Source organism: Echeneis naucrates, chromosome 19 (genome assembly GCF_900963305.1).
Source record: "Echeneis naucrates chromosome 19, fEcheNa1.1, whole genome shotgun sequence".
Classification (NCBI taxonomy): Eukaryota; Metazoa; Chordata; class Actinopteri; order Carangiformes; family Echeneidae; genus Echeneis; species Echeneis naucrates.
In genome coordinates, this window is record NC_042529.1 from 11,742,223 (window position 1) to 11,875,393 (window position 133,171).

A 133,171-nucleotide genomic window follows, 5' to 3' on the forward strand; every position below is an offset into this window, starting at 1 on the left:
GGATGTTGACATTGTAGCTGAAAACTCATTTCCTAATATAAAACACTTAAGCTTGTTACCTATCTAGGCAAACAATACAGGCGCATCAAGCACAACTTCTCCTAAATAACTGTCAGGATTTCTGGTAATCAGAGCTGAAATAGTGATTCAATTGTATCTTTGATGAATGAGGTTTATGTAAGCACTGACAAGACTAAAACTCTTCACAGGCAGGCTCTGTGAGACTGCATTTTATTTCAGGGGTGCTTTGAGCAACAGCATTCTATTTAAAGTTTACCATGTTCAAAGTTTTAGTTTAGCATTTTAGCATGCTTACATCCGCCACTCAGCACTACAAGAAGTACATTCGAGGCTGATGGGAGTGCAAGTTTTCAAATCCAAAACCAAATTTGACTTGACTCGATGATGGCGCTGGAGACAAAAGTCATTTATCTTTCTAAGAGTAGTTGGGTTTCATCCCCTGGGGAATGCGAAAGTGTTCACTAGCTCACCTTGACCAACATAGATGGGAAATAACCAAAATAGTCTGACGTTGGCCGACTGACTGACTGACACAGATTAATGTTTCCATCCTTGGATTTACACTAGCAGTGTATTTTGTTACAAAAGTAGCCAGAATATTAATATAATGATAAAATAATGATAAAGATATGTTAACCTAATAGAATATAATCAATATTTCAATGGAGACTTATATTTCAAGCTTGAAAGTAGTTTTTTTTTTTTTTTTTTTTTTTTTACAGTGTCCAAGCTTGTAATAGTGGAACAGGAGCGTTTGGAACTATGAACAAGGCAAACAAACATTGTTTATGTTAATTCAAATACTGCGACGTGTGATAATGCTGACATCATTAACAAGACTCCAACGGCTCCTCGATAACTGTCCTGGCAAATGAACTAATGTTAACATATAAGTGTTGTGTTATGATCACAGGAATCGCGGGGGATTGTGTCAATTTTTCACATCAGATGGACACAAACGACGCAAACTGTTGTGTTTTGGCGCAGCATTTGTGTTGAGGAGCCAACAATATTTTTTGTATATCCAAACTTTGACTACAAGGTGTTTATTTCTGGTGTTCACTTAAAAATGTTTGAGAATAGCAAGCATCTCGGTTTAGGGACTCGCCCTTCATACTACTCTACTATTCTCCTGAGAACTTTCGCACCACACACAAAAATGTAGTGAAACGCACAACATAGTGTGTAGCTGGATGGGCGCAGGTGCCCCTTGTTGCCTTGATGAACCCCTCCTGTCTCACTCCGCCTCTCAGCCACTACATTCACATCCTGCATGCTGGTGAATAACGGTGTTCGGCCATTTTTAGACAGCAGGTGGCCGGTTGTTGGGGAGGTTGTGTTCTAGCGTTCAAACAAACTGTGGAAACAATCTCCCATCTTCACTTTGAGAGAGTGGGAGTCCGGTTGGTGGCGGTGTGAAGAAGAGTATTATGGGTAAATGTCACAGAGAGCCTTCTGTTCCACATGTGACTAAGTGAATAATAATTGAAAAAAAAAAAAAAGTCTTCAGCTACATGCACCACTTCTGTCTGGTCTAACAAGACTCAAAAGCAGGAGTATTGTGTCTGGGGACTGTCAGCGCCATCTTTTAGTATGCAGACGCACAAACTGTGCAGTGTTGCTACATGTTTTATGCAGACATTTTTCTGAAAATGAACTTGGCATACAAGGCACAGTATCTCTTCCTGTCTTATTGGCCTGTACACACGGCACATCGAGGACTCATCTAACCACTGACCGCTGCAGACATCTCTCACTTCCTGTGGTCGTCGCATCACCGGAAGCCAGCGCGCGCTTCAGTGAGGTCAAAGGCCCGGCAACACAAGAGAAAGTTATTAGACCAAAATCTTTTAGCTTCTAGCCGTCATCTGGATCGTCACAAAAGATGCGACAAATAACTGTCGAGCATGACAGACAAACAGAAAAATCACCATCATATTTAACGGCCATGTCCTAAAACGTGTCCGTATGATGTGTCTCTGAGTTGTAAACGCACATGTCCACTGCTGCTAACACTGCTAACACACTGTAAGTAGGACATGGACTGCACTGGTCGTTTCACCCCTCAAAACACTTAACATAGTAACAAGCTCACAACAACAATGGTAATGCTGTAACAGTAAAACTCCCATTATCCTAAGAGGGAAATGCCCAAATTATTCCAAAATGGTTACTCCCAGTGAATACATTTGTGATGACACCAGTTTAAATGCCTTAAACTGTCACCTTGGCTGTGATATCTAAATCAGCTCAAAAGGGTTTGTAACTAAACGTTTGGCAGCCATGTTAACAGTAGGATGCTCTCTAACCTAACCAATTAAAAACAACAAAGTTTTTTTTTTCTCCAGACTTGAAAAAATAAAAAGGAAGCTTTTAGTTCAAGCAGAAAGACCATTATCATTTTAATAATCTCATCGTGCCCTGTTTCCACCTCCTAATTATTACCAGTGAAGCCACTAAGTTATGTGCACACACCTCTCTGTCAACCGTGATTAACCTTGCCTAAGGATTTTTTAAACGCTCTTCCATTTTTATTTATTTTTTTTTTTCTATTAGAACAGCTTAAGCCCAGCAGTGTCTCCTCCAGAGTTTTATCTCTGGGATTGTTGTTTGCAACGGAAAATAGTGGGAGGTCAAATTTGTGTGAATCCATCGATGGTGTCAATTTTAGAGCACCAAGACAAATTGCTCCTATTTCATGAAAAAAAAAAAAAAAAAAACCCAAAAAAACCAAGGTATTATTTATGGTCTTAACGCAACAGTTGGATACATCTGTGACCAGTCAGACTTGGAGGCTGAAACCAAAAAGCTGCATTAAATAAAGTGAATCATGGATATTTTTGACCCCAATGAATACTAGCATCATCAAAACCTGCTCCAGTTTGGCAAGAGAGCGGGTCCACCCCTGCCAGCTCTCCCAGTCTGTCTCGCTGGCTGCGGGCCCAGAGGGCAGGGCACAGGAATGGATGGGCCTGTCGCTCGCTTTCTGCTGCCCAGATGGCTCGCTCCGTCAGCGGGCCCGCCGCCAAGACGGGTGGCAGGCCACGATTGGATACGCAGACTTTCAATTGCCCCCCCCCCAACCCCCAACACCTGTGGACTGCGTAGAGAAATGAAGAGATGGCGGTACTGGAGCCAGGCCGAATGGGCGTGTGCGGACTGTATTCTTCCATTTGTACAGTTCCACACTTGGAGCAGCTGACAGAGTTTGACTGTCATGAAACTGTTGATGTAAAAATTTCCAATTCTCTTTAAAGCTGCCGTCATCAACTTCCTCTGTCAAATCAAATCCAATTTGTGTGATGTGAGTTTGTAGGAGGAAATCATCACTGGGCAGTTCCCCTCATCTCTGCAGAGCATTCCAGTGCCTTTCCACCCATTGTTTTGGTTCTCTGGTCAGTTATTTTGCTCAACAGTATTGCTCTCTAATGCAGCTGTTCTCATTGGAAAGCTGAAAAGGAAAATGTTTTCCTGTTTGTCCATCACCAAACAGCAACAAGAGCTGCATGAAATAATGGCAGTATTTGCGCCAACAACTGGTCATTTACCGGTCTAAAAGAAGGAACAGTTGCGACGATGCGACATACACAACTCCAACGGGGCGCTCATCATATCGTGACTTGAATTATGGAAACCATTTCAAGTCAAGTCAAGTACAGTCGTGGTTTGGTGTTTTGGACCACTTACACATGAATGTTATAGGGTTCGTACATAAAGTAACATCTTAGGAATAGAGCAGTTGCAACCACACTTTTGATTCAATGCCTCGTACATAAGCTGATAATCATACCACAGAATTATGGCATAACTACACAAATCCGTTTAGAAAGCAATTCTCAGTTTGGGTATAATTTTTGATAAAGCTCTCAGTAGCGTCATTGTTTACTGCATAAATCTCTCATTTACTGCGAGTCCTTCCAGGCTCCTGCGTGAAGTAATTTGAGTCAGCCAAACAAAAGTGGATTTAAGTCCTCGGGCATTACACTGCAGAAGATTTGTGTTGTTAAATTACTTTCTCCATTCCAACAATAGGAATGAGAGTCCCGGCTTGTGGAGCATGTAATTTAACTGCCTTCTCTGTCAGTACTATGAGTTTTCAAACTTTGATGAATATTATCCTTCTTTAATTTTTGAGCTAGTCACTTTACCTCTAGGATGCCTGAAATAGCAGCTCGCAGTATGGAACTGAGAATATTGGCCTTCCCGTGGTGTAATGAGAACTTCTTTGACTCCATTAGAAGCTTACATAAAATAAGCTCTTTTTGGAGCCCTGGTTATTTACCCGTCTCACTTCTGAAATGTGAACATTCCCTTCGTGGTGCCAGACTGAACGACAGGCTTCTCGTGTGTTCGGAAGCTGCTGACCTATGACCTGAGGCCCCCACATGCACTTGAAATGTGCTCTTATATGAGGAAAAAAGCATCAGTGTGGATTTCACACCCTGGTGGTAGATGAAAGCGTTATGGAGAGACTCGTGTGTCTTTGCAGTCCGACTGTGTGCACGTGTACATCTGTGCATGTATGTGCACGAGCATCAGAGGACACTGCGACAGCACTCTGGATCGATAAACAGGAACTAGCTTTCATCTGTCACAGGAACCAATCAGAGAGCAAAGGCCACATCGCTGACCTCAAGTCTCCTCAACAAAGCTGCCGTCTTTTTTAAAAAATGCCTTCATGTTCTTTTCGTGACGATTCTTACAAATCATCACAATCTTTCGGCAATGAAGTACAAGGCGAGACTTCCACTTCAGCGCAGAGCAGCCGTGAATTAATTTTGAATGACTTTATGAGTCCAGTAAGCAGAAAGACCTGCCTTTCTCTGTAGTGTCCAACAACAGCCGTTTGTTTGACTGCAGTGTCCATCAGCGGGCTGTGCTGCACTCAGCTAGGCTCTAATATAACATAGAGCAGAGAAAATATGAATACAATAAGCAGCAGGGGTGAGCTGGATTCAGCTGAAGGTGAGGGTGTCGAAATGTTTATTTTAAAATGCCACATCTTATCAGCAGTTTCTGTGCGTCTAGCAGAATGAGTTTCTGCTGTCTGTCATACAGCTGATATATCCATTTTACGATGGACAAAGGTTTAAAAAGGATGCACTTTGAATTGACAGATACATGTCACTGTTAATTTAGCCAACAGAACTGAGGAGGCAGAACCGAGGGGAGGGGTAGAGTAGTATGGGGGGGCGTGCTTCTCCTTTCTGAAGAGGCTAAACATGAACTGCGCTGCTTGAATATACAAACTGAGAAGGAAAGGAGCCAAAAACAGGCTTATTGTTAAAAGCCTGGCTTTAATGATCCTGACAAGAAATAATTCAACTGAATCGTGTATGGCTTAAGTAACACCAGATCACATTCATTCTCATTTTGATAAAATGCTGCCCTTCAACATGAACAGTTAACAAATGTCAGTTTTTGGCCGCAGTGAGCTCAGATTTTGAACACAGAACTGAACTTGTTGCTCTGTTGACTCTACTATCAAAAGTCCAGCTTCCAGGACTAAGATCCTCTCAGTCTGAATCATAATTGCTGGAAATGAACGTATAATTGTATGATTGTATGTATGATTATGATATCTATAAAATTATGTCATAAAACTTAAGTCATAAATACTTTTCTATCTGAGTTATAACTCAGCTAAGACAGGAGGCACATCTTTTTAGAGCCGGTGTGAGTTAGATATCATTGTGTCCGATGTCCATCAGGTTCAGATTCTGAATATCAGTTCCAGAGAGAGATGACTTTCCACGCTGGATGCCATGCATGTAAAATAAAATAAATAAAAGTACATTAACAGCAGCAATTGAGCCTCAACACTCACAGCAGCATACTGGTGAGAAGCACACAGATCAAAAGAAACCATGACTTAACTTTTTTTTTTTCCTTTTTCAGAAAAAGAACGAGACAGAGCAGAGGAAAAAAGAAAATGGATGATTCTGCAGAATATAAGTTTGGGTATGCAAGTTGGCTATGATTAGCATTTAGGAGGCTAATACGAGAAGAAATAGATTCATGTACATGTACGTTTTTTGCGCCAATTTTAGGGAATAACGGAGAATTCCGTGAAAAAGTACATGAGTTATTCCTCCAACTTGTACAACTCGCTTGTTCCAGATGCATTACGGGGCATTTAGGTGGACTATGGTGATCCTGGAGCAGACTTCAACAATGATATTGAGACAATTTTTGTCCTCCACAGACAACCCACTGAACTCATACCACAATAACCTGTCTGAGAATGGTCTTACTTCCAAGCTTCCTTCTGTATGAAATAACGCAGGAAAAGATGTCTATAAACTTGAACACATTGCAAAGCACTGATCGCTGACAGTTAATACTCCATAAGCTCCAAAATACTCCACCATTTGCAGCGTAAATTCACCCATATTCTGAGTCATGAAGGCCAACATGTTTCGCTTTCAGAAACCTGTGCGCAAAAACTTGTGTTTGTTAGTTTTTGGACTGGACTGGCACTGACAACGACGCACAAGAATCATTAGATAAAATCAACATTTATTAGAAAAATGTTAGCAGTTATGTCACAGTCAGTGTTTAGTATGGTCATTCATTACAACTCAACAAATAAGTCAACATGTGGGATGTTCCTCTAATTTCAGAGTGCTCACATGGATTCTCTCTCACACACACACACACAAAAAGATAAAGAACAATGTGATTGGGCTCGGCTACCATGAGGATATAAAAATAGATAAGGACATAAGGTTCCTTCTCAGACAGGAAATGAAGGAGATGGACTGAGTCGTCGTTCACACATCACACTCATTATCCATTCCTCTCGCCCCCTCCTCCCTCCATCACATGCAGACTTTTTGGAAAAGAGACAGAATCCGTCAGTGTGAAACGAGGTCAGCTGATGGAAAATCACCTACAGTACCCACCAGACCATGGATGGACAGACACACACACATACACAGGAGATATACTTGCAGTCTCTCCAAGAGAAACACGGATGTGTTGCTAAAGGGTTGCCATGACAACTCTCGTACGTTCCCAGTCGGTCAGAGAGACTGAGTCTGTGTGTGCGTGTGGTGTAATCGAGTAGAGTCATTCTGGGCTCACAAAGAAAGTCATTTTGTTGCAGAAATGTTTATTTCTGAGCTCTGAGCTCCCGAATGAGCCTGTGGCCTGTGACACTGTTCGGCTGTTTCAGCTCTGAGAAGACAGGAAATACTGCCCCCCCCCCACCATCAATCACCAGCACATCACATCTCCATCACTACTTTATCTGCCTGACACCACTTCTTTAATCTGACATTTAACACGGCAAGCACACTTCAATCTTATCTACTGAGCACCTCTGTGTGTGCAGTTCACAGTGAAGATCTCAAACTGATTAGGTGTGATTTTAATGCGAAGTGTTGCATCACAAGTTTTGAATCAAACTATAGTCTGATGATGAAATATTTTCATCACAAAAACATCCCATCTGTGATAAAAAAACAAAAAAACAAAGCCTGTTCCACACATTTTTAATGTGATGAGGAGAAACCAAAAGGAGTCTGCAACATCGGTCCTAAAGAGTGATTTATTGGTAATGTAGTAAAGTCTGACTTGAAGGACTTCCTAGTTTAGTGATCAACTGGACACAAATTAGCTGTGCTCTTCTGCCCGACGACAGAGAAAAGACATTAAGATGTTACCTTTTTTAAGTTTTTCCTTGTTAGCAGCCGTCAGATTCTCACGCCAACTTTAAATGGCTGCCACTCACATGAAACAAATTTCTCCGCAATTTTACTTGTTCTCAGCTAAAACGATGTGCCAGAGGTGTATTAGGTTTCCTGCCGCTGCTGCTTCCTCCCCTTAAAGAACCTATTTGTAAGTTTTCTCTACCAATGAAGGTGTTTTTGCCAGGAACGGGAAGGAAGTTGCATTTTTCACATGTGTAGCACTGATGTTTCGTCCCACCAAGCATCAAAATAAGACAAATTATAATTAATACATTGATTCCCTTTTTATGATCAATCAATTTGAAAAAAGTGACTCAAGTCTTGAGAGTTCAGAAATCAGTTAAAATCTACCGAATTAACATGACAGCCACAGTTATCAAGGCTTAGCTGTAAAGAGAAAAAACAAAAACAAGACAAAACACAGACACACCAGGCGCGGACACACACACACAGTGGTGATGTGACTGGCTTGCATAGGATGGCCTAAAAGACATGATATTTTAGAATCATTAAAGAAAAAAAAGAGTCCAACCTTCAACACTGAGACCCTGAGCTGAAACTGTCTTTCCATTGTCCAAACCTTCCGGTTGCTGCTCTTATCGAACTGTCAGGATCTCGGGGAGGAAACTTCCTTCAAGCGTGAAGCAGTCTGGATACATTTAAAGTTACACCGGTAACGTTTGACAGCATCAGAGTTAATCATCTTGAGCTTCAAACATTTGACGCTGCACGGACAGACAGAGTGGGTGTAGGAGCAGCTAATGCCACTTCAGATATAGGAGCACCGTTTGGAAAGGTAGCGCTGCTCCACAGAGGAACCACCAGCACACAGCACACATTCACTGCGTGGCCCTGTCAGGCCCGCAGTATCAGAGATAATAACATCCATTCAGCTGCCAGTTAATCCGAACACCACAACCTCAATTTCATTTCATCACTCTGTATAATTTATAAGGTTTAGTTGGCATGTGGTCCTGTTTTGATCGATTTAAATTCACTGCTGAATTCAAGTCAAATATAAAGTGTGTATATATATATATATATATATATATATATATATGGAAAATCATATTATCACATATTTTCCAGGTCCATTGATAAACTCAAGTTCAAATTATTACTGCAATCTCATGTGCTTATCTGCTGACATGAGTTGACCACACCAATCTCCACAATCCTTCTTCTATGACCCTAATATAACGAGGGCTCAAACTCTGAAATCCAAACAGTTTTGTGTCCAAACTGTGGGCCCCTCAGGCCTGCAGGAGCTTCCTGAGATCCTCATCCATGCCTTTTGCTCTTAGCTGCTCCAGGCTGTGGTAGCGATGGATAATGCTGTCAGCAGTCACTACCACCACCCTGACACCGTGGGTGTCGTCGCCGAGCTGGCAGCCGATGGCCGAGCTCACGACCATGTCAAGGCCGTCGTGGCAACCGCCGGCATTCCGGTGGTAATGTCCGGAGAAGACCGCCTTCACCCCTGCGACGGAGAGAGAGAGAGGTGACAGTGCAAATTTCGTCAGAATGCGGAAATGATGGCGGGGGGGAATTTACTTTCCACATCACTGCCCTGAGCTGGGAGCTAATGCACACCACGTCTGATCCTCTGTCCCCTATGTTTCCCAAATAGCTACACAAGACATAAATATTAACAGCTCAAAATACAAAATGACCAAAATACATCCACAAGGAGGTGACTGGGTTAGTGATCAAGACCAGTGAGTCAGTGCTGAGTACACCAGAAGATTTCTGTAAATAACTACAGACTCTGGCTCACTTTGAAACAGAAACCTGCTGCTCAGCTCCTTTATACTTGACAGACACACACATTTGGCTCTTACTCACTTATATATATATATATAAAACCATTATTGGCAGCATCTCATTATTATGCACTCTATGCAATGGGACTGCGCTCAACCAGTCTAGCAAAGGAAAGAAAGAAAAAACCTTCTCTGGAGCCCTTTACTTGTAGAATATTTTGAAAACCCAGGAAGTTTCATTAAGGAGCCACAATTTCCAATTTATTTTCAATTACCGACGACATGGTTAATAGAATGGTGCGGGTCTGGCTCGGCCCTGCGGCACTGATGCTGTGTCACTACGGTTAATATGACTCCCCACTTAAAAATGGCCATACAAGACATGCCTTACTTTGATTGAGGAGCCGCAAAATGAGCTGTTTCGCTGTGATTGAAGGCTGTATTTGAGTCTGTAAATTTGTTTCCCTGCTTTGAGAACAAACGATTTGACAGTCTGACAACTTGGCATCATTTCTAGATGGCTTTCACCTGAACAACAACATTATGGTGGGATTTGAAGGAAAAGATCTGAATTGAAGTTATGTTAGGATGAGGTAAAGGCGGGCATGGGTTTCGTGTTTTTTATAATGTGATTGGGACGCAGTGTGTGTACAGTATGATTCCATGTGTGCTTTCTAATGTACATATGGCTGTGCCTGCATTATCAACTATGCATGGATACATAAGGGAAAGAGGATCTTTAAAATGAGTTCATTGGAGAAATCCTGGCAGAGAAAATGAGCTGTTCTATTTTCTAACAGCAAGTGTTTCAATGGAGGGGAGTCTGGCTGCGAGCTGCCTTGTCTCCAGAGAGACACCCAGCCCAAAAAAAATAATGAAAACTGGCAACTAAAGAGGACAAATTGGAGTGTGGTGCACGAGAAAGACATTGGTCTGTCCCAGAAATCTACACAGCAAAAACAAGGAAGCTCACCGCCCCTCCACAAAAAAAAAAAAAAAAACTCTTTTCTTTTCTTACTCCTTGCACTGCTGATACTACTTTGGCTTCACTTTCCATGAAATTGCCCTGAATCATCAAGTCCGCCACTCCGCATAATCAAACAGCAGCAGAAGACGAATGTGACCTACATTTATATTAATATTCTGAGTTACGTGAGGACAACAGTTACACATGCCGGACCATTAAATTATTCATCTTCCATTGATGGAAATTGATGATTTAGTCCTGTATGTGTCTTGACGAAATGAATTTTAAATAAAAACCTGTGGTGCCACTTGTGGCTGGGCCGGCAGCTACATTATTACAGACCATACATCTCATTAATCTGTATAAACTTGTGTGCATGTGACTGAGAACAACAGCAATTCATATAACCTTGCCACTGCTGTAGGTGACTGAATAACAGGCTTTATTCAACACTTGTACATGTGTGTTTGTGCTGTTTCTAAATGAGAGCTGAAAGGCCACAAATGCCCTTTTTTCCCCTCGAGGCCAAAGCAAGTATTCATTACTTTGTGCGGCTGCATGTATTTGCGGTGTAGTTCTTCAGTGCTGACACTTTTTTTTTTTGTCCTATGAGGAATTAAACAACTCATCTACAACTGTTCATACACTGTAAATGGAAATAAAGCCAAGCAGCAATAGTATATGTGAGTGAGTGAGCCAGGGAAAATATTTGACAGGAATCACCTGATGACTCACTTAATGACATTGATTGTGGAAACATTGGCTTTGTTACATTATCCTCAAGAGTGTTGTGATTTTTTTGTCAACTCAGAGACATGAGGAAATGCAAGGAAAATGCCAGGCAAAGGATAGTAAAGAAGTGATATATGAGAATGAAAGACAGGATGAAGGGATATCACTGAGCCTCCTCTAAAACTCCCAATGATGCTGTGATTAATCATGCCACCAATTACAGTGTGTGGGAATGTGTAAGTGTGCAAATGTATACATGTGTCAGTGGGTCTGAGTCCTTTTGCCATGTTTTTGATGCTCCACATCCCACACATACGCGGCACGACGCTACCACACGGCAGCACTGAGCGCCCTTCATATGTGTGTGACATATTTGTGATGCATCAATGTCGGACGAGTGGTGCTGTTGGTCATAGCTTTAAAAATAAAGGAAGGAGTCACAGAGGGCTATGCTGGAAAATGATTTTAGTTGATCTAGGGCCGTTAGATTCACAATGTTCACCATGAATACAGGGCTTTAATTACCCACTAGTCTATTCATTATTTAACATATGAACAGCTTTCTGAATGAACTAATTAATCTTTAAGATCATATTGTATCAGAAAATGTTTAAAAACAACCAAGGTGGCATCATCACATCTTATCTTGCCCATTCTACAGTCTAAAACCCAAAGAAGAGAGAAAGAATTTGGGAAAAGGATCAGTGATAGCAAACCAATTTTTTTTTTTGCTGAGTGTTTCAACAACCTGGAGTTGATTAACTTAGCTTAGCCACTCGTCCAGGTGCCTGGCTAAACTCAGGTGGAGTGAAATCTGCTTCCTGACACACTACATGCTTCCTAACCATGTCTAAAGTGAAATCAACGGACAGTTTTTATGTTGGGGAAATGAATTGTCTCGCTCCTCTGGCTCTTACGGAGCCAAACCGATTTCATAGAAACAATTTAGAACAGACCCGGAGACATCACCCTGACCTGAATTCATTTAAGCATGTCCCTTTCAGAGCAGCATCATTACGCAGGATTTAGAAGTCAAAACACTCCACCTGGGTCCTTGTCTGCTCAAAAAACAAACACTGTCTGATAGAGGAGCTGTTCTGCTTTCAGAAGAAAGGTATTTCCAAACCCAAAAACATTGTCTGTATGAATAAAAGATAGACAAAAACAAAAAAAAACAAAACAAAAAACAGAAAAAGAATAAAGAAAGAAAACTGCCCCCTTCACAGTGCATTTATAAGATGAAGTGGACCCCCTTGAAATTGCCAGAGGATAAATGAGTCTGAGATTGTGTGCGTAGACCAGGAATATAGACAAAATAAAAAAAAAAACACATAAAAATAAAAAAACCTCAACAAATTAAAACATACAAATGACCTTGCATGGCCTCGACGATTTTCTAGAACATAAAACTACTGATTTTTGACCAACACTCAATTGTGGTAATTATCTTTAGAAAAAGAAAGTTGAGAAGAAGATGGTAGTCTTGCTCTGGTGCGATGTGACCACTGGCAGAACCCACGGGGGGTATTTTACATCCATATTTAGCAGCAACAGCAACAGAAGAGACACACAAAATGGGAAATGCAAACACACACACTCAAAAGCTGGAGTAGAGGCTGTTATTTATTGTGATAGGGATCTTGTGTTCCTGAGCTTGGGGGAGAAAAAGGCACACAGTGGCACTGTGGGGGAATTTAAGGAACTTTGTGCAAAATGTCCTGTAGACATGTTACTGCCATGGCTCCTGCTACTGAGCTACATCCAGAGTAAAATCCTTATCTCTCCACCAACAACATCATACTAAAGCCGTTCAGTGTGTATATAATGGAACATATACTGTAACTATATAACCATCCCAAAAACCGCTGAGAGGTACTTGAGGCACCAGATAAGTTCACAGTATTGGTTTCAGTATCAGTGTGGGTCTTTGAAGTCCAGTTTTGTCTCCTTTCTGTGCTTTGTTGCCTTCTTTCTCTTCCCCTCTTCTGCTGAATGGGTGCCATCGTGAAAAACATGCTGTGCTGATAATTCCACGTCTTGACTCTGTCTCTGCGGAAATCCCATTTACCTATCAGCCTTGAAACACTGCTGCTTCTTTTGTGCTTTTCTTTGTGATAAAGACTCCCATCTGGGGACTGGCCTTTGCTTGACAGACAAAGGTGGGGAGGGTGGAAAGGGATAGGAGGAGGGAGGAGGAGGAGGGAGAGAAAGGGTGTCAGAGTGCTCAGAAAATACCCGGAGTAAGCAGTCAGAGTGATGAAAACATATTGAATGCAAACGGAGGAAAATTACCCCAAGTCAAATTGAATTCTGGTCATGGGTTGAGGAAAACTGCACATAGAAGAGAGGGGAGTCTTTTCCTATATGTGCCTGGATTCTGTGCCTAATATAATTTTTATTCTTGTGTTAATTGTTGGATCTCTATGGAAGATCTTTTGCTTTTAAAATGCAAATAGTCTACGCCGATGTAGTCTTCAAAATAAAGGAATAAAAGAAGTAAAGAAATGGTTGTCCACATCAAATAATGTTTGATGTTTGTGCCCCTTCCTTCGCTCTGCCCTCTCCGTCATTCCCTTCCCACTCCCCATCATCTCCCTTTCATCTCTTGGTCACAGATTTGCAGGCTACAAGATTGGATTTGCTAATTGCTAGCTACGTTCTATCACCGAACCTCCTCTTATCGTTGATTACCTCTAGGAGAAGCCATTTTCCCTCAGACCTTTCCTTCTTCTCTTCTACTTTTTCTTTGACACAAACTCCTAATGGAGTTTTGAACAAAGCTGTCATCTGCACATCTGTGAGAATGGGCTGCGTGGGAGTGAACATACAATGTCTGAGCCTGTATTGAAGGGCGGTTGTCATTAAAGCGCAGGTCTGGGAAATAATTCATCATGAAATGGGAGCTGTTGACAATTTGCATGACAGAGGGACACAAAATGAGGTAGCGTGGTGAGGCATGTTGCAGCCCTGGCTTCCCATAAATCACACTCAGCCATCAGTCACTGTGCAGCATCTCCATCCTGTGTCCTCTGGTCTCATGCAGACACATTCACTCAATCACAAAGGAAGGTGGGAAAATGAAAGTAGTCACCACGTCATCTATCCTGCTGTGAGCATGCTTTTTTACCTGATTGGTAACCAACATGGTACAGGAGCTAATCACCCTGAATGAACCGAGCTGTGTTTCTGTGTTTCTCTCAGAGCAACAAGCTTTCTAACAGTTAAGCTATAAAGACTATATTATGAATACTGATTAATCATCAAATAAAAAAGTCACGTTTATTGAGCTTATGTGGAAAAACAAAAATTGTATCACAATTCTTTTTAAGCCTGGGCATTGGTTATAATGTCATGATGCTAGTTGGATACAACATCTGCATTTCACTACCAGGTCCAGAACCATTTTCATATACAGATTTTTCAAGTTAATGTGTAAATACAAGGACTTTACCTGAATGAAATAGTTTAAAATAAGCAAATAAGCAAAGGTTTGATAAATGAACTAGAAACTGTCTGACAGAAAAATTAGTTAACAAGATCAGCTGTCTGAACAGACCAGGCTCTCATCAAACCACAAGAAGAGACAAAAAAGCTAAATCGATGAAATGGATGAAATTAAATGAAGGGGAAGTGTTGATGATTACTTCATGGGTAGCGTCCACCTTAATGACTCTGATTCTTTCAAGCATGAAAAGTCGATGGCTGAATACAAAGGGGCCCACACGTCACTCATGGTTAGGGTTACAACAGCCGACTGTTTTCAGACTTGATGTTCTCTAAGTCATCCCCACCAAACTTTGACAACGACAGAATCAGAGAATGCAATACACAAAAAGCAAAAGCATTATTCAGCCTCATTATTAAAACAATGGGGTTAAAGTCTTAACTGTGGCCTCTTATCAAATCCCCAGCGGGTGATAAATGCATCTTCGCTTTTGAACAGATCATCACTGATAAAAACAACCGGCAGCAAGAGAGCGAGGAAGAGTGAGAGACAGCAAGGGAAAGATGGAGAGACTACTGTATGTAGGAGCAGCGCACTCCTTATCTTTACCACTAATTAGCTACTGTATGTACAACTCAATGGCCGTGAGCAATGTTGGGAATCCCAATGAATTTCTCAGCTGTGCTGTTTTTTTTTTTTTTTCTTTCTTTTATTCTTTCTCCACATAAACAGGGTTTGGAGGCGAACAGAGGCAGCAGGGAAGTGTGCATCAGTCTGTCTATCTGTGCATTTGTTCATCCTTGTTTGTATACGTGCTGAAGGTATCCTGAAAGCAGGATGTAAAGTGCAGAGGAGGATGAGGAATGAGGCTAAGAAATGTAATTACAGTACTCCATCTATGAGGAGAGGAGAGGCTTAGAGCACTGCTGGGATTTCAGCTACTCCACTTGCCTCTCAGAAAGGACACGCTGGTCCCTCACTATGGGAATTCAATCCTCTCTGAAGAGACTCAAGAATGAGCACAAGACCTGTTCTCTCTAAATTTCAACATCGTCAATAAGCAACCTACAAATTTTCCCCCATCTTTCTTCCTTTGCTTGGAGTATCTACACACTGGCTGAGTCGCAGTCATACATATTAGCAGAGGTAGGGGCAAAAAAAGCCCAAAGACAGCATTATTTACTATGATTATAAGTATGACAGTGACAAGCCAACACAGGAGTACACATAATAAGAGTATAAAATTCCTCCAGGGTGTTTGGGGCTCTGTGTGATTGTTACCAACAAACTGGCAGTACTGTACTTAATGAACTCCCTCCTACCAAGTAGTAAATACAACAGTAGACATTAAAAGATCTGACTTCTCAGTTGAAAATGTCCTTTTTCAGTTAAGTTCTTGGTTTAAACTCAAAAAACTCAAAAGACAGAGCAGGTGCATAATTAAAGACTGTGATCAACCAAATCACTGTCATGTCACAAACCATAGCAATTGGTTATGCAGTTAAAAAAAAAAAAAAAGGATTGTGTGGTACCTGACTAACCCTAAGGAGGAGGTCATCATACAGATACAGTGTATCATTAATATGAGCTGGGTTGCTGTCGACACTTCTCGGAGTGGAACTGCTCGCTCTGATGAGCCGGGGATGACTAACTGGTGTTACACCTTTCCCTCGTGCGGCTGGGTCGCTGAGATAACATACAGATACTTGCTGCAGAATACATCATGCATAGAAAATGCACCACTGCATAGCGATTTATCTCCAAACTGCATAAACAGACAAAACATGTACAAAAAAACCAGGCATGCACATGCAATTATTCAGATGTCTCCTGACACCTATATCCTATGACGGATGAAGAACTAGGGAGGGAAATAAAAAATACTTTAGTCACAAAAAAAAAATCAATTAAATTTCTTTTGTCTGAAGGGGACAATATTCTATATTTCCATCATATAACAGTGGACTGGTGGGGAAGCTGCAAGAAGCCAGCAGTGGCAATAACAACCTCACAAATGCTGAGCCAAATCCCTCAGCTGCTGCAAGTTAACTAGCAGCATAAAAAAGACACTTCTGGAGGGGTTGGAGAAAGTCGGTTACATGTGCATACTGTCAAAGTATGAGTAACATCCAGCAATCACATTACAATGCTGCATTCTGTAGAATTTGAATTACTAGACAAAGAATGAGGAAAGTCATCCAGTTTTTACTTCTTTGTTCTTGCCAGGCGGCTGTTTTGCTTTGCTCAAGTAAGAACATTAGGGCAGCTAACAAAGAAGAATAATCTTGAAGGGTTTTTTAACAACATCCCTGTGTTATTGGTACAAAGAAACATTGTTAAAGTGTCATGACGCATTTTCCAGTGTTCCAATAAAGGATCTGGAAGCTCTGTACTTTTTACACCATAAAATGTGTAATCCTTCAGCTGCTGATATAGCTACATTTGTCTTCCAGGCCAGAATTATATGAGCGTTAGCTGCACAAACCTAGGCTGAGACTTATCCTTGTCAGCTGCTCCCTTTAATGAAAATCTCAATAGAAAAATGGCATTCATGCTCCTTCCATACCAAAGCCTTACTGCTCTGGCGTGGACTTGAATCTGTCTGAGAATAGGACTGGATACAGAAGATTGTGTGTGTGTGTGTGAGGTTAATGATGCTGCCCTTTTCTGTAATGACAGTAATGATCACCAGGGTACAAGAGCAAATCTTGAGGATCGAGGATCATAGGGCGTTGAGGACAAACCAACAGTGGAGAGAGGTGATGCATGAATAAAACAGGACCAAGAGGGGGAAAATATACCATAGATAGCCAATGTGTGTCCAGAAGAGACATTACCATTGATGAGAGGGGGACGTACAGCCCCTCACTAAACAGACAGGAAGATAAACAACACACAGACTTGTTTTAGCTCTCCCTTTTTTCCCCAATATGCAGAAAATCGCATGATGATTTTGTGTAATTTCTCACTGCTTTTGATTGTATTCTCCTCCAAAGATGCTTGCTTGCCTTGCAGGCAACACCGGTTTCACACAAATGCAAACTGTCTAATTTTGCAGTTAACATAAATAAAAAATGCACAAGCATGCACCTTGCACATAGAGCTAATAGAATAATGGTATCGGTCTATGTTTATCTAATTTTAGCATGTTAGCGTTCGTATATATACAAATTAACAGTAAAGAAATTACAACTAAGAATCTGGGGAGCGTCTTTAGTCTTGTGGGTGTACTGCAATACGGCAACTTTGCCAGTTTGAAATATCAGGCAACTTGTCAGAGAATCACCAAAGTGATCAGGGAACATCCTATTCGGACAATGACTGTCGCTACATGAATGTTATTGCAATCGATCCCATTGTGGCTGAGATACATTTATATATATAAAAAAAAAAGAGTTGTCTGTGTGGAGACACGAGACTGCAGCAGAGTAGTGGACCAAACCCCAGCCAGCTGGCCAATCATTTAGACTCCATAATGTTTGTTCAAAAGCAAAATTTGAATACACACATTTGACCAACACATCTAGGAAATGCAGCTTTCTCTTGTTAAATACCCATGTTTCTAATTGTTTCATTTTGCACACTGACTTGCACACAGAGCTGATAGCTTATATGTCAGCTTCTATTTTATCTATTTCACTCTATTTTCTAAAATTCCATTAAAAATAGAGTTCTATAGAGCACAAAGATCACAGGCAGTCTCTCTTCCGAGCATGCGTGCAGGAAGGACTCCAGAAGATTCAGTGTGCAGATGTTACAGTGGTAGTCATCAACGTGATACTCCTGAGTTGGTGATGAACAAGGGAGCAGAGGAAGCGAAGCCTGTGCTACTCAACAATAACTGGGTTGATTCTCTTTATGCAAACATATTTTTGTCAAGTCATCGGAGTTAAGTTTTAGATGATATATTTTTAACTGTCTTATCAAAAGCTACTAAGCTACTAAGCTACCAACAGTGCTGATACATGACGAAGAACTTCTATCTATCAGGTCCATTGTTCTCTATGGGATAGATAGAGAAAGCATATGAACATGATAAAGAAAATATGACTACTCATAAAAATCACAAAAATCACTTAACATTTCATAATGTGCACTCACAGACACAAAGATGAACATGAGAAAATCATGTAGTGTACGCGGTTTTCCAGTCAGCAGCAGCATGTTTGTCATCCATTATTAAAATGCATGCTGCACATAGTATATGCCAAGTGTGCACTCTGAATTTGTAGTTGCAGGCAGAACATGTGTGAACAATTGTGTAGATGAGAAAGGACACTTGTCCCTACAGTAGCATGTTCTCCCTGTACAGAACAGTGATGCCCTCTGTACACACTACCCTTTAAATGTTTAACCAGTGTTCCCTGAAAGGAACAATCGATTATGAGAGAAAGAAGGGTCATCAGACCGAAACAGGCCAACAAGATTAAATACATGCTAAAACAACGGCTAGATAATGAAATTGATACCCACAACAGTCACCTTGCTAAATGTATGTAAGGTCCCATCAGTTGGACGGAGGGATGTGTACATGTTTCAGTGTTTTTAAGTATTCAGCAAGCACCCACTTGAAAACTTATTGTCCTTCTAAGAGCTTTCCTGCATGGTAACTTGTACCACACTGTTATAAGCCGACAACAACAGCTTTCAATAATGGAATTATTCTTCTCGTTGGAAGTCAACTCATTAATTAATTCAATTATGCCTGCGTTGTTTGTGTGTGTGTGCTTGGCTAATGGCATATTAATCCTCAGGGTTAGCATTTCAACTGTGCTTCAGTTAGATATGCAGGAAATTAACAGATTGAACAGGAATATTAGCGAATAATTATTAAGATAAGAAAAATAAGACCACTTCACAGTGGATTGAATCCATAACTGGAAAAAAATGCTGCTGATATTTCAGGGTCATTGATCAGGCTGCTTGACTTTTAAAACAATAAAACTGATTTATCTGTTTGGTGGCTTCATAGGCAAAAGGACATGTCATGTTGAAGGCGAAGTAAGCAGAGAAAGACATATGGTATGAAGCGTACAATTTTTGTCTGGCTTTCCTCCTACCTGCTTTCTTGAACATGCCCAACAGGTTTTGTCTGACTCCCTTCTGCAGGTTGAAGTAGTCGTCTTCTTCGTCAGGACTCTTCAGGTACAGAGGAATGTGCTGGAACACCAGGATGTGTTTGGGTTTGGGCTGCTGAGCAGACATGGATGGGAGGGAGAAGAACATTACATATACTACATTACTAACATTACTATACTATGTGATATAGCTGCAGATGGAAACAATTGTTTGAACTGTGTTGCTCAGACATTATCTACCTCAGTGTCCTCATCATTCAAATGAGAATAAAAACCTACTCTAGAAGAGGAAGAAGCTTTGCTCAGTTGCTCCTCCAGCCACTTCTCCTGGGCCTCCTTGAGCTGAGGGCAGGCTGAGGAATCATAGAACAACTGGGAGTTCAGAACCAGGCAGAGGACTCCACCCACCTGAGACCACAGGATAGAGAAACATATTAAACATCAGTTACCTCCACCTCTGTGATTGTATGGTTGTAAGAAAGGGTTATTTATTACGGTGCCTTTAGCAACTACACATTTCTAATACTGCTATCTTTTAAATCCCCTGAACAAATTCCTATAATCTGCCTGCTGCAAAAACCTAAAAAAGAAGATCAATGACAATCACCCTGCTTTAAAACTTTGACTGCTACCAGGTAGTTACATGAGCAAAGTGAGCAGGACTCTGGATTCAAAAGTGTGTGTGTGTGTGCACATGCTTTTCAGGTGTGCAGAAATGGGTGGAGGGAGCTATAACTAGTCTGTCAAGATATTCCAAAAAAGATGCTACAGTTGAGAGTTAGAAATAGAATCAGACAGAAACTGACATCCATCTGATTTAGACAAGTGTCTCTCTGATGAATTGATGCACTTCAGACCTTTGATTAGAGCCTCCACAGATTTCACACATGAAAACCATTAACTGGACATGATTGGCCCTGCTCGGGCTCTAAAATACTTGTATTAAATGTACCGGTCTCAGTGACGTCACCTGGGTTGATGCAGACTTCAAATTAATAACGGACTGTATTACACATCAATGACACAGAGACTGAAAAAAATTGTACACTTTGAAGATATATATTGGGAAATGTAAGTAAGTTGGTCTACATACTGAAGTATGTGCCATTAAATATATAATAAATATCAATTATATGGTATGCACAGAGCAAAGGACAACCAAAATAATTCTACAACTACTAAATGTCTTAGGTGTCTGCTTACCCAAAAGCTGAAATAGTCATCCCCCCATGCGCTGCAGTACTGCTGCACTGTACCCGGGGTGGGTGTGTTGCCCAGGTCATGGTTCCCACTGACAAACACCAGTGGGATGGAAGGACTGGTGCCCTTCAAGGCTGCCTTCAGGTCTCTCTCCTGGCCTTCTCTAAATGGTGTGTCTGTATGGAAAAAAAGGAGGAACTCAGTCTGTGTTCTTGTGAAAAAAATGAGACAGAGGATACAGGCCACAGAAAACGCTTACTTTGTAAGAACAATGAAACCTAAAATATAAAAGATAAAAATAAAACAGAGAGGGAGAGACAAAGAAAGAGAGAAATGTACGTGAACGTTGATGAAAGGTGTCAGAATGAGAGTGTAAAGGGTACTATAAGTCGCCAAAGGGAAGGATTATTTGGATGATAATGATGACAGTTCAGAGAATGATCAACGATCTGTATAGCTCGACTTTATATCACCATGGTTACTGATGTGATGAGTAGTGTTCTGGTGAAAGTATCCCTGGTCGGCGCAGCAGCGCCGACCCCTTCTGAGCCGAGCTGCAGCTCCGCAAGGTGTTTGTCAGATTCATCGGTTGAAGATGCACGAGGCTACTTGTCTTACAAGATCGCTACAATGTGTTCAGTTGTTTACTGTGTGAGAAACCAGCCATTTCACTCTAATAGGCCTGGAGAGAAGTAGTACAAGGGCAGGAAAGTCTTTTGAGTGAAATTAATAAATGAATTCAATCCAAGCATGGGTAAAGGCTAGAAAACGGTTGAGACCGAAACCTATTTATAATTTAGAATGTGTATCAAACAGACCTATCAGCCACCGCTCTCAGGTTATTCCTTCCTCTCCTCTCCCTTATTCCATTCCCTTTTTATCAACTGAGTAATTATTTTCCTGGCCTACTTTTGGAGCGAGCGTTTCCTTGGATGTTTGGATAGGACTCATTACATAAGAGCCTTTTTCCGACAGAACATCGTGTGCATGACAGAGTGAGAGAATGCAGAGTTTAAAACGTATCCCGGTGATGAGCTAAAACATCCCTTTTACCCATCTCCTTTTTTATAATTAAACCACTGTCAGCTTTTAAATTGTCAACACAACACACAAACATGCACACAACTGCAAAGAGAGACAAAGGCCCTCTTGTTATGTAAAACTGACTGTCATACTTTAATACTGCATTTCTATTCAGGTTTGGGAATAAGTGCTTCTTTGTCAGTGCACACAGTAAATGAATTCCCTCATGTGTAACAGGTATTACTAGTAACTAGCACAATTAGATTAGCTGGAACATGCTCATAGCTCATAGCATCACAAGCAGTCAGACTGGGATGAAACGTGGGTGATAACCTGCAGTGTTTACTAATAAAAAATAATATTTGTACATCGGGGGTAGGTTGTCATGATGTATAATATGTATAATTTAATGTGGACTAACGATTAATCAATTACTAAATCAAAATGCCAAAAAGAAAACTTTTAAAGTTGCTGGTGTCAAACCTTGGAAACTGTCCTTGTCAGCCTCCTTTCAGCAAATGGCTCTTATGGCAACAGCACTTTCCAGTTACTAACAAAAAGTCAGCAGTTTTTTGTTTTGTTTTTTTTTTTGAAAATTTTTAATTTTCATTAATGTTACACTAAGTAAATTGGTGTAAACATTTTATAATATAGATGCATTTCCAGTTACATTTGGCACAAGATACTGAATTAAATCACAGTCGGCTGCCCCAGTGGCTCACCTGGTAGAGTGTGTATGATTTAGACTGCAGCTCAGTTACAAGCCTGACCCTTTGCTGAGTGCAATCTCCTCTCTCTCTCTCTCTCTCTCATTGTCTTCCCTATGTCAATATGGTTATCAAATGAAGACAAAATCACCTCTGAGAAATTATTAAAAAAAAAAAAAAAAACAACAACAACCAATAATCTGACAAGTGAGTTATCAATAGATTACTTGATTAAAAATAAACTCTTTTAAATATGTATCCAGTGGATGAAGACTTGGAACAAACTTATATCGTTGTTGGTTGTTCTCTTGGGAACTGCGTGGTGAAAGTGATGACAGCTGAGGCCACAACACCGTGGACTCTTGTGGATTATTCAACAATTACAAACTACTACTGGCTCAATTACACTCAAACAAAGGCAGCCACGTTAACGAAGCTGGGATGGAGAATGGGGAACAGAAAGGTGGTCGCCTGAAAAAATTTATCCATTGTCACAGCTGGTAGTTATGCACTAATCCGGCTATTACAAAAAAGTGCATTTGAACAGATTTCATCCATTCAATCACACTGAGAAAAATGTATCATGCTCTATTTCCACCAGGTATTCAACAACCTTAGACAATCTCGAAGGGAATATGAATGAGCAGAACTTTACCTTCATTGAACTTGTCCTTTACCCTTTATTTGGAGCTGTTTGGTGGCTAAGAAAACATTTTTTGGCACCACCCAAGTGCAAATGTGTTTATTTACATAAGTGTGAAGCCTGGTGACGCTCATCAGGAGAATCAAACTAGATTTTCTTATCTGTAGATGAATAAATGTGAACAAATGGCACTCTGCTGCCTTCTGCTTCCTTGAACCTCCAGCTGCCTGCCCTAAACTGAAGCCATCAGCTAACACAGCATGTCCATGAATCATTCCTCCACCACTGCATGGTTAAAGCCAATGCTAAACCATCGAGGAGTGGTTCAGTGCATTTGCAACACTATGGTATGCTCCAGATTACTGAAATGTGGAAAACACACACACACACACACACATATATATATATATGTGTGTGTTTTCCACATTTCAGTAATCTGGAGCATACCATATATATATATATATATATATATATATATATATATATATATATATGTATACGTCTTAGTATTTAAAAATACAAAGAAAAAAAATACAAAGAAAAAACACAGATGGAAGTAATGAAATAATGCAAAACATTAACCTAAAAAATAAAATTCCTTGTGCTGAGGAAACAAAATGAAAAATTAATTTTAAACATCCATTGTGTCACACCGTTTCCCTTTTTCGGAATAAAGAATATATGTACAGAGTGCCACACACACACACACAAAATAAACAAACAAAACAACAACAGTGTGCTCTGCTGTCTCTGGAGCTCTGACTGAAAGGCCTTGTTCAGTAATGAGATTGCAACACTGTCGTTCTCAAACCCTCTCATTTTCCTCGAAAGACTTGCAGTTGACATTGAACATATTTCTCAGTGTGCGGGGTCTTGCTGTCACAAACCATTTCTACACTAACAACTGTCTTCTCGATATGTGTGGACTTCTCTATCTGTGACTAACTCAAGCAGGTACTCACACTGACAGGCTGTGCTGATATGGCACTAGTTTACAGTTTATGACAAGGTGGTAGCTGAGATGCAGTAACTCTTCTTCACAAACCTAACCTTAAACAACATCTAGTGAAATTAGAGTATACTTAGATCACTGCTGTATGAAACAAGATTCATGGCTGACACTTAGGTCATGTGAGCTGGGACTGTTAACCACAACGTGGTGGATTAAATTATATTTCCGACATCAACTGATCCATTGAACGTTTAGATCTATATCCATCCAAAAATGAAGGTATTTTGTTATCAACTGACAGTTCCTGTCCCCTGTCAAAAGAGAAGTAAACCAATGTCAGTTCCTTATTCAAATGGAAGATATCAGCAGCTTTGAAAATTTCACATCACAGGAAATTTATCTGATCTTGCTTGCTAATATAACTCTAATATGATGTGCCATAAACAGGGGCAGATCAAACTGAATCGAGTTTATTTAATGTGTTTTGGGCTCAAGCTTGGCTGAAAGGCATGAGATCGACGGGCAAATGCAGCATCAGTAGCAAGGCGGGCGTTTTATTGGACTGTCGTGGAGAAGAAGGAGCTGAGCGTTAAAACAAAGTTCTTGATTTAGCAGTCAATCTATGTGCCCGTCTGCATATGGTTACAACTCTGAGTATTCACAACAGCAATGACAACACTCATATTGATAACTGAACTGAACTGAATGATGAGAGGTGGAGTTGGCAACAGAATATCTACTTTTTTGTGACATGTATAAAAACCCAAGCTGTCCCAAACAACCATAGGTGACAGATTAATAATAGAGCAAAGGGATAATGAACTCAGATAGTCAGTTCTTGGCTGTAAATCCAATATGATTTCCAATACTCTCACTCTCTCACAGCAGGACTTTACCTGTGTGATGCTAACATGAATATCCTTTCTTTGGATTTGCAAAATTTTAGAAATTGTCAGATGCTCAACGTCTCAAGGATGCCTCCTTGACAGGAAGACTCCCTGACAAGCACAGAGCGTGCTGGGAGGACTGGATATCCTTTCTAGCCAGGGAGAGCCTTGGGCGGGTACTGGAGGACCTGAAGGATGTGGCTTGGGAGAAGAATGCCTTGGCTACTCTCCTAAGCCTGCTGCCACTATAACTTGGGCTTGTAAAATCCTGTCGAAAATTGATGCATGAATGGATTCACCCTGACATTTACCAGGCTTGTCTTATGGAGCCTAAGAAGATCTTTTCACACTGACATTTGAACTGTGTATCTCATGGGCCTGAATAAAAGTGTGAAAGTGGTGTCAGAAACATTTCTAAACTTAAATGCTACCGGCAGTTCCGAACCCCCAAAAAAACCTATTACTTTCCACAATAGATCACACCGAGCATCCGCACTCACTCAACCCCCCTACAAATAAATAATAAATGCATTCTACCATGTCACACAAAAACAAATTCTGCCTAAGCAGTCAACCTTCACATTCTCCTCTGCTTCAGGAGCCCTCAAAGGGAACCATTTTATCTGCCTTCACTGGCAATTAAACAGGTACCCAGTTATGAGAGGACAGGGAAGTCCCAAGGTAACCTTCACTCCATCTTTGTGAGTTTCACACAAGTGTGCGCACATGCAGATGTGCATGCATACTTCAACACTTTTCCATACTGTATCATGTGTAACATCCCTCGTGAACCTCCAGAGACACAGCTTGAATCCTTTGTAGTGCTCATTAAGAGAGTGTTAAGTCCAGCATGTTTCTCTAATCTAATCAGGTCTCTATCGCGCTCCTCCCTCCCTGCTCTTTATCCCCTTCATTTGTCAGCTTTGAAAATAAGTGAGAGAAAGACACAAGAGAGTGTAAGTGAGGAGGGGAGAGGACGAGTGGCAAGATTGAAGGAAGTCCTTGAGATGAGTAAGCCTCTCCAGGGGGTTAGCGTGGATTGGTGAGGAGACAGGGAATTGGGATCAAGGAACTCTTTGTCAGTGAAGGTCTGGATGATATGATGTTTTGGGATGAAATGCTGTCCAGTCTTTCTTTTAGGAAGCTTGACCTGTTTAGTTTTGAGGAATGGGATTGTTCCCTGTGGACCCCTGAGACGGGATGCAAATTAGGTCCATCAGAGTTCTTCACCATCTTGTGCATATGAGTCCTTCTGATCAATGCCTCACCGATTACGCTTTGATAAGAACGTGGATTTATTAGATGGCAACATCAATATTCTGCCTCCAGTTTTCATGCCTTTTAATCAAGATCTGAGATTAAAAAAACAAAACAAAACAACACAATAGCGATGAAACACGCAGACTTTGTTTTTTCAAGTTCACTCTTGATCTGTTACAATAGCAAGACTTTTGATTCCTCAGGACCAGATTTCATTCATACTGATGCTTCAAACTAAGTAATCACAGGAAAAGTGTGAGTGTGTTTGCGTACTGTGTCAGACCGTACAGTCTATAGTAATAAAGGCTGTCAAAATTAGGTATGAGGCATGAGACTTCAGCTGTTTACAGAAGAGAACAGATAGAGGATAGAGAAAAGGGACAGGAAGGAAAAGAGAATGTGTGAGCAAAAGAGAGGAGAGACAGTGAGTGAAATCTGAGGGAACAGAAACACAGTTGCCAATTTCCCTCTGCCAACAGGCAACAGTGTTGACAATGCCGGTTGACAGCCAGCTTCCTCTGGCCACCTCCCATTCATTCTGTATTGTAAATAAACAGTTTAAGGGGAAATGTCAGCCAAGAGATGGAAGGGGCAGTCCTAATATCTCTTCACTCCTTCTTACTGATGCAGCAGTCCAGTTGCCAGGAATGTGATAGACATGGCAAGTAATGAGGATGGCACACACAACCTGTTCAGCTGGGCTAACAGTAACGAGGGCTGACGCCGTGGTGTTCACAGGTGCCCAAGGCCTTGCAGTTTAAACCCCAGGCACAATCACTACTGTCCCACTGTGCATATGAAATAGATCTTGCTGTGACCTATAAAAGCGACTGAGAGAGATGGGCAGAGTTGATGGCGGCCATGTTTCGGTCTAAGTGGTGCAGTCATTGAGATGATAAGGAAACTTGGATGCCTAAAGCAGTACTTTTGGATGATACGGTGAGACAGCTCCTGGAGTGTTCATGACCGACCCTCTGCAACTAAAATTTGTGGTCATTATGACCCAAAAAGGAGTGGAGGAAAGAGCAGCTCTGTGACTAAGCACAACCAAATTTGTGTTGCATACGAATAGCTTGCCTTGAGTCAGAGTTTAAGAACAGCAGCCAAGGATATTCTACACTTGACACACTGCACTAAATATCACAAAATATTTTACCCCTGCATGATAATCTTACAATTTCTTCAAATCAGGATCAAATTCAGTGATGCTTTCATCATGATCAAATCAAACATGGAAACAGATGCATTGAGTGAGAAAGACAAGCATATCAGACTAAGAGACAGGTTCGCCTGCTGGCTCTGTTTCTCTCTGCGAGCCCATTCCTTGAGGCCAGGCAGCAAAGCAGGCTCATCATGCTAGCTCCCTAATTGTCATGCAAAGATAGTTTGCATTTGCTGGCAGCTTGCGGCTCTTTTTGCTCAACATTAACTCTGCAGTGGGTCCTGCCAGCCCATTTTGCTTACCTTCATCAAATCAGGTAGCTGGACATCAGGAAAAATGCATGCCACACCACAGTCACTCATTTCATTGACTTGAATAAAGGTGTTTGTTTGCCTCTAATGGCGGAAAAGCTATACAGTGAAGATCCTCTATTGGGAGGATTGCCTAGTTGACTTATACAAGTTAGAATTAATCATCATATCTCCGGCCAAAACAGAAACAGAGGCATAGTCAGACGGTCAGAAGTCAGAAGGGAACACAACTGAACACAGCATGAGCCAAGCAGAGAATGTCAGCCTTAAACAAGGTAGGATATGAGCAGCAAAATGATTATTTTGTTCATTTGGCCACACATTTCTGGAGGTATCCCACTGTTTTCAAACTAATCTATTCTGAGAATCTATTCGTCTTGCCAGACAGTGAATGCATCTGGTGAAGTGGGGAAACCAGCTGTCACAACATAAGTCCGGATTCAAAGACATACAACATATGTAACTTAGAGCAAGACTGATTAGGAAAAAACATTGTATACCACAGTCAGATATTATTTACAAACTAAATGAGTTAATGCAAAGACTCCATATTCTCCATCTGTAACAGTGTCTATCTGCAAAACAAACAAAGAAAAAATCCTGCTCTCATTTTAAAATCTTAAAGATAACTTGATGGATTTTTTATACAGAAATATTTCGTGAAGGAGCTTGAAGTTACAAAACTTGACTTTATCTACAGAGCATAGAACTGTCTTTTCCTCATTCCAGCTGCAGCAGGTTCACAGTAGCCACAGTTACCTTGCATATTTTTTAGAATCTTAAGTCTGACTGGAATCTTCACCAGCCTGTGACTAGCCAGACAGCTTGTGCCTTCATTGACCAATATCAACTACATTCATTGGGACTTTTTACAGTAACAGAGGGCTCTCAGAGTCACCATAGACTCTGGCTTGGAAACATAAGAAAAATGCTCAAACTGACCTCAATGAGGAATATTCTGCAACTGGACTATCGCTCGGCTGATGTTCGCAAGGACTGCATTATTTAGATTACTATTATCTCAGGGGGAAGCTGTGAACACATGAATAATTATATATATCAGACTTATTACATTCTCTTTAAAGACTGAAAAATGCCAGAAAAACTCATTTGGCTTCGGCTAACAATATATCTTTTCAATTGACACAGTATTAGAATGCTTTGGAAACTGAAGGTGTTCATGTATATTGAGTCATTCATTCAGTCTATACTTTGGATGTGAAATAATTCTGAATATAAGACTCTCTATTACAGCTGTCCCTAATGGGTTTCACTGCATATTTTGGTCAAGAGACCATTTCCAAACAAACATACATTGATTTAATATGGGTCATCACAAACCCACCTGCTCTACTGTGACCTCAAATAATCAATTGTGCCCTGGGTTGTAAAATGACAAATTTTGAAATGGAATTCTATAGGACAGCAAAAGCATGAAAGTAATGGTGTCAGTCAGAAACATTCATTTCACATTTTTGTGTTATGACAAAACAGATATAGCTGAATTTGCTATAATAGTTCCTTTTAAATCAGTAAGTCATCATACACTGGGCAGGTCAGAACACAGTGAGCTGATCAGCCTAACCTCCATACCTCGCAAAATAATAAAGGGTTGAAATCTCAGAGCAAATCTCTGATGTATCACAGATATGTGGTTGGATTGGGCAGCAATACCATCATTCCCTCAGAGTGAAATTCTAACAATGAAGTGCATCAAAATAAGAAAATCAGCAAATAAAAACAAAGATTGCATCAAACATTGTCAAATGTGGTGTAATTGGTGGTGCATTTCTAGCTTGCAGTGAGGTAACAGTTTGAAAGCGGTGTGTCCTCAGGTACAACACAAATTTTTCACATTTCTTTTAGGTCAAGTGGAATAGATTAGTCCATTGTCTCTGGAAATGAATAGAATTTTGTTTGCATTTCACACAATGAAATAATACCAGGCTCAATAAAGTAATAATCTGACTGAACGTGTCATTTACTGACTCAAAGAAGTGGACTTGCAAAGTTCCCCAATAAGCATCAGATTTAGCATTTTAAAACATTAGGATGATTTTTTTTTTAACTAGAACTCTGTAATGTAATGGATGTGTAGTCTTCTGAGACCACACAGGAACTGTGCTCCTGTCTAAGCATACAATAAAAGTTCCCCATGCTGTCAGCTTCAAACATCAGATCCATTCTCAGTCATAACAGAAATACTACTTAGCACCGAATCTGATGTCCCTCATTAAAAAGCTGTATCATGAGTGTAGTTAGTAGCATCATGATTTCAGTAAAAGATTTATTGACTCTCAAGTTATGGTTCACTGAACAGGGCATCATTGCATCAAGCAAAAAACATGTTAACTGGTGAAGCGGCATCGAGTGTGTGAACTCAAAGGTTGTGTTTCTCAATAGTTTGTTGTTGTCAGTCATTTGGCAGTAATTTCAAACACTTTAAAATAAGTGCAGCATGCGCATTTGCCTGCCTGAGGTACCAGATGCCATAAGATAACACTCACCATGCCGCTGCTTCATCATCTGTTTCAACTAAAAGAGCTTGAGCAGAGTTAAAGCTCACACAACTGGCATCTGTGTGTTCACATTAAGTCCTCCAACATTAGGTGGATAATTGGCAGCTTCTGAGGTTGATGCCAATATTTTGTTTTTACTGTCCATACGGCTGTATGCCCGAAGGGCACCTCTCCTCACTGCTGTGGTTTGTTTTCAATAGCAAGCATGTGCTGCTGTACAGACCTCAGAGCTCAGCATGCATTAATCATTCAGAGAAGGATTTTAATGTTTAGCAAAAAAGATGTGTTTTTCAAACAGCACTTCATCACATTCCAACAGCAGGACTAACACTATACGCCCCCCTTAACACCTGTTGAGAGCCAGTAGTTAAAAGATTCTTGAGGATTGACAAACATAAAAAAAACAACAACTTGGGTTTCAGCTTGCTTTAACATGCTCTCTCCATACCTGGCATGGCGTGGACCAGGTCCCCGCACAGCACCATGAACCTCGGCCTCGGTCTGAGCTGGTTGACGGCCTCCACAGTCTGCTTGGTGAGCTCGACCTCCTCAGCCCATTCGTCTCCACCTCCATCGCAGTCACCGTCCCTCCAGGCCTTCATCAGCCCAAGCTGCGGGTCTGCAGCCTGGATGAAGCAAAATGGTCCCGTCCATTCATGCTCTGCATCTAGAATTAATGAGACACCAATAAAATGTATAGCTTTGTTGTCAGAGATGTGCACTCAGGTCCAAGCCAAAATAATGGTATAAAAACTGTATAAGGCTGCCCCAGATAATTTATACTGTATTGTCATATTTTTTATATAAACACAGGATCAATTCCCCACATAATAAAAAAATACGTTTCTCATTAGGTAAAACTCACTAAGCTTTAACCACACGACTATACTGTCAGGGCATTTTAACATAATTTATTGTTATTTTGATTTTAGCCAATTTTACAATCTTGCACCCTCATCTGTTTGCTCCCAGTGAGAGCAAGTGGCTTTTTTTAAGCAATAAAGCTTATCACCACATCTTTATGTGGTGATTAAGCATTTCTTGCACAGCCCTCTTGTGGCCAAAGAAATGAATGAATGCAGGTTCATAAACACTGAGATGCCAGAATTAATACCGGTATAACTTCCACAGCATTTACCAAAGACTGAAAAAACACATTTGTATTTTACATCACTTCATTGTGACAAATGCTTCATATTAATGCAGACTTATCTGAAGCTGTGTCCCTTCCTTGAGAAAAGGGAAGAACAGCAAGCGTCAGAGTTAGAACTGCTGCAACCATTTGCTTTAATAATTGATTCATTGGGAAATTACTTTTTCAACTAATCATTTGGTCTATCAAATATCTGAGTAGTGAAATTCTCCTTCAAATTCACAGTTACATAATGATATATTCAAATGTCTTTTTTCATGTATTAACCCAAAATCTGTTGATTTACTGTCATGTGAGACAAAAAAAAAAAAAAAACAACCAAAAGATTGAAGCCTCACATTTAAAACACAAACAGAAACATTCTTCATTTGTGGTTTAATAACCTAACTGGCTCTAGTCTATTCATGGAAAATGCATACAAGCGGGTACACACATATTTAATGGACACAACTTTCACCAGAGCCATCTTCTGATTCATCTAACTGGTATTCTCATCCGTGCAACATCTGAACATTTTGTGTTCAAAAGTTTTAGATAACAGATAACTAAACTAAATGCTTTAAGAAATAGGTCTTATCACACATTAGTCATTCAGTAGTATCAGATCTGCTGGGAAACCATATGGAAACCTCATTCTCCTTATTCTTGGAATTAACACTACACCTTATTTGTTGAAAGCACTGTAATCAGGATTTAGAGCTGAGAATTGAGGGGGGGTTACGTGCTCACTCCATGACTAACCAATGCCAAAAAAAAATAAAAAAACAACTACATGTTAGAAAATGAATTGTAAAGAACAAGAATTTTACATAATCCTGATATTACACAACAGAAGGGCCCTACACTCTAATCACTTTCAAACATTCATTAACAAGGCCTGCTTCTCCATGTAAGGAACGGAAACAAGCACTCAGGCTGATGGTAATGACAAGGTATGACATGAAGGGCACGAGAGACAACCCAGCAAAGTGATATGGAAATGGAGAGATGCTAAGAGCAGATGCGAAGAGCAGGTGTAAACAACAGTGTTGTGCTCCACTCATTTCATTTCCGGAGGATGTGGAAGTGGAGTTGCGCGCTTTTGTCACTGTGGAGGGTCTGCATCTGCATTCTGCACCGACCCCCTCACTCACACTCAGCAGGGGCTAGTAGCTGTTTGTCATCTTCTATGTTTAACATGCGCTCCATGTATCCCTCTCCCAAATGAGTTTATGATAATTCTGTCCTCTAGATAAAACTTGAGCAAAGATAGGAAAAGAAAGAGAAACAAAGAATCAAATGCTCCTGGGATCGAAGAGAATGACAGATTAACAATGATCACATTAGTGTACATGATACTGATGAAACCACGAGGGTAAACAAACTTTTCTTCTTTGATTATCACCATCATCTCTCTGACCAATTTACTTAAGAATGCCTTTAACCCAAACTTTCCTGGCCTTGATGTTAATTTATGAATACAGAATGAGGACTGCTGATGAAATGTGAAATCATACCAGCTGTCATCACCATTGTAGTATAAAGTGCAGTTTCCTGATTTTTTTCCTAAGGAGTCTTTCACAGTCTTCTGACAGTTACTCCTAGAGAGAAAGCACAGATGTCTGTCTTTCAAACAGATTGCAAACTTTCATCCTGATCTCCTGCAGCTCAGCAGAATACCTTTTAAACTCAGCTCGCCTCAACTTTCGAGTGTTTGTATATGGAAATCTCTGCCTAACAATGCAAACCTCAGTAAGCAGATAAAACCTGCTCTTCGCTCCAGAAGAATGGATAGAAACCACATAGGAATGCAAGTGAACACATAAACATTTCCAAGTGCCCCTAAGCCACATGCCTGTTGGTTCTGCTCCTCAGTTATCTTAATAATGAACAATCCTCTTTGTCAGTGCTCATGTGGAGTGAAGACAAAATTTAACGTACTTTTATAGTATCTCTCTCTCTGGAGTCAGATGTGTGAACATTTCACAGATGAATAAAGAGAAGAAGAAGAAGAAAAAAAAAACACAAGGACTTGGAGGAGTCAACAAAGCTCCCATGATAGGAGATAAGAGGCAGCAGCTTTGTGTGTCTGCGCTGCTGGAGCACAACTTCAGACATAAATCTTAGCTATTTCTCAGGTGGTAGATGGCAAGCTCCAAAGCTAATCATCATTTGAGATGAAAGTGCATTGGGGGGTTTGCATTTGCAGCACAAAATAAAATACTGAACATTTCAACTCCCTCCCTTTGGTTCCATTACACTCACAGTTTTCTTGCAAGAAGCTCTCAGATAACCGATGAAAGCGTCACCGGTCGTGTCACTGTGATTGTTTTTTACCCTTAAACATATTGATAGGAAAAGCCTGAACCACAGCTTCATAGTGAAACCCCTGAGGCTTATTCCATGTCAACTGCAGAGACAATAACTAGTTTAGCTTCAGCTCCTGTCTCCATCGCTGAATGTTGTTTTCACGAATCCACTTTAAAATTAACAACAAATTCTAGCTTTCACAGACACGCACACATATAAGTTTTAGTGATGTCATTTTTTTTTACCCAAATCTCCAACACATCGCCAATAAACAACTCAAAACTATCGCCTGTATTTGTTTAGAGAAGTCAGCACGGTGTCGGGTTGAAGGCGAACTGAAACGAAGCACAAGCCAGCAGTGTATCCTGGCTTTGTCTGCTTATTTCAGGTTATTTCAGAGGCTGAACATCTTCTCCCGGTCGGACGGCTGACCTGTTGCCAGCGGCAACAACTTGTAGGCTAACAGGCTAACAGCGGCTAAGTTAGCCTGAGAGGCGGCTAACGCCTTAGCTAACACAGTCGACTACCTTCAGTCAGTCCGCTGAAAGTCCGATGTTTAGCCTTGAGAAAGATATCCATAAGACCCGCTGCTGAACGAGCTGTCCGAGTAAAACTATTCTGGCTACTTCTAAACTCGTCTTCGACTCAAGATACACTTTTGTTTCCTAGTTTTCGTTGTTGTTGTTGTTGTTGTTGTTGTTGTTGTTGTTATCTTGCTCCGGCTGTCTCCGTAGGTAGCTAACGCTGGTGGCTATCGTTGATCGATTGGTATGCCTGTTAGTGGATGTGTGAGTTTCTCAGCAGCGGCCCCCAGTGTAGCAGCAACACGCATCCAACTAACAGACCAACACTCTGCATGACTGGCCCTTGCCCCGATTGTGTTTCACTGTACTGTGTGTTAACAGTTTGTTTACTATGCACTTCGGGGAGATTGCAATTTTCGTTGTTCGCTTGCTATACAATGACAAACAAAGTTTCATTCATCCATGCATTCAGTATTAGGCTGCAGGTTTAGATCCAACAAACCAGATGGACTCTAACTGTTAGTGTCTTGTTTGATTAACTATAACCTCCAAAGTCGCTTTCTCCCCCTTTTTTATGAATGTCTCGAGTTATTTTACGCAGAGGGAAGGCTGGAGGTGCAACAGGGTATGACAAATGAAATAAAAACGGATCATGTTATGATTTTATCCAAACCTTCCTTCAATGGTGATCTGCAATCCTAATTATTATATATATATTTAAAACTGTAGGAAGTCTAATGAGCTCCCACAGCTTATTTTTCACTCAAAAATTTGGAACCTTGGAGGGAGTCTGGACAGAAGTCGCTGCAAACTGGGCTTCGCTCATTTTGCTAGTTTTAGATTAGAATAACATGTTTCAAGATGCTTCAGGGTTAGGGTTAGGCATTATGTTCAGCACAGAGCAATTTACTTTCAGCTTCAGGCTATATATGTGATCTGCGCTTGCACTTAAGAAATGTGAGCTACACACTATATAAAAATTCCATCGATGCATTGCGTTTAGGCCTAATGTGTTTGCTAAACGCCAGCAATGCTTTTTCGATTCATTATAAGGGAGGATTATACACGCCCTTCACTTTTTCATCTTAGAAATCCACGCTGGGCATCGTGGCAGTTAATTTAGTGAATAAAAGGGGGAAACATATACATCGAATGACTTATGTTATCATTTGGCCCTGTGTTTGGTTAGGTCTAGATGTGCTTTAATGCGAAAATAGAAAATGTTTGGAGAAAGCCTCCAATGGATCTAACACAAAATGTCCTCAGGCAATATTTTTGGTGAAACAGCCTTTTGTCAATATACCCTGTTTTTAGAAGCTGCCCATTGTAACACTTGTGATTTAGAACAATTGCAACCTACGACTGAAAATGCGTAAAGTGGGAAAAAAGGAGGAGGGGGTCTCCCACGCCTTTCCTCGATGGCAAAACAGAATAGTGATGTGCGTATACCAGGGCTTTTCTCATAACATTTCACAATAAAGGCTCCCTCTTCCTTTCTCTTCTTTTCTTTCTCTCTCGCTGTCTCCAACGCTCACAGTCTCCCTCCCTCCCTCTGGTTTCCTCCTCCTCTCCTTTTTGCGCACCAAGCTCCCTCAGCCTCGGTTCCTCACTTGGCTCACTGCGCTCCCATCCTCCGTGCGGTTTGTGTCTCTGCCTACTCCTGTGCGTAAGAGCGCGCCGATGGATGTGTGGAGTGATGCCCTCCTGAAAATCAAAATCCAGATGCATCTTTGGTCAGACGTGCAGGTGAGCAGTTAGAGGTGAGAGCGCGCGTTGAGGAGCACTTAGACTAAGCCAAGTTCATTCCACGGAGGTTGCTTTTATTCTGCACCCCCTCCTTCTTTCTTTGCTTTTTTTTTTGATGATGATATGTTAGTGAAGATGCTCATCGGGGTGGATGACGGTGCGTTGCTGTTTGGATGTATGTTTCTGGACTTTTCAGCCTATCATGACCGCGCGCCTTTCCTCCTCTCCCCGAGTCTTTTCGTTTCTGCGTGAAGTTGAACGGAGGAGAGCGCACAATGAGAGGGAAGTACTTTCTCCTCGGCTTTTTGTTGCTCAAACTTATGGCCCTGGTGTGCAAGGCTGACGGGGAGCCCGGGCTGCTCGGAGGATTCGTGATGATCTCCACCTCCAACGGCTCCAGGGAGGATGAGAGCGTGTCCGAGGAGACCCCGCACACGGAGGACAAATGCCGGGGTTACTACGACGTGATGGGTCAGTGGGATCCGCCGTTCATCTGCAAAACGGGCAACTATCTGTACTGCTGCGGCACCTGTGGCTTCCGCTTCTGCTGCTCCTTCAAGCACTCCCGGCTGGACCAGAGCACCTGCAAAAATTATGACACCCCGATGTGGATGAAGACCGGGCAGACCCCCTACAACAAAATGAACAAGATGCACGACAGCACCAAAGACAAGACGAACTTAATCGTTTACATCATATGTGGAGTAGTGGCCATAATGGCTCTCGTGGGGATTTTCACCAAACTGGGTCTGGAAAAGGCGCACCGGCCCCAGAGAGAAAACATGTCCAGGTAAGTCTGTCTCTGGCTCCCCCCCTTCTCCCTTCCACCCTCTCTTCCTCTCTTCCTGCCTTTCCCTGCCTCTCTCAGTGCGCTTGTTTACAAAGACACTTGCAGTAGTAGCCTGCGCACGCACGGACCTGGAGCGCGCAGCGTTTAGTAGATATGTAGAAGTGCGTCGGGATCGTTGGGCTATATTTCTCACTCGGGCTGTGGTTTCTGAGCAGCTCTTCCATGCGTCCACTCCAGTCTCTCCTGTCCGCTGTGATATAACATTATGTGAGCTGCTCCCATCAGGCGGGGGCGGCTTCTTTCACAAGAGTAAGGCGGCATTGCGCTCCATTGTGTAGCCTGTGTCTGATTTGAGATCGGGGAGAAGGCTTTCATACACCTCCACAGTGTAATGCAATAGTCGAGAGTGCATGTGCAATAACTGCAGGGAAAAGAAGAAGAAAAGAAATCAAATCTTTCCCGATTCCCTAGAGAGTCACACTTACAGTTTGATGAAATGCTGCAGCCCAACTGAATAATTCAATTAACCGTGACATGCACAGCTCCTCGTGTCTGCACCCCTCATTCATCAGCCCTCCCTGTCTCCCTCTGTGTCTCCCTCTGTCTCTCTCTGTCTCTCTCTGTTGACTGTCTGTCTGACAGGGCCGTGGCCAGCGTGTTACAGGGCGGGTGTCCAGGTGAGCAGTTCCGGGGGGAGGAGGCCCTGGGGATGCACTCGCAGCACTATGTTTCCAGACCCACAAACCTCCGTGAGTCTTTTAAATGTTTCGTGTGTGTGTGTGTGTACAGCTCATTACTGGCTGTTGTGACCTGAGAGTGTGTCAGACAGAGAAAAAAAAGGGACTTGGCTGTTGGATATGTCCAGGTTGGTGTCAGATTCCTGAAAAAGATGGAAGGATGTGAGCGGTTGGGATTAAGTGGGTCAGCTCAGCTGGACTCACCAAACACCGACTGTATGTGGTGTGTAGTTGGAGGAACAACAAACACATCCCTGCTGGCATTTTCCTGTTTTCTTTCAAATGAGAGCATTTGGTTTTTGTTTTATTGCACACTGGCTAGATTTCATAACGCACTCGAAAGAGAATATCTGCATGCCTTTTCTGCTGCCTCTCAAATCCAGCCCTTATTCACTGTTTTATTTTGGTTCATGCCCACATGATATAATGAGAGAGGGAAGTGGGAGTGTGTGCGAGTCGGTGAGGAAGTGGTGGTAATGTGTGTGTAGGGGGATTGGGAAGGGATGGGGGGACTGACTGGGAGTTTGGAGGGTGGTGGTTGGTGGTAGGGGTAGAACACAGAGCACATGAATGCCATCTATTTCTGTTGCGTCCCGTGGGCTGCTACAGTACCAAGCTCCTTTGTGTTTTTGAACACCGAAGATCAAACAGATGAATGTGCGCACACACACACACACACACAAACTGAGGCCAGTACACACACAGCACATCATGGTGAACAGTCTGTACACAGCCTTCAGATTCCCTCAGAGTTGCATCTCAGGCCCATCTGGCTTTTGTGCCAAAACAACAACAAAAAAGAAATCTGAGATGAAATTCAACGTAAACGACATATTTGAGACATTCAGACTGAACTCACTTTTGTCTTGTCAGAGGACAGTTGTCCTCTCAATTCTCAGGTTATTATTAAGCTCTACATGAATGGCACCTTGTTCAATTCCATTTGACTGTAGCTGAAATCCTCCCACATTTTTTGACTGCACTTCTTCACTTTGGTAAAAAAAAAAAAAAAAGACAAACAAAAAGCCCAACCTAATCGCACAATGTTTTTTCGTGTTTGATTATTTTTCTGTTGCAGCTAAACTGGCAACTAGCACATTGACCAAAATTCAACTTGTTTTCACAGGTTTTTTTTTTTTTCCAAACACACGATGAAGAGGATATTTTCTCATTTATGTTTGGAAAACATCAACAGAGATCTGGCTGGAATTTTGAATTTCTGTTGAGTGAGGAAAATGCACATGTAAGGAAGTGAGTGTGTGTTTGTGTGTGTGGGGGGGCGATAAGTACTTCTATTTGTGAGAATGAGATAAATATGTAATCCTACAACACTTCCCCCAACTAATGACAAGGTGACATAACCCTACTCGGCTTGAAGCACTACGCCCACAGATACCATCAACATCATGATGAGAGCACAGCTCGTGGATTGTGGGGTGTCGGGGGGGGGGGGGGGCATTGAATTTATTTAAAAGGTTTGCTTTCAGAGAAGAGGGGGCCAAGTCTCAAATAACAAAATAAATTCTACCATGAAAAGAAAGAAATGTTGCTAAGAGTCAGTGACTTTTTTTTTCACCACCTCCCTGTGGAAGAGATGAGATGGCCTCTCACCTGAGTGGCCAATAGGACGCCACTGTGAAACTGTCATCATTATTTGCGATGTGGAACCTGCTTCTCTGGACCCTTTAATCCCGGGGCTTGTGGGTATTCACGTGGAATGTTATTAACCTCTGCGATCTGGCGGGATCCTCCTCAACATGCACCTAATTGGCGTATGGGCGTGCTCTCAGATGGTGAGGGAGGGAATCGGTCAGGTAGGGGGGCAGCGCAGGGAGGGGTCGCAGAGATGAGAGGAACTGCATATGGATTTTGCTGGATAACATGTCTGTACATGTTATTCTTGTTTTAAGCGATTAACGGAAGATGAGTAGACTGAAAAGGCCAAGGTCATTTTTCAGTGGGACAGTGGCTCTGAATGTAAAGGACAAACGAGGGAAGTGGGGCTGAAGAATGAAGAAAGCGGTAACCGCAATGTAAACATTAGTGTTGGAGCGAAAAAGGCCACCTGCGTTTGCACAGTTTGCTCACCTATAGTGCAAAATTGTGCTGGAAAATCTATTTTTAGTGCAAACCACATATTGATTATAGCTTATGGCCAGATTGCCCTATTACTGGCATCAATGAATCTGGTCTGGCAGGCTTCTGTGCCTCTATAGGAGAAACGTCCTTTGGGCATCACGTTTTATTGTTCTCGTGCAGCATTGTCTTTGGTTTATTTGTCTGCAGATGTTTTATCATTATCACATACAAGTGAAACATGCGCAGTGTTAATTATCAATAGGAAAGGCACAAGAGTGTGGGTGGATGAATCGAACGGGGGCCCTACATATTAAAAATGGACACTTTAGTTGCTTTGTGAACCAGAACCAGCCAAGCACCACCTATTCCCCCGACTGGGCCAGCTGGCAGACTTTCATGTCATCTCAAAACCCAGAGACTTTGTTTGAATCCTTAAAAGGCTGGAAATCCTCGGTCTCCTCACTTTCAGCATGAAAGAGCCAACGAGACAAAGATGGAAGGGACGGAGAAAGACGGGAGAATGAGATTGGGGGAGGAGAGCGAAAGGCTGTTTTTGTCATGTTTTATATTAACACTACGCTTGTGTTTGGATTGCCATTGTTAAGTGAAAACATCTTGAGTCATTTCCATTTCATCCAGGGTGACTTCAAGAATTGAGTGATTGAGTCTAATTTACGAAGCAGCAGTGAATCTCACTGTTAGCACTATTATTGTATAATCTAATGAGGAAGTTGTGTTTTAATTGGAAAACTGCAGTTATTCTGCTGAATTATTACATCGACATCAAGCAGGCCGATATCACACTTTTTAGTTCTCTAATTGTCATTTGGCTATCACATTTAAGAGCTTTAGGTGGGCAGCGCTATTAGTTTTATTAAGACAAATCGCACACAGCTACATGTGCAAACACACACACGCACAACACTGTATTCACAACTCAATTCACCATTTGCAGGCTTAATTACCTCCCCAGCAGTTATAATCTTTTCCTAAACATTCGGAGAACGATGAAATTTTAATAGGTAATTGCTTCTGAGATTGCAAAGGCACGAGAAAAGGCCCCGTCTGCAAAATACTCCGCCTCCTGACTGCGCGCGTGTGTGCAAATGCGTGTGCGTGTCGGTGTACTCACTGTGTGCGTGCACGCATGTTTTTGGCCTGTCAGAATGAGCCGTGCATACCTCAGATTAGAAGTAGGCAGCCGTGTGACCTTGTCCTCTTGGCTGTCATCTGAGCCTTCGGTGTGTCACATCTGATTGCTGTCAGAGCGGAAAGAGGAGCTCCAGCTAGCGAACCTACAGACGGCCATGGAAGCAAGAAGGGGGAGGCTGTGGGGGAGAAAATGACAGAGCTGGAGGTAGTTATCTGTGAGACGCCACTCCAGCTCCAGCTCCGTTTGAAACTCAGCTTCTGTCCTTGTGTTCAAACGGGCAATAAAACAGGTGCAGTTGAAGTTCCATCCCTGAGTTTGTGTTTCAGGCTCATAGCCAGATGTGGTGACAGTAAAGCTTCCACTGTAGCTACAGCGAGTTTCCTTTGATCCATACCGGTGAGGAGAATGTTTGCTTGCTCCAGTAGCTCTCCTCCTTCTCACTGGCTGTTTATGAGAAAGCAAGGCTTGTCGCACATTATGTTCCTCAGACACAGTATTTTCTTCTTTCTTTCTTTTTTTTTAGACCCTTTTTAGGCCTTTTTAGGGAACCAAAAATGGAACGACTAATATGTCACCCTGGATTTGTGAGCCGTTAAATTCTAATTTGAGAAACAACTTATAAACCTGCAATTGTAATTGTAAATATTTATACATTAACTTGCTGACGCCTTCGGTCAAATGCCACACATTTTGCACTTACTCAGTGTTTCATTTGACATTCTGATATGAAAAGATTTATTTGTGGCATGACCTACCAAAAACCGCTTCATTGTACTTTTCTGTCTTTTTGTGGAGCTCTAGCAAGATCGGGTTGCTTGATGCCATTGCTGGTCTCTGAGTCTCTCCTCTGACTGGCTGACTGTGGTTTGGTAAAAGCCGCTGTCAATGCAAATGGCGATGGTCAGTCAGCACAGCAACACAGCTTAGCAGCAGTGCTTCATACCAGCACCCAGCAGCCACTTGTTGAGCAACAACTCTTTAGGATTTAATCAACTATAACTGATGTGATTTTATTCTAAGCCTGGTGTGTTTATTCTTCCTTACATGCCTCAGTTATGTTTCTCATCAACAGCTGCATTTAGACCACGCTGCTTTTCAAGCTCCTAAAACTGTGACATTTTGAAAGCAGTTTTAATTTGAGAACCGGGAATGACTGGTGGTGACGACGACAAAAATGGTTGCTCCCTGATTGGTTCCTGTTAACCTGGACTACCAGTGGTGAATGCAACATAAATAACAAATCACCTTGTTGTCTTTGCCAGCAGCAACAACATTTTGTATTTTAACCTAACATCTACCAACTGTAGAGGAGCTAACCTGCTTCCTGTATACGCCAGCTCATGCATGCCTAATTTATGTGACTGGTCACATTTACATATTTCAGCTCAGAGGGTATAGATGGAGCTGGTCTCTGACATCTAAAACAGTTATCTGGATAGAGATACCTTGTGCTTTCACATGCTTGTTCAAAATGAAAACAGATGACTGCACCTTCACTTGGATTGAAAACCTCCCGCTGTGAATAAAGTAAAGAAATGATTTGGGCTACAGTGACATGGCAGATAAACAGAAAGTTGCAGGCCCAGATTTAGAGAAGCATCAGTAGTGTCTCCTCCTCCTCTCCAGAGCCTCATTCCCGCACCTTCTCTCTGCCTAATTATCTTAATGTGAGTCCCCCTCAGCAGCAGGGGGACGCCATTAGACTCCTATTTGTTAGGGCTCTGGGGCGACACAGCCAGAAAGTATCGACCCACAGCAGACATGCACTCAGTTTAGGCACAGAAGGAGGCCTGGGCCAGGGATGTGTCCACACGGCCCGGGGAGGGAGCAACACTGTGTGAATGTAGGCAAAAGGATTTTAGAAATTATGAGCAACAGAAAACATTTTTGTTTTTTTTTTTTCCCCCCTTAGCTTCCTTTCCAAAATCCTAACGAAGCAGCAACGACCCTGAGCTGCATCACACTCCTGTTACTGAGCATTAGCTTCTTCCTGCAAAGGCAATGTAAATTAGAACAAGCACTCATTCTGTAGACATTTCAAGAAATCAAACAGCGTATCTGGGAGCGAGGAAAGTGGTGTCGTGCCCGCTGCTCATACTTTCTAGTCCTCAGCATTCTGCACATCCCAGTACACAGTTTCCTACCTTGTCACTTTGGCGTCATAGTAAAAAAAAAAAAGAAAGAAAGAAAGAAAAAAAAAAAAAGCAATATGGACAGTGAATATCTTAACTTCTAATCAGCTGAACACCCAGCCCACCCTCCTCACGAATATTAATCAGTTCATTTACTCCCAGGAAGGCACGTCTTGCATATGACAGGTAATTATGTCTGTGTCTTGGTGCTGGTGTGCCTGTGTGTGCCTGTGTGTGTGTGTGTGTGTGTGCGCACAAGTCTGTCAAGTCCGGGTCTGCGTTCGTTGATGCGCTTGTGACTGCTCGTACAGTCAAAAGCATGACAAGTCAGCTGCAAAACGACGACAACAAGGACAACAAAAATACAAGAAACCTATGGCGCTCTTTATTCAGCTCCTGAGAGAAGCATTACATCCGTATATCTTCATCTATTTCACTCTCATTTAGGTTTGACTATCTTTAATGAAACAGCACTCGCAGGCAGTCATGGGATAAGGAGACAGACTTCCCATCTGTAGGTTTGAACAGGTGGTTATCACCACTGGTTTCTAATTAACTGCTACACCAGCTCTTCTTAATCAACTGTTAAAATGAACGAGTCGAGCCTTTTACAAATACTAGGATTATTTTCCTTCAAATGAGTTCAGGCAAAAAAAAAAAAAAAAAAAAGAAGAAGAAAAAAAATTTATACAAAAAAATTAATTTGTTAAGGAACAACTCTGTCAGTCCTGTTCAAGTTGGGGATTTTTTCCCCCCCTGGTAATTCAGGCTGTGTTTAAGTTTCAAGAGGCCCTTGGCTCGATGCATGCATCCTTGCATTTTCCACTGCAGCGGAGAGAGCAGCTATTATCCTTTTAACAATAACATGCTCACTGTAAGACAGAGAGTGAAGCAGGCAGAATTACATCGTGGCATTACACGTCTATTTATGCCCTCTAACATGTGAAATCCTCTCTAATCTGCAGCTATTGTAACATTTGTCCTTTTTACACTGATTCTAACGGAGCAATGGAGCTCTAATCTCCTGCGTTGTACACGATACAGTAACACGGTGTACATTATGTATATATATGTTTATATATGTATATGTGCAGTAAATAATTTCCAACAGCGCCCCAACTGTGGATAATGTGCCGATAAATAATAATAATTAAAAAAAAAAAAAAAATGTAGCACCAGGAGGATGAGAAATCTTTAAAGCAGGTTAGTGAGGGCAAACCGAGAAGCTTAACAGTTTGGTGAAAGTGAAGGATAAACAAGCGAAATAGTAAGCACAAGGGCGGGAGCCACTGCAGTACATTTCAGTGCACTTAGAGTATTATGGGAACGAAGTGCTGCCACTCACTCACTTCTCTCTGCGTGTGTGTGTGTGTGTGTGCGCGTCTTGAACTGCTTGGCTTTGAAAAAGAACAGTCTGTTTTGGGTGAACCTGCCAAAGAAACAGATCACTTCCCATGTCCCTAAAGTGCTGAAGTCCTTTTTTTTTTTTGCTTCCCCTTCTCTTCTTCTTGTGCGCACACATACATTTGGACACCACAAAGAGCCCACACATGTACAGCCTCCACATACACACATATATTCTGTTCCAGGCTTCTGTTTCGCTCGCGGCCTGGGGGCAGGTAGCAGATTTGGTTGGTGCCATCAGCAATATTAAGTCACAGGCAGGGAAGGCTAATGCTGGAAGCACACTTGTGACCAAACTGAGGATTTAGTTCTTGGGAGAAAGAACTCCACCTCCTTCTCTCCCTTGCCTCCGGGCTTCAGTATGGCCTGGCTCTCTCACCACCCTGCCCTGAGGAGGTAGGGACACATTGGCAGCCTTCCCGCTGCTCACCCTCCTGCCCTCATACATGCATATGGACACACACAGCCCCCACTCCCCATCATCCTGCTGGGCGCTGGCCCATGGATAGGGGACATGTGGCGAGGCAAAATGCGTCACAATGCTGGGCTCTCACTCCGACAGATCTTCTGCCTGTCTGCCTGCCTACAAACTACCAGCCTGGAACGACTCACAAAAACAGAGAAGGGGTTTTGTTTTTCACCCTTCTGATTCGCAGCAATCGCCCTGCTCTCAGCTCCCCTCAGCTTCTGGCTACTGTTACCCCCTCTTTTGGCATTTCTTCTTTCTCATGGCAGTCGCTGGTTACAGAATCTGGTGTTTTTGTTACAATTTCTAGAAAGATATGATTCTCTCATTTTCCCCAGAGCATCAAGCTGTGTCAGAGTGTGTAACCTTTTACGCTATATGTATGAAACATGCCTCGAAGGCAGTCATAAATATGTTCCAATTGGTAGATTGCCTAGCATATTTATGGTGTGAGACTTGAAACCAGTCGAGGCTACAACTGAACAACAAATCCTTGGAGGATTTGGACTGTGAGTTCAAACTGCTTTCTTTTTTCTTTAGTTATGTTTGTTTTGGGAGCTTTTCTTTCAGGATAGGTCAGATGTTGCCTTTCTTTATCTCATCCCCCTATAACCTGACGCTGGTAGTGAGAATATCACACAGTGGCAAAGAAGCCAAGGAGAACCCCCCCCACAACGAATACTTTACTTTATCAGGGAGATTTTAGTTCGTCTTGCCTCAAACATTTTTAAGGGTGGATCCATTGAAAACATATGTTTAAGGTTTAAAGGGGAACATGGAGTTCGCTTCCTTCAAAAAGAATGGAAAAGAGCTGTGCAAACGGTTTTAACCGCAGCTACAGTGGATTGGAATGGTGACCCGGTTTCACTGCTACCAAGCACACCTATAATTTGTTTCCTCGCCAAGAGTTAAATGAAAAAACTTATGCTACTGTGAAGCCTGATGTTAAATATAAAACAGCCAGCAGTCAGCTAGATTAGCTTAGCACAACGCCTGGAAACATGGGGAAGCAGCAGCTGGTTGCTTAGCAACCTGATGGCGAAGACAAGATTTAAGGAAGTCTTTGCTCCAAGCCAAGAACTAATCCAGCACAATGTGTTGTTTTTAAACTTTGTAAAAATTCAGGAAGTCAGATATGAAATGTTAGTTATGGAGCTTTACGCTTCATAAATGCAAGCTTGTTTTAAACTCTATGCATTCCATTAAGCCCTTCATATGAATAAATAATATTTATGTGTATTACCAGTTTCAAAGCCAAAGATTTAGATCCTTTCTTGCCGCTCATGTTGATTTAATATGGAAATTTGGGTTGTTTCCCTGCCCTTTCATTGGCCACCATGTTTTGTCTCATGCCTGCTGCATATGCAAATGCACCATTTCAGTATCTTCTCATCAGATCACAGGCAGCAGCATGGCCCCATCTCTGCACACAAAGCTTCTAAATAAGCTTCACAATCCCACTGGGACTTACCTTATTGGACACATTAATTTCATTGGCTGCCCAGTGAAGTATGATATACAGTACTGTGCCTGTGGGGATGCATTCGTCTTATTTCGCTCTACGACCATGAGTAGAGCCCTTCCCATAAGTGTCTCACAAACAGCCTATAATCATACAAATTTATACATTGTTGTGCACAAGATAAGCATCCCAGATCTCACAATGGCAACTGTGAGTTCTAGAGAAGCATAAGACAGACAGACATCCAGAGGGAGAGGTACCTTTAGATGTCACTGTCAACCTAACCAGCAGGCAGCGATTGAATCAATACCCCCTCAGGAATTTTGGGGAAATGGAAGCAGAGGGGATCTGAAAGTGCCTTTCTCTACGCTCCCCTCCTCTATCTGATGGAGAGGACTTGTACGTGCTGAGTCTGAATGATAGAGCCAGAGAAAGACAGAAATAAAAGCAGGGAACCAAAAATGAGATAGGAAGAGTGCAAGTGGAAGAGGGGAGATGAGAAAAGAAATATTGGGAGAGAGAGAGAAAGAAGAGTGGAGCCAACAGCGGGGAGGCTGAGAGTGTTTGACGAAAGATAGAGTGAGGAAATCTTTACGGAGACACATCGATCTTTCAGGCCTCTCCTGAAATGAATGTGGGAAGACACAGAGCAGATTAGGTCCAGACAAAGCTCCCTGTTGCGCTTTGCCTTCATGCACACAAAGGCTCCATTCCGCTGTTGTGGCAATGTGGCTTTGACAGTAATATAATCATGAATTGATCATTGCACAAAGTTCCCGTTGGCCGTGGCATCAGCGAGTTCACCGTTTATCATGCAGGAACAAACAGCATTGACATGAATGCGGCAGGTGCGTCCACCTTACACAGCGGCATACAGGTCGAAGAGAGACGTGGATTTCATGTCTATGCTGGCAGACAATGAGAAATAAGATAGATGGAGAATGGAGCTTTGAGTGTGTTCACACGGGATCAATTTTACCAGCATGGTTTATGTACAGTGTTCACACAGTTAACATTTTGTTTTGTTTGTTTTCCTTTCACATAGGTGTAGTTACAGCCTAGGGCCTTCGAGCCTCTGATTGGTTTTTTTTGGCAACATATGATTTAGGGACATGAAGTTTGGCAGATTTAAGTCAACTGCAGCTTAAAACGTTAATCCACATCCACCCAGCTGTTTCTTTTATCGAGACCTTTCACTTCACAATGGTAATATTCAAATTGGAAATATGGCAAACAAACTCAAGCAGGCACCAGAAACCCAGGGTGGCTAATATTATCTGGAAGAGAGGACTAAAGGGGAAATTGTTGCCTGCACAGTTTAAAACGGGCAGCAGCTGTTAACTGAAAGAATCCTAAAACTTAGTGTGTAATACACACTTGCTTTTTCAATATGCTGCTGATGTATAGCCCAGTTATGAGCCTGTGTACTAAAGGTGTGCATACAGTTTTCCAGTGCAAGTGTGTTCCCTAAATCGATTTTACCTCAAAATAATAGTTTGGGTGGTCTAACCAAAGCTGTGACTCGCTCAGTGGGCCCGTTGGAATAACTTAGAGGTCACCAGAACCTGACTATCCGACAAATTTCACCGCAGGAAATATCTTGTTTGACGTCTGTCTGAAGCCAGACAGGTGTGGTTTCAAAAGAAAGCCAACTTATTGGTTGTAAATTATATGATTAAAAAAATGGAAGCATTGGTGGAGAGGTTCGTTAGTAAAAGCAGAAAACTTAGGCGAATCAAATAATGAAAAACGAAGCAGTAATTTATTTTCAAAATTAAAGATTATTTTGTAAATGACGTTAAAGATGTAAAATGATTTAAAGAAATTATCAAGAGGAAAAAGAATGGAAAAGTTGACAGAGGCCAGCAGCAGGGAGGCAGCACAGTTAAGTGTGTGTTACAGTAGTGCAACAACTTCCCCACCACATGCGCTCACAGCAATCAGCAATCACTGCAAATGGTGTCCCTGTGTGCTTTAACACTACAATCAGTGAGGGGAGACACTCTAGCATGCCGAACTTCCACTGTAAGCCAGGTGCAGACTCCACTAAAGGGGAAGAGGCTCAAGTGAAAACAAGTCAAAACGGCAGCTGACAACCTCCTACAACTAAAGACAGATTGATAGTTAATATTTTGTCATAAAAACAGGGGTGGTTTTCAGTTCACAATGAAAATGACATACCTTAATGAAAAGGTGCACAGGTTAGCCCAGCCCAACAGGTCGATCATCCACAATATCCGAGATTGACTTCAATTCACCAGCAGCAGAATCAGACACCAACGCGACCAGCCAAAGGAGAAAGGAAAGCTACAGCAAACGATTGCACATGCCATCATGACGTCACCAAACATGCCAGAATTGGAGAAACCTTCAAACTAGTGGCTGTATTTCCTCGCCCGTGTGGCAACCAGGCAGAGACGAAAAGGTAGAAAAGGTAGCCACGATGCCACAGGTGCTTCAAATGCCCTCGGGTTAATCAGGGAGGGGTTGGCCTGAACCTGAGATGCTGTGCTCAAGAACCACCGATCCACTAGGCATTTACACGACTACTGCTCTTCCCATTATATAAGCACAATCCTCCAGGTCTCTAAATGGTTATCATTAAGTTCAAATGGCATCTTGAGAATCTCCTGTAGCTGTGAGGGTTGGTTTACACATAGCTGTGTAAAGTCTGCCTGATGCTGTTTTATTCACTTCTCTGGGATTTCAAAATGTCAGAACTTGATTCAAGTTAAGTCTTTAAAAACAAGCATGTAGTCCACCAGCTCCATTTTCTGTACGTCCCATTATGCACAAGCTTCTCTTAGCAATTTGAAAATATGCCATCACCCACAAATGGTATGCATTCACCTATATTCTACACCGGGAGGTAGACACATAAGATCCATTCAATACACTTATGTATGATGAACAGTCGTCACGTTGCCTGCATCGCCAAAACTCTGAGTTTTAAAAATAAGTCAGCTGGAAAAAGGAGAAACAACTCATGGAGCTAATGTTAGCTTAGCTGGCTACACCTGGCAAACTCTGCAGCAACAGCCTTCGCTCAGTTTCAGTCCACTTTTGTCTGCCTCTGACCAGCAGAGACCACCAGTCCTCTGTGTTTGTTTGGGCCTTTTTTGCCTTAATGGTTCATTGATGCTAAAATGCAGCACCTTTAACAGCCTCTTTATTTGCCAGCAATTGCGGTTGGCAGTTCTCATAAACCGCATTGTTCGGAAAGAGGATTATCGGCACTATCTTCAGCATTGTATTGATATCAGTTCTGAGAAGGAAATCAAACACATGCTGAAGGAACCTTCACTGGCTCCAAGCCTGCGGGTGCAGCCTGTGAGTGTTTCAGTCCCGAACTGATTGATTTCAGATTGAAATTGTAACACGTTGAAAATGTTTTATTGAATACTATTTGTTTGAATATGAAAATGCAGCTGTTAAACTGCAGCAGAAGCGGCATTGTCAGCACTCTCTCCAAAACCACCTTCACCATCCCGGCAGCAGCTCAGTCTCCGACCGTTCACTGTTTCCTTATTGTACTTGCCAGCAGACGTCTCATGTTCCTCCATCACCACGTCCACACTCCTACACTGTCTTCCCATCTGTGGCTGAAGGGATTCCACAACTGCTTTTTTAGCGTGGAGATTGCTGCAACATTTGTTTATGTTCACACCTATTTATTTCCTGGGATGATTTGCTAACAGCAGGCACAGGTCACACAGGTTGATGAAGGTAATGAGTGAGGGAAGAAGTAAGGAGGGAGGAAAAAAACGAGAGCAGAAGCAAGCAGCAGAGTGATGGTAGCGAAAGCATGTTTTTATGGAGGATAATTTTCCTCCCCAGAAGGCAGTGATTGGCATTAATTACCTAACAGGTGCTAACAGCGATGAATCTCATAATTAACCAGTTTAGATTGAGCTCATTTGGGAAGACATGAGTATGAAGCAGTGGGTGCAACAGTGTTATGTGCCTGAGCATTTGTTTAGAGTGTGAGTACACATACACAGGGGGAAAAAAAAAAGCCAGTAAGTAAGATAAAGTGAAAGACATATGGACTACAACATGTACTGTATCTACACTTAGAATACATCCAAATGTGTGCGAGTCTTTCCGTCCTAGTGTTTGTTCCAGGTGTGAAAGTCAAGATTTCGAATTTCCAGAGTGTGGGTTTCAATATGCTGTTATCCAAATACACTGTGGGAAAACCCCCATCTGCCTGCAGATCCGGCTAGCGTTTTTGGAACTACACCGAGATGCTGATTTATTAAGTGTGTGTGTATTTAGGGGTTCGTCTTAAAGCAGGGCGGAGAGAACGTGCTTGTTTCAGATTGGTTGCTTGTACAAATATTACACTGTACCATATAAAAATGAACCTTTCCCTACCTTCCCAAAGATGTTGGAGTAGGTAGAATTTGTTATCATGATTTATTTATTACTGTGTAAAGCGGATGAGAGAAGGTATTTGAACATCTCATGCTTGGTATAATCCTGAAACATGAGTCATGATCCAGGTTCCTTTTTCCATCAGCATCAAGGAGAACATGTTGAAGGAAAGAGCAACCTGGACTTTTTTTTTTTTTTTTTTGGACAAAAAATTGATTTCATTGTGGAGGTATATGACAAAACGTATTTCATTTTAACCATGTAATAGTTTAGTCCATAAAATGAAATCAATCAATAAATAAATCCCCGTCCTACGTTCTCAGAGTGCCTTGTGAATTCTACAGACTGTTAATTTTAACTGAATAGTAAAAACCCAAATAGATATTTGTTTGAAAAATGATTGAACTAATGAAACAAAATCTCTTTTGTTTTGTTTTTTTTTTTTGGTTTTGTCTGGTCGTGGTGGTCTGTTGCTCTGCAGGATTCATTGCTCCACAGGTCGTACTGTAGAATCTCAGTACTCTTGGCGGGCGCCCACCATGTTTAACCAGCACGCCTTTCGCCAACTGTCATGAAACATTTGAATGCACTGAGGTAATTCATTTGCCCTTTCCAACATTTTGAACAGTCACACTTGCTGGTAGGATTACAGCGACTAACACCAACTGATGTCTCGCATGTGGTGACGTGACCTGTATAACTTGTAACTTGTACTATCTGTGTCGAAGCAGAGATGGGCCCAAACAAACTGGCAGCTCAGGATAAACGCAGCCAAGCGTTTGTCCCCCTCTGTGCTTCTCACTTGGGGCTCTGGGTTAGTTTTGGAAGGCTACTGGCAGTAGAGGCAATGCCCAGTGGGATGAGGTGGCGGTGGGTGGTGCTGGTGGGGCGGGGGGTCGTCCATATGGGGATTTCCTTATGACCCACTTCTCTCCCCCATGCTGTTGCACAGAAGCCATCTCTATCTTGCCTGCCTGCCTCGCCCGCTCTGCAGCACTCATCAGGCAGACGGAGGCGTCTTTGTCTGTTCGCGCTGGTTCCTTCAAACTCCCTGTTGCCAAGACACAGAGCGGTGCAGGAGCGTCGACAGCTACACCGCCACTCGGCAGGACCATTGCTTTGCACCGATGCTATCAAATAGCATTCAGCAGATAAGCACGGTGCAGAATGCGCATGGAGACAAAAGCATGTGGCAGGACAAAGGCATTGACACGGAGAAAAGCCCTGAACTGTTCCACAAATGGATCAAGGGCAAACAGTCATCTGCATCCGTTCATCGGAGAGAAGGTGCAATGCCATGTTCACTCATACAGCACATCCCTATATGCTTCCCTACTCTGTTGTTCTTTTTACTAATCTTCAGTTTACTGTCTCTCCCGACACATACAGCCACCTTCACCCAGCACCCTTTGCATAGACACTCACACTATATACTGTGCACCCTGCCACTTTGTGTTCTCCTGCTTATAAATGGAGTGAGGCAGCCGGTCTTCCTTCTGTAACCTACTTTTTTTCCCCCTTTCTCCTTTCTCACTTGTACCCCCAACTCTCTGAGGGAGTATGGATATCTTGCTCGACTCGATTCCTGCAGGGGGGCCATCAATAAGCGCTCTATTTAGTTTATATCACGAATAACAGAACGTCATGGAGGTTTTTTTGTGGCTGAATAGACAGGTCCTGCAGTGGATTGTGGGATTCACTGGCTGGCTAATCCATCGCTCTTAGTGTGGCGCTCCCTCGGGGCCACTCTGAGGTCCCCCCTCCCCTTCCAGCCCAAAGTTGCTATCTTTCATGAGCTGCAGGAAGGTAGGAGAAATGTATCAGATGCGTCTCTGGATATGTGTGTGAGTGTAGTCAAAGTGTGCTGACCTGCTCTTTGAGCCGCAGCTAGATGGTGGAGAGAGAGAGAGAGAGACAGATAAATACTCCTTTGACAACAGATGGAGTGGAGAGCAGGGGATTCAATGAGAGGAGGAGGCACAGAGAGAGAAAGAGAAGACAGAAAAGCAGGTACACAAATAAACAGGCACAGGGATAAGAATGCGTTGGTGCCATGTGCTCATATCAGACAGGCATATGGCAGCAAAGCAGAGGCAAAGGGAGAGGGTTGCTTCAAACACTGAGCCTCTCAATCTGGCCCTGCTGTAGCCCTTCACCCTCTAATAAACTAATGCCACTACAATAAAGCACCTAATCACTTTCACTTTAAGCAAGTTATACTATAACAGCCCAGCAGGGAGCATGCATGAACACACACGCACACACATGCCGGAACATATCACAGCCTTGGTGGAGTAAAAAAAAATAAAAATAAAAAACCTTGAGGCAGATTACCCCCAGCCAGCGAACAGAAGGCAAAAATCAGTGCTTTTAGCTGAAGGAGGAGACGAGCATGAGACAGATTATCTACTTCACAGATGGAGGGATGTGCAGGATGCGGGGCTATTCTGCCGCCTCGCTTTGACTCACTTCATCATTCATGTGTCGTCGTGTGGCTTTTTGGGAGGAGAGGGATGGGATCATGAAAGAGAAACAAAGAGAGGAACGGATTGCGGTTAGCATGCTGTTGTTGAGGAAACTTCTTACCATTATTAACTCTGCAGAACAAATTACATCTGTAGATGAAGCCTGAGCATCATGTTATCAATTTTCTGCACTTGGAGCCAACAGAAAGCGCGTAAGGGTTATATGAACTGTAGCTCTTTAGACGTACACCTAGAGGTGTCTTCTCCAAACAAACACAAGCCTGGTAGTTGCAGTCTAGGATTGATTAGATTGTTCTGATGCCGTGTGAACTGCACGCATCTTAAGCCGTTACTGCTTGCATTGAACTCCGCACACCGCCTCGATTCAGCGATTATTGTCGTGTGTTTCTCATCATGCTGCTGCTGGCTGCGGAGGGATGAGAAAAGGGATATCTTTCTACTGCCCCGTCTTGTCTTCACCGGCCAAGAAAAGCCCCTCACAGCTGTGCTCCTACACTTAAACCTGCCAGGGATTCAGCCGAAGGGCCAGGTGCATCAGACTAAAGCTTTTAAACATAAAGCTTCTCTTCAGCGGAGCCAGAGGAGCAGACTGGGGGTCACAGACTGCAGGGAGAATAAATTCTGAGGTTACACTAATTAAATACTATCTGAAGCCTGACTTAAGCCTGGTTGGTGTGGTATAATAGAGGGTGGATTAAGTATTAAGGTGAAACTGATAGAGAGTTTAGCCTCTATTGCAAATCTGATATCAACTTTAGAGCACACTTAACAGCAATTGATTAAATAAAAAAAATTAATAATAACGTAATTATCTATTCGCAACAAAATACCCACGATACCTACAAATGTCCTTTCGCTAGCCTCTGTTTTCAACTACATCTCAACCTCAAAGTGGTTTCTTTTGCAGAAACCATTGAAGCGCTCTTAGGTTTGGGATGTAGTCAGAGACAAATTATCACAATCAAAGCAGATGAGATCATATTTTTGTCAGAAGTATGAATCAATCACTTTTAATTTTTATAATCCTTCAGGGTAAATTTGTATTTCGGAAATATTTTTCCCCCTAATGATCCACCTCCAGTCTGTAACCAAACCTTCAGTTGACGTCTGAAGTCTAAAGCTGAATGATGACAAAGCTACCCTACTGATGTCACCGTGATCATTGTTTCAAACTGATGGCATATCCCGTTAGCGCCACGGAAAATATTACATTATAGTGTCCCTGCATGTGACAAGTCCACTGCAAATGTTTGAAATAGCACGTCCTTCAATTCTGGCTGAATTCATGGATAGTAAGAATGTATGCTTTAGGGAATTGCAAAATTATTTTTGAGCAGCACAGAGGCATATTGGTTAGTGCTGTTGCCCCACAACAAAAGGATCGCTGGTTCGGTTCCCAGGCCTGGGGCCTTTCTGTGTGGAGTTTGCATGTTCTCCCCGTGCCTGTGTGGGTTTCCTCCCACCGTCCAAAGACAGCATGTTTGGGTTACCTGGTGACTCTAAACTGTCTGTAGGTCTGAGTGTGAGTGGTTGTTGGTCTCTGTCTGTCTGGTGATGGACTGGTGACCTGTCCAGGGTGCACCCCACCCCTCACCCAGAGTGAGCTGGGATTGGCTCCAACCCTGAAACAGATAAGCGGTTGAAAATCAATGATCACGTTTCCTCAATTTAATAAGGAGTTTTTATTTTTCGGTCATAATTAGTGTACCTACTTGACAGTCCCCCATAGGCAACCGTTGGAAGCAATGTCCTGCCTGTCTCTCCACTGTGGTATCTGGGTCGACACTACTGATGTGTTGTCAGGTGGTGTCAACCCCCTGGAGAGACACGCATCATTATCATCAACATCTCCCACTGCCTCTCTCCCGATCTGTCTGTCTCTGTCTGTCCCTCTTTGCCTCTAGCAGCACGGTGCCCTCAGCTGATGGAGCGGCAGTCCCATTGCTGACTCACAACTCTGGAAGAGGGGAAAACAGTCCGGCCCAGTAAGTCAAGATGGTGCCGCAGTGGGAGCATCCTGCCAGTCAGGACGCTCATAAACACTCAAAAGAGCTCATGGGAAAAAAAAAAAAAAAGCACTCAAGGATGACAGGAAGAAAAAGAAAATATGAAGGACCCTTACTTTTTATACTGGCCTCATTTTATTTGGCAACAATTCATAAACAATGAGGCCATGAGTTTAAAATGGACCATTTTTCTGTGAGTGAGACAGACAATCATTGTGGAAAAACAATATATAGCAAGTGCTCTGTTTCCTTGAATGGTGCTCCATCACCATGACGAATATATGCTCCTCTTTGTCAATCATGTGCTTTAGTGGAGTGGGTATTTATTTCTCTGTTGTCGCTGCCTGCGTCTCTGTGGCCTGGTGACTGATGAGCCCTATCACAGGGATGAACACCCGGTCTGCACCCACTGGAGACGACTGCCCGCGGAACTTGTGAGATACAATCATGTGAAAGATGCTGGTATTTTTAAGTACAAAGATCAAGAACATTTCTTTCAAGAATTTTTTTGGCGGCAGGGGTGTGTGAAGGAAAATTAATTTATCCTTTGAAAAAGAAAAGATGGTTACATTTGACCTCTTGGCACTGAATTGTTTGTACGGATTCTTCAGTGTTGGCTACAGGCTACCTCAGCTCTGCCCACACACACCAGCTTTCTCTTTCTCCCAGGTTCAAAATGTCAACCTCACTGAATACAACTTAAAGGGATGCAGTTTATATAAATTCACGTCAAAAGGGAATTTGACAGTCCACGTTGACTAAGTGTACCCATTGGAGCGAATTCCCGATCCTATTAAGAAGGTCAGTCTCTGCACTGATGCTCATCAGATCAGCGCATCCACAAACATGTACCCGCGTCTCTACACAACTTGCCTTATCTCTTCCTGCACATTGGATCATATTAAGGAGCTGGCATATATTGGGATGGATTATTATTATTATTATTATTATTATTATTAAGTGTTTCTGGTCAGGTCCTTGTTAAATACAAGACCCTTTTGAAGTGAGAGACCATTTAGAAAACCCGTATTTACATTTCACTGTGACAGGAAACCCAACAGCGTGCCAAAGTGCTCCTCCTGCATCTGCTCCTTATATAAGGAACAGCAAGTTCCTACATCAGCGCCGCAGGTCCGGCTTTGTAGGAGGAACTACAGCGTCCTTGTCAATGCCATTCAGTTATATTCATTTACGCACAACCTCATGCTGCTCCCTAATGAGTTCCACTGATTGGGATACACAAATTTTATATTTGGAGATGAGAGAGAACTGAATCAGGAATAAGGTCTTATTGGGTGAACTGAGGGTTTAGTTAATCTTAATCAGTTTCCTTTTTAAGGGCTAATTTTGGTACCTGAAATGAAATGTGTTTTCTCCTGCTGCCACGGATGTGGTCACTGAATCTTTTTAACCTATCACACTCCACACAGTGAATCAAAAGGCTTGTGTACTCTGTGCATTTGAATGGATTTCCTTCCAATAATAAATAGCTGTTGTACTTTTGCACCTTTCTTTCCAGACAACTTTTCTGAACACTGTTTTCTACTTGTCGTTCTCCCACACATCTGTCAGGGCTCAGCGGCGGAGAGGACTTTTGGTTTTAAGCTTGAGATAAACAGGTTTTGTTGCCCAGAGGCGTTATTTAGCATTTTGTTTGCTCGAATGCCCTTCACGTGTGAGTTGTTTCCATCCACTCATGCAGAGTAGACGCCACAAGGTAAAGTCTTTTCCCTTTAAACCTGACTGTGAACTCAGCTGCAGTGACGGTCTACAATATGCTTACAAACAGGTGTTCCCATCTGCCGTGGTTTAGGATTGGATTGGGATACAAATGTAAGAAAACTGTCCTCCTATACAATATTAGATCTAGTGTTTATGGAATTTGATGAAAGGAAGCGTCTCATAGAACAGTAATAGCCATTTTCAAATCTGTTCTGATACCAATACTGTTTTTTTTTTTTTTAACAATGGCACAACCTCACTTTAAAATGGAACTCCTTTGGCCTATTTGTCTTTATAGATATTAGAGTGACTTGTTATTGATTTGGTGACTTGCTTTAACAATGTCCTGTGAGACTGGATTCAATGCATTGTCCTGTGACAAGACAATGCAAGAGGACAGATGTTGAATCCAACTGCCAAAAGCAGTGAATAGCAAGTTGGGGGGGGGGGGTGGCGAGGAACAATAGAAATCAATAACGCTTCAAAATGAGTAAGGTATGACGGAAGGCTGCAATCATAAAAGGGTGCAGTGGAAGTCATTGTGCTTTCAAAAGCTCAGGGAGGAACAATTAAGGCTAGATAAGCTATTCTCTCCGCTATCATTTCGAACCGCCATCTCCCATGACAGACTTTTCAATAATACGGCTTCACTGCATCGCGCTCCTATCTGGTTAATGGTCAGCCCCCACGAGAATTACTCAGAGATATGTGATCGGTTCTGTAACAGAGTTGGCTGCACACGATTCTCTGTATCTCCCCAGCATTTTACGGCACACACTCCATCGTGCCCCCCTTCTGAGCTCTCTCTCGCTATCTCTTCTTAAATGGGAGTGTACTGATGCGTTAATGAGGAAAGACAAAGCAAGCAGCATATGGTGATGATAATGAGATGAAAAATGTTTGGAAAACAAGGCCATATATAAGACTGGGGATCTGACACATCCTCAGACAGACAGCGTTGTGTGCTGAATGCCATACAGCAGCATTACGACTAAGCTAAATAAGATGGCGTACTCATGACCATGCATGCCCAAGTCCTTAAGACGCTTCTTTTGAGCAAATAAACGCACGCTGGTATCAGTGCCACGGCTTTATCTGTCATCTGTCTCCAATCACTGTTCAGGGTGTAAAAATAGTCCATCAACTTCTGTCGAGAGTGCTCACATGCAAAAGAGAAACATTTCTTAAGATGGTGCATTAAGGCAAAATCAAACGCATTCACAACAAGACTTTGAAGTCTTAGAATAATAAAATCCTCTATTAGAGTGCACACAATTAGTTTCTGTTCATGCAGGTACTCTATAGCAGTTCAGCAAATTAAGATGAACGCTTCAATGACACCCCTCATAATATCATAAATATTCTCAAAATATGTAGTTGTTTAACACTGTTGACTTTCGATTTAACAGGAACAGTGGATTTTAATTTTCATGTTTTTATTGCAATGGAACATTCATTTTTTAAGGCTGGTTTTAGTGAAGTGAAAATTTATAGTGCAGCTCAACGTTGTCCACGCCTGTTCATGAACCATTCCAACTGCTTATCTTCCACATTCAACCAGCTATTTCAGCTGTTTCACCGTTTATCCAAAACTTTTTATTTATTTTATTTCACTACCTTAACTTTATGTTTCCGAACAAATTATTTCAATTTTCCTTTTCACACATTAGCTATTTATACCTTTATTTATCATTTTTATTCACATTTTCACATCACATCATTTTGAGTGAACTGATTTAATTCCCCTGTTTGCTTCTGTTTCTTTCATATTTCTTCACCCACTGAGGTAGAAATCTGTTGGGAGTCACTGATCTAAACAATGTTAAGTGGATTTTGAGAGCTTCGTTTTGCTTGACTCTCATAAAGCTGGCGGTCTTTCAAGGTGTAAGCATTGGTGTCAAATCATTTTTATCGGCAAGATCTTTGGCCCTTCCTCTTCTAACTTCCCACCCATTGCTGACAGCACCAGCAGGTAGTAAGACCCATGGAGTCTCCGACATCTGTTTTCGTCATGCAAGCAAACTTTCTTGTTTTTAAATCACATGAATGCCATGAAACTTCAAGCCTGTTCTCAAACATCCCCACTCATGTTTCCACTTGAGTTGGTTCCCCTTGCTGCCTGCCGTATAGAGGGCGTTTTACACTGAAGCTCCTGGTGAAATTAAGGAGGCCTGTCGTCAGTAAGTGGTCCTCATTACTTTCCGCCATCCTGCAGGAGAGTGATATGGACCCAGAGCATGAGGTCAAGGCAGAAGTGGCGCTTTGTGTGTACCCTTAGCAGACGTGAGCACAAATAAGGAGGAGGCCCTCCTATCTCACCTCACACTGGGCTCATACACAACCTGCGACCATTTTCAGTGAGACTGAACATGAATATGTAGGAAAACAGAGAGGACCCCACACACTCCTCCTCACACACAAACATGCGTGTGGACTACAACATGATGGTGAAAGACTTTGATAAGTCAGAAGCTCTCACAGCTACAAAATAAATACAGGCAACTTTAGAGAAAGCTTTTCATAGTCACAGTTTACATATAAACTAATATGACAAAAGTATTTCCTCTCACTCCTATTTTTACAAAACAAAATGTCCCGTCTCTCCGTGTTGGACTCCACTTACAAAGGTTTTCAGCTTCACCATAAATTTCAGTGTCAAGAACCTGCTCAGTGTCAAAACGCCTTGCTCAGTTACACCAAAAGATGACTCGCAAATTCACTTTTCTACCAAACTAGAACAAGTCTCTCAATAAAACATGCATGACTTTTTTTTTTTGACAATGCCTGACAAAGCTGTTAGGATGTGACCTAGAACAAACTCAGAGGAGGAATGCAGACATGTGAAGAATAAGTGGAGAGAGATGAACAGACAGACCGACAGAGCAGCAGGCAACATAACATAGGTTGCATAACAATGACTTTTTCGGTACAGTACAGCCGGCCTGCCTGTTGATATGTGGGCGCGGGTGACTGCGGGACAATGCGAACTCGCCGTGTGCTGCAGAGCAAATACTACACGGGAGAATACTGTTGCCATGACAAGAGAGAAGAAGAGAGCGATGGAGAGCGTTGAGTAATGACAGAGAGGCAGTTTTGCAGCTGAAGGAAAAGAAGCGGGTTTATCCATTTGCAGAGTGAGGAGAAATAGGGAATAATAGATGCGTCAGCTGCTTACAATTTTCAGCGCCGAATCAAACAAGCAGTGAAATTACACTGTACAGCCAGTAGCAATGGAGCTCGGCCAAGCATGAGATCGAGGCACTCCTACATACATGTGCTCTGGCTGGCTCTGTCTCTCTTAGTTTTTTTTTTCTTCTTCATTTTCTTTTGCACACACACAACAGTCAATATGTTTCTATCCTGCAACCCCCCTTCAGTGTGCAGCAGAGGAGAATATACTCTTGCAAACAGCTAAGATGAGGTTCTGCCACCCGAGGATTGGCTCTCAGCTCCATGCTGGATGACTGGCTTCCCACCGGGGAGACAGTGCGGTTCTCAAATCATTCAGCGCTTTGGAGTTGTATGACTCTGTCTCTGCATTATGTGTTGCACACTCATGTTGTGCATTGCTGACTGCGCTGTCTGTTACATGGCGGCCGTAAACTCGTCATCCGCACGCTGACTGTAATCCTGACACTCCTGCACCTTTGCCCTGCCGTTTGAGTTCATGTTAATATCTTCCTCTTTCATGCTAAAAATAGGATACAGACGGTGACATACATTTTAGACCCCTCTGCAAAAAACCCTTAAGCAGTCCTTCATATAAATAAATGCCCAGTTTTCTCCTGTCACTTACTGATATAACGTCGCAATGACTCAGCTTTGAGCCAAATTACAGCCACTTTTACGACATACCCCTGCAACCAGAGAAATGGTACACAGGAAGTGATAAATCTTTCATATTGGTCAGCAGTGGTCTTGCACAGCCAGATGTCCATCTTGTCCTGCTCACAGAGGTCTGAGGAAAATCATAATAAGTGACCTTTAAAAATCTTCCGGCGGCTATTCAACTGACTGTGAGATGGATAACACCCACTGATGGAGACCATTAAACTGGATGGATATGATTATGAGCTGTAAATTCCAAACACAATAAAATATTTCTCTCATGTGAGTTCTGCATGTTTTCTCAGAAGTGACATGGCAGCAATTGAACGTGACTCCCACACAGCCATCACTGAATATAATTCTTCTTTTCTGTGTGATAAAACAAACGCGTCCGAGTTAGCATGATGGTTTTATTGAAGATAGTCAATTTATAATGGAGGCTTTGTTTTTCCAGCAGAGCCAAAAATGAACACATTGCAATTCAGCATTAGTCACAAGCTAGTTCACAAGTGTGTTCAATAATTTCTGACCTTTTCTATAATTCTTCTGAGATGTTGGTTTAGCCAAGCCAGAATACTGGAAAAGCAAAAGTGACTAGTTTGAAATAAGTAGGAAAACTAGCTGGCTGGAAAAAGTGAAGGGCCAGTGCATCATCACTAATTAACCCCAAAAACTCAACCAAAAAATAAGTGAACGGTGCAACAGCCTTTATGAAGCTTTTGCCAAGCAGACATGTTATACAGGGACATGGGCGTATCCAAATGAACAACTTGGATAAATGCTCATGAATGGCAAGATTTCAAAGTATGCTCAAATGCTGACAGACGTGAATAGGACTTTCATTAACGCCACTTGACTGCTCAGATGGAGAAATTGACTCAGAAACCTGAAGGACATTACTCAGTACTTAGAAATGTCACCTGCCTAAAGACTAACAATACTGACCAGGGTCAAAATATCATTACACAACATATTGCAATTTTATAAAATCCAACGACTTGTAAATGGATGATTGACTTACTTTGTATGATGTTCATACTTAATGCTCAGCAGATTATTGCAGACAGGTAGCGGAATATGCCGTAGCTTCTTCATAGCTATAGCACATCCAGCTAAATCTACCTGATAGTTATTCTTGCACACCCTTAATTGGCTAGCATTGCTATTGCTGCATGGTTTACACTGCACAACAGGGAAAGTCACTTACGGCACTGTCAGAGTCTAAAGGCAGCAGTTGTCCGCCATCTTTTACTTTAAAGTCACAAAAAAATTAAAAAATAAATAAAAATACTGCTATAATACAACTGACTGTGAGTCATTCAACATGTTTTTAAATGGCTGATAATATCTCCCACACAAGGTGGTTGTAGCTACTGTACTGTAAGAGCTGCAGATTATATAATCAGCTCTGTTTATTCATTTGTTTGTTACAAACACACAGTCTGCTAGACTGTCCGCTGAGCTTTTTTAAAATTCATTTGGCAGCACAAAATTACATCCATTGTTCCATCAACCTTTCAAATTTCACACGAACACACCTTTCAAAAGGCACAATAAGAAGAGCCCCCCCCCTCTCCATTGGTTTTGATGACCTCATGACCTTTCAACCAACACTTTATTCATTCATCTATCCACAACTACTTGGCTGTGACAGCATGAGAGAAAATGATTAGGCTGTGGTGGAGGTTTGTGTTGAGCTTATGTCAGATACCTTCTCTTAGTTTTTTTGTTTGATTTACTGAGTTGGATTTTTCAGAGGGCTTGTTGGTGGGCGTTGTCTTAATTGTTGATCATTATGTAGAGAATCATTGTGGTGATACCTAAGTATGCCTTTATTTTCCATTGTTTGACCAAAATCAAAAAACAAAACAAGCTTTAAACGCGACTACCAATCACCGGTTGTATCTAATTAACCCCCCACAACCTCTGCCAGTCAACCACTTGAATGAGTTCATAGTGTGATGATACCATCCTGGGTGGGTGCTGTGTTTTCTTGGATGAGAGGGTTTTTAGCTGAGATCACATTAAAGTAGGATACTAGAACAAGTGGACTGAAGTTGTATGATAATTGAATTTCTCTTTATTTCTTCTGTCAAGAGTGTACGAGACAAGGTGGGTAATTATAGGGCATATTTTGACTCTAGTACCTGTCATCTTTGTCACCTTGTCATACATTGAACTACAAAGAGTATTTCTGTGAAGCTCAAATAATGATACTAGTTTTTAAGCAAACAATATTGAGTAGAAAAGATTGTGGAGTGTTTTTTTTTGGGTTTTTTTTTTTTTTTTTTAAGTCAATACTGGAGGCAGCTACAGGAGACTGTTAGTGTGATTCAAGAAGAGAAGCAGTGAACAGTATTAGCTTTTCAAGGTTCTAAGGAGCAGCAGACATGAACCAACCCAAAAATGTTTCTAAAGAGACAATTAGAACTGAAACTACAAAACCGACACTTTATACATCTTAATGGGGAAAACTGCAGAAAATGTTCTTCTCAAAATGTACACTGTGACTGTCTACAACAAAACCTGATTGTGCCACTGCAATTTCCTGTATGAGTTGTTTTTCTTACTGTGCAACTTCATGAGGAGCTGGATTGCGTTTGATTATGGTTCACCCTAAAAACAAAGAACGTGTGCAATATTTTGAAAAAGAGCTGGATGAAGCGAGTGAAGCGGCAAACTTCATTAATTACTGCTAATAATATTGTGTGTTAATGCAACACTGTGAAAATAAAAAGCTTCAGCAACAGGCTATTAAAACTGTTATGAGAGCATTATAGAGAGTCTCCATAGAGATCAAATGCACTCAAAATCTCAAAGTTTAGCATTTTGGGAAATGCATTAGCATTTAATCTTCATCATTCTTATGTCTGTCAAAAATTGGAAACAAGCAGAAAGAACTAGTCCATTAGGCATGAAGTAACAAGATAATGTGGTATGTAATTTGTTTACTTTTTTATTACCTTTAAACAGAGCCAGATCAGATGTTTCCATGTGTCCAGTCTTTCCGCTAAACTAAGCTAAACTCCTCCTGGGCTTGTCCGGCGGCGGAGTGAACGTGCCATGAATCCCCTCATCTTACCCTCTGTCAGAAAGGGAACAAGAGTATTTCCCAAAATGTCCCACTAATGCTTTACACCAAATGCACTGCAGTTGTAACCAGATGCTTATTTGTGGCTCAGCGAGACTCTGATTTGATTTGCCAGCTTGTCACCGCCAACAGCCATCCAACTTTGCAGAACAGATGCGCCCAGTTTAATGCATTGTGTCTGGAGTCTCTATGCTGTCAGGCTACTACCTCTGTCCCACCAGAATTTTATTCATTAACAACACGGAAATAATTTGCATAGAGTCACAATTAAATACACAGCAGTTATTTGTAATTGTAGGGGTGGTAGTAGTAGAGGCCGGGTGTCTGTTCATGGATTCACTGCAACACAAGGTCATGGCAAAATGTCTGAAAGCAAGGAGGTTAAGCTGGGCTTTGTTGGGATACGGTGCTCCTCAGCCATTTTAGGCCCAGGAGAGATGAAGCAGTGGGCACCTTTGTTATAATTAGTTTGAATTTTCTATTTTCTCAATGGGAATTTCTATTAAATTTATGAAAGAGGTGTTCCAGCATCACAATGGGTCAGTGCCTTCAGCGCAATTCCTTATTCCTACTCTCCATAGCTGCCTTTCCTCCCCCTTTTTCCCCTCTGTCCTATCCACAGTGTGGGTCCGACACCCCCACCCACCCCACTTTCAAATTACCCAAATCTACAGATCGTCAGTGAGCCAGTACATCGCAAAGTGTGTATTCAAGAAGTGTATCAGAGAGACACTGTACGAGCTGTGTTCAAATGAAATCGTTAGAAAGCTTTTTGCAGTCATCTAATTTCCATCTTTGGATATGCCTTCTCCACTTGCCTCTTGCCTATGAACTCATGTCTCATATTTTCCTTTTCACCAAGCACCATGGGACATTTCATCACATCGGGGATCTAGTCTCTTATTCTTTCTCCATGTCCTCACATGCTTTCTCACTCTGATGCTCTTCTTAATTGTCAGTATTCTCTGTCTATCTTGTCAGTCAGTGTGTGTGTGTGTGTGTGTGTGTGTGTGTGTGTGTGTGTGTGTGTGTGGGGTGAGTCAGTGACAGGACTAAGTGAGTAATTAGTTACAACACAACTTGCTTCACCTTGACAGTTGAGTACGAGAGGTTTATGGCCTTTCAGCGCACCTCACTGCTCTACAATGCAACACCGAGATGAAACTGGGACAAAACGCATTCTTTGTTTATGCACCCTCATCCGGCCCCCTCCTTCCTATTTCACTGTTCATCTTTTCCTCGTGCTCTCTGTCACATAAGTTTTACTTAGTCTTTCAAATTATCAAGTGGCAGTGTTTGGGCTTTTAGCAGAATGTATTCACTTAGCAAGGATACCTTTGCCTTCAGTAACAGGAATTTGCAATTATCAGTCAGGCTCAATGCAGCGAGAGAACAATGCCGGACAGAGAGTCCCGTGAATTCCCACGCAGCCGTAAAAGTCCGACAGTTTTGCAGTTTTGCTGGAGCAACTCCCTGCCATTCTTGTACGACTCTGGAGCTGCTGGCTCCACCCTTCATTTTGGAAGTCGTATCCTTCCACGACTTTTCCTCATCTTCCAGAGGAGGTGCAGCTTTAGGCACCATTATATAACTGGAGTGTGGGGGAAGGCTGATCCATTGACTAATCAATTATGGCCATGGCTGGGAAGGCTACTTCAAAAATGTGGAGGACTGATTACCTCCTAATCACAATCAGAACATAATGCCAAATGGATTCAAATCAATTCAAAATGTTTTACTAATGATTGAGTTCAGAGATGACCATTTAAAGGCTCTGGGTTTGTGCTACAATGAGTTGAGCATAGATTCATCACATTCAGTGCATCTTTTAAACTATAATATCAATTATTCAGTTAGGGAACAAATTTCAGTCGAAACAATCTGAATCCAGAGGACTGCAATTAATATAAGAAATACATGCTCTTATAAAACCATGAAAGGACTATTTAAAGCATGCACATTTGCATACCAATTGACTGCAATAAAAAGACATATCTAACTAAACTGTATCAAGGACTGGAATTATTGAGAAAGTTAACTAATTCTGTAAAAGACATAATAATAATATATACTAATGACACTGCTTTCTGTAATACCTGAACACTGCAGGTTACAGCTAACAGTGCATCAAAGACAGTTTGCAAACAAGTAGTCTGAGCACTTGGCTAAAAAATAAATGACGAGAAAGAGACCATATTGTAGTAAACTGTGGTAAACATTTCCACCCCAATTACTTCTCATGCTGAAACAGCAGTTTACACAGCGGTCTGGCTGTGAAGATTTTTGCCTGGGCTGATTGTGAAGCTTGACACAGTCGGAGCTTCTGGACACAGAAGATCGCCTTAATGTGTCAACTGTGTCCCAGGAACAATGTCCCCCAAATGACAGGCTGAAATGGCTGCATGTAAATTATTTCTCTGTGCTGCTGCTGCAGCATTAACAAGCCCATTTTGAACTCACAGAGACTCATAGAGCTACTAGTAAGAAGACATGCTGAAAAAAAAAAAAAAGGATAAAATTCTGCTTCGTTGGCATTTTTTCAATAGAAGTTTTTTAAAGGAATTATTTTAAGTGTCTATCCCTACATAGCTGTTAGCATTCACAATAATTTGTTCTTGAGTCTTGAAGTAACATTTTCAGTTTAGCATTAACTCATTCCTTCCCTCACCTGCAGCAGCACTAGTCTTTCTGACGTCTTTTCTTCTGCTGAAGCTAGCATTTCAACCAACTAGCCCTGTCTTATCTCATCATTTTAAAATTCATCTCAATGCAGTGTCCAATGTGCCCCAAAGATTGCGCCTCTCAGAGGCTGTATTATAACCCCATAAACCCATGTCTCCACTCTCAGTGTAAATTCTTGAGCCAAGTTCTCAGTATTCTCTGAGTATTTGCACTGTTAAATCCCTCGTATATAAAAATCATTAGCCTGTCAATATGTGGAAATCTGTATTCTGGGACATGAGCACTTCATCTATGACAATAGCACAAATGTATTGGCATGTGTGGAGAAATTACTGGTAAAATCTCTTGTAATACTCAGCAGATGCAGCTAATCAGTGTACATACTGTATACACACTGGAGTCTGTCCAAATGTGAATTAGGCAGTGTGGTGTACAATAGGCTGCAGCTGTGGGGTGACGGAAAGAGTTCATCTGCCAATGGCAATGAGGTGAATAGATGTTCATGTGTCCAGAGAGAACTGGAGTGAGGAGAGCCACCAAAGCAACAGATCCTGTTGGCACTAAACCTGACTGTACGCGTCCTTGTCCACAGAGTCTGGTCAGATCAACAACAACGTGGGACTGGGCTCAACCATGGGACAGCAGCACCCTTATCCTGCCCTCAGCCAGCTGGCTCATGTCTACGAGCAGCAGCATCATCATCAACAACAACAACAACAACAACAGCAACAACAACAGCAGCAGCAGCAACACCTACAACAACAACAACAACAACAGCAACAACAACTACAACAGCAGCAGCAACAGCAGCAGCAGCAGCAAAATAAGGATATCAACAAGTATGCCTCCCTGAAGGCTGTGGGTGAGTGTCAGTCAAGCTACTTATTAACTTAACATCTCCAGAGTTTCAGATGAACAGGAAACATTTTACAGTTTGGAAGAGGCAGCATGCTGGATGTTATGCAACAGATTTTGCAATGAGCCGCCGCTGCTTTGGGCTCCGACCCACCCTCCCCCCTCCAGAGTTTGGAGCGGGTTCATCATTGTCACAGTCAATCTCAGGGCTTCCCCCATTCTTGTTGGCGGAGTCACCATTAAATGTTTTCTGAGCTGGCAGTGAGAACTTCTTGATCTAAAGAAATGAAGAACTGAGGTTGTGATTTATTCATTACTTGCCTGTTTTTCTAGTTTTCTTTGGGAGAGTATTAAAATGATATGAGTTGATACGCATTTATTGACTTTTCTGAGAATAATTACATTGCTTCTCTAATTATGAAATTTTTGGCCCATGGCAAACAAATATTTGGGGTTTTTTTTTTTTTTGAGTCGGGGGGTATGTAGCAATTTTACCTTTTTTCCATAAATCTCTCATGAAAAACTAAATTATTAATCTGCAGGAAGAAAAAGCAACGCCCACGTTCCTTTGAGCAAAAATAAAAAATACATACACACCACACCGTCCTGTGCTTCCTTACGCTACCTCACCTCCCTAATAATTTACAGACAATCCCTAAATATTTAACAATTCAAACACAGAGGGCAGTAGACAATTTTTCCAGGGGTCTCTGAGAATGATGGAGGCTCCACCAACACCGTTGGCTGGTTTGACAGGTGTTATTGATTACCAAATCAGCGCCAGCGTCGAACAGAAACAGCCTGCTTATCAAGCTGTTTGACAGCTTAATGCATGCCACCAAATTCAAGAAGGTCATTTGCCAGTGCAGCTGATTTGAATTTGCCTCACCATGCCCATATGCTTTTGGCAGAGGCATCACTATTTCATAACCTGAATTAATTTGAGATGGATTTGTAAATTTTTCAGCGTGCGTCTCGTCGACTTGTTTATGCTGGAAAAGTGCAGCACCCTCACTTGATTCAGCCCACTCACACCAGATATTAGCTCCAAACACAACAGGATATCTGTTCAAACAACCTCGAGATGCTGTTTGTCTGCATTTATTAAAATAAGAATCAGGCAGGGCTTTGTAAAAGTGAAATATATGATTCAGGTGACAAATATACGTGTGTGTGTACAACTTCTATTGTAAAGGGACCCTAACTCACGGAGGGATATGTTACAGTAATAGATCACAATAGTATGTGCTGGCAACCACTTTGTGCATGGGAAGCTGGAAGATGTTGCACAATCATGGTGACAGTTACTCATTTCTTTCTCCATTAAAGGAGAATACAGGATACGGTGTAAAGTTTAAAGGAAAACCGCTTGAAAATTTTGATTAACAATGTCCTTAACTCAGCTATCTTTGTTATTTGCTGGTGTATATTTAGAGTTGCCGAATAACTGGCCGAAATTAGACTTCAGACAATGGCTGGATATTTTCAGCACAGCTACAACTCTGTCTGATTTGCAGAAAATGGTTTAGTTTTCTAAAATGCCCACTGACAATGTCGTCTTCGTGTTGGTCTCCGGGGACCAGAGAACAAAGGGATTATTTCCCAGCTCAACATTTTTAACCAATATTCAGCAAAAAGACAAGGAATCCATGATACGAGAGGCAGTGATGCCAATTTGTTTACTGACAGGAGAGCTGATAGATCAGAGCGCCGTGCAGCCACAAGAAAGACTGCAGTTTGAGTAAGCGACACAACCTCACTGGTTCTCGCCTGGAAAAAAAGCACACTCTAATGTTCGGCTATTGCTTCGCTTACATCTCACCATACACCAACAGATGGATGCAGCACAAGCTTTGGGAATGGAGTGAGTTATTTTGGGAAATATCCTCCTATAAGTACCTTATTTTGCTGCTTTGTCTTCTCACAGTAAAAATCTTTTTGTGAAGTCCTAATCTGCAAATATGGAAATATATTGTACAAGCAAAACTTTGACAAAACTTTCAACTAGCCTGCTTGGCCGAGCATTAATGTAACTAACGTTACTGCCAAAACATATAACATATAAATTGATCTTTAGTTGTTCATATGGAAGAAGTGGCTGGCATTACAGTAATATAAGAGAGGATGCTCCTCCTGTGGACCTCATGAATTTATAAACATTATGTCAATGACATAACAGATTCATCAATACACATCCATTGTATTCACAGAAAATGATCAGAAAATGTAACTAAGTAACTATTAACCAGGGGAGTAATCATTGTATTACTGTTAAATATTTAAAACATTTTCATTAAATAAAGCTGTAACTCAGTTACATTTTGAGGGAAGTAACTTGTAACTATAACAAATGACTTTTTAAAAATAATATGCCCAACGAAGAGGTTCCTTGTGACTGAAGGCAGATCGGGATTAAATTAAATGTGCTGAAAGAATCCACCTGTAGAGGGTTAAAAAGCTGCACAATGATAGCTGAAAATGGTTGAAAGTATTCGTAAGGGCACAAAATTACAATGAAGCAAATTTGAACATTTTAGTGTGCAGTTAATGAGCTGAGCCCAGGCAGCAGTGTAGAAAACCTATTCAAACCTTTTAGCACACCAGTCAATATTCTCCCTTTCCTCCTCTCCAGCTTTTCTGAAGCCGCTTCTTCATCTCAGCCTTTTTCTATCTATAATATCTCTCATCCACCCTTCGCCACCTCTCCTGAACCTTTTACCTTCCTCCTGTTTACTCTTCTAACCTTTAATGTCTTGGCTCATTTCTCTCCCCCTCATCATTTTCCTCCTCTCACTTCCCGCCTTTCATTTCCTCTCACCTTTTTTCCTGCTCCCTTCCTCCCTCCATCCCACCTACCTCTCCCCTTTTCCCATCTTCTCATCTTCCATCTTTCAGGTTGTCGCCTTTAACATCTTTGCCCACCTCCCCATCACGCCATCTCTTCTTCACCTGCTCCATATCGCACCTTAAAGAATCCTTAGGCTGTAAAGCTCAATCGACTCTCATAGCGGCTCATATCTGATTCCATTTCTGTAATTGAAGGAAGATCACCCCCACCCCCTCCCGACTTGGGCTCACACTTGACTGACAGATTTCCATTCCACAAGTGGTATTCAAAGAGGTGCCTGTGAAATGATTGGAAACCTGTCCAGAGATATACAGCAATGGAGCCTGAGATTCTAGGAGGCAAAACTGCTGTGAATTGGAATCCAATGATGTGCACATCACTCACAAGCTCTGAAAAAATTTAGGTGCAAAGAAAGTGAAAGTGAGAGGGGGTGGGCCGGCCGACTGAGGGAGATGGAATAAATGACAATAAACAAAGCCAAAATGCCAGCAGTGGCTCTTTTTAAAGTCATTTTCATGTGAGCTCTGTTAATCCTGAGCAGCATAAACGGACTTCAGTTTTTGTTTGTCTCCTCTGCTACATTGTGTGGTGCATTGCTGACTGCTGGCCCTGTGAGAAATAGAACCGAGTCTAAGTCCCAGACCATTTCCCCAACTGCCTCTTTCCCTTTTCTTTAATTCCCTCTGTCTGTGTCCCAACGGTCACCAGTCCACCTGATAAACCACACTTCTGTCAGTCAATAGCCATCTCCACAGTCCCCCGCCATGCATCCAACATAAGGTCACTTTATCGAATTATAACCACAACCAAGGCAAAAACCAACTAATAAATGCCCCTGGGTGTCGATGTATAATTCAGCCCAGAGTAGGACGAGTACAAGTACAAATGACCAATTATTTCCCACGTCTAATGCAATCTGCTTTGCTACATCTAACTACGCTGTAAATCCTGAAGAGATGCACAGCATGTTCTTCCATGCCTCTTAATAAGTAGGCTTTCCACAGATGGTCTACAAACTAGATCTGCAGTAATTGGGGAAAGAATTACAGGGTTTGTTTTTTTGTTTTGTTTTTTTTATAATCACCCATCTACTGCCATGTTCAGTTTTTACTGACAAAAGACGGAGATCGCCAGCGAGAAGAATTCATCAGGGTACCTAATGGATGATATTTCAGAGTGGGCCAAACTGGTGCATTAAACCAGAAGACCGACATTGTTATTCCTGCAGTCGCCCCTGCAAGGGTGGCTGAAATGTCACATTCCCTAATGTTTAATGACAACCAGTTTACACCTGGAGCTCTAAGCACCTAATTCATGCTTGTCTCCAACTGCAAACAGCTCAGCCACTTTTCCCGACATCACTGCATTTCCACATCAGCGATAGCAGCTGATCCACTACAGAAAGCAGGTTCAGATTACACCCCACACTCTGAGCCAACATATATGTTTCTTGCCAAGAAATACAACCATTCAGTTGTAAAGTGTTTACATTTTCCAGGGAGAAAAAGCCTCATGGAAAGAATTTCCTTCATCATAAAACAAAAAAATCCACTGAAGCTCAGACTAATGGACGTTGTTTGCTTTTGTGGGAGCACTATGGTGGAGCGAGCCTCCCACATATAGTGAATGCTAAAAAATCTCAAGAACAAATTTGGTCTGATTTTGCAAAAAGATATTCTGAAATTGAAAAAGTAATTTATTGGACGTTTTACAGTCAGGGGAGCTTACAAGCCCCCTCACTTCCACAGATGACAACCAGATCGTTTAATAAAAAGCAGAGTGACACCTTAGCTAATAAGGTGTAATCTGATATCGGTGCTGAGGGAGTTCAGAGGAGCAGTGCCTGATTCTCTTTGGTGATGCACCACGTGTGTCAGTCTCTGAGGGGTGCTGGCCTTTCTCAGGCAAAGGCATGCAGAGCCCATACTGCAAAACAGCGGTGGTTTCCATTTCCACTCACGTAAGCCGCTGGGTATGTGCACTGTTGAGCTGACTGCCACCGGATTGATTCACCTGTCGCCTGAGCAAGTTTGATCCCCAGGGGCGGTCTAGCGACAAGTCTGCGGGTGAGACTGCCCATCCATCCGCGTTCCACCCCGCTCCCTCACCCACCTGCCATCCCTGCCCTCGCTTCTCCTCCCCTTCACAGACCAATAAAGGAGATTTACAGCAACAGCGGCAAAGCAAACTCATCAACTGTGTTAACTTTATCTTTGACAACGTGCATACTAGACAGTAACTTAATGAACTGACTTTAAATATGAATGTAAAGTAATATGAGAGAATGTAGCTGCATGGCATTAACTAACAGAGGGAGCAATAAAGGTGAGGCATAAGACGTGGTCACTCGCTCTGGGGCTAAAGACCACCCCCCCCACACACACACACACACACAACACAGAGGTTTACTGAAAATATGGGAAGATGCTTAAACCAGAGAGACTTTATATGTATGTGCTTGTGTATGTATACTGTGCGTATTTTCTCAGATTCTTTTAAAAAATGGTCATCAAAAATTATAGCAATAATCATTATAATAATAATAATAATGATCATGATAACGTCCTAACAACAAGTTAAGTGAAAGGAGGTGAAATTTGTTTTTGTGCTTGAAAGACTCATTTATTTCCAACTCCGGCACACAATGAAACATTTAGTAGTCAACAGTGTTCCACCTCCGAGTAAATCTTTTAGGCTACTAATTGCCCTGAAGTAACCCCTGTTTCAACTCTCTCGTCAGAACAAGTCTGCAGAAAGATCTTATCCTACCTTTCAACTCATAACACATCTGAAACCATACAGGCTTGGGAGCACCTCAGCAATAAGCCGAAACTGCTCCAATCAGATTAGACAGAGTGGGATTTGGACCCAGTCTGACCAGGATGGGTCTCTGAGTGAAGCCCTGAGGACCTCTATTTGACAAAACTAGATCTATGTCTTTGCATCAGAGAGCATTTATCTGTTAATTTGATATCAAAAGGAGAAAAACATGCATCATGTTGGAAAAGTGGCCGTCACAGTGCATATTGTAATGGCCCCAAATCTTCCTCCCAGATATTCTTCCTCTCTTCATCTTGGCGAGCGCCAGCCTACCATATGTATGAGATGTTTTCTTGGCTCTACAAGGGAAGACGAGGCGAGGTGGAGGAGACATTCTGCACTTTCCTTTTGATCTCACTCCTCCAGTGGCACAACAGGTCTGCATATGAAGGCGTTAGCAGTGGCCCTGATACCCTGGTTGGTCAGTGTGTTCAGGGGAGGCTGACTAACAAAGTTAAAGCAAATGGGGTCTGCTACACGACCTTTTCAGATTGTGGGTAGAAAATGATTGGGATGTTTTCTATCCAAACTTATGCCTGTGGTGTGTGAGTGTGTGGGTGCGTGGGTGTGTGTGTTTGCATGCGCATGTCGTACTTTGCGGCGCAAATGTACACTGCTGGAAGTGATTTTTGTGACTCACTCTGTATAACAGTTATATTTTCTTTCTGTTCCAGTCACATAAAAGGATGAGCTGAGGATACTGTTTTTCCACAACTGACGCTCTAAAAAGAGCAAACAGACCACTTGGAGAAAGCAAATTCAGAATTCAACATTTGGCCAGGATCTCAGCTTTTCCATGTCCACTTTAAAATCTCATTAGATTTGTCACTCTCTTTCTCTCCCATCAGCTGCCAAGTACAACGGTGAACTTTATAACAAGCGTCGGCTCATGGTGGAGTTGCCAACAAAGGGTGGCCTTCCTCTGCAGCCAATGGGCAACTCAAGACCCCCTATGGGAAACATCACATCAATGACCCTTCCAATCACCACCAATCCAATGGCTTCTAACCCCATGACTTCCAATCCCATCAACCCAACTATTACCCAGATGACTTCATTGACCCCCATGACATCTATGACGCCCATGACCTCAATGACACCCATGACTTCCCTCACTCAGATGACCGCCATGACTCCTATGACTTCTCTGGGTCCACTGACACCAGAGCCAGTGGCCACATACATCACAGAGATGCCGAGCATCTCCTCCGTCTCAACCCTCCCGACAGAACGGCACATAGCCGGTGGAGGAGGAGTCGTGGGACTTAAGCCGAATGGCCAGAAACCCAAAGGCAGCCATGGCCACGCTGCCCACAGCTCTCACAGCTCTCACACTCATGCTCACAGCCACAGTAGCAGGCCGCCAGGACTTGGGGCTACCTCCCTGGCACACATGGCGGGGACCATGCCAGGTGGCACATCCCTGGGCATCTCCAGGGCTGCCGAGACCACTATTGGCTCCAGCTCAGCTACAATGGGCCGCCCATTGGCATACAGTTCCAACACAATTGCGACTGGGCATGGGATGGGGCTGGGGCTGAAGGGTTGGGACGGGACTGAGACGGTGGGCCGGAGGAAGACCTACGGGCACAAGAGGCCTCAGTGTACCGTGCTGGAGCCGAACCAACTCCACGGCAGCAGAGGCCACAGCCACAGCCAACACTTCCTTCCCACACAGCCCTACTTTGTGACCAACAGCAAGACAGAGGTGACTGTGTGAGAGAAGAAGAAAGAGAAGAAAACAGGATGAAAGGATGAATGTGGAGTGGTGGCACAAGTAATCTGTGTGGAGACACCGCCCTCTGGGGTCGTCCAAGGTGCAGATTTGTGTATGTGTTTGTGTGAGGAAGTTGAGGCCTGTTGGTGTACTGGTGAATGTGGTGGGACAGTGACTATGTGTCTGAATGGCCCTCATTTCACAAGCAAAGTTTACCAATCAAATCACTCAACAGACCTTTGTTGTCAAGAGGATGCCATCCAAGCTGGTGGCATCTGTAACCATAACAACAAAGGGCCTATAGAGCAGGGATGTCTGTACATCTGTGATGATACTAGAGTGATGTCACACGGAGATGTATTCCGTAACAATGACAGTATCCAACCATTTCAGTGCAACTACACACATGATGAAACAGGAAGTGGATGATAATGAATTGGCATTATTGTATGGACCAAACCCGAGAAGCAAATACAAGAGATCAAATGTGGGAGAGGAGAAATGCAACAAGTTTACCCGCAAAACTCACAAAAAGACTTCTGCTCATCTGCCCAACAAAGTGTAGAATGGTTTGGAAGATATTACATTCCCTTATGATTCACTCCAAATCTCCAGAGGGCTTTGAAACAGACACACACGACGAGGGCGCCTGGCTTTGGACTGCACTCATGCAGGGCTTTTTACTGTGGCTATTCAGAAGCGCCTTCATAAGCTCTGTAGCTGAAGGTCGCCCTTTTCTACGAGGCTCCAGCACAGAGAATGGAGGCTGTCGTGCTGCCATTGTTCTGTTCTGATGTCGTCTGTTTGGTGACAGCTGCCCAAGAGGAGGGATAAGGAGGCAGGGAGGTGGCATCTGGATGATGCTGCGGCAGGCAGAGGCTCCTCTGAGCACCATTCTCATACACACAAACACAAATGCACACACAAATTCAGAAAAAGTGCACATTCAGACACACATTTTAAAACACACAACATGCAATAGGCTGACTGATATGGGATTTTAAAGAATGGGCAAACTTTTTACATTCAAGTTAGACATAGTTGAAAATGTATTTAATTTGTTTATATTTGTATCTTTTCATTAGACTAATTGCATTACAAATTAAATGTTCAGTTTTTCCCAAACATTATGGCCTTCTAAACAATAGATAACTCTCTAATAAGACATTTAGAACAGGCAGCTGAGTCACGTTGACCCATTTTGGCCATCAATGACAAAGAGCTTAAAATAGAATTATATAATTATGTATGTCTGTGTGTGTGTGTGTGTGTATATATATATATATATATATATATATATATGTATATATATATATATATATATATATATATATATATACACACACACACACATAGACGATAAAGTGCTATGTTTGTGCATTAAATTCAAATGAAGCAACAGTCTGGAGGTTGGTTTTCAGACAGACCACAGACAGTATAAAATCTGTCCCCAGCACCTCTAAGGATCACTGATCAACAAGTTCCATCTAATTTGTTGAAGCTGAAAAAAGTAAAGGAGACTTTAAGGTTTTAAGGAGGGCTGTGTGTAAGAATGGAAACACTTAGAGCCTTATTTTAACTGCAGCAAAATGTTTAAGTAAATGAGTTAAGTCAATAGGTTATCAAAAAAATGTTTTAATGTATCTGTGTAGGAAGGCCCTTCATTAAAAAAATAACTGTTTTGATTTAAACATATTTATAGATTATATATATCTAAGCACGTATGCTATGAGTCAACTGAGCAACTATACGCCTAAAATATTTTATTAAGTGGACCAAATGTCAGCTGTGGCTTCTCAATATTATTTCAGCTCAGATTTTGCATAGAATGTTCTATTTTTCTTGTTTTAGACAAAAGCTAGAAAACATTGTGAAGTGAGAATAAAATAACCAGAATTTTTTGCTGCTAATGGAAAACATTGCCACCAGAAACGTTTGATGAGCTCACTCACTGTACTCGAGTTCTAGCTTAGAAAAACGAATATCTGGGTTACATGACTCACACGTGAAAATAAATCCTTTACACTGACAAATAGGCCAAATCTTCCTCAGGCTCCTCTGAGCCTATTTGGTAGTTTTGTAATGATGTGCTACTTATTAGCAATCGCAGCCACAATTATCATTTTAACCTTGTTATCTAAAGAGTTGCTTCCATCTGTAAGACCCTCTTTACACTTCAACGATTAAGATGCATTTTGAAGTGATCAGATTGCAATCAGACAGCACTCAGCTACATCAAAATAAAAGATGTGAATGTGCCCAAGAGACAGGAGGAAGGATTATGATTTGATTGCTTCAACTGTCTCAGGAGGTGGCCAGAGAGGCATTTGGCAAACATGGAAATGCAGCTATGTCTATGAAATTTTCAGCTCCAAGTGAATCACAAGTAAGCAAGCAAGCAAGCAGGCACTGGGCCGTTCAGACAACATCACACCAACAAAGACAGTCTGTCAGGAAAGAGCGTGAGCAAAAAAAAAAAAAAAAAGGTGTTAAATGTCCATTAAAAATCATGTAAATATAAAGAGGAAGAGGTGCACATGGCAATCTGGTGAGAGAAGAAGACACTGAATTTCAGTGTGACAGATTTTACTGCCAGGTCCAGCAGAGCTACAATCATTTGAGTTCAGATTTGTTAAAAAAAAAAAAAAAAAAAAAAAAAATATATATATATATATATATATAAAAAAAAAAAGACCACTGTGCTAAATCAAAAGCCGGATGAAACAACTAAGCCAGCTGAGCTCAAGATAAGGCATCTATAGGAGGGGATATTTTTGCCTCATGCTGTTCATGCTGTGGAACCCCTGCTGCCTAGTGGGTCACATGACTACAGGCCTGAGACCAAAATAAAGCAGTGGTGGAATAGGATTGAAGAAGTCACCAGAGCATTAAAATGTGTCACTCACACATCCACACCTAACACACACAATCACACAGAACACACGACGAAGTGGACTCTGCTTTCCCTCCGGTCCCACAGTGCCGAGCGGGAGGCATCACCGCAGAGGAGAGACGAAGAGTCAGCACTGTTACCGCGCCTGTTGTACGTGGAAGACTGTGAAACTCCAGACTTTGGCCCTTTGTAGCGATAACTGATCTTATGCTTTTTATATATATCTAGATATACACAGCCTTTCTTGCTTAATCTCTTTCTGTTCATGCTTTCTTCTATGCTTATTTTCACCCCTTTCTTCTTCTTTGCCCCGTCCACGTCTGAATAGAAGACGTTCAGAGCGGAGATATCCAAGAGAAGCCAAAAAAAAAAAACACAAAAAAAACAAACAAACAAACAAACAAACAAACAAAAAAAAAAACCAGGGCTGTGATATATTTTTTGTGTTATAGTGGAGTGCAGTGATGATGAGGCAGTGAATAATAAGAAGAATATGCCCCATTTAGAATGGTTTTCTCATTGTTCTAGCAGGAAATATTAGTGATTGAGTCCATGTGCCAAAAAAAAACCCCAACAAAAAAACCCCCACTTTATTCAGTCTGCAGTTTTATACTATTGTGTGTCCTTTTGAACACTGCACATATTTCACTCTTTGTAAATTTGTGTATGCTTGAGTTTTGTTTGTGTGTGTGTGTGTGTGTGTGTGTGCGCGCGCGCGCATCCAATTTTGGCATATGATTACCGTCTCTGAAGAAGTCAAAACTCCATCAAACCAAAGTGAATCATATACAAATGGAGTTCACAATCCCATAAACTGGTTTTCTTCCAGTGATACATTTTTCTTTGTTTGTTTGAACTCTTCCTCGTATTCACCTGCTCCTTTTCTTGACAGCTGGTGGTTTTGTCAGTGACAGAGTTAAGAAGCAGGTCAATGTTAGTGCAGGATGTGCATTATCCAACTCAGTCCAGTAAAATGGAAATATGGAAATATGAACCCCCCCCCCAATACTCCATGCTTAAAGCCTATTCAGCCCTGTGGACAACAGTTGGCAAGCAAAAGGAAAAAAATAAAAACCTTAACCTTCACCCCAACAGCCAAGGTAAACCTGATGGAATGCAGGGAATTGGTTGCGCCGGCTGGATGATGGTTGATAGGGTCAGGCCACAGATGAGTGGGTTCAGGAGGAAGCCATGTCTGCTGCATTTTTTGTCTGACTGACTCATCTGATGAAAAATGTCAGAGACAAAAGGACATCAGGTTCTGAGCCAGTCTAGTGACGGATCCAGAAGGAGCCGTGGAACAGCAAGCGTTCCCGTTCATTTATTGAACAGATAATCTGGGAGATCTGATTTACCCTGAATTTAGACGTGATTTCATGATGAAATGTACTATCTCAACTTCTTGTCAGCACTGGCTCATTGTCCCATAGTATTAAATTCATTAAGTGGATAAAGAGCAAGAGAGAGACAGGCTAATGCTCAGTATTCTTCATTCCCATCATTCTCATATGGGAGTGCTTTTGTAACTTGAATGATAACTCCATGGAGATGGTTCCTTATCTTCCCGGCATGTTCACCTGTCTTGAACATTAACCTGTCAGAACAATCCATCAGATTTGCCTCTTTAGAAATCTGCTGATTGGGTTTGACTTTCTGTCCATCTCATTTTCTCCTTACAGACAAATTTCAATTTTCAATTTTCAATTGCAGAATAATGTGATATAAAAATACATAATTCTGCAACCGAAATACATCATCAACAATATATAAAATTAATCAATCAATCCACAAAAACATACTCACACAAAAGTTCAGCCCTTCATCTAGAGGCAAATATATATGGATGGTTCTAAAACTCCATCACCCAGCTGGCCACTCTGCAGGCAGATAGTGATCAACTTCACCTCCTAGTGTCTTACTCCCAACCATGACACTGCCAAATGAGATCTAAAATTATTGATGGCCACACTGTGGGAACTCATGGCTCCAAACCACCCAGGCCCTGACTGTGAGTGCACCGCCTGCCGCAGCATTAAAGCTTTTCCTTCCTGGATGAATGAGGGTGAAATCAAGAGTGTAGGTACAATTGGCCTAATTATAGGAATCAGAGCTGAGTTAGAGGTTGCAGTGGTTCAGTAGCACATTGATCTGCAAGATCAGGAATCAGGCTAGTCAAGCATGCAGCTTCAAGTTGTGTGCCGTTAACTCTTGTGCTGAATATTCTCTGGCCGTGTGACTGACAGAGGAGGAGCAGTTTCTGTTGTCCAGTAATGCTCAGCATATCGTTTTCAAAGGGTTCGTACCCGTGGTGTGTATAAATTTGATCATGTGATCGTTGTAAAAGCACCTGCTGAAATTACTGTATTTTCAATTGACTTTGTCTTTTCAGTGAAATTCACTGAGCGGGACCGCAATAGAAAATGGGGCCACTTTAATCAAAGTCAATTCCAATGTCTGTCATCAGCACATCCAGCGCTGAGCTTATCCTTAACCCTTTACATCCCAAAGTAAGTGATCCTCTTCCTGTTTTGCCCATTTGGTTTAAGTTGTGAGACCAAATAGCTTGGGAATCCAACGAATGCAGTGGGATTGTAAAATTGTTTTTGCACAAACCAACCAGGAAGGATCAGTGCTCAGCAATGATCTCACTGGTTTCCTACAGCGAAACACTGCTCATTGTTCACTTTCCAAAATACGAACCTTGGTCTTCTTTTCAGCATTGCATCGCCAACAGGCCATATGACTCACCTCCCATAGCAGTGTGCTCATTTTTGATGTGCCCTTACTTCAATAAGCTCATAGAGGAGGATCCTCTGAATGAGCTAATGTTGAGTCACGGAGTTAGTTGGTGCGTCCAAACTGTGCAAACTCTCCTAATGTGCCGAATTAATGAGGGCACAGAGAAAAGCAAACAGCGGGAGTAAAAGATGGGTGAGAGAGGGAGAGAGCGATTTAATTTTAATGAAATGTCTCAAAAACCGAGATACAGGAAAGCTGGAAGGCAAACACCTTGAAAAGTCACACACCTACCCACTCACAAAGCACACATCGACAAGCACTAGCAGTGACAAAACCAAGTAATAGAAAAGTTTATACACCCACCATAAGCAGCAGCTTTGCAGAGAGACAGAACAAGGCCGGTGACAGACCAGGTGTGGTACTTAGAAGATGTCAATAGGATAAAGAAAAATAGGGATCGTGGTCCAACTTTTGTTGGCTCAGAGAGAGGCCTATTATTCCAAAAGAGTGACCCCATAGGACAGACTGTAGGAAAATGAAGCTCTCTTGTTCAGCAGCGCAGGCAGCCGGCGGGAGAAAATCATACAGTCTAATATCCACAAGGAATATTCATTACAAGACAGAACAGGAGCTGTACTGGGACCAGTGGCTGGGGGGGTGGGGGGCGGGGATCTTTAATCACAGAAACCCAGAGAAATGTGTGGAGGAAGCTTTGGTGCTGCGACAGGAACTCACAGTGGCAGACAGCGACTGAAAAGGGACCTAATGTCAACACTTGATGGGGAGGAAGCTTTGAATTATTGATATTGCAAAATGTTTGGCGGTTAACAGCACATGAGCTCAAACTGCTTGTTTTAGAGAGCTGTGAATCAGAGACTGTTGGCTAATAGACACACACATACATGTACATACACAAACTCAAAAACTCCACTGGCTTCATTTTACCATAGTATTATTGTAACCAGACTCTCAGACTTTTGCTCATTGACACCGCAGCTCTGTAGATTCTCAAATCCATCACCAGACAGATTAAGCATTTCTAACATGGACTGGATACTTGTCTAGAATATCTATCTCCTATATTTTTGATTGCTCACTTGAATTTGAAGATGTGAAGCATGCATTGTTCTTGATACCAGTCTGACTCAAGACAGTGAAGTTTTATGTAAATATTCATTTCCTTGATGAGAACGTAGTGAAAAGTCTTTTTTCTCCCTCCATCGCCACAGTTAAAATGCAGTATAGTCTTTTCCTTAAAGAAAAGAAAGAGCAGAGTTGCCATGATCAGAAAGTGGAATATGTACAGTACATCAGAGACGACAATAAAGGGCTCAAACACAAGCTACATTTTTTACCAGATTTTTTCCTCCTCTTGTTCGTTTTCTTAACCGTTGCTGATGGCTGAACTTCATCGTGTTGTACACATCACAGCCTACCAGGAACAGCGTCCGTATGTTAGAAAAAATAAAAATCAACATCACTCTACTTTCTACTTTTTTTTTTTGTCAGCTACGTTTACGACTTCGTATGGCATCCGTCTTTATGCGCAATGTTTTCACAGGGTACGGAGCTATCTTACTCATGCACACGGAGACAGGGGAGGCGCTGTGCTTGTTGTCCAGTAACGCTCAACATCTGTTTTTCAAAGGGTTTGCTCCTACGGTGTGCTTTATACAGTATGTATGATTTTGATCATAAACCTATATTACATGTACCTGCTGTTAGCATTACGAGAAGGATATCAATCACCTTAGATGGAAAAATAGCTCTGGTTATTGACCTATGTTATGGTTCAGAGCCAAGAGATTTTCCATTACCTTTGAAGAATCGATAAGCTATTTGCGATATGACTACTATCCATTAGCAAGCATATCCTTTTATAGAATAACTCATTGATTAACTGATTTTGGTGTTAATCATGCATTACATACAAAGTTATATGAAATCCAATTTTCTATTTTTGATGTCCAGACCAGTTTGTGGTATTTATGCATACGTGTATATGGATACATATGGCCCCAACACTGCATTTATGCGTGACTCGTAAAGCATATTTTCACTGGTAGAGCCCATCTCCCACTATTGTTTGCACAGTAGCTTATAATATGCACCGTGATGCCCCATCTTCCTCTTACTGTTTACTCACTTTATAATTTGTGAAATTACGTTATGAAAAAGCTGTATTTTGGTACTATTCAAATATTGTTAGAAAAAGAGGTATAGCAGACGTTTTGTCCAAGAAATATATTACCATAGTGTTGCTATGAATTAGTCTGTTTTCCTTATTTTGGGGAGGGATGACAGGGATATTTTTGTTCTTCTTTTGTTGTTGATTTGCAATCTGACAGTATATCACCATTGTTCTATATACAACTTTCTTACGTGGCAATAAAAGATGACTTCTGTAAAAACGCTGCCTGTCTTTGCCTTCCTTTGATGTCTCTTTTTAAATCTCTTTTGTTTTGTGTCCTTTTGTCCTCAGGAAGATACGCTGTACAGTCCTTCAAGGCTTTATTCCTCCTCCTTCTTGTCTTCATACTGTATCTCCCCTCCCACTTCCCTCCTCTCTGTTTTCCCAAGACTCTTTCCAGAAAAACACCCGACATTAAATAAACGCTGTTACTGTAGCTTGGACTTTGAAAGCAAGTGTATATATTGTAGCATTGTAAAAGTTAAAATGAAGGTAATACTGTTTGACACCAAATTGGCAAATATCTCTGTCCTGGTGCTGATAAATGGATAATTTTCAACATTTAACAAAAGGCAAAATAGATGAATCCACCAACATTAACATCAAACATCCTCTTGAAATGGTTCATGATGAGCTTTTTTTAAGACAGTAACCATTCAATACATTTTCAATCAGTAACAAGTTCAAACAAAACATTTCCTATTCCTGAACGTCCACTTAGCTTCCTTCGCTAAAGTTACTATGATTACAATCAATGCTACCTATAATTTTAATCTAATTAAATATTTTATCACATTAAAGTTAAAGTTGTGATGAGTACTACTAGGGCTACATAAAAGAAAAATAGACTTTTAAGCGGTGTGGTTCGAAAACCCCTTCCACAACACGGGAGGCTGTACGTTTATCTCACGGACGTCAACCTCACAACGTCCCAACGAGTGTGGGTACCCTGACTGTGCGAAGAAGCCTTTCATTGAGTGCCACTGTTGGCCATCAAGTGGCATTTCAGCAACAACAACAGCTATTCTGAAGCACCGTCCTCTAGAAATTGGACTCTTACAACTTTATCAGAGCTGCATCAAGTTAATGTTACTCCTCTGAAGGATGCAAGCCCTGAAATAGGACACCTGTTACTTGTGCTGAAAAACGCATCATCAAATTAAATCAATGTTGCTCTTTGAATCAGGGAAAAAGACATCAAACAATATTAGTTTGTCACAACCTTTTATTGGATGATATTGTATTGTTTACTGTCCCCAGAACTCTGGGATCTGGGATATTTAGCCAAACCCTAATTTTAACCACATATGGCACGTCAACCAGGTCTGACATGTTAAAATATATTTCTTTGCCATTAACAAAAATTTCAACAGCCTTATTTTGGTGTTAAACTCACACTAACTTAATACGTTTTTGTGTATAATTGTATCAACATTACTTCTTGAAGTGGGATTCTTTTTGGCAGCGCGTCTTTCATTAATGAAACCTTTATACATAAATAATCCCCTGTATAGATAAAACATACCTCCGTCTACTAAGTCCAAGAGTCAAATCAACATCTGTGCACTGTGCAATATCTGCATTACTTTCATACCTCGTTCCCTGCCGCTTCTCTACGCACACAGAGCTGAAGCCAAAAAGTTAATGTGTCCTTGGGCTTCAAACAGAAGATCGTTGCGAGACAAAATCAAACGTACTGTTTTCATCGTAAATGTAGTTTGAATAGTGCATGAAAGGTACTGAAGAGAAATAAACAATCCCCCCCAACCACCATCACCACAATGTGCACAAATGTTGCTTTCTCTCTCACTGGGACACAAGTACACACCGCAACAGGCACACACATTTGCACAAATGAGCGTTAGCACTGATAACTCAGGCTGCCAGTGCGATTGGCACTGAGGAAACAGTCCAGGGAATTCAACTCAAAACAAAGCAAACCTGCTTTTCGCCCCGTTCCCTTGCCAATCCCTCTACCTTCCTGAATCTCACTCAGCAGAGCGGAGACAAACAACAACTCTCTGTATGTTTAAAGCCATCTGGCACTGATCTCTGCTTCACCCATCAGGGGCATCATCACCATCACCGTCATCGTCATCATCATTTGGTACTTGCACTAAGCTTCCAAATATCTCTGGTCATTTTCATCAATAAGGCTGTCTCCCAAATGAAATAATGTGCAGAGAAGTTCCTGGTTCCAGCATTTCTATGCAGGTTTTTACATGTGTAAATGGACATTGTAGATAAAAACAGTAGTCCTGAAATGCACTTTCTTCAGCAATTAATTGCCATACTTGCCAAACATTTACCAGAGAAGACAGATTCACAGGAAAAATATTGAAGGATGTTTTTCTAACCAATGTTCTACTGTACCACCCTAAATGAATGAATGAGGGGAACCACATGCAAGGAAAACAAGATCAGCCCCAGAATTGAACCTTGGAGCGTTCCATATGTTGTTGAACCTACACAGAAATCACAGTCACCGACTGAAACAAAAAACTGTGATCCAACGAATTTTATGAAAAGCAAGCAATCAAGGTACACCAACCCACTGTTTAAGGATCTTTATCAGGACACCACTAGTATAATAGCAATGTAGTTTTGATTCTGATTCTAGTATCCGCATTAAAAGAAAAGGGCGATTTCTGTACTGCAGTGTTTCTGAAAACATTATTTAAAAACACAGCAATGCATCAGATACCGCCAGAAGCTGTAATCAAACACTTTCTTGCTAAATACCAATGAAAATTTTATTTTGGTATATCATAATAAATAATATTTTAACGCCTCTCTCAAAGCTCATAGTATTTTTTGATAACTCCTTTGAAGCATTAGATTTCTCTGCACAGCACATCAATTATATAGTGAAAACAGCGCTCAGCTTTTCAGAAATTGCATGAGTTATTCTTATGGCCCAGGGCAGAAATATGAGGATCTTCGGAAACGAAACGTTCCCTTCCAAGGCTTCAGACCAGGAGGAGTCAGACTGTAATCTGTGAGGAGGAAGCGATGTACAGCCTGAAGGGAAACCATTGACAGTGATGATGGGACTCACTTTGTCGCATTTTACAGTGTTTGTTTGAACTTTGAAATCCAAAGGAGATTCGCTTCATAACATAGTAATGTCATCTGTTTGAATTTAGAAATGTGCCCTGATAGTCAGAACATGCCCTGCATTGCAGATTAGGCGCGTATGAATGCATAACCAAAAGAAGCATTACAAGAATTCAGAGATGGAGTTAAGTTATAAACTACAATTTAGTAAATAAGAGGAGCCACCTTGGACAATCTTAACTTTTTTTGCGGACCTGTCCTGCTTTGCAGATGCAATGGTCTCATAAACATATTGTGAACAAAAAAGGAAAACGAAAGAAAACATTTTCATCCAAATCATTTTGACCAAAAAGTGGTTTTCAAAAATTCATAACTTGAGGTTTTTCAGAAAAAGGAATATACACATAAAATCATATACACAGTGCTACTGCAGTTCACGCCTTTAACCTTTACCTAATCTGATAAAAAAAAATCATTGTCAGACACGTCAATGTAAATGTAAAGCTGAGTTTGAGCAGCGTAGCTAAAGTCATAGCCAGCCCTGTCATCATGCACACGCAGCACATCAAAGTGTGTTTTTCTCTCCCACGACCCTGCTACAGCAAATTATCTGATGCAGAGGGCATTGCATTATGTGACCATCCTCTACACAAAGTTCAATGAGTCATATTGTCAAAAGGATTGGCCCGCCAATCTCCCTAGAGACTCTTCTCTGGCCTTCACTCACTCTCTGCCAAGATAATACAGTATTGAATGACACAGAGAAACAGAGTGGGCTCTGGGCTTTCATGGATAAAATGCATAACGGTAAGCTAAGCTCATCTCCATGATCTTTGGAAGGGGATACAATATAAAGTATATGAATAAATAAGTTCTCCCTTTTATATCCTCCTTTGTCAAGACCCCCCTCTTGTTCAGTCAAACATCCTATTGGTGTAAATGCACAACAGTGAGTTTTGAGTATGAGTGATTTACTTTTGACACACTGACTCATTTAGAATAATCAACTTTTTTTTTTTTTTTTCAGGCTTACTTTTTCCTTTTATTGCTGAAAAACAATAGGTAACTTAAGACACAGAAAATTATTGTAAAATGCGCAGCTACATGACATCAAAGCAGTGAAGCTGCAATGATAAGCATTGCTAACAAAATGTGGGGTGCTTAGATTTATTTACGAAAAGACACTCGCTTTCTCAAGCAGTTTTTATCTTCTTTATCTTTATCTATTTAACCAAAATCAAGGTCTTTATCCTGGGGTCAAGATTACTTTGTTTTGGATTAAGCTTAATAGCAGCAATATGTGCAAATAATAATAACTATAAACTAGGTCTGCAAGGACGTAGACGGGGTCCAAACTATCAGCACAGCATGGTACCAAAAGCATTAGACGAGTATCAATGAGCATGAGGACATCATTGATGATCATCATTTTATTCAACAGCAACCCTAATGCTAAAAAATTAAGTTGAGGCCGAGGTGCCAAAGGCTGCAGTTCTTTAAATGGCCACTTGAAGCTGCCTTCAAAACCCTGAATCAATCCCCACAGATTCCCATGTTAGGTTTAAGATCCAACTTTTTGGGAAACGATTTATGTGATGACACATTCTGCACGTATTAGTAAATGCTATTGGAACCAAATCAATATGTAATGAAATATTGGTGTTTTTTTGTTTTTTTTTTTGTTGTTGTTGCTGTTATCTTAGAGCAAAATAATCACCTGCTGCATGTATCAGGAAAGGATTACTTGCTAAACTCTGTCAGTATAGCATGGAGGAACCAAGTGGAAACATATAGAATTCATTTTCACACCTCAGTGCTCAGCAATGCAGTCCATACAATGTTTTGTAACAAACCAAGTGTTTGTTTTTTTTAAGCTTCATCCAAAATTACCTCATTACCACATAGGACATCATAATCACAACAGATTTTAAAAACAAATCATCTACCCAGTCTATGAACAAATTAGCCTGTCAGAAAAAAGACTCTGTTGGTTTCTCATAGATGGAGTAATCTATCTGTGGCTGCACGGAAGAATGGACGGCAACAACAGTCAGACTTTAATCATTCCTGCTGATGAAATCGATTTCACCAAGGAGACAGGAGCAAACTGCCGCCGGGGGTCAAGCAGCATTGCAGGGGTGAGAGTGAGCGGGACGCACGGCAGCCATAACGAGGACAGCGCCAACAGGAGAGAGCGGGAGAGAGCCAGAGATGCACCTGGACACCAGATGGGTCATCAGCAGGTCTCTCTTTGTCCTCATTGACAGGATATGGATCGCTGAGGGCCAGACTGTTACCTAATTACTACAGGACCACACACACACACACACACAGTGATTACAAACACAGACAGATTTACAGTTACACACACACACAGACCTTCCACATTAGTGACACAACACATACACATGGCAAAAACACATGCATGCTTGCTGTATACACCTGGCTGCACAAACAACACACACAACACGCAGGTTGCATTTCAGCACCAGATCTGTCAGATGGCTTTTTACTTTTGACTGTCCCAGAGTGCCCTACCAGGCCTCCTCTCACACACTGTGACAGCACCGTTTACACATACACTATAAGTACCTGCACACATGCACTCACTATATATATATAAACATATATATATATATATATAAACAAACACTCAAATCTGTTGTTTTCAGCAATGTATAGGTTTTCAAATCTTCACACACACGCACACACACACACAAAGAAATCTCTGCATCTCTAAACTGCGTCCCACTGAATCACAAACATAGCTCAGTCACTCACTCAATCGGCCACAGTGTCAGTTCGTTGTCTCTATAATTAAACAATCTGCTTCATTCCTCTGCTAGATTAAAAAAAAAAAAAACTGTCCCCGCAGACAGGGCAGCTGATGAATGGTGGGCAGCGGAGACCAAGCAGGCTGGGGTTGAGGTCGCCAAAGTTATCATAAATTTAAGAGAAACTGCCAAAAACTCGGTAAAACCCCAAAAGAAGATGGGAGAAATAAGGGGGGGGGGGGGGGGGGGTAGCACAGAGAGGGAAGAGACGTCAGTATGTTCACCAAGCTGCAATGGAAAGCTTTTTCAATTCCTCACAAACAGCATAACTAAATAGTACAAAACAGAAAATATAAGACTGTTTCCGTTGCAATTAAAGGAGATTTTGTATCTAATTGACCCAACAAAGAGCTCAAAACAGAGCAGAATAGAAAAGAGCAGCTAATAACTGATGTCATTTAAAAGCTTCCAGTAAGTGGTGATATGACTTGTCCCTTTGAACTTAAATCTAAATGAGCCAAGTGTCTCCCATTGTGAAACTGTTCCCTCATCCATGAGACTTTCAACTGTGTCAAAAACATCTCAACGTCTGCATGTATGAATCATCCACCTGTCTGAATAAACTAATAGTTTTTCAATAAAGCCCCCTGACTTTTTCCTCAATGGTCTCGTCTTGAACTTCATTTCTTTTAGACCTCTGAGGGTTTTAAAAGTTAAGTCCTTCACAGAGTCCAGATAACCCTAACATGGAGCCGCAGAGGATCATTTTCCAGGCTGAGCCATATTCCTTGTGACAAGTAGATTGAACTTAGTGTGTAAAATAGATGCAGTGCCCGTTTTTTCTGTAAGTAATCTTTTTTTTTTTTTTAACAGTGCCTGAATTTAAATGGTGTTTGTTTTGTGGAAGTTGCAATGACAATGTGGGTAGGGAGGAAACTAATCCGTCAAGATGATACCCAGAGAAATCTTCTGAATAGGCCTCAATGTGAGACAGAAATAAATTCCTGCGGTATTTTCATTCATTTATCCATCTTCTACCGCTTATCCATTTCCAGGTCGTGGGGGTGAAGAAGCCAATCCCAGCTCACACTGGGCGAGGGCAGGCCCTGGACAGGTTGCCAGTCCATCGCAGGGCCAACACACAGAGACCAACAACCACTCACACTCACACTCAGACCTACAGACAATTTAGAGTCACCAATTAACCCAAACATAATGTTTTTGGATGGTGGGAGGAAACCCATGCAAGCACGGGAAGAACCCAGGCAGGGAACCGAACCCGCGACCTTCTCATTGTGGGGCAATAGCGCACACTATGCCACCATGCTGCCCCCTGCTGTATTTGGGAAGAACAACAAAAAACAAACAAACAAACAACAACAACAACAACAAAAAAACAACAAATTGACACTCGGACAAAAGACACCGAAAAACAAAACACTGACACTCTTACCCAAGTGTATTAAGTTTCCGGAGTGTCGATGCCAGCTTTTGGCCTTGTGAAAGTGTAAAACTCCCAACCCCTGCCAGAGCCATCCTGCCAAAACACAATCCCATTAGCGTGACATCTCTAAAGTGCATTTTACTCATTGGCACAATAGATCCAAAATGTCAAGTCTCCTGTTGCTGTTGTAATAAGCCTCTCTGTTGCCAACTGGCTGCCATGCCTTGCAAGTGTCGCACAGTTTCAGCACCAGCTGTACAGCATTATTGTTTTCAGCAATATCTGTGTGTCACCAGCAGGGGTGTGGCAAGCAATTATGGGAACGAGTGAAAGACAGTGACTATCTGCCCCTTTCTCATGATAAACACCACCATCTTAATTTCTTTCGATGTATTTTTGTCAGTTGTGGTTCTTTACTTAGTGGGGAAGTTTGGGAAAGTCTCTAAATTGTTTTTGAAGCTGCGGAGTGAAAGTTGCTACTGAATATGGCGGTGGTGGTGGTCTTCTCATGTATTCCCATTGCTTTGCACTTCTTTAAACCTTCTCCAGTTTACTGAACATGGAAACATATGACTCAACAGGACAATGTTAAGATATTAAAGGGTAATGTAGGGTAATCTAGGTATTTGTTAACTGAATCGACTATTGCACTTTGGGGTTAGTGGTTAACCCCCCTGTATTTTTCAATCGCATAGACTAGAAATTCAAATTAAAAAAAAAAGAATAGGCATACAATTTCCATTGCAGTTCATCTTTTGTACTGATAATTTAATTTAAACAGGAAAGATTTGTCTCATTCCATAGCACTAAATAAACAGAACCTTTACTTCTGGAAGAAGGGCTGGACAAGCAAGCTTCTCCTAATTTATAATGTGTTGTTTTACTTTGGGCATTGTTTTCACATTTTGGCACACGTGAGCCCTTCAAAATATGCTAAATGTACTATTGGCACTCTTGCTGTCATTGTAACTAAAGATGTGCAGGCAACAACAAACAAAAAATCTTTAATACAGAAAATAAACTTCCAAACACAATTGTTGTGAAGCCACATCTGAGGGGAGAAGGATCCTATTTTGTTTGACTTCCAATTACTTATTCACTATATTCAGAGTTATGACCCTGAGAGGACTGGTGGTGGTTTCAGATGAAAATCAAACGAAACCAGAAGAAAATAATTCTGGGAGAGTAAATCCATTCCAGTTCAGATACTGATAATCTCCACAGCCCCGGCCATCACTGCTTGAGACAAACCCCAAATGCACTGCCTTTGCCGCAATCAAAACACTGAATCTCCAGCAGTTTCAAAGCGGCCGACTCTCCATCTTGAAGTATGTGCATTTCCTGCAGTGCTTGCTGATAGAGTCATCAGCGCTTGAACGATTTCTAGCCAGTGGATGGCCTCGATCTGACTGTGGTCAGTACCAGCCGGCTGGAGTGGACCGGAGGGCGGCGCGCTTCCAACAATGGCCTGGAGGAAAGCCAAGCGTTGCCACGGTGACAGAGCTGCAAAGAAAATCTCTTTGTATTGTTACCAAGGCAACGACTGTGGATAGGTGGGGAGGGAAGGGAAGGATGGATGGATGGAGAGAGGAGACAGTTGGTGAGGGGAAAGGGGGGTATTGGGCAGAAGAGGGAGAAAAAGAAGTGAATAAGGTGAAAGAAAGAAAAGAAGAGGACGAGTTGTTGTTGTTTGGGTCGCAGAGATACGAGCCCAGGCTTTATTATTCCTTCCATCTCTGCCTGTTTATGCTGGATGATTCTCGACTGCGTGGGAGAATTTACAGTTTGCTGTAACCTCATCCCAAACAAAGTTACTCAGCAGATTCTTTAGAGCCAGATGGAGACAGCAGCACGTCAGCCCAAACAGGACACAACAAGTCAACAGTCCCTTTACTGACTATATGTCTATATGTCTCCAGTCTACAGCAATCTTCTCTTTCCTTTTTTATTCACCTCTCCCTCTCCTCTTTTCTCTCTGAGTTGGAAATGTGACTTATGAACATTTTCTGGAGACATTGTGATAACTTTTGAACTGCTGTGCTCCAGGGCTTCACTAATTCCCACTGTGTTTGAATTGATTGCGTAAATCTAGCATAGAAGACTAACACTGCAGATGTGTTTTGTCTCGGCACTTCTGGATTTAGCATATGCGAGAGAGAATGTGAGCCAAAAAAAAAAAAACAAAAAAACCCACAATCATCTAAGTGGCCCTATCACAGCCCTATCTACATTTTAATAAATATCATGAATAATGCTATCATTTTACTTTCTTACAAGGCCAGAAAAGTGTAAGTTGACAGAACAATGTGACAGAGAGAGGATGAATGACTTTATTTCAATACACTCTTGCTTACATTTGGGATATGTATGCAGATTTATGCAACCCTCCCGTTTTCATGCTGCTCGTTACTCAAAGCAACTGGAAATTTCTCATCAGTTTTCCCACAATTCAAAACTTCACATGCAGATCCACACATTCTAATGTGCGTGAGGGAGGGAGATTAGAGGGGAATTGAATCAACTCAAATCCCTGAAATTGCACAGAGCTCAGTGGAAAGGTATCTGTCATCTAACGCCAGCATTGCATCTCATCTCATCTCATCTCTCCCGGCTGCATGGAGACAATCAGCCACTTGGTGAAGGGTAAAACGGAGGACTTCAGCTCAGCACACTTAGAGCTAAAACCTCCCATGGTTGGTGAAAGTTGGTCAGACCTCACCTTGCACAGATGTGCTGTGATTTGTGTTTTTCTTCTATTGGAGTGACAGGAAATGAGCACAGCGGGGAGGCAGAAGAAAGATAGAGCTGCAAGCCCCGCCTTGGTCTTAATTGATATTCCAGCCGAGCAGTCGGAATATTCAAATGTCAGTAAACTCTGTTATCTCATATGGGAGTCAGCAGAGATTAGGGGATAGGTGAACGAGGGGCGCCGGGAGGTATCGCACTGCTTAAACGCCACGCATGCAAAGACACAAATTTGCACATGTGCACTCTTGCGTACACTATCACAACAAAACACATGCAAATACTTCCACACACACACACCAGGCAGGCAGTCCACCTCATTCCCACAGAGACTCCTGCTCTGTCAGTAAATATCCAAAAACAAAAACACTTCTCCACACACCTCTGTTTTTTCATTGCATGCTTTTGTGCTTGCAGGGAGGTTGGCGACTCAAGGCTATTAGCTTGAGTCTGTCCTGCTGTCTGTTGGGGCTCAGCTACAAAGCAGATCACTCTTTCATCAGTACTGCTGTGGCCATCAGTTTTTCTTTCTCACACACACACAGGCATGTAACTAACAAATTACACATTAGGCATGCTTCTTGTAACTCCTGAGCTTTAGTTAAGGATTTTTTTAGAATTTTCTCAGTAATGCTTTACAGCTCAGCCAGCACATTACACACTGTAAATAAGTAGTATATGTACAGGCTATCAATGGCGTACTCACCTGATGAGTCTTGATAATTACAAGGGAAGCAGTGCAGGGATATAGTAGGATGAATAGGCTGTAAGCTTGCTATCACTTAAACCCAGGATAGTGACATATCCATTGTTGGATATCTGCAGGTCACCAAAAGGCTTAGCCCCCCTCCTGGCCCTACAAACACAATGAATGTCATGCATTACAGCTTTCACACTGTTACATTAAGGTGACCAGATTTCTGAAATGAAAATTGGGGACAATGTTATCATTATGAAATAAATAACAGGGGTAATTACATTTCCATGTATTTTGACAATGCGTATTGAAGAAAATGAGTAGCCATTGAGAAGTTTCAAAACTAGTCGTCCCCAACTCAGGTTTGGAGTTCCAAACTCTCATCATCAATTCTGGTTCCTAAATACATAAATTCTACAAAATAAAATAATATTATTGTCCTCTCGTGGTAATCTAAAGATCATCATCATTATTTAAACCTTCACTAACAACAGTGACAGTTTGTTAGCATTGTGGCTTCAGTTATGGCCTTCAATTCAGATAAACAGACGCACTGCATTAAAGTCATCCTTACTTTTACCTCACTTCACCCACACACAAGCAAATCTACTGCAAGCTCACTAAACAAATCGGTTCATACACAACTCACCACAACGCGGTCGCCGGTCTCTTCTTCCGGGTGTCGCCACATTGCTGGTCCGTAGCGCAGCAACGAAGAGTCAACAATTCTGCCGCATATTCTGTTTCCGGGTGCCGCGCACGCTCTCTGGATAGTGACGTCAGCACGTTCGTCAAACCTGCTACCTGTGCGTAACGTTTTTCTTTCTCCCCCACTCAAATCATGGGCATTTTGGGCGACAGCGTCAACCAGGCACGGGTCTCCGAAAATCTTGTTGTTTCAGGTTGTTGGAGCTCTTGGCAAGTTTCACGATTGCTACATCTAATGTATGCCAGTTTAGCAGAGTGTTTCAGGCCTAGCTGGTTAGCAATGCCGACCTCAACCGAGGAAAATGTGACTTCAGATCTTGTCCAGGTCATCTTCTAAAATAAAAATGACAATAAAAACATTCCCACCTTCTTCCAACCCACAGTGGCCCATATTTGACCCCACAACAATACATAGGCCAAGATCAATATGTGATCAGAGCACTTTATATCTAATCATTGAATTGGAAGTAGGGGAAGCCTTTTCATTATTTTGAAAATTCACCAACTACATTTTTAAAGTCATTCTGATTGCTGAGTCATTGGTGTTAATGAGAAAAAAGAAATTAAATGTTTTCACATCATTTCATTTCATTAATTTCATTAACATTTCATTATTATTATTATTTTATAATGTGGTTTCAGTTTTGCAAATTATTTGTCACCCCATTTGTGATACCTTTGCTGGGCCTTGCCAACAGTTGGAACCGCTGACAATGTTCCACCACTCCCCGACTTTATTCTTAGCTAAACAACACACAAAGTAATATACACACAATTCATATTGTTCCTTGTATATGTAAATGCAAGGATGACACAAAAATGTATGGATGGCTCCTTTTATGAAAGCATGCAAATTTCTATTCTGCATGTGATAATCAAATGCATGCCTGGAGCCACAATAGAATGGTGCAATTACATGTATGTAAAGTTGTATAAGTGGTTTCCACTTCAGTATAATTTAACTTTCAGAAACAGGCACATTTATTAGCCGCAGGGAAGAAAACAAAAGAAAGTTAAGGGGAAGTCATTTTAGATTAGGTATTTTTCTTTTCTTGGTCCACCATTATTCACCAAAAGGATCTCTGGAGATGAGTCATTTAGCTGTTACGTTGAGTGAAACAGCTTGTTTGGAGCAATACTGCAAAGGCAATGAAGCTGGGAAAAAAAACTATTGTAAAATTCCACCAAATGTCAGATACAGCAGTGTTCAAATATCCGATATACTTTGTAGCCAGTGGAACTCTGCATGTCAACTCAGACTTCTAGACAATGCTCTTTTATTTTAGTTTCATATGACAGTGTTTACTGTATTTCTTGACCTCTATAAATTCACTTGCCTGTATTCCCCGTTGTAAAGGTTCATCTTGCAAGCCCTTGTGGCCAGAAGAACACAAGGAAGGAAGTTCAAATTTCCAATGTGACATAAAGTTATATCAATATGTTACAGTGAAATGTCCACAAAGAAAATGTGAATATATTAAAGCTATACTGTGTAATATAACACTGTTTTATACAAATTACATTACACATGACTGATTTGTTTTGCTGTTTATGATTTGAGGGAAAACATAAATACTGTTTGTTTTACTATAAAAGGACTTTAGTTTGAATTTGGTAAAGGTTGGTGGTTTGGGTTAAATGTTAATGAAGAAAACATATTGTTTCTTGAGCCTTGGGTCGGCGTTGCCATTTTCACGACCTGCGTCTTTCCCTACACCTACACAATAAGAACAGCTTGCCGCCCCTGAGCATTGATTCTACAAAAGCCTGAATATTTACTTTTTTGCAGGCACATTAAAGTGCTGATGTTTCTATAAAGTAGTAGCTTATTATCTAATCTTATATTTCAGAATCTCTTTAGCAATTTCTTTTATCAAGATAAAATGCCCCAGGTGCATGGAGACAAAGTAGCCACATGGTGAATGTGAAATTGATTTTAGATGTCACTTCAATTTCGCCAGATTTCACTATAAAATGGCACCAAACAAGACCAAGCAAGAGCTGATGATCAGTGGCAGCTGTCTTTCACGTTAAAGGTGTGACAACTGGAGCACCCACAAGCTCCAAAGTGGCAGCTCAAAATTACCTCCCGCCGTGAAAGTAGCAAATGACGTCTTCGAGAATGTCGAAAGGGGGATGAAATATGACAGTGACATTCCACAGTCTGACAGAGAAAGTTTATTGTTTGGTATGAGGGAGTCACAATGAGACTACATTGTTTAATGAGCTTTGCCAGTAGCCCAGGGTAAAAGTGCAGTTGGATCCAGTGATAATGAGAAGCATAATGCTACTCCCACTGCCTCTTCATGCCCTCCGTTAAAATGGGACGTGATAGTCAGCTTCACTTGGAATTAGATTTAAAAGAACAGCCTGAGCCTGCAACGGTCTGGTGAGGCAAGAACATTAAAAATGCTATGACGGGAAATCGCAAGATGGAATTCCTTGGTATTTTTAATGGAATAGCTCATTTTGATATCTTAGCATCAACCATCCTCAGGCAAAATATCTTCATCTTTTTCAGCATGGACAATTTTTATCTTTGAACAAAGAATTCAAATTTACTTCCTTGATTTTCTGTAGTCTCAGTGCAGGGCTTTTTGCTGCTCCTGTTCAGTAATTACTAATGCAGGAGTCACTCAGTCACTCTATCATCTACTTTTTCACCAACTCAGTAATTAAGAGACTGATGAGGGAGATGTTCCCTTGTGTTGAGTCTACTGTCTTCTCTGATATCTGATATTGCTCTTCCTCCGCCATGATGCTAGATTTGGAGAATGTCTGCCCTAAGCTGTAAATTTACTTTCTTGGCTTATTCAGCATGACAGTTCATTAAAAATTACTGGTGATTTATTGAGACTGAGAAACCTTAAATAGAGGTAAAGTTATATCCTCACTCAACAGCACATGCAACTTCAGCTCAACAGTCACGTATGAAGAAGTGAGGAGGAATTTCTAAATCTTGGATTTGTGGCTATTAATGCAAAACCTTATGAAGCTAATATGGCATATTTGTAGTTGCCTGGCAGTCGTGGAACAACATTAGCCATTTGCAATTAGCGTGTTTTTGTCAATTTAGTATTTATTGTCCATTTAGTTCCATGTGCAAAGTATCTCTATCTTTGATGCTGAGCAGGTAGTACATTGTGGTTGATGAATGCAGTGACACAGAACTCTAAACAAGTGAACAAAGAATGGGCTGAAAGAGGGTAAAATATCTTTGTGGTTTGTGACATAAATGATTCCTTTTACATCACAAAAATTCACACATTGTTAATAAAACGTTGTTAACTGGTGCTGCTTTGACTTTCTTTTGCTTGTGGCTTGTTCACCACCAACAAACTAAATAAATCAAGGCCTGTGAAAAAACTCTCACGAATGGACAGACAGCATGTCATCTAGACAAACAGCTAATGACCTGTCATCCTCCCAATTTAGAGACTTTGATGAAAAAAGAAAACTAAGCATAACTGACTGAACTCTTTGTTGTGATTAACAACATGTACTGTTAACAAAGCTTTTAATTAAAACAAGTGTCACTGCATTCATTAGGAATCAGTGGACAGACTAAAGACAGAAGCCTTTAGTTGGTGAAAAGGCAGTATTAGAGTAAGCAGAGTGAAGGCAGTCAGATTTAGAGAGGAAAAAGAAATAAAGGACTAAAACAGGGATGTTAATTAGAGGATGCTGAGAACAAGAGAAGGCAGAATGAAATCCTAAGACAGCTCACAGGTCTGGAAATCAGTGAACTGAAAATAGGTGTTAAAATATTGTCTTTCCATGCTATAAGCAAAACTATTTTAGTTTGGTATTACTATAAAGTTAATGTCAAACTATATTCCTTCAATCCTGGTCTGAGCCACTTCTAGCAGCATGGTACAGTCTGTCAATCGCCATGCCTTAATACATACCCACATTTTATAATCTGTCTTCCTCAAAATGGGACCATCACTCAAAAAATGAACATCGCGTTGGTTTGCAGAAGGCTTGAAACTATAGACTGAGACCACAAACTTAAATATCCACTGAGGTAATAAATAAAATGAGAATTAGGGTTTCAGTACGGTCTTATCGTTTACAATCAGTCCAGCCACTTGTCATTAGATAGAATGAAGTTTTGTTCTTCAGCACTGGCTTCACCTTTCAGATCCTGTGTCAAGGTCCACTTTATATACAGTCTGTTATCTGGCCGGCTTTTCAATTCCTGATCCTGATTCACTCTAGCTGTTATTCTGCAACGAAGAAGTCGTGCTACTCAGAGGATGCATTATGACCTCTTGTTTTGTGAACAACAACTGAAGTTCTTGCTAGGACTGGCGGGTTAACAGCAGCTAATACTGGCCGCGCAGCAACAGCAGCAGCAGGACTTAGAAATGGCTCCTTTCAGCATCATCTGGTCATCATACAGACTAGAAGTCAGAAAATATTTCAAAACATGCGCCAAGGAAAATTGCCCTCTGATGGCTGCAGTAATCATAACAGGAACAAAGGAAGAAGTCAGGCCAGCTCGGCGTAAATGGACAGCTCAAACAAAAAACTGCACTGAAACACAGGAAACAGCTGTTTGTTTCCTGTTTACAGTCACCTATGGTTATTTTAATGATGCCCATTGTTGTAACTATGATGATGAACCTCTGACCTAAATTTTGCACTCTTGGCCCAAAGCATGAAGTTTCTCTAAACCTAATTAAAAAGGTTCGCTGTCCCAAAACAAGACAAGGCAGTTGGAGATGACTGACAGCTGTGATTGCCAGAAACAACCACTGGCCAGTGCTCGGCCCTACTTACAAGTGACAAGTGGGATGTTTGTGGCTGCAGAGCTGTGCGATTGGCTAGTTATGCCTGTTTATCTGCAACCAGGTGCGTGAGTTAATGGTTTAACCTCATGCAAAATAAAGTTACTCAGCATAAAAATAAAAAAAATAATCAGAAGCGATGCAGCGTCTTATGTGAGGTGTTTGCTGATGTATATTTTTAGCTGAGAGGCTGGATGTTTACCTCATTTCTCCAAGCTAGATGTGCGTAGTTTTTGCATGTGTATGTTTTTTTTTACAACGTGAGAGGCCTTAAAATAAATTCACTCTCTGGATTCTTATTAATGTAGGAGCTTATCGATTGCAGTGGCAGGGCCTCAATGCAAGAACTCACCATCTCAAATTACAGTCTCTGCTCCAACACACACATCTGTCACTATGGCAACAAACCTGGATAATTTCATGGTGCTCAGCAGCTTAGCAAAGTCTCCCAGGTTGGACTGGTGTAATACTGTGCATGCACCAAAACAGTGAATTTAAATGGATCATTCCTAATCAATTATCAGTTTAAGAGTAAAATTGAGCGTTAACCTTGCGGATCTGTTGAAGAAATACTAAAAGAATGTGCAGGCTTATCTTTTTTTCCTCCTATTTTCCTACTCGAATTCGAATGTTTATTGATCCTTCGCCGCACTGTTAGGATTTAGAGGGGTGGGTGAGCTAATGGTGGGAGAGATAAGTTGGCTTTTCACTTTTGGTGGAAATGGAGCTGAAATTACTCTTCTGAACTTTGGCCCAACTGCAGTTCTTCCACCTCTTAGATTTCCTACCGGCTGCTCACAGCCTCTGCCTCTGCACTGATTGAAACCCAAGGTCATCTGTGTACATCGTCAGATCAATCCATCACAATAACATTACATGCAATTTGAACAATTTACCAGGCAGTGTGTGTCCTGTTAAATGATTTGGTCAAGTGTTCAGCTGCAGCTGGACAGAATTTCAGCATAACAAGTGAGGCTCTGAGAATCAGACTCCTCCAAAACATTGACACTCTCTGACATTACAAACAGCTTAACGTGGGTGAGTATTTTATATACTATAACTCTATTACATGTGTGAGAATGTGTACGTGAGTGTCGATCTTTTTTACATTGCAAAAATTGAAATGCGGAAAAAACCTACCCTCTCTGCCAAGCGTGCAGGCCAGTAAATGCAGTATGCAGATCGACACACACAAGTTGACTATTTACATGATTCTATGGATGTGTTTTAGGTTTCAATTCTTCATTTTGTCAGACAGCCAATGTATCTAAAACAAACTGCAGAGGTGCGAATTGAATTCTCAGCACACTTATTAAAATACAGCTTGTTAAGCTGAATAAATTCACAGATTGATTGTTTTTCAGGTTAAGTAAGAAAAACGTCTTCCAATAAATAAACATGCCTTCTGTTGGACTGCCTGAAGAAGACAGACGTTCCATTTTTGTCGTCCTTTTGTCGATATGATGGAAAGCACACAAACAAAATATGTAAAAAAATAAATAAATAAAAAAAGTACAGATCAGTTTGAAAAGGTTTTAGTTGCATCTGTGACGACGTATAAGTGAACAGTAGACATTACATGTTTCCTCCATAACAACACGCAAGATGTGAAACTGACATGAGCTACAATTGAAATGTGAAATGGATAAGATAATTGAAACAGACCTTCAATCTGAATTCAATAATGAAATACAAGAGCAGGTTGTAATTAAATCTTTGAAACATAGCAGCACCACATACGTGTTTGTGCACTGAAATTGAGATGTTTGTTTTTCCCAGATTAGTGAAGGCAACAGTCAGACATATTGGTCATCCACACACAGACAGTGAATGCACCTCTGTCTTCCAGTTTACATACGTAATTCCTATTTCTCCATAATAGTGGTAAAACAATCACGTATCTAATGATCAGCAGTTAGTTAGATAATAATGGAAAAGATGAATATATTAAAACTATAATTAATACTGTACATGAAACAGTCAACATTTCTCTTACATAGCTTTCCACATCACACCAGCTCCATCATAGTCTGCACTGGCACCAGTTTTTTTTTTTTTTTTTTTTTTTTTTTATTTCATTGTGCTGAAGTCTAAATGTTGGATGGCAAAGGACATTTTCTCACTTTTTGTCATATTTCTAGAAATTCTTTGGAAATTTGTACTAAACCCTATCAAAGTTATGTGTTGACATGGTGTATTAAACTTTAATCTATTCACAGCTTTTAATGGTTGACATCCTGGATAATGTAGCATTTAATAACATACAGATGCCAGAGGCAGCAACCATTAACAGCTTCATGTAGAAAGACTGATTCAGTTGATTACAACTTCCTTTATTTGATGCATAATTCCTAAACCAATCTGGCTTTTAATTCGTTATGCCACGTTTAATTATTCCTCCATCAGGGCCGTGGTCCGCAGGTGCACAGGATGCACACATGTTAACAGTCCACAGTTTTGAATGTACATATTAACATATTAACACTGTTAGTAGGTAAATATCCAGATGGTTCACTCAAAATGGTCAAGTGATAGCTTTACACCTGAACAGTCGCCATCTTGGCTTCATAGCAGAAAAGGAGCAATCACCAGCTTAGAAAGCAAAAGCTACAACTGTTTGTTCAGCAGAAGCTACAACTCAGATGACTGATATTAAAAAGGCTCACTGTGAACGTTGGTAAAGATTCCTGTCCCTACCATCACAGTTTGTGCGACAAGTGAATGTGAGTCTGTCACAGCCCATCAAAAACGCTCCTGATCAGTCTTCCACCCCTAACTCCTTGATGCAATAGACATGACAGGAGAAAGTTGGTTTTCACAAGCCAGTGCAGGTCAAACACACGGATGAATGATCATGAATCGCAAATTGATGAGGACGACGCAACTGACTTCAAAAGCTACAATGGAAATCACATTAAATTTCTGTCAGCATTTTTACCCACGTCTGGGATGTGCATGCAGGCAGCAGATAGAGTGAGCACATACACACACAAAAGGACAAAAACACATCAATCTTCTCTTTCTGTCTTGCCTTTTCTTTCGCCCTATCTTTTGCCTTCACATTCTAGTCAGGTGGGGTAATGGAATGCAATAGCAAATCTTGCGGGGGTTGCTTGCAGGTTATCAGGTTAACCTGTGAAATGTAGGTTAACCCACCTGACACCAGCAGCTTTGACACCTACAAGAGACACAGTTGAATCATTCCGACAAAGTCTGGAGGCAGAATACAGGAGCTCCCTCTTGTTCAGCAGAGGTGTTTTCACGTTCCGTGCAGGTCGGCCATGGAGTAACAAAATGAATAATCACGCTTTATCAGGGCTGGCACAAAACTGCAAATAACTCCATCTTCTTCAGAAAAACTGCTGAAACATGCCACATTATCTGCATGCCCTCACAAAACCCGTAGCTGAAGAAAGTTGATGCTCACAAACATTAAAGTAGATGGAGAGCCAACAGATAATATATTAGCTGGAACGTGATATTGTCATGCAGGTGCTTGTTTCTATCTCTTCTATGCTTTGCTCTTGACTCAACTTCCAATTCAATGCGGCTTTAGAAAAGGAAGAAGTAGGTTATATAATGTGCCCCATAAGCTATAACAGCTTTCTTTCAGTGTTGCCATCTTAGTAACTTGGTCGTTGGGTTTAGCAACCTATAATTTGTTTTTCTTCCAAACTTTGCCTGCAACAACCGTTGTGGGCGAGACGCACCATCTCTGTCTGCCGTGTTCAGTGGGAGGCAAAGAGGTCAAGCAGCTCATTCAGTCCTGCAGCTGACAGAAAAAGCTGCACACATGAAGGCTGAGCGCAGTATGACAAAAATATATGATGCGTTATGCTCTACCTGGTCTGTGAACGAACTTTTGAGTAAATATAACTGAATATCAGCACAGCAACTGTCATCTTTAAGTTTAACTTACGTGTCTGGTGATTTTGGCAGTCAATCTCATGGTTAGAAAATCTGGATTTAACAGCAGCTTGGTAATGGCTGGAGTAAGTGCTGGTCAATTCTTAGTCCTAATGGGTCATATTCCAGTTTGTGTCTGAAAATAAAAGCAGAAAACAGGTCAGGTCATGTGAACAACTTTATTGGGAATTTGGTTTTACAAAAATACACTATGTATGAGAACACAGAGAAGGTGAAATACAAAGAGTTTACAAAGCTGACACTGGGCAGAATGCAAATACAATGTAATGTTGTGATGAATGAGCAAAAAGGCCAAGCAACACTTAGCTAAGTAGTTGGCAACACTGTCTGTTTTTAAGTTGGCCTGAAGACCTGCAGTTGCACCAGGGCCTCTTCAACCAGCGACTGCATGCCGTACAATTTCTCACTGACCTTTTTTTAACTGAATCCTGTCTGTCTCTTTTCAGGTATTTAGCTTCAGCCACAACTGAACTTGTTTCAAAAATTTGATTTATTCAAGCAAAGCAAGCAAACCTGTAAATAGCCCTTCTAAATGATATCATTATATAATTTTTGTGCTTAAAATGCCGATGGGAATGGGGCTATAGAGTTTATGAACGCAGCGTCTTTCTACAATTATTATTATTATTACAATGAATTAATGACAGTTATCAATATGCCACTGTGGTCTCATATAGATGAAAGTATTTTCATAATGTTCAGTGCATTAATAACAAGAGCATGCCAAGAGAAAACGATAACATCCCAAAGATATTTCACAGCTCGTGAAATCTCATCTATGTTACATCTAAAAAATCCCACTCATATCCACAACTCATCTCCTCCTGAAATAGCTTTTGGTCCATAAGGGATAAGGGCTTTCAATTTACAATGTCCAGAACATAAAGAAATGCTCTGACAGAGAGAACGATGTGTTCCTGTCAATTAATGGTGTGCGATGACGATCTCCATCTTAATGGAGCCGTTATAGATGCCTGCAGCTGCGCACCGCTTATTGACAGCTCAAGAAACAACAACACACCCAGAGCCAATCAATCCATGGTTCTCATTTCAGCTGTTAAAGTGTATCTGCAAGTCTAGAGCAGTTCAGTTGACACCAACAATCACATGCATGATGAAATGCAGCGCAATAACTGGGGGGCTACGTGTTGTTGCTGTCAGCCACTTCTTCCACACAATGATGGAGTTTTAACTCAGCGAGTGCCACAAAGATCGGTCTCTGGTGTTCGTTCATTGACGGCAGCTTTGATCTACAGGATAAATGTGGCTTTGAGGCTAGCTTCATGCAGCCATCACAAGATAATACGATGATGACGAAAAAATGTAACAGAGACCATGATCAGTAGCAGGAAAGAATGGAGGTTCAGAAGGAGATAAGTTTTCCTTTATTTGTTATTGTTGTTGTTGTTGATCAGAGTGATACTGATGGAGTTGATGATGAGGATGAAAAGGAGAAAAAGGTCCATGAGCTTTTAATCACAATTTTGATAGTGATTGATAGTGATCCTGTTTCCAATGACAGTGGCTCCTTTAAATCCCAAAAATGGAGAACGGCAGGTTTGGCTACACTTTTAACTGTTAGGTTTCTCAATGCAGGACAGGAAATGAGGGGAGGTGACAAAAGACAAAGTTCACTAGGGTGAAAGAAGGATCAGGATGCGGAATGACATAAACTTACTAACTCAACAACAAAGTAAATTATTTGTTTCTTGACTAATGATCAAGTAACAAAAAGAACAGGTAAGTTGCAAGAGTAGCGTCAGCAGTAATTAGGGCTATAACAGTGACACGGCAGTGTTGGCCTTTCACGCCAAAGTGAAATATGATCAGGACAATTGGATCATCAAATGCTTACCCTGTGAACTTGCCCATAATTGGTATCATGCCTGGTTTGGGTTGGTGGGTGGTGGGCTGTGGAACGGCTCGCAAAGAGAACCACTGGTGCCACTAGCACCACTGTGAGTTGGCATTTGCACTTCATGCCTTGTGGTTATATTGTAGACTTAAAATTTAAATCCAGAAGCAGACAAACTATCTTTAATCATGTATGACTGCAATTTAGATGCTTAATGGCTGATTGTGACCTCTGCATTATATTCCAGATCTTATATATATTAACCATAGTCCATCTTTGCAAATCAATATGTCACATTGGTGGGGGGGTGATGCGGGAATGAGGACCCAAATGCAGGAGCCCGAGACTGAGGTTTAGGTGAGGAGTTGAATGTTTAATTTGCAAAAACGAAAAACTACAAAATGACTGAGGCTGACGACAGAACAGACAATGACAACACTAGAGACTTGGAGCAGACGACAGACAGACCAGCAGAGACATAAGCAGAGAGTCAGACCAAACAAGAGACAACATAAGGACCTGACACCAACTTAACTGAAAACAAGACTTAAATACACAGTGAACTAAACAAGACACAGGTAAACACATTAGGGCAGGGAACACAATCAACAGGAGGGAACAGCCAGGAAGTAAATTACACGACAGAACCAGGACTTCAAAATAAAACAGGAAGTGGACACCACAAATAGAGCACACTAGAAACCGGACAGAACTCAACACCAGACAGTAATGACAAAACTCAAAACCTAACAACAGAACTCAAAACGTGACACAATGTGAATATTGTGATGCTGTGAAATCATACCTGCAGTGCCCCACACATGCTCATGTTTGATAGTCACAGTCACAGTCACAGCTGCAAAACTCAAAGGAAAGACTGCAACGTTTTTACCAGAAGATATATTCCTGTGAATTTGTTTCGACCTTCCTCTCTGTTCATAAAGGAAGTTGGGGGGTATTAGAGAGTGGATCACAGGTGTCTGAGCGATTGATATGGCTTTTTAAAGCATTTATGCGCTTCACACACTTGCACACATGCAAACAGACATTAATCTGTAGCCAAGGGCAACAGCTGGATCCGTTCCTTTCCCAGGAGCGAGAGGTAGGTTTGGAGAGCCATGTGGCGTTTGCGTATGCAAATGTAAAAACACACTCACTGAGCAATGCTGGAAAAATTCTGACTGCTGTCCGCATCAACAGGCTTAGAGATATGTAGCCACAGCACGTGGAGCTCTGTGTAAATAAGCCATGATCCCCTCCCTCAGACTGTTTGGAATTTGAAGTCTATTGTTTGCTTCTGATGGGGCAATTTGCCATTACATAGCTGACAGCACCGAACTGCAACACGCTTATCAGTTATTGTGTTGCAAATATGTGAGGATGTGCGTACATTTGTGGCTGTCTGGTGTGCATTTGCAAACATTCGCGGTTTGTGGCTGCTTTGCTCTGAACCTGGCTGTCTGTTGGAGTTTAATGCCAGGCTGATTGTGCCTAAAAATATGAATTCTAAAATACATTAGCCTCTAAGCTAAATGTTGAATGATCAAAATAGCATCCTCTGCACATTTCCCCGTAAGCATGTTCAGCCTCATAACCATTAAGAGATTTTAAAATTCATGCCAAGAGGACTTGATCAATCTGCAACATGTAGAGCGTTTTTGTGGCCTGATGCTACAGAAATCCACAAAGCCCCTGATAACGCACCCCTCTAAAGGTGTAAAGCCTGGAGGAAGCTCACTTGCGGTATGTAAAAGACACATAGACAAACACAGCAGCTTGCCTGGATGCCAATCTCACTATAATAGCTTTGATGTATGCACGAGGCAGGACTCCCGCAGGACTTTGGTGTGGATTGGCATTATTACACACAGAATTATTATTTAGATTTCCTCAGCGGCGGGGGAAAAGCGGTGAACCAGAGATAGTCTATGCATGTATATGTGTATAGACAGAATATATGAGTGTTTGCTGGTGTAAGTAAAAATGTTTGTGGGAGATACAGTTGTGTTATTTTTTTTTTTTTTTTTTGTTGCATTTGTTGTATTGTATTGAAATGTGTAGTCTCGAGGTAGGATTGCCAGACTCAGAAACGACCCTCTGTAGGATACATCACTGTGAAACACATACACAATGCAAATGACTACAGGGCAGACACATGCCACATTTCTCCATCTTCTGGGATCAACATATTCGCACACTCTATCTTGTAATATGTCATGGAAAGACACTGATTCAATGCCCGGCATGAGCAGTGAGGAGCAAGAGGATTCAGAAGACAATCTTAGCAGCGCCTCATCAAAGGCAACCTGAGTAGCAATGCTTGCAGAGCAATCAGCGAGTTTGTTGGTCAATCAAGAAAAAGCCGAGAGGTCACATGGGCTGAAATCAGATGACATACAACAACGTTACATAAAATTCACATTGGCAGCTGCATCTGGAAGGATTTCAGCGTCTAAAACATCAAATTCATTTGTAAAGAAATCCAATATTCAAGTATTCTGCTGATGGCTGCTATCCAAGAAAAACTTGGAGGACAAGGAGAGTGACACCAACAAACCAACAGACAAACAGTCAGTGTGAAGACACACATGCAATCCAATGCCACATTTGAGACACACACACCTGGTGTTACTGGTGTTTGACATATCACTAACTTTTATCGATGCGTAGGAAAACCGAACGGGCCCCAAACAGCCAATAGCATTTAGAATTGTCTGTACACTAATAAAGTGTTGGCCTCAGTAAGAGTTCTAATTTCATGCACACAGCTCTTTTTTATCCAGCGAGCATTACATGCAACAGAACAGAAAAGGAGTGGAGCATGGCTGTTAGTAAAAGCAAAGGATGCACTTGTCCTGCCTGTGTTCACTGATGAGATGTGTCACAGTGATATATTGCTTCATAAAGAGTGAATTACTGATTCAGGGAAAGTTATCCTTCATGATGATACTGAAGATATGGTTCCTGAGAAAACTAGCAGCTCCTGAAATGATTGATGCAGCCAAATGTTCATTTGGGATTATGATTGAATTCTCCATATACACCTAAAGGCTGTGGTTAACTATAACATTTTGTTGCTTGAGTAACTGCGGTTCAGACCCCTTAATCCTGACCGTATCCACTGCAGTATCCTCCTTCCCTCATTACATTAAATCTCTCTCTCTTGACCTCTCTCCTTCTCCCAGCTGTTGGCGCTTCCCATTGCTCGGTGTGTGAACAAGACGTATGGTTTTACCTCCATGTCGGAGCTTGGCTCAGCTCCTTCCTGTTGGTAGCGACTGGAAGTTGCTGAATGATCTATTGCTTCCTTGCCAGTCCTGGAAGAGGGATACTCATTCATTCATTCATCTTCTACCACTTATCCGGAACTGAACCCATGATCTTCTTGTTGTGGGTACTAACCAATACCGCCATGGCGCCCTAGAAGAGGGATAGTCTTTTGGTTTATATAGTAATAATGTATCATTGAAAGAACAGGTGGTCCATAAGTTCTGAAGGGAAAGACAATAGTAGACTGAAGCAGCTGATACATGGGCTGTATGCTATTTATAAACAGGAACTCTTGGAGTTTTTAAGAAATTAAGGAAAATGTATGTAATTAGTGCTCATAGTATGAAAAATAAGCACGAGGCTGCGTGACTGAAACAAGGGTTAATTATAAAGCTTCATCAGAAAAAAGTGATGACAAAGAAAAGCTGCAGCATGTATGAATACTGTACATTAAGTAGGACCTTCATGCATTTTAGAGGTGCGGCAAATGCAAATTAAATTAACATGGACAGAAGCTCTTAACCCTTAATTAACCCAAAGTTAATTACATACGCAGATGTTAAAGCACAGACTAAATTGTTTATTTTGCCTGGACCATTTTATAAACAGTAAAAGCTACCCAAACATAAATCTCCTTGGTGCAATCTCTACTCTCAATAAATAAATACTTTGTGCAGTCCAGCCGTGTTTGTCGGGATATTTTAATGCTGGGGCTGGATTGGAGGATTGGCAATGATATCTGTGGATATCTGTGGATCACATAAATATAGAAACCCATATGATGATTGATCCATGCAGACGCTGTGGTGGGTTCAACTTCATTATTCCAGGCTTTTTAATATCTTACTTCAGGGTCAGACTGCTGACAACTGGCTGGGTCAGAGAACATAAACACCCCACCTCCACTGGAGATTACCTAACTTGACCCTCACCTATACGTCTCTATGGGTGAATCAATTGGTGGTATTTGGTTCACTCCACAGAGCAGCAGAGAAACCAGCATTATGAATTGCATGATGACTAATCCAAATTGCATTACGGGAATCTATTTTCAAGGATTTCCATGTGTGTGCCGAGCAGATTGAAGCAAGGTGAATCGATTTCGGTCCTCTGCTATCAGTGATTATGTCAGCATGGACAGAAACCTCTAGCTATCATGAGCTCATCTCCAAACAAGTTATGGACACCCTGTGGGGTCCAAATTCTCATTCTGGTCTGTTATTCCCCAGAGCTGTGGTCTGAAAAGGCCAGGAGTTATTTCCATATTTATTGTGCTGCTTCAGTCCCTGATGAATAAATCAAAGCCGCAGCTAATGGCCTTCTACAGATTCCTTAATAAATCTCAGCTTTAATGTGCATCATTAAGTACTCACTTGTGTGTGAGGTGGCGCAAATGCCACAAGTACTTTGTTTTCATTTACTAAATAGTCATTTTTTTAACTCTCTCTCTCTCTCTCTCTTTTTCTTTGCATGACGCCCTGTGCACTTTCTTTCCATGTCTTAACTTTGTGGAAGTAGGTCTTAATCGTGGTACTTGCCCTGATTAAAACATGTGCTGTAAGCCAATTAGGATGCCAGTAGGTTGGCAATTGGGAGAACGAATGTGCAGCAAAGAGCTGAAGGGGGTCGGTGGGGGTACAAGGTCTCCTTTGATTGTAGGACAACATTCTGACATCAGCTCAATGTTCCCTGCAACGGTCATTAAGAGAGCACCTCTAAAAATAATCATTTGTTGCTTCTCATCCTCTGCTGAAAAAGAAAGTCATAGAAAGCATGAATACAGTATGAAGTAGGGAAGCTAATGAACTGCTCTTCTGTCATTAGAAGGTCACACACGTTTCACACACTTCCTCCATTTAAACCCATTTAAATAGCTAACAGAAACACAGACATGCCCATTAGCTGTTGACAGAATAACCATAAACACAACAGCTAATAAATACAGCTGCTGGTTTAACAAACAGCTGTCAACTGGTTTAACTGTGACTACAAGGTTAGGATGAGGGCTAACACCTTTGGAATAGAGGCTGTTCTTCTGTCAACATTGTGCAAATGTGACATTATCAAAAAATGTGTCCCTTGTCATTAGGCTAGATGTTAAGTTGTTGTCTTTGTCTTCACTACAGCACCAAAGCATCAGTCCTGCTGTTTTTATTTTAGGATCACAAAGCAAGATGGCTTTAATCAGACTGAGCTCTGCATCAAATGAAATATGATGTGTATTTTCATCTGATCGCACCTTAAGCCTGCATTAGTTTTGTTTTCTCTATGTTTTGTTTTGTTTTTTTTTATGGGGAGGTGAGACGATTTTTTTTTTTTTTTTTTTTGGGCATTCAGGCTGGACTGATTATTGTATACACTAAAAATAGGCTAATTTGCTGCACAATGCAATGCTCAATGTGCACACAGCCCTTTGTCTAGCACAGGAGCTACAGCTAAGTCTATATTTGCAATAAGGGAGTACATGAGAGGCCTCTTGGAACAAACAGTGTGCGCCTTGATTTGTATCTGCTCAGCTAATGAGCCAATGGATGCCTTTGCTTGAAAATTACACCATAATATTAATACTCTCTCAAGACTGGGTGTCTTCTATGGCCCTGCTTCCTCCATACTGCATGCAATGTTGCTTTCCCTTTTTCTGCAGTGCATTACATACAACCATTGGGAAAAGCTTGAATTCTTTTGCAAGTGTCAGTGTTATCTGAAGAAGAAAGGCTGAGAACAAAGGTATGAATGGTTGGTCATTAGGTTGGCTGAGGAGGACAGCAGTATTGTCGTGCGTGTGAAAGGGGATGCCAGGCTGAGCATTGTTCACACAGAAAGAGAAACAGTCTGTGAGCAGCCGAGCCGACAGATGGAGGTACTGAATTCATGCTCCTGCCCTGTTTCTGTGGACGAGGTCTCCTCTTGCTCACGCTTCCTCCCTTACCCCTTCCATCTTTCTCCTTTTTATATCCAGAAGCTTTATCATTTTCAAACACACAAACACACACAGGTGGCTCACATTAGAACATCTGCATGAATAGGACATTTTCAGAATGAGCAGGGGGGAGGGGGGAACTACATGGACGATATTGGGCTAAATGCATTGCTTGGTGAAGCCGAATTAATCATTTGAATATCTACAACCTCAATTCTAACCACTAAGCTCAGAGTGCAGATGCCCAGTTTGTGTTGAAAGAAACTCACACACACTCACAGACACCCAGAAAAGCCCCCCTTCCTCCTCCACTTCCCACATTGAGAGAAAAAGTTTGGAGGTAGAAGCTTCAACATGCCTTTTAAATAATACAAGAACTGGACAAAAAAAAAAAAAAGTTTTTGAAAACAGACATTTTTGGAAAATTCACTCTTGAAAATCTCCAACCGGGAGCTGCTGAGCAGGCCCAGGTATGAGCAGAGATGATTCTCTGGAGAGTGAAGCTGAGACGATATTACTATATTCACCGGGCGAGTATCCCACACTGTGTGTGTACTCACAAAATACGTGCTTCAGAGCGTATTAATATCAACTCAAGCTCACTTCCAAGCAGTTCCGCATACGCAGTTCAACTCATCATTTCTCTGGCAGGATGCACCTACTTGGTAGATCCCATGAGTATTCCTTCTGATGTGTTCAATGTGATTTAATTAGGCAGAGTCCTATTCCCATTTAGCTTGAAAGAGATGCCGCTTTTTGCGCTGCCAATAAAGTTGGAAGAAAGTGTCTTTATTCACTGTGTTTGTTCGATGATCAACTGAAGTTTGCTTGGCAGCTCACAGTGGTGAGTTGACTAGATGTATGTAGATATATAAAAAAAAAAAAAAAAACAGTCACCTGATTAAAAACATTGGAGGTGCGACATACAGAGAGCTTAAAATTCATGGAACTGAGACAAAGCCTCAGTTGAACCACTTCAAACTGCAGCAAAACCTGAGAATTAATGGGAAAGGTAAGAAAAAAAAAATTGGTGTCATTCTGTTCGTAGCCTTAGCCAGGTCACTTTGAGAGGAAAACCTGACACTGCTCAATTTCTCTATGAAAATAAAAACAGCCTGAGAGTCTTCATCCATCACAGTTCATTTGAACAGCTGCCTCTGAGCTGTATCAGCTCTATGAGCGAACAAACAGCCAACTCCACTGCAAATAATTGCTGTTAGGATGATACTTGGTTGTTTGTTGTCGGCCGAAACCTCACACAGTGGTGAGTCTTGGCTCAGTATTTTGACTCAAATGGATCAGTGGTGTTGCCTAATATGAATAGATCTGCCTTTAATCACAACAGGCAACATACTAATGTTCATTGTAAAAAAAAAAAAAAAAAAAAAAAAGAAAAATCCCCAACCAAGTCCCCAACCTAACTCAGATATGAGCCGTTTCAGCCAAGTGGAAACAGAAATGTCGGGCCTTTGCTGTATATATATACACACACCCTGGTCTGATCTTGAAGTTTCAAGGAAACTGGAGAAAAAATAAAGGAGTATGATGGGGAAAAATGGAGCTTAATAACAAAAACATAAACTTATTTTAAGTGAAATCCAAAAATGAAGGTGTTCAGGAACACAGCGCAAACAGATCAGGAAGAACAGAAAGCATGGGAACAAGGACAGAGTCTTATATATACAAGGGCAACAGGGCACAGGCATCACATCAGGGTGTGGCAGACAAGGCAGGACAAAGACTGGGAGTAAAATAATCACCAGACACACAAGGGAGGCTGCTTCAAAATGAAATAATCTGAATGTCCATTGAACAATACTTTCCCTGTTTTTTTGCCCATTCGTGCTGTTGTAAGTACTGTGCAGGAGCCGACGCAGCAGTGAATAGAGGAGGTAGGCCTTGGACTCTGGGTCAAACTGGTCTATCAACAAGAATAAAATGAGTTTTCAAAATTTACTTGAGCAAAGAATGAAACTTCATGGGGCAGAGAAATGAGACCTTCAAACTTCATGAACCTCTAACCATACTTGGCAAATCTCTGGCCGGCTTCCAAATTACTGGCTCAGTTCACAGCGGTTCTTTTCCAGAGAAACACTGTAGTGAAAATTACATTTGGATTCTATTATTCACCCTGTTTTGACATTTATAAGAGGTGGCCCGGGAACAGCCATCTGAAGCAGCCTAAAATGAATTGAGAGTATCTTCAATTTAATAAGATAATATAAAATAAAATAAAGAACCAGCAGAGGATCTCCTTCCTGTGTGCGGTCAGTGTATTACAGCTAATTCAATTTCATTATCGATCATCACACATCACCGGCTTCTGCCTCATACAGAATCAACAAGGGAAAGATGAGGGAGAAGCCGCTCGTTCCACTCTAACCCTCAGGTGATTGATACTTTTGCACTAGCCTACCATGTCTCCTACAAGGGATTTGTCTGATACGTTTTCGTCACAAGTGATTACAGCTGCCCCCTGTTGAAACAATGTTGATGGAATAGGGAGGGAGTCATAAGACTGGGTGCTGTACAACTAAAGCAATGAGCTGAAATGCTAAAATGCTTTGCGATGTTAAGACACACCGCAGAGCCGAGCGATGAATCTCCACTGCTTCATCACCTTTAGCATGACAGACTGGGCAGATTGGGGAATAGGAAAATGTTGGGGTTTTGGTCTGCAGCAGTACTGTGGCTCTGTATGGAACGTCTTCACAATGCTAGTGCTAATCAGATGTAGCATAATGTTTGTTTGCTTGAAAATTAGCATGACGCACAAGCGGAGAATGCCAGTAGTTGTGCAGCAATTCAGTCAAAAAGCAAGAAAGCCATTGCACAACCTGACATTGTGACCTGATGACACAATGAAAAGTGAAATAGTCTGCCGTCCATTGGCAGCACTGGGACATTTAGAAGCAAAAGCACAGCCTGTCGTGTGCCTTTCACCTTCCAAATGGTAACTGCAAGGCAAACCAACATGTCTACACATTCTACATTGTCTTCTTCTTTTTTTGATAGTTAACAGGACCACCATCTTGTCTGGGGTATATGCATCCATGATTTTGACACACTGACTTCCTTTGGATATGAATTATATAATTATAGCACACGTTGGGTTTCTGTTGTGACTATAAAGTACACATGTAGTCAGTTTTCTCCTTTATGAACATTTCCTGGCTGGAATGGTTGATATTACGGACCAATAGGAAAGCATTTTAATATTTGTTGCTCAGCAACTAATTTTTGTATTTTGGAATGTATATAATAATAGCAGTGGCAGTATATCTTCTTATCTTTATCATGTTCAGGATTAATAGTAATATAAAATATGTAACAGTCTGATGGTTTGTAGTTTGTGAATGATAACTGTAGTTATTACAGAGGGGGAAGATTGTTGTCATACAAAATGTCATTGGCCTTCTAAAGAAAAAGATATTGCTGCACCTTTTTGACATTTTGCTTGATGTTTGTTATTTTAATTTACAATGTTTCATTTAAATATATGTTTGAATTTCAAAGTAATTGTGAGCAGGCACTAAGACATTTTTCTGTTACTTGGGGTTCATTTATGTCTTTCTTTTCCCTTTCCTCCTTTTGAGGCTTGTAAGATACAAGCTGTTGTGTTCATCCATTTAATTTCCTTCCCTTCCCTCCTTTTGGATACCGTTGTCTTTCCCCACCTCTGTTGATGCCTCTTCCTTTTTAAATTCTCACCACTCCTCACCACTTCCCCTGCTGTGTCTAATTCCTCCTACTTCCCTCTTACTGTTTCTTATCTCTATCTTGTTTGCCTCCATACCTTCCTTAACACCACACAAATCCCTTCCTGTGCCATCTCCCACTTCTCGCCGCTGCATTTTCCCGCACTACTGTTAGAAGTGGCAGCAAGTTGAATCAGTATGAGCCAAGCTGTGCTGCTCCAGGCTCTACCATGCCCAGCCAACTGTTCTGCTCTGTTTGGCACACCTGACTGGGCTGAGGTTTTACAGCAACGCCACCTTGAATTCCCTGCCATCCTTGTCCTGCTTCTCCTCCTCCTCCCCCGCCTCAATCCCCCAACAATCAAACTACATGCCAGTTACTGATCCCATTCCCAAAAGTCTTTAGCCTAATTGTCACACTGCCTGGATCCTTTCTAAGTGCCAAGTATGGGACTAGTCCACCTGAACGCCAAATACTTGGGCTCATCCAAAAAAGCTACACCCCGCCGTGCCCACTGTGCTGAGCTACAGGCAACTGCCCAGCTAATAAATTGTTACAATCCTAACAGCTCCAAGGTGCAAAACAGCCCCTCATCTCTTCCTCCAAGTGATGATTATCAGCGCAAGTGAACTACACAGATTGAATGTGAGCACCTGTAAATTTTATTGGTCTATTTTACATACAAGCTAGTTGCTTGTATGTAAACTGCCCAGCATGAAGTTGGAGTAACAGAAAATGGAAATTGCTAATCCAATCAGTAAACAAGTAACAAGCAGCAAGACTGTGTAGCTAATATGTTTTCCAATAACAGCTCCTTGCTGTGAACCTGTTTTTACTAGCCCATATATTTGGGACTGATACGTGATGATAGCAGGTCATATGATAACAGAGAGATAACAGTTTTTTGTTCTGTTGTGATAAAACATTTTCACAGAATGAGTCAAACAATGTCACATCTGACTTATAAATAACCTTCTAAGTTCTGTATTTCTGTATTGTAGCTTTTCAGGGTTCAAATTAGATCAGAGGAAATATAGAGCAGGCACAATACTACAAAAGTACATGTCATGCTGGAGGCTCCGGTTGGTTGAACTCAGTAATGTTTGACCAAGATGCTAACAAGAAATCAATGAGAATTCTAACACAAAAGCTTAGTATTTTAGCATGTTAACTTTAGCAATTACCCAGTAAACACTGTGGCTGATGGGAATCCTGTTAGATTTTTAATTATTTGGTCATTTGGAAATTTGTAAACCAAAGTGTAGGACAAGTCAAGACTTTGCCCTGATGATTGTGGAGTAAAGAAAAAAGTCAGGCAATTTCATGATAAGCCACTGATAATTATTAAAACTGAACTGTGGGGGCCAGAGGACAGTAGTAGTGATACATACTCACATGACTGCACAAAATTGACAAAACTGGCTTTCGATAAACTTGTATTTAATGATCCTATACCATCTGTAATGCTGAAAATGCCATGGTAAAATAGTTGCACTCTTTCTTTGTTCATTAGAAATGCAATCAAACTGTAAATTGGCCCAAATAGTGCCATTGTATTGAATATCAACAACAATTTCCAGGGAACAAAGAATTCACTTGTACTCCTGCCAAGGAGAGTTGAGAAACAAACAATTGTGTCAAGCTAATGATTTAAATTTAATTAGAATGCCACTGTATATGAACCGTAAATGTAGGTTGATATATTATTCATATTATTCATAAACAACATATACTTTGCCATTATTACCTTATTAAACAACAGCAATCTAAAAAAAAAAAAAAAAATCACCTCAGTTATGTTGGAATAGTTGATGTTCAGCAACATGATGTTGAGGTCATTCACCCAGTATCACATTTGACATTTGTGGCCAATTATGAGATCCATTTTATTGGAGCGTGACAGGGTTATCAGCTATCATAACATAACAAGCAGTGACATTGCTCTTGTATATTACAATATCTGTCATTGAACTAGAGGACATAAAATGACTATATTTGCATTTTGCTGTGCATGTTTGTCTGGCTGACATTAATGTCAGTCACCAAGGGCAGCAGAAGAGAGGAGGGGGGCTGGTTTTGACAGGAAGAGGGATAGTAACGATAGCTCCCTGTATTTGAGAGCTTCTCTGCACTTTGATCAGCAGCAGACGACTGATTTATCAACAGACAGACGGATGTCATCATCAATGGGACATACACGTGACAAATGGCAGTCAATGACATGAGATGTGAACTGAGGTGGAAGCTGAAGATGGAGAGGGTACAAGGAAGATGCAGGCGGTGAAGAGAAGTGACGAGCGAAAACTGAAGTAATGTGTGAAGTTTCAAGGGGAGCAAGGGACAGACAGACGCATTAGCAGACAGGTGGATAAATGGCTGGACAGATCTACGTGCAAATGCACAGGCTGATGACTAGAAATATAGATTTGAGTCAGAGATGAAATACATTGGGAATGGAGGGAAAAAGACAGCAAGTGTTGCCATGGTCGTTAAACTGATAGCTGACATGAAGAGCTACGTCCTGCCTCTCCATGACTGCAGCATGGAGACATGATGCTGGGCAGAACAAAAGCTGCTGCCGCGTCGATCAGCGCAATACAAGATGAAGCCTAGAGAAAAGCCAGGCTCATTAAGTAGTCCGACCAGCTGTATTTCTGCACATCAGGATCACATGTACAGTCTGTGAGTGTTTTGACACTGTTTACGCAGCAAGAGCCTGCAGAACCTGCAGGAACCTGAGAGGTCTGAGGATCCACCCGACCAAGATGGGCTGCACAAGGAGGAGCAAGTTGAGCAATGCACAGAGGCAGTGCCCAGCACCTGGAGCCAGGATTGAGACCACCCAGCTCAGGAAAGAATTGAAATCCCTGAAACAGCAGCGGCTGAGCGGCACAGAAGAAGGGGCAGAGAGAGGGCTCGTAAGTCACTGAAAGGCTGCTACTGTATGCTCTGTAGAGGAAATCAGCCAATATCTGAGTGACACCTAAAGTGAAAGCAGGAGGGAGGACAATCTGGCCTCCTGCAGAGAGCTAATTACACCACCTTCGCCCTCCACTCCGTTTGACACACCCTGGGAGAAGTCAGGGAAAAAGTCAGAGCTGCACGGACCAGTGCAGCCCCAGGGCCAAGTGGGGAGCCATACAAATCCCGAGACTCATCACGGTCGTATGGCGGAGAGGGAAGGTAGCCAGGCAGTGGAGACATGCAGAAGGCGCCTGGATAGCAAAGGAAGAGAATGCATGTGACACCGCGCAATTCTGTACCATCTCTCTGTTCAGTGTGGAAGACAAAACCTTCTTCAAGATTTTTGCTAACCTGCTGACCGAGATCCTCCTGAGGAATTCCTATAATGACTAAACAGTGCGGAGGAGTACCAGGCATGCCCGGCTGTTTAGAACACACAAGAGTTGTTACCCAGCTGATCCACGGGGCGAGGGAAAAACCGAGGAGACCTGTCATTTCTCTGGCTAGATCTTGGCACCGCATATGGATCCATACCACGCAAACTTGTCTCTACAGTTGTAGCGACATATCACGTTCCAGAGAAGATCAAGGAACTTATATGGGACTACTGCAGCAGTGTCAGTCTGAGATGCACTTCTGGAACAACATCATCTATGTGGCTCCGCCAGGAGAAAGGCATTATCACTGCACCATATCAGTGACAATGCTTGCCCTGGTGATGGACATGCTTGTCAAGGCAGCTGAAGTGGAATGCAGGGGCCCCCTGTCAAAATCTGGTACTCACTAACCCCTGATATTAGCCTGGACGATCTGACAGCCACGGCAATATCAGTGACAGGATGCAGCTGGCTCCTTCAGGGAAGGCAACAGCTCATGACATGGACGAGAAAGGCATTCAGAACCGCCTAATCCAGGTCGCTGGTCCTGTGGAAGGGGAGAGTGGAGTGCAAGTATCACTTCCACCTAGATGGAGCCCTAATTCCATCAGTGTTGATTAATAATTAATTCCATCAATTCAATCAGGCCCGTAAAGAGCCTGCGGAAGATCTTTGACGCCACCCTGTGAGACACAGCAGCGGTCCAGTCGACGTGCACGGATCTGAAAACCTGGCTATCAGTCAGGCCTCCCAGGGAAGTTCAAGGCGTCTGCATGGTATCCTGCCGAGACTTCTGTGGCTGCTGCTGATACATGAAGTTCCAATGACCACCATGGAGAGCGAACGAAACATCAGTGAGTTCCTGCGCAGGTGGCTGGGCCTGCCGACGGATGGAGGGCCTGTTGTGAGCCAGTTGAGGCGGGCTGCGGGGGATTTCCTGGGCATTAGAGGGTTGTAAGAGAGGAAAGCCACCAAAAGCACAATTGAAGCAGCTGAAAAGGCTTCCAGGTGGTTTCGGATCAAGAGGGAAGATGCATGGACACATGCCAGGGACTGATCACCACCAGCTGTCTGATGATCTCAGACCCAAAATGACACGGGGATCATCACTGCTGATGTGTCCGAGCTGCACTTCTTAGGTGTTTCCATGAACTTGTCTGTAGATATGGGTGCAGGTGAGTGTGGTTTCGTGCACCGTAACAGTACAGTTACATCTTGTTGTAGCTCCTGTGCTGCTGTCCTGTGAAGGTGAGGCACAGCTTAGCACTTGTGAGCATCCCAAAAGACCCAACCCCAGTTGCTATGGAAACAGGGTCCTCAAAAGGGGCAAAGAGTTTTGAAGGATCCAAAAAGAAAAAAAAAAAAAGAGCTGAGAGATTCTGACTCGCAGGAAAATAGCTGAACTATAAACGAAAAATGTGAGCACTTTTTCATTTTTTTTTGATACTCATGAGCTACTTTATCTATTTATCTGCAAGTTAGGCTGTTTGCTTTGTGGCATCCAACAGCATGTACTTGTCATGTTTCTCATTTTTCCTTCCAACGCACTGAATAACGCTTGCGGTGGAGCGCGGTGGCTTGGCCAACTTTGTTCGTTCAGGCGACATGAAATGCATTTGACTTGACAATAGACGTTAAAATAGATGTCTAATCCCTGACCAATGCCAACCAAATCCTTTTGTTCGCTTCCTGTCACATTATGAGCGCAGAAAGAGGCATGTTCACACGCACTCGCACAGACACACACACCCGTGGACCGAGGAGAGACAGGTATCTTATTCCAGGCCTTCAGACAGACCCCACCAGCTGAACCACACGGCCACATACCACTGCCCAGCATCCTACACACACCACACACGCACATGAACGTATGTAAAATGTCACTGTTTGTAGCACAAGAGAGCCTCCAAATCAGCATTTCGACACAAAACTCTGACTGAAGCCCAGACTGATGGAATATCTTTGTCAGTTGGCCGCTTTTTAGGGAACAGCGATCCACGAAACAATGATAGATGAAAATCTGATTCAGTCACGGACACGCACACGCGCACAAACACTCACACAGGTCTGCAGTGCTGTCACACTCAGCTGTTTGACACATGCCAGGGCTGCCTCTTGGCACCCTGCCAGCCGGGCACCCTCTCGCTTCGGCAGGCAAACAAATTAGTGCAGGAGACTTGACCCCCGTTCAAAGAAAGGGCAACACCGGGAAATTGGAATTCGTGACTGAATTAGAGGCTCCACCAGCTTCATGCTCTGTGGTAGTTCAGCGAAAGTTCACACACCATTGAGGCTCAGTGATGAGCATGGACAAGGGTGTGTAGATTCATTTTCACATGGCTGGATGAATATACAGTATGGGTATGCAAATTGGTCTTTTGTATTCAAGGTGTTAATTACTCCCTCTTTTGGTTTGATAGCTTCCATTAATGGAGCACAAACGGTTCTGAAACTCAGAGACCCATTAATGTCTGAGCGCAGAAATATTTACAATGTTCTGCTCAGCTGTGTGGGAAGCTAAAGCAACAAAATCCCTTGTTATTCCACTCGAAAAATTATCCAGACACCGCCTAAACTATGTTCACAATCCTCATCTATTTACTAGAAAATGAAAAGTCAAGTGCGTTCTTTTAACTTTCCGTAATGGCTGTGTCGATACCCTGTTAACAGTATCTTGACATACAGCCTCTTCTCATTAGCCTGTCACTTTTTGCCCCCCTCATTCACCCCCTTATGCCCCCCAAGTCATTATGCCCCATTTTGTCAATCCATTGTCTATTTTCATGCCTCTGTCTCTCTTTCTCACTCTCTAGCCATTTCAGAGTACATAAATGCCAGGCAGCGAGTGAGGGAGCACGGGTGTTTCTAAACCCAAACAGACAGATAGATTTGGGCTGCTTATTGAATCCATTTGTCTTTGGATTGGCATTAATGAAAGAGCTATTAGACCGAGAACACATTAGCCTCTGCATGTGTGTATGTGTGCGTCTGCAACTGTGTGTGACGGAAATAACAAGACTACGTGTGAGCAATGATGGGTCACCTTTCCATTGCCCACTAAAGGCCAATAGTCTTTAAGAGACAATATTAGTGCCTTCCACTATAAGACTCTCTTTAGCAGTCCTCTGGGTGCTATAAGTGTAACAGGGATGGACTGACTGCATCGCTTTAAAGCTTTTTTACACACTTGGTATGACTCATCTTCACAGGTGGGCAGAGGATACAAGGGAGGGTCAGGTCTGTTTGTGGACCTGCACTAATTACAGTATTTAGATGTTATAGTATGAGCTGTTTACTCCAGTAAAAAGAGAGCCCGGCTGTCCTGTCAGCTCAGCTGCTTCATTCCCCGCTGACATTTAAGTCTGGATGAACTGAGCTTCCCTCCTAAAAAAAAAACCCAAAACAAACAAACAAGAACGAAAAAAGAAAAAAAAAAGCAACAACCCTTCGTTACCTTTTTCTGACACTGCAAGTCTTCCTCTCTTTATCTCCGTTTTCTCCTCCCACCACCAAAGGAGCTAATTCAATAAGCCAACCATTTGTTTCCCTTCTAATCAGTATCTATCTTCATGAAGGACTAGACTGTGACTTCAATGACTGTTTCCTGCTGATTTGGAGACTTCCTTTCTCCAAAATAAGTCACTTTAAGTTAGGGCTTGATGATATGCCTGGCAAATTGAAATTTGAATTAGGAATGAAAAGAGTGTCAGCTGAAGGAAAAGCCATCACATCCTACTGATTGCAAAATAACAGGCTGTTAACTAGAGCAGCCTCGGTTTAAAAAGGTATGTTAGATTCAATTTAGCCGCCTCAAACTTGTTTAAAGTTGTGGGAGAGGCTTGGATGCCTTTTCTACTTATTAATCTTCTTTAAAGGAGATAGTTGTAAACTGAGTGTAAAAACTATTTGTGATATCGCAAATTATATGAAGGCAAAATGTTGAGTTTTGTTGTTGTGGTTAAAGGCAACCAGGCAACTTTGTCCAAAGGCAGCTTCAAGCTTCAGCTGTTAACTGAGGATCAAATGGAAAATCTTGACTTTGAATTGAAAATTGGCAATGGCCCTTAAGATCAAACTAAAACACTGCTTCCCAATGTCTCACTTAAGTATCACACTGAGGAAAGCAGCAACACCAGAAGGAGAACATGTTGCAATTATGATTTCAACATTGGTTAATTCACCACCCCGATGAAATTCACAGTATTGTGTATACTGAGATTTGAACATTTCAACCATCAGAAAAGAAGTTGAACGCCCATCTCTGCCTCATGCAGTCACTAAAAATGTTGTTGTACACTGTCAGGCTTAAACTCCAAAAACTAATGCTCGCTTCTTTTCTCCAGTGTTTGCAAAACACTTTACAAAATTGGGCCATAATATAATTTTTTTTTTTATGTTACAAAATCATCATAAAATTTTAACGTTCAGGTTCCTGAAACAGCAGCCATGCAGAAAAATACCCTCACAGAGAACCATATGAGCTCTATTGTCAAGGCACTACGTGATTTCACAGTATCTCGCGCTTCCCTTCGGCAGTCTCCCATAGCCCATCTATTACCCCATGTAACATCATGGACAAACTGCTCTCGCTCCTCCCTCCATTCCCCTTTTCTCCCAAAAACGCCTCATCAAGGTCTGAGTCAATGTGAGCCTGTGAGGAATTAAATTCCCCTAATTAGGCCAGCAGATTTGCCTGCTTTATCCTTCTGCTTCCCGAACCTCCCCTCATCGAGACAAATCTCAAATTAATCGCCGCATGCTGCTGTTGACTATACTTCAGAGGTCGGGCCTCAGTGAATGGTGAAGGGATTCTCATGCCTCACTCTAGAAATAGGATTCTAAAAAAGGCCATTATAATCAGAGCTCTCCTACTAAATGTGTGCGTATATTCTCTGAGGGGTTATTCAGTGTTTACATCAAAAGGAAAACTGCTGCAGGCTATAAGTGAGGATGATGCAGTTGTGTGAATTTAAGTTAGACTTTCACACGTTATACGGCCCGTGTGACAGACTTTGTATGCACATGTCTGAAAACATTATATTTGGACAACCCGACTTAATGAGAACAAGGGGGCAAATACACAGATTTTTTTTTTTTTTCTTCAGCTAATTAAGGATCAAAGTTGCCACTCCAGCCAACTTCACAAGTTCACATTGCTAATAACTACAGCATTGGTGTCTCACTCTGCTCCTCCAAATGAGCACAGAGCTAAATGAAAGCATTTCAACACAAACATCTGAGCTCATCGGCGTATTTATGCTTTCCTTGTCACATTTTCAATTCAGTTGCCGTTTCATGTTCCCTTGAGTTCTTTCCTTGAGTGCTCTATTTATTTCAGGTGAACTTTTGTTCAGCATTGAAGCATTTGCGGTCGCTCTGTTCCTCTATAGGCAGCAGGCATATTAAACGTGATCGTGCAGGCAAACAAAAAGTTGTCAAAGGTCAAAATACAACTATAAAACAAAAAAATACATATTCAGAACTGATATAGGCCACACCCAAGTTAACCATTGGTTTTAGAAATCACATATTAGTTCAGCTGAGATCAGCTGGGTCATTTCACATGGCATCAAGCGGTATAAGTGATACCCAGGAAAGTTTGCGGCCGTCAGTAATTTCCTTGTGATTGGAATTTTCTCTTATTTATGAATTAACGGTCACCAGCAAGACTGCTGGTCCACAACCCTCATAATGGCTATGAACAGGCTGGGTCTTTCCACAGTGGAGGAAATAAATGCACTCAATCGACCTTGGTTAAAGAGGCAATTTCTACATTTTGCTGTTGCTGCATCACGAACATTACCCGTCTAAAAGAATGATTGTCAGATCAATATCAAACGCTGTTCCATTACTCCATAAGAGCTGTCTTTTGTCTCTATCACATCTTTGTTTTTTCAGCCTTCTTACTTTCAGACTGGCCCGAAGATGTTGGGCTGTATAATAATAGATAAAGATCATCGTCATGGCTTATCTAATTAATGAAAGGTTGTTCTCTTTTTATGTTTAAAGTTGGGATTTTTCAGTACCGCATCTTCCGGACTTCTGTAGAAAAACTCTCTTACTCCGACTTATTTCTGTGTAGCGCCTGACAGTACTGTAATCTATAATATTCTCTCCTGCATTATGATTAGATATATTTTGCATCCTGGAACTTGAAATGTGCTGCTGAAAATGCTTAGTTTCATGGGAAAGTGTTTACTTGCTTGGGAAGATTGTCCTCACATGGAGCAGGCCCATGTGCCCCATTTGAGATGGATGGGCTGAAGAAGTGAACATTCCTTCACTCATTTTCAGAAGAAACGTATTAAATCTCTGATTCAGTTTGGGAAGACAGTATGATATGAAATAATGCTCCAAAGATTAACGATGGAACATGCCACGAATAAAGGCAACCAGGCAAAAGACCCAAAAAGCAGCTCCTGCCACAGAAATAAGCTCTTCTGTGAAAACATGGTCTACATTTGTTAACTGTGAGCATATAGGAGATGTAATGCATACCAATCACACTCCCTACTGCTGAGCTTGACAACCCCCACCCCCCAACACAAACATGGCACACACAGTCAACTGCTGTTTACCCCTGTGCGGCTCCCGTCCCACTAAACCTCAGTTAGAGCAATAGAGAATCCATCTCAGACTCTCAGCTTGTCTAAAGCAATCACTATGATGGGATTCCTCTAGCTGCTGGCTTTACATATTCAATCTGTCTCTATAACATCTCCTTCTGGGGTCCCCAGCTGCAGCTGCACTCTGGTTTCACTGTAATGAGTTGAGGACAGCCGACAAAGACGCGCAGGGAGTTAGAGAGAGAGAGAGTCTGCGTAGGTTGAGCGCGGTGTAGGCGTCGCTGCACGCTGGACTACACCAGGAGTGGAGTGCATATTGTGTGTGTTTTTCTGCGTTTCTTTGTGCGTGTGCTGCATGAACAGCCCCACTCCTATGCAAATAGATTTGTTTTATAACGCCCTGCTGACTTCAATTTTCACGCACACATGCACGCGCACTTGAAAAACAGTTTCTCAGAGCAGTGCAGGATTAATGTGACACGCACACCCTGAACATCAGACGTATAGAAACTGTTTCCCTCCAAAGGGGCGTCTCAATCGGCCTCTGAGCTGCTTCACCATGATGTTCCTGCGGCTTACTCAGGCCATTCATGTGTATGTGTGTCATGCCGGGACTGCTGCAACAAAGCACGGAGGCTGCAATCCATGTCAAGCAGAACGTAGCAGCAGCCACCTCCCTCTCCATCACACAGAGATGTCCATATGTTTGTAAGCGGAGCGGCCTCCTCAGAGGGTCAGAAGTCCTGGAGCAAAAACCTTCACGCGGTTTCACCGCAAGCATGGCATCTGTTTACTGGCAGGGAAACGCTGCGGAAGGTAGTTGTTTGTTTAAATGTAGAGCCTTTTATTCTTTGGTCTAAATATCGTCAAAGAGATGGTGAAATTTAATGAACATCAGTGTTTCCATGGTGATGTGCAAAGGAATAAAAAGGCCTGGTTGCCATGGGGTTTGAAGCATTTATTGAGTTAAAAGCTCCCTAAATACACTGTCAACACACTCAGCAGTCTCTCGGGACATAACAAGGAGGCTCTTTCACACACACACACACACACACACACACACACACACAGAGATAACTGATGGAGATGTCATGAACGCTTGCCAATCCCCCCCCTCCGAAAAAAAACCTGATGTAATTGCAGATTTCAAAATTGATCAACAACTGATTGGTTTTAATGTTTTCTGGTTTAGGGCAGCGTTCCACAGCATAAGGCAGCTGCTGCAGCCAATAAAATCAATATCCATTTCTGAACCTTTATTTGATAAGGCAGAAGAACAAATTGCTTCATACAAGGCCCTCTCAGATCTTCGCAGATGGAAGGAAAGCTCTGACTCAGTTCACCTAGCCTAATGCTGTGAGAAAATCTTAGAAAATGTGCTAAACCTTGACCTTATGGGGGGGATTCTTCAGCTCAGCTTCATGCAACACTGACTAAATTGAAAATTCTCTCCCTTTCCTGAGTTAGGACAGCTTTAATTTAGCCCAAAGCCAGAATTTATGAAAAAAAAAAAAAAAAAAAAAAAACTCAATAAATGAGCTGCCAGTGCTTTCAGGCACGCTTTAAAATCTCTGTTATTTAGATTTTCACTGGAAAAGAAATTAAATTTTTCTTCTCCAATGAAAAACTAAAGTAAACATCCAGGACTCCAGTCTCTTGTGATCATTTTAAATTCATTTTCTCTCCCCCACCCTGCTGTTATTTTGCTTTCAGGTAGCAAAGCAAAGCAGCTTTTTTTTTGTGTGTTGTGATAGTTCAACACTTTGGTGGCAAACTGTGTCCCACACCAACTGCTGCCAAAGTCCTGAATAAACTGAACTTGTGGAGAATGAAGACGACAAGCCGCTCAAAGCTAAAAGCTACGCAGCTGGATGTTGGATGGATGCTGGATGTTGCTTTTCAGCTGAACAGCAGGACAGGTCAGGAAGTCATGACGATTCAAAGTCAAACTAGATGATGTGAAACAAGAGCACCTTGCAAGCTTTTGGGCAGCCCGGAGACCAGGCCAGGTAAGAGGAACACCTGAGGACTGACGACCAGGTCTGCACACCCAGAAGGTGCCTACAAACCGATGAAAAAGATCTGAGTTCAGCAGTCAACGTGGGCCAAAATTATACAAAAACTCTATTATACACCAGTTAAACATCAAAAATGGGATCATTGCTGTTGGAGGAATGAAACTGAAAATTTTCTCTATTTAATGTGGGGAAGTTCTTTTGAGCATTCATAAGTACGAGACTGTGGTTGCATTGCCAGAATTTTCTCAGCTAGTACATCTCCCTCTCTGTTTCTTTTTATCATTTAGTTGAATTAGCTGCTCCATTCTGTTCAGATTTGGTTTGTTTTGTTCTTTTTATCTATTGGAAGTGAATAAATTGGCTGCAACAATGATTCCTTTTAAATATTGCAAAGAATGGTTGCTGTTTCACAATTCCATTTAAGTCGATTCTCAATGTCTCTCTCTTCTTTTCCGTCACATCTTTTTTTATATTAATTTGCCAAATGCTTTTTGCCAAATCAACTTGTCTGCTACTTTCTCTGTTATGTTTTCCATTAATAAGAGGAAAGATAATCAACAAGGATGACTCCAGATATCTTCAAATCCAAATTCTTTATGGATTTACTTTGATCTCTGTGGTGTCCTGTTGGGAATGGAGCCGAACAACACACACACACACACACACACACACACACACACACACACACGACCCAGCAGTAACACACTGGACTGTCTCCATCTCTACTGAGCATCAAGGGGTCAAATGTCTGATTGTTTTAGTACTTTGTCCTGGTTCACATATCAGCCCCTGCACACACAGCTACAGTGCATGACTTGTTTTAGACCGGCAGCTCCTTTAATCCCCAGCACAGACGTCCTGTTCCAGCTGTAGGTGGAGCAGTGGCTGTCTTCCAGATCAGACAAAGTACAGACACCCTCTGCCCTGGGACACATGTAATTACTCCTGCAACAAATAGTACAAGGGAACAGAAAGGAGAAGGGTGCTGGATTCGCTTGAAAAAAAAAAAGAAAAAGGAGAGAGAGAGAAAAAAAAAGGGAAAGTTCCATCTCACCTCTCGATTCTTTTCTAACTTTCAGTCTCACTATCTGTTCCTGAGTTCTGTCTGTCAAACTGTCTTCTTGACTTCTTCTCCCTTTTTCTCTTATTAATACAAGCAGAAATAATTAACAATTACAACACAAACTCCCACATGCACATCACAGAACAACACGAACAGCCCTTTGGGGGCCCACGATGCTACATAAGTTAACCAATAATTTCTTCACTAAGTACAGAGATTTCAAACTTTCTGGTCAATGATCCTTTTTTTTTTTTGAGCAGCTCCCAAATCCCCCAGATTATTGCTGAACAAAGGGGAATGATTTGTTCTTGGTATTACAGGAAATGCCAGTTTGGGTCAAATTGTTTCAAATATCAATATTGCTACAGCTGCAAATAGAGGTTTCTGAAAGTAGAGGAGCTTTTCAACATGTGCTGTTGACTGACTCCATGAAAAAGCCACGTGTTTTCCAAAAACAGTCACGGAGCTGTTAAAAGTGGAACAGAGCAGCCAGTCGTCAGCTGTGATAACGCTGCATTGAAATATTTAAAAAATAAAAAAAAGAAGGTGTCGATAACCTGCCAAAACAAGGCAAAGAGCCTGGCCGACTTGAGATGTTGTGATGTTGCACTTTTCTGAAATAGCAGCAGTCGCCACTGTTGCTGAGAAATGAGGGTAATTAGCATAAGCAACATACACACACACACACACAAACGTCATTTGTGCACGTGAGCAAACAACAGAAGTCTCACACCAGCAGCGGTCATGCACAGACAATTAAATTCAAAACGGCAGCAAAGTGAATATAAACACACACAAACATGCACATACAGATGCACCACCTTCCAACAAAGCGCCAGCACTTGAGAGGGAAGCCTTGTGTGGGCGAGGAGGGAATCTACAGTACAGAGAGTGTGATATTTAACAGCTTAGCGTGTCGTCTTTCATAACACTAAATCACAAGGATTCCACTTATGACTCAGTAGTTGGGAAACTTCTGCCATAAATGTTCTACCCGAAGGAAAATCTGTTATTTTCTTGCATTAAAGGAGCTGACTGTGCCTATACACACCTTTTAAAAAAACACACTTAGCATTCAGTGACGGTTGGTGTGGTGCGGGGGGGATATAACACTTGTGAAACATGCAGCAGATGTTGTCTCTTTTCAAAATGTTCCAGCCTGGATTTCTTTATTTATTTTGTTGGCTATAGATTCTTTCACACACCAAAAGCTTAATATTTCGATTTTTTGTTCTTCTGTAAATCACCGCGTCAAGCTGTTCCTGTGTTCCATACTAACTGATCATTTTTTATAAGATACTGTACAAGGGCACTCATTGTAACTTAAAGGTTTGTATCAAATGAAAATATATTTACCTTCACCAAAGCAAAAGCAAGTCTTAGCTATGGTAGGTTGTTTTATTCTCTCATCATCATCCACAGATCCTTCACATCCATCTGCAGTCCCTGAGTGAGCATCATAGTCACACATAGAAAGTGACAGCATTAAGTTGAATGCACAATAAATAAAACCCCTTAAATTTAGAGTGTCCTGCTGGTGTGCACTCCGGCTTTTTAGCTTTTCCACAGCAGACATTTGACATGTCAGGAAAAGAAAAGATGTCTGTTTCTACTCAGAGGTTATTCATGCAGGCTCCCTGGTTTACTGGGACACTTCACTGAACAAGGTCACTGTTAATGTTAGACATTGTGCTTTTTCTCGCTGTGAGAAAGGTCTGTTTTCCCACAATGCAACTGCGTAAACAGCTGGTGAAACAGCTGCAAGAACACTCCAGGAGACAGAAGATAAAACTACACACATCACAGCATGTGTTTGCCCATTTCCTGTTGTTGGATGTCGCTTTTCCTCGAAATTCCAATGTCTCCTCCTTCCTCTGTGTGTGTGTGTGTGTGTGTGTGTGTGTGTGTGTTGTGAGTGTGGCTACCAGCACCTGGTTCACCTCCACCTGCCTGCAGTCTTGGAGGAACCCTGGCTCTCCCCCCACTCATCACCAGATTGTTGTGGCAGCTCAGTGCTAAGCTTGGCCATCCAGTGAGTACCATTCATCCATTCACCTTCCACTGCTTATCCATTCCTGGGTCACGGGGGGTGCTGGAGCCAATCCCAGCTCACTCTGGGCGAGGGCGGGGTCACCAGTCCATCACAGGGCCAACACACACAGAGACAGGCAGAGACCAACAACCACTCACACTCACACTCAGACCTACGGACAGTTTATAGTCACCAGTTAACCCAAACATGCTGTCTTTGGACGGTGGGAGTTAACTCCACACAGACAGGCCCCAGGCCCGGGGACCGAACCCGCAGTGAGTACTAAACCTTGTGTTTTCCTTGAGTCTGTGCTTGCCCTGTTGTCTCTTTTGTCAGCCATTTGTCAGCCCGGTTCCCCCAGCTGTTCCGTCCTGCTCATCAGTCTGTCCCTACCTCACCCCTTCACATTTATGTCACAATACACTCAACTACTTTTAGTCACCACCTACAGTTTTTGGCCTCCGGGTCTACAAAACAAAAGTCTTCACATTTTCATAGTCTTATGGTATATTAATGTGCAACACCTGTGCATGGTTAGTAACTGATCCGGATCATTCCTGGATGGAATATTAACATTGAATATGATGATTGATGAAATGATGAATAAAATTGGACTCCAGTAAAATGTAACCAATAAATCAAGCATCAGTGTGATTTTCTTAAGCTGGACACAAATGTTTGGGTTTTAATTATCAAAACTTCAAAATTCCAAACTGTCATTTTGGTAAGTTTCCTTGCTCGGCATGGAAGGCTATCCAAGGACTGAACATGAGCGAGGACTTAGCAGAATCAAACCATTTTTAACCAAACAAGGCCGATGTTTCCTACGCCATTCATATGCAGCAGATACGCAACAAATAGAGGACAACCATTACACATTCATGAGGAACACCTGTTTGACAGTCAAATGTATTTCCTCTGGTCATTTGCAAGTGTGTCGGCGTGTGAAGAGAACACACAAAGTTGAATCAACCTTCATGTCTCCCATCACTGACGGTACCATCTTTTATCCTCTGTGTGCAAATGGCCGCCACTTGAAGGACCCCCTTGTCTCTGCTGAGAACAAATGAGGTTGACCTTCATTCGACACACATGGGATGGATCCACTGTGGCGTGTTTTGGGGGGGGGGTGGCTGGAAATTCTGTCTCATCTGTGCGCTCCATTTCCGCTTCTGACGAGCAGGATAGACGGTTAGTTTCTCTCTGTTCATTCTCTCCATCTTTTGTCTCGATCTCATGGTCTCAATTTTCACTCTTTCTATCCTCCTCACTCTTCTTTTCTTCCTTTCCACCACATTGTCGTTTTCTACCCTGCTTGCTCAGCTATATGTGCCCTGCTATCTCCTCTTTGGCCTATTCTGCTTTCTCTGTCTGCTCTGGCGGAATAAAAAAAATGTCAGTGCCAATGACAGGGGTTATTGTCCAGGGTCAACACTTTCTGCCTCAGAGCTAACAACTAAATATGTCATGCTGCAGCCAGGATATTTGAACAGGTGAGACAAGGAGTAAGAAGGAGGGGGCCTGAAAGGACAAAAAGCCATACACTTTACGTCCACTTTTATTTAGGACCATTAATCCCGTATCTCAACCTGTTTTGCCGGCAAGTCTGTATCAAAGACAGCCTTCTTCCTCCGCTTCAACATCCTACAATCACTTCTCTTAAGGGTCATCAGTTCTGGCCATAAAAATCCCACTTCCCATGATTAAGTGCTCAATCACAATCCCATTCTCCTCCCATGCCTCCTCAAATCGAGCCCTCTGGATGGGTCTCCGCCTGCGTTACTGAAACTAATGGGAGGAGAAAATCTGTTGTAAATCCTTAAATGACTGATGTGTGAGGTGTGCGGTGGTCACAACGTAATACCACGTAATTTTAAGACTCGGATTTGCCTTAATTTGCTGCACAGGAGAGAAATCTAAGTATGTAGGCATACGTAAAATATCTGTAAATGGCACTTTTCTCCATAGTTGCAGTTAGGAAAAAAAAGTAAAACAAACACAACTGTTGTTTTGGAAAATGGCTGCACTTACATATTGTTTTTATCCACTAGGGACTGAACTGCCAGCCTTGTGATGAGTAGACTCCTTTGCTGCAGACATTTTCTTTTTGCAAATCAGCAAAAGCAGACTCCATTAGGTATTGTCTTCTCAGAACGCTAAACGCCTGGGGAGAAAGCTGAAACAACACTCCTAACAGGAGCAGAGGGCAAATACTCAATAAACGAACAACAAAAGTGATAAAATATTGGATCTAGTTTCGGAGACAATGGATGGATAGATGGAGAAGAGCTACCAGTGAGTCTTTCGATTGCTATATAGATGTAGGTGGATATAACTGTGCACCAGTCTAACTTCATTTCTTTTCCAAGAGTTGTTTCCAACAGTGGAAAGTTCCAGCAATGTCAACTCTTCTCGCTTATCCCACCGAAGTTAGCATAGCTACCAACGACCCAGCCTCATCCGTCTTGTCACTTTAGAAAAGCAACTCATTGAGACTGCAATCTGAAGATGTGGGTGTGTTAATGTGGACTCTAAATACAACAAAGCTCCTGGCAAACATTAATCTTACGGTGGCAGAGATCAATGTAACATAACACAACAATTACACAAAGGTACGATGTTCTGTAGGTTTGTTTGTTTCTTTGTTTTGTTTTGTTTTGTTTTTGGTGTCTGCTGCTATGGATTGGTGGATGGTCCTGTTGCCTCCAGAGCCCATCAACATGTTTTCGGGAATTCATCTGGCTGCATTGCCATGTTTTAACACTTGTATTTCAAATATGTTGCAGTAATTAAAAACATATATTTCATCACTGCTCAGAGAGCACCACTTCATCTAAACCTGGATTAGCAATAAACACAATAACACACAGCTATGAAACAGAAAGAAAAATAGCCTTGCACTTGAAGATAATCACTTTGCACACTGAAATCCCTGCCAGTTTGTATTAGCAGATTAGTTTGTTACAGAGCAGTTGGAAGAAGCCTTCTGAGATATCCAGTGATGACCTTGAGGTGCAGAGGTGTGAATGCAGCCCGTATAGCCGATAGGTTTACAGTATATGCTACTGTGTGACTGGCTCCATAGCTCCGTGGCGGAGTCACCACCTGCAGGATGGTTCCATGCCCTCAACACAGTGACACGGCGGATGTTGGGATTAAGTCAGAGCCCTGTAAAGATGGAAAGGATTAAGGAGGCACAGAAAATCCACAAAAAAGGCACAAAACTCAGATTTCTAAAGAATGCCAATGATCAGACGTTTGCTGGCCTTAGTATTAAAAACGACAAAGTAAATCTACAGTGCAAGGTGTTTGGCCAGATCTACTTGCAGATGACCCTTATAAACATCCTTCTACATCCAGCAGACACAGAGCAACATTAACTGTCACATATTTGATATATTTTTGCTAATCGATTCTCTGGTGGGAGCAATGAGGGTGAACCAAAACACAACGGGTGTTGATTTGCTGTGGGTTTTTTGCCTTGAGCAACACCTGTCACATTCAACATAGCTGAATGTTTCCTTAGTTAACATCAAAACATTGATTAGAGCAGCTTCAATTAGATTAGACATCAGAATGAACCCCCCTACTCCTTCTTTCTGATGTTCTTCTTTCTAACCCAACAATGTGAGTAACTAATTTTATTATGCTCGTTGTGATTGTGACATTTTATGGAGAGTGACTGGTAATAAAGTTCATATTGGATTC

General features: G+C 41.7%; 2 protein-coding genes across 3 annotated transcripts; one reads left to right on the plus strand and one right to left on the minus strand.

The window, feature by feature from the left end:
• Nucleotides 1-6,518: 6,518 nt before the first annotated feature.
• Nucleotides 6,519-34,534, minus strand: cpped1 (calcineurin-like phosphoesterase domain containing 1). 2 transcript variants are annotated; one of them, XM_029527276.1, is made up of 6 exons: nt 34,334-34,534; nt 30,813-31,031; nt 20,904-21,076; nt 19,980-20,108; nt 19,683-19,812; nt 6,519-9,195 (listed from the first exon to the last, which is right to left on the minus strand). In XM_029527276.1, the coding sequence occupies exons 1-6, from the start codon at nt 34,383-34,385 to the stop codon at nt 8,969-8,971; spliced, it is 930 nt and encodes a 309-aa protein (XP_029383136.1). In that variant the 5' UTR covers nt 34,386-34,534; the 3' UTR covers nt 6,519-8,968. The 2 variants fall into 2 exon arrangements, with proteins under 2 accessions (XP_029383136.1, XP_029383135.1); XM_029527275.1 differs by having other exon boundaries at nt 19,683-19,815.
• Nucleotides 34,535-36,010: 1,476 nt separating this feature from the next.
• Nucleotides 36,011-75,666, plus strand: shisa9a (shisa family member 9a). Its single transcript, XM_029528397.1, has 5 exons — nt 36,011-36,076; nt 36,331-36,866; nt 37,509-37,615; nt 67,084-67,353; nt 73,863-75,666. Exons 1-5 carry the CDS (start codon nt 36,011-36,013, stop codon nt 74,732-74,734), a joined length of 1,851 nt encoding a protein of 616 aa, XP_029384257.1. The 3' UTR covers nt 74,735-75,666.
• Nucleotides 75,667-133,171: the final 57,505 nt, after the last annotated feature.

Bases quoted from the DNA above. Each gene is read 5' to 3' on its own strand.
- cpped1 (XM_029527275.1), bottom strand. From the start codon at position 34,385: ATGGATATCTTTCTCAAGGCTAAACATCGGACTTTCAGCGGACTGACT. The intron at 31,032-34,333 runs GTAGTCGACTGT...CATTAATTCTAG, and splicing joins TTTCAGCGGACTGACTGAAG to ATGCAGAGCATGAATGGACG. The intron at 21,077-30,812 runs GTATGGAGAGAG...TTTTCCATACAG, and splicing joins CCTGGTCCACGCCATGCCAG to ACACACCATTTAGAGAAGGC.
- shisa9a (XM_029528397.1), top strand. From the start codon at position 36,011: ATGGATGTGTGGAGTGATGCCCTCCTGAAAATCAAAATCCAGATGCAT. The intron at 37,616-67,083 runs GTGAGTCTTTTA...CCTTGTCCACAG, and splicing joins TTCCAGACCCACAAACCTCC to AGTCTGGTCAGATCAACAAC. The intron at 67,354-73,862 runs GTGAGTGTCAGT...CTCTCCCATCAG, and splicing joins TGCCTCCCTGAAGGCTGTGG to CTGCCAAGTACAACGGTGAA.